The sequence below is a fragment of the Argopecten irradians genome, chromosome 14, assembly GCF_041381155.1.
Source record: "Argopecten irradians isolate NY chromosome 14, Ai_NY, whole genome shotgun sequence".
NCBI classification, from domain to species: Eukaryota; Metazoa; Mollusca; class Bivalvia; order Pectinida; family Pectinidae; genus Argopecten; species Argopecten irradians.
This window is the reverse complement of record NC_091147.1, coordinates 2507991-2652169: the sequence shown is the minus strand read 5'-3', so window position 1 is coordinate 2652169 and position 144179 is coordinate 2507991. Positions and strand designations below refer to the sequence as shown.

The following is a 144179-nucleotide window of genomic DNA, read 5'->3' as shown; positions in this document are numbered from 1 at the left end:
AAGTAAACGTCCTCGACAATTTTCACTCCAGCAGTTTGTAATCTCAAAATGTTTTCACAAGACGAGAATTCGCGTGTTATTCAACTCTCCGAAACATTACATATAAGGTTTTTTCCATGTAATTCTCTATCTTTTAATTCCGTTTGACTATGTAAATATATGGATTTTTCATATGGATCAGAAGTAAGAGAGAGAAAAATATTTTATAAAGGAGATTAAATTTTTATTTTAACACTACTGGGATAAGAAGGTGTTTTGACAAATTAAAGAAAAAAGGTAATACAAAGCATTGACCAGTAAATTATCGGACCAGTTTGAGAAATATTTTCAAACAAAAGGTAGTTATCTTTGGAGCAAGGAATGCACATATAAGACAATGCATTGCCTGGTATGATAGTATGATGACAAAGGTCACTATTGTCCTCCTGTATGACACTGTATGAGATATTTGTACTTTTCCCCGACTAGCTGCACATCTTTTTTTTCTACGATACCGAATGAAAACAAGGAAATCAATAAAACAAGATAGTCTTATGATCTGATCATTATGTAAAATATGATATAATCCTAGAACAAAAAGCTTTTTAACATTACAAAAATTCGCCACAGAAAGTGCGACCTTACGTAGGTCCGTTAAGCAGTACAAAATCAATCATGCTAAGTTATTGTGTGTTTCATATTAATGTAAACCACCAAAAGTAATCAAAATCAATGTCAAACAATACACATTATGTCTATATCACATATTTGGTATGTTTCTTCTATCTGGTAATGAGTACAGGTTACATATATACCTACAAACCATACCGCTGGTGAATCAGGGTACACTTCTCACCACCAATCATCTGCTTCACAAAGTCTACTTTAATCTAATTAAATAATCGCTACATAATGTAGGACAGCGGATATTGAACTGAGTATAATCCAAAGAAAAAAGGAAAATATTTTGTTTCGTAATATACAAAATCAATACTACATCAATAGAAGGATTAGAAGCACAGTTCGATAATTTACAATAAATGTATACTTCTTCAGAACGCGCGCACTAATGCGTTCAGATGAAAAGAAGACAGTAGGGAGATCGTGTTCCGGAATCGATGGATCAGACAACTTTGTAGGGATGGCCCAGATAAATCTGAGATCACTCATTATACCACTATTGATCTCACCACCGTACGTGGTACCCGGATTAGTCTCCATATAAGGAGACAGGTGACAAAGGTGTGTGTCTTACCTGTCGTCAGATTTCAAACAAGCTCATGTAGGTTTTCAGGTCATTAACCCCGAAACGTAAGAATGACCTATCATCATGCTTCCTCCGTAGTCGTCCGTTGTCTGCAACTTTCATTTATGCCTAGGGTACAAATATTAGCTCTGTAACATGTTGGGAGGAAGGGCTACCAAGTTTGTTCAAATGAATGACATTGACCTACATTCAAAGTCGCATTGCTCACAAAGGTTAAAATCTTTAAACGACTTCTTAGCAATAACCAATAATACAAGATAACCAATATTGGGCCTTCGGCATGCTTTGATGAAGGGTTACAAAGTTTGTTCCAATGATTTACTTTGGCCCTCATTCAAGGTCATTATGTAAAATAGAGATATTTAAATTACTTCCTTTTATTAGGCCTTGAGACCTGATGTTAACCCTGTAGAACGCTGGGACGAAGGGCTATTAGTTTGTTCAACTGAATGATTTTGACCTTCATTTAAGGTAACATATTTTGGCTAAAATGTTAATGCCTTCTTGCAAATAAAACTGAGGCCTAGGCACATGATATTATGTCTGTAGCATGCTGGCTACCACTTTGTTCGTATGAATTACCTTGATTTTCATTGAAGGTCACAGGGGTTATGTAGGCAAATTTAACGACTTACTGTGAACTTAAGGTAGGGCGTAATTGCATTCATAAAAGGCGACTAAATTTAGGATCTTTTCTAGCTGTCTTTTTTCTACCTAACGTCTCCCTTGACACCGCCTCACTTCAGACCTTCTGTTGAGCGCTCGCCCCTCTGAGAAAGGATCTGGGTTCTATCCCCTGGCCGAGACACACCAGAGTCTATAAAAGTGATGGTTTCTGATCCTACTTAACGCTCAGCTCGGACGACTGGTTTGTCCGTTGTCATTATAATATGACCGAGTGGGGTGTGTTGCTTGGTGTCTTGAGTTGCATGAGATAGCACTATAAAAAGGGCAACAGTTACACTATTACAAGGAGATACAAGCCTCCCGGGACATACAGAAACCACAACACATTACACACAGGTGACCGTCATGACACTAGCTGTTTAAAGGACGTCCTACTAACAGCGAAGGTCGTGTTAGAACGGCCTCCCCAGTATGGTATGTGCAGCGTGTATGTAGTGAGCGGTGTGTGTTTTGGAAGATTGCAGTATATTCGTATTGTGTCTTATTGTAGAGTGGAACACTTGCCCTTTTTATAGTGCTATAACATTGAAGCATGTTGCCGCAGACACCAAGCAAGACAGCTCAGCCGGTCTCATTATACTGACAACGGGCGAACCAGTCGTTGGTGCGTCTCGGCCAGGGGACAAAATGCAGAGCCTACCTCACAGGAGCGAGCGCTCAACAGAAGGTCAAAAGTGAGTTGGTATCAAGGGAGACGTTAGGAAGCACAAAGTTATTTAAAAAGAATAGATGATACCCTAAATTTAGTCGCCTCAATATGGGCAGCAAGTACAATTCTAATGCCCTACCAGCGGAGCAATGTATTAATAATCAGATGACCGTTTAAGTTGTATTTCTTGTAAATTTCACCATCACAAACTCTCATAATACAATGTGTGAATATTGATGTTTATATATGATGATTCAGATCCATAGAAGCACCAATATACTATTGACATAGCGGTAAATGTCGCAAGTATTATCACACGTTTTGAAAGAACGCCACTGTCAACGCCATGTTTCAAACTTCCGGGTAATATCGGAAAACTGAGTTGCACCACGTGACAGACATCGGCGATACCCGTATAGATCGGAACTTCCCGAGCCGTATCACATGGTCAATAAACGTGTACACGTTAAAAATCAATATCGTAATTTAATTGTTAAATAACTTTGCGAATACGAACTGAGAAATATGTAGAACACTCTAAATACTTTTGCTTTGCCAAAAATACAAAGTCACAGACCATACAACTTTAAGGTCCTTTCAGCATTTATGTTTTGATTTAAATTTGATGCAATTTGTTGTCAAATAAATAAGTATCTATCTAATAAAGAATAGCAATATATGTCGGTCAGAGGCATAAATGGAAATCTATTGATTGTTGTACATACACCACAACGGAAGATTATGATACACCTTCCGTTAGACAGCTCGGACGCGAAGTCCTTATGTTTCCTGAATAATTGTAAAAAAACTGCATATTTATATATATATGCATGATTACCAGTAAGAACTCTTGATTAAGAATACATTAATACGAGAATATGTCGAGAATATCGATATTGTATTTCCGAAAATACAGTTGTTCACAATACTGATTTTGAAAGACATCTTAATGATTGTTTTTCAATGACGATCTTTTCGTAATATATCATTTTATTTTCGACATGGATGTAACAGGGTGCAGGATTTATTGTTCGCCAAAATAGTAACTGTTATTCATTAAACGATAGGTAACCCATGGAAGGTGCAAACATGTACAATTAAAACCTGCTGGACAAGCAATAGAACGTGATATCTCGAGTCTCATGTCAGCGAAGTCTGGTCTCACATGTAACGTTAAACATGGGCTTGCCTAGAGAGAATAACCTTTCATCTAATAACTAAGCATCATAGACGCGAAGCTAGTCATGTTGTCGTACCATGGTACGATTAACGGTGAAACTCTTGCGATACCTCAGATAATCAATCTAACAAGTAATCCATTCATGCGTAAAACATCTACCCATAATCCGCGCACACCTGAGGAAGCACGGCCTATGGGGTGGTCCCAAGGGATCGTGTGACGACTTTAATGTCTGATCCACGTGCTAATAACGCTGCGCGTGCGATATTAATGTGACAGTAAATTACAATCTTATTTGAAATATCCTCGGCATTCATAACGAGTGTTCTAAAATATAAAATACCCTCGGCATCCATAACGAATGTTGTATATTTTGTAGATAATTCTATTCTAAATTTTGGCTGGATTTCCTAAATTGATGACATAGTTCCCTAATCATATAATGGCGATATTAACATAAAAAACTATATTCAAGATAACGAGTATGTATTTAAAAAATATAAAATAGCGTTAATGAATTATGTATAATTAAACAAAATATACTTTAAGGACGGTAAATTATACAGGAATAATATACTTGGCACTATATCACGGGTATAGCTAATGCTTTACTTGGTAATGTATTATGAGGTACCTGTATCCTGATAGATAAATAGAATGCTTATGAATGGAGTACCAGGGATGTATCGACCAATGACAGCCGACCATACAGCCCTAACCTGTCGGGACGTGACAGTCCATACCAGGCCGTACATACCCCAGTGCGTTTCAGTGTCAACTTGAAGCTCGGCTGGGAGAGCGGAACAGAAATACGGTCCTCCACTCCGTGGTCTTTGGTGACAATTTGGTCTCAGACCTATTTTGTAGTAGGGCGGTAGAAATTGCAGACTATCAGAAGTACACATAAAAGCTATGCCCGAGATATTCTGTAAGACTTATGAACAATCGTAGCCAATGTAATCTCGGATAAAACGCATAAAACGTGATACAGAACAGTGATTTAGTGGATACATCTGGTGTCGTAAGAAGGGAAAGGGCGATTCGAGAGAAAAGTGTTTAAAACTGTGAGGTTATTAGCACTGTTACAAGCATAAAAGTAAACTAAAGGCAAAGGGAGACAAAACCAAAAGTGTTCACCTGTATACAGAAGATCCTATTGGCAGTTATTCGCTGAAGCATTGAAATCAAATTTCGAATAAAACATTTCAGCAAAGATCCAATCGATCAATTGACCAAAGATGTCTATTCTGTTACAACGTAAGCAACCTGAACGGCGAGTACTGGTTAGGTACGTATAACCTCTATTAATTAATAGGTGCTCCACTGCCGACGGATGGTTATTTCTTTTGTGAATTACAAACAATAGTCGATTTAGTATTGCTCTTCCGTAACAAAAGTTTCATACTTTACACTTTAACTACTATTGAAAAGTCAGAGCTTGTTATTTTACTTCAGAATCAAGTATTAAATACTTAATTGCATCGGAAAACGTCAACGTAGTAAGCACGATAGGGAATGATGTACTGATTGCGCAAGCAACAAAAGCCAAACATATGTAGTTTGTGTTAATTATTATCCAAATGGTAAAGACTGTGTATGCTTTGTCGGCGATGGAACATCTGTGGGTAGTCCCCGCCCTGATTTGACATCATATTTCAGACTTATGAACCTAATGATTCTGGTGTGACTTGTAACACTGCGTGGTATGCGAGTAAATACATGGACGGTCAGATACTATTTCAAAGTGTTGAATACTATACACATGGACTATTGTAATATAATTGTATTATGATGGACGTGAGCATTAAACTACCTTGATATCCACATTTAATTCATACAAGATACTCAAGTTATTAATTTAAACATGGCTATTTATGTTTTATTAAATATGTCGCTATCCAGTGGCAATTCATACTCCCATGATTGCTAGCTGAATGCGGTCCAAGGTGTGCTTGATTATTGAATTATTTGCAATGTTATTAGCAATTGAACGTGAACATTCTACGCAACATCAATCTATTCCCTGTTTGGGAGCTATCATGTCTTGGTGATAGAAATAACCCAAACAAATTATCATTTAAATCGTGTAGAAGCAGAAATTCCCATCATTATTATGATAATTTTAATGTGACAATGATGCCTGTCAATCAAATCGACTGGGTATCATTCGCAGACTTAATCAATTAAATATCAGCTGTTCGATAGAGTCAGTAGGCAGTTGTCAGGATAATAACGGAAAAGGAGGAAATTGACAAAATTTTCATACGATTATATTTGATGTTGAAGGCAACTTAATTCATGATAAAATATTTGTTAAATAGTTTGATAAATAAGAAATTGAAAACAAATCATGATAAAAACTACACTCTCATCAAAACAGTTCTGGATGGCTGTAAAATACCATAGGGAGCATCGTATTCCTCGTCATCTTACAGTACTACTAACCACGGGGGTAATCGTGATACATTGGTTTAGTGGTACAACAGTATTTCAATTCCGTCAGAGCAAAATTTTGGCTACAACTTCCGCCAAAGGAAAAAAAGTCATACACTGACACTTTGAAGCAGAAAAAAGAGAGTATATGCGATTGAAACCATCATTTTACTTGCGTCACATGAATACAGATACATTCTTAATGTGTAGCTATGGTGATACATATCTATTGATAGTTTTATGGAATTTTATCATGATTTCCTTGAAAGTTGGTAAAAATTGCTTTCTGTGTGTTTGTAGATGTATTTCGTATTTTCAGTAGATCATAACTAGAGTAATTATCAAGATAATCATTATATTTGTGTGTTTAATGGCCTTTTGGTAAGCAAAAATAAATTAAAAAAATCTTCTCCACTCACAGATGTGGTTTAAAGGTCCTTTAAAAAAGTTGTGAATTATATGACCCTGGAGTCTCTCATTTCCCCCTGGCGACGGGGTCAAATAATTCTTAGCCTGAGATTTAGCATTTTAACATCCATATCTGTCTTCGCTGACCCCCGGGGGACCAGAGGGGCGAAGCAAAATAGGGTCAAAATGACTAAAATTTCAATATCCGTTTTCTGAGTTCTCATGTTTAATGGAAGTAAATACTCTTCGTAGATTTAAAAGTAAAATCTATAAAATCACTGGCCGACTTCAAGGGTCAGTATGTAGTAAGTATATGTCTTTGTTTCATTTGTCGACCGGTGACCGTTAAGGCCCATGTGCCTCTTGTCTGTACATAAAATTCAATGATACAATTTCCGTCAAGTAAAAGAAATGTGATACAGATTCCGTTCAGGTCTTTGGATATCCCATTTACATCAATTAAGGCATTTTCAGCGTATATATCCTTTTTAGCATTCTAATTTTATTTTGTTGTAACAAAGCTAATTATATTTGTCTAGTTCATTAGACGACCATATCAGGTTCAGTTTTCTTGTTTGGAAGAGAATAAAGACAATAATTCAAAAGAACCACGATAATTTACGGTTGCATTACAGTAGTTTTGTGGTTGTCTTGGTTGTAATTAGTCTGTTTCATTAATACGCTTATACTGATATACACGCAGTGTCTGTGTATGTAAAGTTTTCTGTGTACATACACATATATTTATTTACTAAACGCCGCGACATTGCGTTGGCATTGTAAATCGCATCAGACTTATCAGAATGCAGTATTTGCTGTGAAGACATTCAGTATTTGTATATCAAAGAGTTATATTATAACAGGCAGGCATTGAATGTTACGTACGTCATAAATTTGTGTGCGAAAATTATGTTAGTTCCCAAGCTCAACCATGTTTCTGTCGGTCTCTCAACTCATTTAGTGATCGTAAGTAACGCTAGTGAATTGAGAGTTTTTATTTGATGGAACCAGTGAAAGGAAGCGTGCAAAACGTAATTAATAGTAAACTGAATAAAATACATTTTTTGCAACTCTACCTCACAGGATGAGCCATCACTATCATTCATCAAGAAACACGGAATAACCCTGTATATTAGAATGTATTAAATTCACAATGTCCGATAACATGATGCTGAAATTAAAACTAGAACAAAAATATGGGACATATTTTATTGTTAAATTCATTATTTTTTCCCATGATAAATACGTTAACAATATTACATAATCCCGTCATCATATAGATCCTGCCTCCACGATTTTTTTCAGCGCTGTCCACTGCAATATGCAGAGATACGCCGACTGAGATGATTAAGTCCCAGCCCGGGAACACTCAGCTCTCCGCCAATCAAAAATGGTTGCAATCAGTTGGTCAAGGATTGATCATACACAATAGGTCTTCCTTGTGTAGCACTTTCCACAGCTCCTCTCGTTTTCTCCACAGCCACAATGAAGCCATTTCTGTCTCCTGGCTCACACATCCTGTCAACAACTTCCTCTCTTATCAGGTGGCACCAATGATTCACATGGTCTTTCACATAGACTGCCCTACAAAACCCCGGTATCCCACCTCCACTGGAAGGCACCATACCTTCAATTCTCCCTGTTGACAGTCTGCTACTAGATCCTGGTATTTTGCCCGCTTTCTCTCATACGCGTTTTTCCCACGGTATGGTAAACTCCACCTAGATAATCTGTTTGGTAGACAAAGACTATTTAACAATACCTGGTGAAAATTGCATTCGGCAATCCAGATTTGCTTTCAATTGCCAATCCCCAGCCGTACCAAGAAGCCCACTTCATTACACACCACCTTAAGTAATCTGCTCCCCTGTTCGGACAAATGTGACAAATTTTCCCCTTTGTTCTTCTTTGGCTTTTTCCTGTTCTTCTCTATTGTATCTGCAGGACAGATATAACCTTGTTGTGACGCCATGTATATCGTCCATCCGCCAACGCAACTGAACATGAAGACATGATGTGCCCTACATTTGCTGGTTTGTCGAGGGGCTTGCAATTGGGTTCGTCTGATATCCCATGTTAAGAAGTTACTGACTTCGGCTGGGACTGTAGTTTCTGCGTGACCATAGACCAGATATCGCTCCATGGCAACTTCTTTGGACAAGTTCCTTCCTAATTTAACCAACTGCCCTGTGTCTTCGTGCTTGTTGCACGGACCGTTCTTGTATGTTCCTCCATCTGGCGGACGTCCTTCGGTACAAACTGTCTCATGCGTAGCTGTTCCCCATCTTGTTCTAGTTGTTACACCGAGTCCTTGCCTGCCCACTGCCACACGATGTCACCATGCCTCAAACATGACTCTACTTCATTCACTGTCCTCTTTGCAAACCATTTTCGCCCAGATCTGATATCCAACTTCGTCTTTGCTGTCCCTTAACACAGTAGCTGTCTGACGTTGTTGACCTTGTACTCATGTTAGTTATATCAGGGGAAGTTGTAACTTTTTCTCTGAACTGTCAGCTATCTTCTCAGCCATTGACTGTCGTCATTGACATTTTGTACAATCGTAGAGGCTAAATGATTCGAGGTAGCACGCCGTGTTGATAAATCTAGGCCTTGTATGTCTCACGTTCTTGGTGTCGTTTAATGAGTCGTTGTAGTATTTATCTACATTAGAGTACTATTAAGTATTGGCGGCCGGACACACTAGCTACAGTAGAGTACTATTAACTATCGGCGGCCGGACACACTAGCTACAGTGGAGTACTATTAACTATCGGCGGCCGGACACACTAGCTACAGTAGAGTACTATTAACTATCGGCGGCCGGACACACTAGCTACAGTAGAGTACTATTAACTATCGGCGACCGGACACACTAGCTACAGTAGAGTACTATTAACTATCGGCGACCGGACACTAGCTACAGTAGAGTACTATTAACTATCGGCGACCGGACACACTAGCTACAGTAGAGTACTATTAACTATCGGCGACCGGACACACTAGCTACAGTAGAGTACTATTAACTATCGGCGACTGGACACACTAGCTACAGTAGGGTACTATTAACTATCGGCGACCGGACACACTAGCTACAGTAGAGTACTAACTATCGGCGGCCGGACACACTAGCTACAGTAGAGTACTATTAACTATCGGCGGCCGGACACACTAGCTACAGTGGAGTACTATTAACTATCGGCGGCCGCACTCACTAGCTACAGTAGAGTACTATTAACTATCGGCGGCCGGACACACTAGCTACAGTAGAGTACTATTAACTATCGGCGGCCGGACACACTAGCTACAGTAGAGTACTATTAACTATCGGCGACCGGACACACTAGCTACAGTAGAGTACTATTAACTATCGGCGACCGGACACACTAGCTACAGTAGAGTACTATTAACTATCGGCGGCCGGACACACTAGCTACAGTAGAGTACTATTAACTATCGGCGGCCGGACACACTAGCTACAGTAGAGTACTATTAACTATCGGCGACCGGACACACTAGCTACAGTAGAGTACTATTAACTATCGGCGGCCGGACACACTAGCTACAGTAGAGTACTATTAACTATCGGCGGCCGGACACACTAGCTACAGTAGAGTACTATTAACTATCGGCGGCCGGACACACTAGCTACAGTAGAGTACTATTAACTATCGGCGCCGGACACACTAGCTACAGTAGAGTACTATTAACTATCGGCGGCCGGACACACTAGCTACAGTAGGGTACTATTAACTATCGGCGGCCGGACACACTAGCTACAGTAGAGTACTATTAACTATCGGCGGCCGGACACACATAGCTACAGTAGAGTACTATTAACTATCGGCGGCCGGACACACTAGCTACAGTAGGGTACTATTAACTATCGGCGACCGGACACACTAGCTACAGTAGAGTACTATTAACTATCGGCGACCGGACACACTAGCTACAGTAGAGTACTATTAACTATCGGCGACCGGACACACTAGCTACAGTAGAGTACTATTAACTATCGGCGGCCGGACACACTAGCTACAGTAGAGTACTATTAACTATCGGCGGCCGGACACACTAGCTACATTAGAGTACTATTAACTATCGGCGACCGGACACACTAGCTACAGTAGAGTACTATTAACTATCGGCGGCCGGACACACTAGCTACAGTAGAGTACTATTAACTATCGGCGGCCGGACACACTAGCTACAGTAGAGTACTATTAACTATCGGCGGCCGGACACACTGGCTACAGTAGAGTACTATTAACTATCGGCGGCCGGACACACTAGCTACAGTAGAGTACTATTAACTATCGGCGGCCGGACACACTAGCTACAGTAGAGTACTATTAACTATCGGCGGCCGGACACACTAGCTACAGTAGAGTACTATTAACTATCGGCGGCCGGACACACTAGCTACAGTAGAGTACTATTAACTATCGGCGGCCGGACACACTAGCTACAGTAGAGTACTATTAACTATCGGCGGCCGGACACACTAGCTACAGTAGAGTACTATTAACTATCGGCGACCGGACACACTAGCTACAGTAGAGTACTATTAACTATCGGCGGCCGGACACACTAGCTACAGTAGGTTACTATTAACTATCGGCGGCCGGACACACTAGCTACAGTAGAGTACTATTAACTATCGGCGGCCGGACACACTAGCTACAGTAGAGTACTATTAACTATCGGCGACCGGACACACTAGCTACAGTAGAGTACTATTAACTATCGGCGACCGGACACACTAGCTACAGTAGAGTACTATTAACTATCGGCGGCCGGACACACTAGCTACAGTAGAGTACTATTAACTATCGGCGGCCGGACACACTAGCTACAGTAGAGTACTATTAACTATCGGCGGCCGGACACACTAGCTACAGTAGAGTACTATTAACTATCGGCGGCCGGACACACTAGCTACAGTAGAGTACTATTAACTATCGGCGCGCCGGACACACTAGCTACAGTAGAGTACTATTAACTATCGGCGTCCGGACACACTAGCTACAGTAGAGTACTATTAACTATCGGCGGCCGGACACACTAGCTACAGTAGAGTACTATTAACTATCGGCGGCCGGACACACTAGCTACAGTAGAGTACTATTAACTATTGGCGGCCGGACACACTAGCTACAGTAGAGTACTATTAACTATCGGCGGCCGGACACACTAGCTACAGTAGAGTACTATTAACTATTGGCGGCCGGACACACTAGCTACAGTAGAGTACTATTAACTATCGGCGACCGGACACACTAGCTACAGTAGAGTACTATTAACTATTGGCGGCCGGACACACTAGCTACAGTAGAGTACTATTAACTATCGGCGACCGGACACACTAGCTACAGTAGAGTACTATTAACTATTGGCGGCCGGACACACTAGCTACAGTAGAGTACTATTAACTATCGGCGGCCGGACACACTAGCTACAGTAGAGTACTATTAACTATCGGCGGCCGGACACACTAGCTACAGTAGAGTACTATTAACTATCGGCGGCCGGACACACTAGCTACAGTAGAGTACTATTAACTATCGGCGACCGGACACACTAGCTACAGTAGAGTACTATTAACTATTGGCGGCCGGACACACTAGCTACAGTAGAGTACTATTAACTATCGGCGATCGGACACACTAGCTACAGTAGAGTACTATTAACTATTGGCGACCGGACACACTAGCTACAGTAGAGTACTATTAACTATCGGCGACCGGACACACTAGCTACAGTAGAGTACTATTAACTATCGGCGACCGGACACACTAGCTACAGTAGAGTACTATTAACTATCGGCGGCCGGACACACTAGCTACAGTAGAGTACTATTAACTATCGGCGGCCGGACACACTAGCTACAGTAGAGTACTATTAACTATCGGCGGCCGGACACACTAGCTACAGTAGAGTACTATTAACTATTGGCGGCCGGACACACTAGCTACAGTAGAGTACTATTAACTATCGGCGGCCGGACACACTAGCTACAGTAGAGTACTATTAACTATCGGCGGCCGGACACACTAGCTACAGTAGAGTACTATTAACTATCGGCGGCCGGACACACTAGCTACAGTAGAGTACTATTAACTATCGGCGGCCGGACACACTAGCTACAGTAGAGTACTATTAACTATCGGCGACCGGACACACTAGCTACAGTAGAGTACTATTAACTATCGGCGGCCGGACACACTAGCTACAGTAGAGTACTATTAACTATCGGCGGCCGGACACACTAGCTACAGTAGAGTACTATTAACTATCGGCGGCCGGACACACTAGCTACAGTAGAGTACTATTAACTATCGGCGACCGGACACACTAGCTACAGTAGAGTACTATTAACTATCGGCGGCCGGACACACTAGCTACAGTAGGGTACTATTAAGTATATGGTGGCGACTGGACACTATGGACACACTAGCTACAGTAGAGTACTATTAACTATCGGCGACCGGACACACTAGCTACAGTAGGGTACTATTAACTATCGGCGGCCGGACACACTAGCTACAGTAGGGTACTATTAACTATCGGCGACCGGACACACTAGCTACAGTAGGGTACTATTAACTATCGGCGGCCGGACACACTAGCTACAGTAGAGTACTATTAACTATCGGCGACCGGACACACTAGCTACAGTAGAGTACTATTAACTATCGGCGGCCGGACACACTAGCTACAGTAGAGTACTATTAACTATCGGCGGCCGGACACACTAGCTACAGTAGAGTACTATTAACTATCGGCGGCCGGACACACTAGCTACAGTAGAGTACTATTAACTATCGGCGGCCGGACACACTAGCTACAGTAGAGTACTATTAACTATCGGCGGCCGGACACACTAGCTACAGTAGAGTACTATTAACTATCGGCGGCCGGACACACTAGCTACAGTAGAGTACTATTAACTATCGGCGGCCGGACACACTAGCTACAGTAGAGTACTATTAACTATCGGCGGCCGGACACACTAGCTACAGTAGAGTACTATTAACTATCGGCGACCGGACACACTAGCTACAGTAGGGTACTATTAACTATCGGCGGCCGGACACACTAGCTACAGTAGGGTACTATTAACTATCGGCGGCCGGACACACTAGCTACAGTAGAGTACTATTAACTATCGGCGGCCGGACACACTAGCTACAGTAGAGTACTATTAACTATCGGCGGCCGGACACACTAGCTACAGTAGGGTACTATTAACTATCGGCGACCGGACACACTAGCTACAGTAGAGTACTATTAACTATCGGCGGCCGGACACACTAGCTACAGTAGAGTACTATTAACTATCGGCGACCGGACACACTAGCTACAGTAGAGTACTATTAACTATCGGCGGCCGGACACACTAGCTACAGTAGAGTACTATTAACTATCGGCGGCCGGACACACTAGCTACAGTAGAGTACTATTAACTATCGGCGACCGGACACACTAGCTACAGTACTATTAACTATCGGCGCCGGACACACTAGCTACAGTAGAGTACTATTAACTATCGGCGACCGGACACACTAGCTACAGTAGAGTACTATTAACTATCGGCGACCGGACACACTAGCTACAGTAGAGTACTATTAACTATCGGCGGCCGGACACACTAGCTACAGTAGAGTACTATTAACTATCGGCGGCCGGACACACTAGCTACAGTAGAGTACTATTAACTATCGGCGGCCGGACACACTAGCTACAGTAGAGTACTATTAACTATCGGCGGCCGGACACACTAGCTACAGTAGAGTACTATTAACTATCGGCGGCCGGACACACTAGCTACAGTAGAGTACTATTAACTATCGGCGGCCGGACACACTAGCTACAGTAGAGTACTATTAACTATCGGCGGCCGGACACACTAGCTACAGTAGAGTACTATTAACTATCGGCGGCCGGACACACTAGCTACAGTAGAGTACTATTAACTATCGGCGACCGGACACACTAGCTACAGTAGAGTACTATTAACTATCGGCGGCCGGACACACTAGCTACAGTAGAGTACTATTAACTATCGGCGACCGGACACACTAGCTACAGTAGAGTACTATTAACTATTGGCGGCCGGACACACTAGCTACAGTAGAGTACTATTAACTATCGGCGGCCGGACACACTAGCTACAGTAGAGTACTATTAACTATCGGCGACCGGACACACTAGCTACAGTAGAGTACTATTAACTATCGGCGGCCGGACACACTAGCTACAGTAGAGTACTATTAACTATCGGCGACCGGACACACTAGCTACAGTAGAGTACTATTAACTATCGGCGGCCGGACACACTAGCTACAGTAGGTACTATTAAGTATCGGCGACCGGACACACTAGCTACAGTAGAGTACTATTAACTATCGGCGACCGGACACACTAGCTACAGTAGAGTACTATTAACTATCGGCGACCGGACACACTAGCTACAGTAGAGTACTATTAACTATCGGCGGCCGGACACACTAGCTACAGTAGGGTACTATTAACTATCGGCGGCCGGACACACTAGCTACAGTAGAGTACTATTAACTATCGGCGGCCGGACACACTAGCTACAGTAGAGTACTATTAACTATTGGCGGCCGGACACACTAGCTACAGTAGAGTACTATTAACTATCGGCGGCCGGACACACTAGCTACAGTAGAGTACTATTAACTATTGGCGGCCGGACACACTAGCTACAGTAGAGTACTATTAACTATCGGCGGCCGGACACACTAGCTACAGTAGAGTACTATTAACTATCGGCGGCCGGACACACTAGCTACAGTAGAGTACTATTAACTATCGGCGGCCCGGACACACTAGCTACAGTAGAGTACTATTAACTATCGGCGGCCGGACACACTAGCTACAGTAGAGTACTATTAACTATTGGCGGCCGGACACACTAGCTACAGTAGAGTACTATTAACTATCGGCGACCGGACACACTAGCTACAGTAGAGTACTATTAACTATTGGCGGCCGGACACACTAGCTACAGTAGAGTACTATTAACTATCGGCGACCGGACACACTAGCTACAGTAGAGTACTATTAACTATCGGCGGCCGGACACACTAGCTACAGTAGAGTACTATTAACTATCGGCGACCGGACACACTAGCTACAGTAGAGTACTATTAACTATCGGCGGCCGGACACACTAGCTACAGTAGAGTACTATTAACTATCGGCGGCCGGACACACTAGCTACAGTAGAGTACTATTAACTATTGGCGACCGGACACACTAGCTACAGTAGAGTACTATTAACTATCGGCGACCGGACACACTAGCTACAGTAGAGTACTATTAACTATCGGCGACCGGACACACTAGCTACAGTAGAGTACTATTAACTATCGGCGGCCGGACACACTAGCTACAGTAGAGTACTATTAACTATCGGCGGCCGGACACACTAGCTACAGTAGAGTACTATTAACTATCGGCGGCCGGACACACTAGCTACAGTAGAGTACTATTAACTATCGGCGGCCGGACACACTAGCTACAGTAGAGTACTATTAACTATCGGCGGCCGGACACACTAGCTACAGTAGAGTACTATTAACTATCGGCGGCCGGACACACTAGCTACAGTAGAGTACTATTAACTATCGGCGGCCGGACACACTAGCTACAGTAGAGTACTATTAACTATCGGCGCCGGACACACTAGCTACAGTAGAGTACTATTAACTATCGGCGGCCGGACACACTAGCTACAGTAGAGTACTATTAACTATCGGCGGCGGCGGACACACTAGCTACAGTAGAGTACTATTAACTATCGGCGCCGGACACACTAGCTACAGTAGAGTACTATTAACTATCGGCGGCCGGACACACTAGCTACAGTAGAGTACTATTAACTATCGGCGGCCGGACACACTAGCTACAGTAGAGTACTATTAACTATCGGCGACCGGACACACTAGCTACAGTAGAGTACTATTAACTATCGGCGGCCGGACACACTAGCTACAGTAGAGTACTATTAACTATCGGCGACCGGACACACTAGCTACAGTAGAGTACTATTAACTATCGGCGGCCGGACACACTAGCTACAGTAGAGTACTATTAACTATCGGCGACCGGACACACTAGCTACAGTAGAGTACTATTAACTATCGGCGGCCGGACACACTAGCTACAGTAGAGTACTATTAACTATCGGCGGCCGGACACACTAGCTACAGTAGAGTACTATTAACTATCGGCGGCCGGACACACTAGCTACAGTAGAGTACTATTAACTATCGGCGGCCGGACACACTAGCTACAGTAGAGTACTATTAACTATCGGCGGCCGGACACACTAGCTACAGTAGAGTACTATTAACTATCGGCGGCCGGACACACTAGCTACAGTAGAGTACTATTAACTATCGGCGACCGGACACACTAGCTACAGTAGAGTACTATTAACTATCGGCGGCCGGACACACTAGCTACAGTAGAGTACTATTAACTATCGGCGGCCGGACACACTAGCTACAGTAGAGTACTATTAACTATCGGCGGCCGGACACACTAGCTACAGTAGAGTACTATTAACTATCGGCGGCCGGACACACTAGCTACAGTAGAGTACTATTAACTATCGGCGGCCGGACACACTAGCTACAGTAGAGTACTATTAACTATCGGCGGCCGGACACACTAGCTACAGTAGAGTACTATTAACTATCGGCGGCCGGACACACTAGCTACAGTAGAGTACTATTAACTATCGGCGGCCGGACACACTAGCTACAGTAGAGTACTATTAACTATCGGCGGCCGGACACACTAGCTACAGTAGAGTACTATTAACTATCGGCGGCCGGACACACTAGCTACAGTAGAGTACTATTAACTATCGGCGGCCGGACACACTAGCTACATTAGAGTACTATTAACTATCGGCGGCCGGACACACTAGCTACAGTAGAGTACTATTAACTATCGGCGCCGGACACACTAGCTACAGTAGAGTACTATTAACTATCGGCGGCCGGACACACTAGCTACAGTAGAGTACTATTAACTATCGGCGGCCGGACACACTAGCTACAGTAGAGTACTATTAACTATCGGCGGCCGGACACACTAGCTACAGTAGAGTACTATTAACTATCGGCGGCCGGACACACTAGCTACAGTAGAGTACTATTAACTATCGGCGGCCGGACACACTAGCTACAGTAGAGTACTATTAACTATCGGCGGCCGGACACACTAGCTACAGTAGAGTACTATTAACTATCGGCGGCCGGACACACTAGCTACAGTAGAGTACTATTAACTATCGGCGGCCGGACACACTAGCTACAGTAGAGTACTATTAACTATCGGCGACCGGACACACTAGCTACAGTAGAGTACTATTAACTATCGGCGGCCGGACACACTAGCTACAGTAGGGTACTATTAACTATCGGCGGCCGGACACACTAGCTACAGTAGAGTACTATTAACTATCGGCGGCCGGACACACTAGCTACAGTAGAGTACTATTAACTATCGGCGGCCGGACACACTAGCTACAGTAGAGTACTATTAACTATCGGCGGCCGGACACACTAGCTACAGTAGAGTACTATTAACTATCGGCGGCCGGACACACTAGCTACAGTAGAGTACTATTAACTATCGGCGGCCGGACACACTAGCTACAGTAGAGTACTATTAACTATCGGCGGCCGGACACACTAGCTACAGTAGAGTACTATTAACTATCGGCGGCCGGACACACTAGCTACAGTAGAGTACTATTAACTATCGGCGGCCGGACACACTAGCTACAGTAGAGTACTATTAACTATCGGCGGCCGGACACACTAGCTACAGTAGAGTACTATTAACTATCGGCGCCGACACACTAGCTACAGTAGGTATAACGGCGCCGGACACACTAGCTACAGTAGAGTACTATTAACTATCGGCGGCCGGACACACTAGCTACAGTAGAGTACTATTAACTATCGGCGGCCGGACACACTAGCTACAGTAGAGTACTATTAACTATCGGCGCCGGACACACTAGCTACAGTAGAGTACTATTAACTATCGGCGGCCGGACACACTAGCTACAGTAGAGTACTATTAACTATCGGCGGCCGGACACACTAGCTACAGTAGAGTACTATTAACTATCGGCGGCCGGACACACTAGCTACAGTAGAGTACTATTAACTATCGGCGGCCGGACACACTAGCTACAGTAGAGTACTATTAACTATCGCGGCGCCGGACACACTAGCTACAGTAGAGTACTATTAACTATCGGCGGCCGGACACACTAGCTACAGTAGAGTACTATTAACTATCGGCGGCCGGACACACTAGCTACAGTAGAGTACTATTAACTATCGGCGGCCGGACACACTAGCTACAGTAGAGTACTATTAACTATCGGCGGCCGGACACACTAGCTACAGTAGAGTACTATTAACTATCGGCGGCCGGACACACTAGCTACAGTAGAGTACTATTAACTATCGGCGGCCGGACACACTAGCTACAGTAGAGTACTATTAACTATCGGCGGCCGGACACACTAGCTACAGTAGAGTACTATTAACTATCGGCGGCCGGACACACTAGCTACAGTAGAGTACTATTAACTATCGGCGGCCGGACACACTAGCTACAGTAGAGTACTATTAACTATCGGCGGCCGGACACACTAGCTACAGTAGAGTACTATTACTATCGGCGGCCGGACACACTAGCTACAGTAGAGTACTATTAACTATCGGCGGCCGGACACACTAGCTACAGTAGAGTACTATTAACTATCGGCGGCCGGACACACTAGCTACAGTAGAGTACTATTAACTATCGGCGGCCGGACACACTAGCTACAGTAGAGTACTATTAACTATCGGCGGCCGGACACACTAGCTACAGTAGAGTACTATTAACTATCGGCGGCCGGACACACTAGCTACAGTAGAGTACTATTAACTATCGGCGGCCGGACACACTAGCTACAGTAGAGTACTATTAACTATCGGCGGCCGGACACACTAGCTACAGTAGAGTACTATTAACTATCGGCGGCCGGACACACTAGCTACAGTAGAGTACTATTAACTATCGGCGGCCGGACACACTAGCTACAGTAGAGTACTATTAACTATCGGCGGCCGACACACTAGCTACAGTAGAGTACTATTAACTATCGGCGACCGGACACACTAGCTACAGTAGAGTACTATTAACTATCGGCGGCCGGACACACTAGCTACAGTAGAGTACTATTAACTATCGGCGGCCGGACACACTAGCTACAGTAGAGTACTATTAACTATCGGCGGCCGGACACACTAGCTACAGTAGAGTACTATTAACTATCGGCGGCCGGACACACTAGCTACAGTAGAGTACTATTAACTATCGGCGGCCGGACACACTAGCTACAGTAGAGTACTATTAACTATCGGCGGCCGGACACACTAGCTACAGTAGAGTACTATTAACTATCGGCGACCGGACACACTAGCTACAGTAGAGTACTATTAACTATCGGCGGCCGGACACACTAGCTACAGTAGAGTACTATTAACTATCGGCGGCCGGACACACTAGCTACAGTAGAGTACTATTAACTATCGGCGGCCGGACACACTAGCTACAGTAGAGTACTATTAACTATCGGCGACCGGACACACTAGCTACAGTAGAGTACTATTAACTATCGGCGGCCGGACACACTAGCTACAGTAGAGTACTATTAACTATCGGCGACCGGACACACTAGCTACAGTAGAGTACTATTAACTATCGGCGGCCGGACACACTAGCTACAGTAGAGTACTATTAACTATCGGCGGCCGGACACACTAGCTACAGTAGAGTACTATTAACTATCGGCGACCGGACACACTAGCTACAGTAGAGTACTATTAACTATCGGCGGCCGGACACACTAGCTACAGTAGAGTACTATTAACTATCGGCGACCGGACACACTAGCTACAGTAGAGTACTATTAACTATCGGCGACTGGACACACTAGCTACAGTAGAGTACTATTAACTATCGGCGACCGGACACACTAGCTACAGTAGAGTACTATTAACTATCGGCGACCGGACACACTAGCTACAGTAGAGTACTATTAACTATCGGCGGCCGGACACACTAGCTACAGTAGAGTACTATTAACTATCGGCGACCGGACACACTAGCTACAGTAGAGTACTATTAACTATCGGCGGCCGGACACACTAGCTACAGTAGGGTACTATTAACTATCGGCGGCCGGACACACTAGCTACAGTAGAGTACTATTAACTATCGGCGGCCGGACACACTAGCTACAGTAGAGTACTATTAACTATCGGCGGCCGGACACACTAGCTACAGTAGAGTACTATTAACTATCGGCGGCCGGACACACTAGCTACAGTAGAGTACTATTAACTATCGGCGGCCGGACACACTAGCTACAGTAGAGTACTATTAACTATCGGCGGCCGGACACACTAGCTACAGTAGAGTACTATTAACTATCGGCGGCCGGACACACTAGCTACAGTAGAGTACTATTAACTATCGGCGACCGGACACACTAGCTACAGTAGAGTACTATTAACTATCGGCGACCGGACACACTAGCTACAGTAGAGTACTATTAACTATCGGCGGCCGGACACACTAGCTACAGTAGAGTACTATTAACTATCGGCGGCCGGACACACTAGCTACAGTAGAGTACTATTAACTATCGGCGACCGGACACACTAGCTACAGTAGAGTACTATTAACTATCGGCGACCGGACACACTAGCTACAGTAGAGTACTATTAACTATCGGCGGCCGGACACACTAGCTACAGTAGAGTACTATTAACTATCGGCGACCGGACACACTAGCTACAGTAGAGTACTATTAACTATCGGCGACCGGACACACTAGCTACAGTAGAGTACTATTAACTATCGGCGGCCGGACACACTAGCTACAGTAGAGTACTATTAACTATCGGCGACCGGACACACTAGCTACAGTTGAGTACTATTAACTATCGGCGACCGGACACACTAGCTACAGTAGAGTACTATTACCTATCGGCGACCGGACACACTAGCTACAGTAGAGTACTATTAACTATCGGCGGCCGGACACACTAGCTACAGTAGGGTACTATTAACTATCGGCGGCCGGACACACTAGCTACAGTAGAGTACTATTAACTATCGGCGACCGGACACACTAGCTACAGTAGAGTACTATTACCTATCGGCGACCGGACACACTAGCTACAGTAGAGTACTATTAACTATCGGCGGCCGGACACACTAGCTACAGTAGAGTACTATTAACTATTGGCGGCCGGACACACTAGCTACAGTAGAGTACTATTAACTATCGGCGGCCGGACACACTAGCTACAGTAGAGTACTATTAACTATCGGCGGCCGGACACACTAGCTACAGTAGAGTACTATTAACTATCGGCGACCGGACACACTAGCTACAGTAGAGTACTATTAACTATCGGCGGCCGGACACACTAGCTACAGTAGAGTACTATTAACTATCGGCGGCCGGACACACTAGCTACAGTACAGTAGAGTACTATTAACTATCGGCGGCCGGACACACTAGCTACAGTAGAGTACTATTAACTATCGGCGGCCGGACACACTAGCTACAGTAGAGTACTATTAACTATCGGCGACCGGACACACTAGCTACAGTAGAGTACTATTAACTATCGGCGGCCGGACACACTAGCTACAGTAGAGTACTATTAACTATCGGCGGCCGGACACACTAGCTACAGTAGAGTACTATTAACTATCGGCGACCGGACACACTAGCTACAGTAGAGTACTATTAACTATCGGCGGCCGGACACACTAGCTACAGTAGAGTACTATTAACTATCGGCGGCCGGACACACTAGCTACAGTAGAGTACTATTAACTATCGGCGGCCGGACACACTAGCTACAGTAGAGTACTATTAACTATCGGCGGCCGGACACACTAGCTACAGTAGAGTACTATTAACTATCGGCGGCCGGACACACTAGCTACAGTAGAGTACTATTAACTATCGGCGGCCGGACACACTAGCTACAGTAGAGTACTATTAACTATCGGCGGCCGGACACACTAGCTACAGTAGAGTACTATTAACTATCGGCGACCGGACACACTAGCTACAGTAGAGTACTATTAACTATCGGCGGCCGGACACACTAGCTACAGTAGAGTACTATTAACTATCGGCGGCCGGACACACTAGCTACAGTAGAGTACTATTAACTATCGGCGGCCGGACACACTAGCTACAGTAGAGTACTATTAACTATCGGCGGCCGGACACACTAGCTACAGTAGAGTACTATTAACTATCGGCGACCGGACACACTAGCTACAGTAGAGTACTATTAACTATCGGCGGCCGGACACACTAGCTACAGTAGGGTACTATTAACTATCGGCGGCCGGACACACTAGCTACAGTAGAGTACTATTAACTATCGGCGACCGGACACACTAGCTACAGTAGAGTACTATTAACTATCGGCGGCGGACACACACTAGCTACAGTAGAGTACTATTAACTATCGGCGGCCGGACACACTAGCTACAGTAGAGTACTATTAACTATCGGCGACCGGACACACTAGCTACAGTAGAGTACTATTAACTATCGGCGACCGGACACACTAGCTACAGTAGAGTACTATTAACTATCGGCGGCCGGACACACTAGCTACAGTAGAGTACTATTAACTATCGGCGGCCGGACACACTAGCTACAGTAGAGTACTATTAACTATCGGCGCCGGACACACTAGCTACAGTAGGTACTATTAACTATCGGCGACCGGACACACTAGCTACAGTAGAGTACTATTAACTATCGGCGGCCGGACACACTAGCTACAGTAGAGTACTATTAACTATCGGCGACCGGACACACTAGCTACAGTAGGGTACTATTAACTATCGGCGGCCGGACACACTAGCTACAGTAGAGTACTATTAACTATCGGCGGCCGGACACACTAGCTACAGTAGAGTACTATTAACTATCGGCGGCCGGACACACTAGCTACAGTAGAGTACTATTAACTATCGGCGGCCGGACACACTAGCTACAGTAGAGTACTATTAACTATCGGCGGCCGGACACACTAGCTACAGTAGAGTACTATTAACTATCGGCGGCCGGACACACTAGCTACAGTAGAGTACTATTAACTATCGGCGACCGGACACACTAGCTACAGTAGAGTACTATTAACTATCGGCGACCGGACACACTAGCTACAGTAGAGTACTATTAACTATCGGCGGCCGGACACACTAGCTACAGTAGAGTACTATTAACTATCGGCGACCGGACACACTAGCTACAGTAGAGTACTATTAACTATCGGCGGCCGGACACACTAGCTACAGTAGAGTACTATTAACTATCGGCGGCCGGACACACTAGCTACAGTAGGGTACTATTAACTATCGGCGACCGGACACACTAGCTACAGTAGAGTACTATTAACTATCGGCGGCCGGACACACTAGCTACAGTAGGGTACTATTAACTATCGGCGGCCGGACACACTAGCTACAGTAGAGTACTATTAACTATCGGCGGCCGGACACACTAGCTACAGTAGAGTACTATTAACTATCGGCGGCCGGACACACTAGCTACAGTAGAGTACTATTAACTATCGGCGGCCGGACACACTAGCTACAGTAGAGTACTATTAACTATCGGCGACCGGACACACTAGCTACAGTAGAGTACTATTAACTATCGGCGGCCGGACACACTAGCTACAGTAGAGTACTATTAACTATCGGCGGCCGGAGACACACTAGCTACAGTAGAGTACTATTAACTATCGGCGGCCGGACACACTAGCTACAGTAGAGTACTATTAACTATCGGCGACCGGACACACTAGCTACAGTAGAGTACTATTAACTATCGGCGACCGGACACACTAGCTACAGTAGAGTACTATTAACTATCGGCGGCCGGACACACTAGCTACAGTAGAGTACTATTAACTATCGGCGGCCGGACACACTAGCTACAGTAGAGTACTATTAACTATCGGCGACCGGACACACTAGCTACAGTAGAGTACTATTAACTATCGGCGGCCGGACACACTAGCTACAGTAGAGTACTATTAACTATCGGCGGCCGGACACACTAGCTACAGTAGAGTACTATTAACTATCGGCGGCCGGACACACTAGCTACAGTAGAGTACTATTAACTATCGGCGGCCGGACACACTAGCTACAGTAGAGTACTATTAACTATCGGCGGCCGGACACACTAGCTACAGTAGAGTACTATTAACTATCGGCGGCCGGACACACTAGCTACAGTAGAGTACTATTAACTATCGGCGACCGGACACACTAGCTACAGTAGAGTACTATTAACTATCGGCGACCGGACACACTAGCTACAGTAGAGTACTATTAACTATCGGCGACCGGACACACTAGCTACAGTAGAGTACTATTAACTATCGGCGGCCGGACACACTAGCTACAGTAGGGTACTATTAACTATCGGCGGCCGGACACACTAGCTACAGTAGAGTACTATTAACTATCGGCGGCCGGACACACTAGCTACAGTAGAGTACTATTAACTATCGGCGGCCGGACACACTAGCTACAGTAGAGTACTATTAACTATCGGCGACCGGACACACTAGCTACAGTAGAGTACTATTAACTATCGGCGGCCGGACACACTAGCTACAGTAGAGTACTATTAACTATCGGCGACCGGACACACTAGCTACAGTAGAGTACTATTAACTATCGGCGGCCGGACACACTAGCTACAGTAGAGTACTATTAACTATCGGCGACCGGACACACTAGCTACAGTAGAGTACTATTAACTATCGGCGACCGGACACACTAGCTACAGTAGAGTACTATTAACTATCGGCGGCCGGACACACTAGCTACAGTAGAGTACTATTAACTATCGGCGACCGGACACACTAGCTACAGTAGAGTACTATTAACTATCGGCGACCGGACACACTAGCTACAGTAGAGTACTATTAACTATCGGCGACCGGACACACTAGCTACAGTAGAGTACTATTAACTATCGGCGGCCGGACACACTAGCTACAGTAGAGTACTATTAACTATCGGCGACCGGACACACTAGCTACAGTAGAGTACTATTAACTATCGGCGGCCGGACACACTAGCTACAGTAGAGTACTATTAACTATCGGCGCCGGACACACTAGCTACAGTAGAGTACTATTAACTATCGGCGACCGGACACACTAGCTACAGTAGAGTACTATTAACTATCGGCGGCCGGACACACTAGCTACAGTAGAGTACTATTAACTATCGGCGGCCGGACACACTAGCTACAGTAGGGTACTATTAACTATCGGCGACCGGACACACTAGCTACAGTAGAGTACTATTAACTATCGGCGGCCGGACACACTAGCTACAGTAGAGTACTATTAACTATCGGCGACCGGACACACTAGCTACAGTAGAGTACTATTAACTATCGGCGGGCCGGACACACTAGCTACAGTAGAGTACTATTAACTATCGGCGGCCGGACACACTAGCTACAGTAGAGTACTATTAACTATCGGCGACCGGACACACTAGCTACAGTAGAGTACTATTAACTATCGGCGGCCGGACACACTAGCTACAGTAGAGTACTATTAACTATCGGCGGCCGGACACACTAGCTACAGTAGAGTACTATTAACTATCGGCGGCCGGACACACTAGCTACAGTAGAGTACTATTAACTATCGGCGACCGGACACACTAGCTACAGTAGGGTACTATTAACTATCGGCGGCCGGACACACTAGCTACAGTAGAGTACTATTAACTATCGGCGGCCGGACACACTAGCTACAGTAGAGTACTATTAACTATCGGCGGCCGGACACACTAGCTACAGTAGAGTACTATTAACTATCGGCGGCCGGACACACTAGCTACAGTAGAGTACTATTAACTATCGGCGGCCGGACACACTAGCTACAGTAGAGTACTATTAACTATCGGCGGCCGGACACACTAGCTACAGTAGAGTACTATTAACTATCGGCGACCGGACACACTAGCTACAGTAGAGTACTATTAACTATCGGCGGCCGGACACACTAGCTACAGTAGAGTACTATTAACTATCGGCGGCCGGACACACTAGCTACAGTAGAGTACTATTAACTATCGGCGGCCGGACACACTAGCTACAGTAGAGTACTATTAACTATCGGCGGCCGGACACACTAGCTACAGTAGAGTACTATTAACTATCGGCGGCCGGACACACTAGCTACAGTAGAGTACTATTAACTATCGGCGGCCGGACACACTAGCTACAGTAGAGTACTATTAACTATCGGCGGCCGGACACACTAGCTACAGTAGAGTACTATTAACTATCGGCGACCGGACACACTAGCTACATTAGAGTACTATATAACTATCGGCGGCCGGACACACTAGCTACAGTAGAGTACTATTAACTATCGGCGGCCGGACACACTAGCTACAGTAGAGTACTATTAACTATCGGCGACCGGACACACTAGCTACAGTAGGTACGGCGACACACTAGCTACAGTAGAGTACTATTAACTATCGGCGACCGGACACACTAGCTACAGTAGAGTACTATTAACTATCGGCGACCGGACACACTAGCTACAGTAGAGTACTATTAACTATCGGCGACCGGACACACTAGCTACAGTAGAGTACTATTAACTATCGGCGACCGGACACACTAGCTACAGTAGAGTACTATTAACTATCGGCGGCCGGACACACTAGCTACAGTAGAGTACTATTAACTATCGGCGACCGGACACACTAGCTACAGTAGAGTACTATTAACTATCGGCGGCCGGACACACTAGCTACAGTAGAGTACTATTAACTATCGGCGGCCGGACACACTAGCTACAGTAGAGTACTATTAACTATCGGCGGCCGGACACACTAGCTACAGTAGAGTACTATTAACTATCGGCGACCGGACACACTAGCTACAGTAGAGTACTATTAACTATCGGCGGCCGGACACACTAGCTACAGTAGGGTACTATTAACTATCGGCGGCCGGACACACTAGCTACAGTAGAGTACTATTAACTATCGGCGGCCGGACACACTAGCTACAGTAGAGTACTATTAACTATCGGCGGCCGGACACACTAGCTACAGTAGAGTACTATTAACTATCGGCGGCCGGACACACTAGCTACAGTAGAGTACTATTAACTATCGGCGGCCGGACACACTAGCTACAGTAGGGTACTATTAACTATCGGCGGCCGGACACACTAGCTACAGTAGAGTACTATTAACTATCGGCGACCGGACACACTAGCTACAGTAGAGTACTATTAACTATCGGCGGCCGGACACACTAGCTACAGTAGAGTACTATTAACTATCGGCGACCGGACACACTAGCTACAGTAGAGTACTATTAACTATCGGCGGCCGGACACACTAGCTACAGTAGAGTACTATTAACTATCGGCGGCCGGACACACTAGCTACAGTAGGGTACTATTAACTATTGGCGGCCGGACACACTAGCTACAGTAGAGTACTATTAACTATCGGCGGCCGGACACACTAGCTACAGTAGAGTACTATTAACTATCGGCGGCCGGACACACACTAGCTACAGTAGAGTACTATTAACTATCGGCGACCGGACACACTAGCATACAGTAGAGTACTATTAACTATCGGCGACCGGACACACTAGCTACAGTAGAGTACTATTAACTATCGGCGGCCGGACACACTAAGCTACAGTAGAGTTAACTATTAACTATCGGCGGCCCGACACACTAGCTACAGTAGAGTACTCATTAACTATCGCGGCCGGACACACTAGCTACAGTAGAGTACTATTAACTATTGGAGCGGCCGGACACACAAGCTACAGTAAAGTACTATTAACTATCGGCGGTCCGGCGGACTACACTAGCTACAGTAGAGGTACTATTAAACTATCGGCGGCCCGGACACACTAAAAAGCTACAGTAGAGTACTATAACCTATTCGGACCGGACACAGAACCTAGCTACAGTTGGGTACTATTAACTATCGGCGACCGGACACACTAGCTACAGTAGAGTACTATTAACTATCGGCGGCCGGACACACTAGCTACAGTAGGGTACTATTAACTATCGGCGACCGGACACACTAGCTACAGTAGAGTAATAACTATAGGTAACTAATTTACTAGGCGGACCGGCGACCGGACACATACTACACTAGGGGTAATAGAGAGGTAAATCTTTAAATCTACAGTAGAGTCTCTACTAATGTAACTATCCTTTGGGGAAGGGGAAACGAGATGTATTAAATTTGGGCTCTGACCGACACACGGGGCCCAATAGCTACAGTAGGGTACTATCATAACTATCGGAATGCTAACCAAATTTTGGACAAACATCCTTTGGGGAGGGGGAAACAGGACTTGTAAAAATTTTGGCTCTGGTCCCCCTGGGGGCAGTTGGGGCGGGGCCCAATAGGGGTATATAGAGGTAAATCTTTATAAATTCGCTACTAGTCATAGAGTTTCTGAATGGAATGTAACCAAATTTGGCCGAACACACATTGGCATAACATCCTTTGGGGGGAGGGGAAACCAGACTTGTATAAATTTTGGCTCTGACCCCCCTGGGGGCAGGAGGGGCGGGGCCCAATAGGGGTAAATAGAGGTAAATCCTTTAAATCGCTACTAGTCAATTGAGTTCTGAATGGAATGTACCAAAAATTTGGCCACAATAACATCCTTTGGGGAAAGGGAAACAGTACTTGTATAAATTTTGGCTCTGGTCCCCCGGGGGCAGGAGGGGCGGGGCACATATAGGGTGTAACAATAGAGGTAAATCCTTTAAAATCGCTACTAGTCATAGAGGTCTGAATGGATACGGATGTAACCAAATATGGCCACAGACATCCATTTCCAAACCTACAATGGGAACAGAAAGAACAAAGAAAGTTTGTATAAATTTTGGCTCTGACCGAGGCAGCATCTTTAATCTAGAACCCCCCACCCCCCAGGGGCGGGGCCCAATAGGGGGCCTTATTTAGAGGTAATTATCCAATTTACAACGGATAAAAGATTGCCTACTAATCTGTTGTTCTGTTGAAGACATACATAATGGATTACCATGATTCGACATTGGAATTGTCAAGTCAACCACGAAGTTGATAACAGTAACAATACGCTTTGTAATGTCGACCGTTGTTATATAACAAGAATATTCTGAAGGTCAAAAGAAGGCACTGATCTTCATCAAATTCTTCCAATACAGTGAAATATTAACGGGGGTCACGGTTCATTACTTCGACGTTGTAGGTATATATGGCCACTGTGATTGATTTCTAATGGCTTAATCTGTCCATTCTTTAGAAAATGAACCAATTAACTGACAATCATGAGGGAAAAATCGTTTAAAGACGTTAGATAAGTTTTGCATATTTTATTTGTTTGTGTAAAACATTACATTTGCTATAAAAATTTTACAAACATGGTTGGTTAGATCTTTGACCATGACCAAAATAATTTTACGTCAAGTGTTAGCGATACAGAGGTTTTCGCGGGATATTTTAAAGGCAGTCATTGACTCTTGAACATTTCTGGATAAGATATCACTGCGACAACTCAATTTTTTTTATTGTAAAAATAAGTAAAATGATAGTTTAGCTTATATTATACCTGGTTGAGTTAATTAAATTAAATTTTAAATTTCAATATCGTTTAGCTTTACGAAGTCTTTTTTAGACGCAAATGGGCGCTTGGCATACTGAATGATTCAGTTTTTTAAACTTCTTGTTTGATCAACATCTTCCCCTCCTTGTTTGATCAATCCCCTGTCGTTTACAACTGTTATCAACTTTTCTCATCGTTGTATCATCAATGGGTGTTATCAACTTCGTTAATTCTTTGTCTTTCCCTTAGCTGTATCAACTTTCCAGTAGATTTCATAAAATTACCTTAGTCTTTTTTTTCATATCAATCTCTCTGACCTTTGACTATTTTATTGTTAGGTAAAATTTGATCAACACATTCATGTTTGACAAAAATCACGCTCAAACAATGGTCATGTCAAGCTTCTCTACCTTTTATGCCACGTGACTTTCATGGGATAATATTTAATGACAGATAAGTCGAGAATTGATTAAAATGCTGGCTTTCTCTTTTACTTTACAACACTCGCACTTTCATTTTTCTTGATACATTTCTTGATAGAAATGACATTCAAACGTATGATAGTTTAGCTTATAATCCGCCTGATTTCCAGTTATTTCGCTTCTGAAATATTTTTGGGAACTGGTATACTGAATGATTATTTTTATATTCATGGAACCCTTCTTGTACTGTTACTGGTCTCATTGGTTGTAAGATGGGAGTGCGGTGTCGCTGGTGGCGGCTGTTCTACCACGGTTTGAGGCTGTTCTATCATTGTGGGAGACAATAGGTAGTCATCAGCATTCTAATATAGCGAGGACAGGTATTTTATACGATGAATGAATACATACATTTCTGAGACCAACAGAACTTCCTGTAATGGATTATCATTAGCGACCACTCTAAAACTACGCGCCTTTGATGAAGACCTTCACGTCCATTTACATATTTCCTGTGTTAGTTCTCTATAGATAAAGCTGAATCATGGCCGTGTTGCCTGGTTATAGTATGGATTAATGTTTCGATTTAAAAGAAGAAAATATCGTGTCACAGTTCGTGTGAATTCTAACGCGGACATGTTACATAAATCTGACGTCATTTTATACAACACGTGTGAATTCTAACGCGGACATGTTACATAAATCTGACGTCATGTTAAACAACACGTGTGAATTCTAACGCGGACATGTTACATAAATCTGACGTCATGTTATACAACACGTGTGAATTCTAACGCGGACATGTTACATAAATCTGACGTCATGTTATACAACACGTGTGAATTCTAACGCGGACATGTTACATAAATCTGACGTCATGTTATACGACACGTGTGAATTCTAACGCGGACATGTTACATAAATCTGACGTCATGTTATACGACAAGTGTGAATTCTAACGTGGACATGTTACATAAATCTGACGTCATGTTAGGCAACAAGTGTGAATTCTTACGCGGACATGTTACACAAATCTGACGTCATGTACATATAAGACAGCAAAAGGGGTCTTTCGACGTGTTTTGTACTGTAGAATCTGCTTTAATATGAATCAATTCATTTTTTCTGAATACCTACCTCTCCATAATTGTAATTTGCAAATAAGATATTGCATGGGCGAACTCAGTGGACAGCGGGTAGATTGTATGATACTATATATAATCAGATATGCTACTTGTTGATTAATGTGTATACCACTCTGTGGACCTACCATCACACTAACTATATAGGATAGAAGCATTTAAATCTATTAGCTCCGCTTCCAATGTCTAAACTTATACCTCATCCAGATTTGATGCTCCCGACCTAAGATAATACCATCATAATTTGTAAAGATAACTGATCTACTAATGTCTTAACTTATTTGACATCATTTATTGGCCAAGCTTTATATCATTATGTTACACAAATTATTGCCATATGCCATAACACACGTTCGACTTGCTGTGTCTTCGTTTGATTTATCTTTGACGCTATATGCTATTTGATAAAAATGACATATTACTTTATTGAAATACACGTTCTTATTAGTCCGATTCTTTGTCTTACTCTGGAAGGTGTTTGTAACATGAAAACATGACATCATTGGCTCGTTTGTCCTAATTTCTGGACTGGAAACGGTGGAATGTTAATTCTTGTCGAGTGAAGGCCTCCTCACAAGCTGATTAAAACCAGTTCTTCAATACGCTTATGCATCACAGAACGGGGCCTTATTACTCGTACATTATCGCTAAGGAATGATGCAGGTGTTAATTATCTATAAGATATTGATCTCAATAATGAAAAATTTGTGTACTTTTTCTGAAACCAGTACTATCGCTCGGAAAGTCGTTTGGCCGTTCTATACATGTATAATACTTGTTGACGACAAGCCTATATTAGAAGACCATATTTCTCCATTTATAGCGTTTTATAATGAACTTGTAATAAGACGATAAGTAGAATGAAGGACTTATCAGATCGATATGCATTGTATTTGATTAGAAAACCAATATACCATAACCAGAGTCAGGGGGAAAACATAATGTGTAAAATCAAACGTCGGCCTACATCCTCAGTTACAGGAGACGCTCTGTTGTTAGGAACGTTATCATTGGCTCACGGTCGACATCTTCAGCTTACAGGAGGGACAGTGAGACTGGTGGAACGCTCCCCCACCCCCCTCGGTATGTGTTAGTGGTCTTAGCCTTTGAACATTTAATAAAGGGATATTTTGCCATGGGCTCGGTCTACATCTCTCCACTACAGGAGACACTATTGTGGTAGCTCTGAATCATAATTAAGGAAGGAACCCGCATTATATTGGACTAAGTCTACATTCCTCAGCGACTGGAGAAGACGATGTGTTAGACCTTAAAACATTCTTACACCCTTGTAACAATTTTGTAGTTAGAAGCAAACGCTTAGCATCGGGTCCCTATCTCTACATCCTTAAGTGTACAGGAGGACACTATGTTCTGTTGGCTGAGATTGATACATTAAAGGAAACCTTATCATGGCTTGGTTTCTATATCTTTCAGCTACAGGATACCACTATTGTTGGTTAGCGATGATCATTATAGGAACCTTTATGGCTGGGTCTACAGTTCAATTTTTTCAGTTTACTGAGAGCACTAAGTGTTAGCCTGAACATTAAAGGAAGCCTTATCAAGGCTCGGGCTACCCTAATATCTTCAGTACAGGAGACACTATGTGTAGCTCGCACTGAACATTAAAGGAACCTTATCACATGGCTCGGTCTTACATCTTCAGCTACAGGAGACACGATGTGTTAGCCTAGCGCTGAACATTAAAGGAACCTTATCATGAGCTCGGTCTAACTTCTTCAGCTACAGGAGACACTATTGTGTTAGCGCCTGAACCATTTAAAGTGAACCTTATAAAGGAACACATGGCTCGGTCTACATTCTTCAGCTACAGGAGACACTATCGTTGTTTGTCCTTCTGCTGAAACATTAAAGGAACCTTCCCCTTATCATGGCGCGGTCTACATCCTCAGCAGCTACCAGGCTGGGACACTCATGAGTTAGTGTGCTGTACATTTTAAAGAAACCATATCATGGGTTCAGTCTACAGCGTCAGCTACAGGTGGTAGCAGTTTGTTTTAGCCTTGAACTATTTTAGGAAAGGAATATCGTGGCATGGCTAACATATGTCATCTCAACAGGGAGACACTATGTGTATTTAGTCTCGCATCTTCAGCTACGAGGAGACACTTTGTGTTAGCCGGAACATTATCTTAAGGAACTCTTATCATGGGCTCGAGTCCTAAGCATCTCTTTACAGCTACTGGAGACAATATGTGTTAGTAGCCTTTATAGATTATGCGATAAAAGGAACCTTATCATGGCTCGGTCTACAGATTCAGCTATGAGGAATCGCACACTGACAGTCACCTTATTGTGTTAGCCTGAACATTAAAAGGAACCTTTATATTCCATAAGTGTCTCGGACTACATCTTCAGCTAACAGAGAGACACTATGTGTTTTAGTGCCTGAAACATTTAAAGAGGAACCTTATCACTGTGCGGGGTCTTAGTAGCACTGTACAGTTCAGAGAGACACAATTGTCTACAGGAGACAGGAGATGTTAACGATGTGGTCAGGAAGTCTATCAGCGGCTACAGGAGTACCCTATGTGGAAGCCTGAACGATTAAAGGAACCTTATTAATGGTCTCGGTCTACATCAGTCTCAGCTACAGGAGACCCACTATGTGTTAGTCTGAACATTTAAAGAGAACCTTATCATGGTCTCGGTCTTACGATCTTCAATCTACAGGAGACAGTATGGTATTAAGCACTGAACATTGTAAAGTGGAACCTTCTATCAATGGCTACGGTTTCTACATTACTTCAGTATACAGGGCAGACATCTATGTGTTAGCCTGAACATTGAAGAAGAAGCCCTTGAACTTAGATCATGAGCTCGGTCCTAAACATCTTCACGCTACACAGCATCACGTATACTGTGTATTAGCTCATGAACACTTAAAGGAACGCTTATCATGTGCTCGAGTCAACACTCTTACATGTGTAGTCGAATACAGGAGGACACTCATGGGTGTATAGCCTGAACACATTCAAATGACACCACATACAACATGTCCTCTGAGTCTACATCCTCAGCTACTCAGGAGACACTATGGTGTTATAGCTAATAACATTAATTAGGAACCTTAGGACAGTGTCGCGCATCATGGCGGGTCATTCGTTCTAACATTCCTTCAAGCTACAGATGAGGATCAGTATGGTGTTAGCCTGAACATTTGAAGGAACCTTATCATGCTCGGTCTACATTTTCAGCTATTACAGGAGACACGATGGTGTTAGCCTTAACATTAAAGGAACCTTATCAATGGCTCGGTCTACATCTTCAGCTACAGGAGACAAGGACGATGTGTGAGCCTAGAACATTATAAGGAACCTACGTATCATGGGGGGGGGGGGCGGGGGGGGGCTTATCATGGCTTCAGTCTACAATTCATCTACAAGGATGACACTATGTGTTAGCCTGAACATTAAAAGGAAACCTCTATCATGGGCTGCAGTCTACACCTTCAGCTACAGGAGAGCATCGCACACTTGTGTTACATTTTCTTGTGTGGTTGCTTTGATTTTACATATGTTAAACAGGTTTGAATAAGGGCGCACGTCTCAATTCGTGTCCACGCGAAGGGGCTTGAAGGAGCATCTTCGTCTAAGGTAACATATAGACAAGAAAATATCCAAAAATATAAAACACGTCTAAGTTCATCAAATTTCAATCATCCGACACACTGACCGCTTCATTCTAATAACGCCGGCCAATGTTTACCACCACTTTTAAAAATCGCCTCAGCGAGAATGCTGATCTGCTTTGTGTAAGTCAGCTCACGATATAATATCAAGAAATTCAAAACGCTTTTCATGATCCGACGCGAACGTTAATCTTCATCATATGGCATAAAGGTCTCATTAGCATATTGCTCTATTATTTGCAAGTCGAACAAGTGACAGAACCATCTTTTCCAAATATAAATCCAGCTAACAAAGAACGGCATATCAGATTAGCTAGAAATATAAACAAATTCACTTGCTCATTCTCTTAATTTGCGAATTCCTTCAAAAATTGGGGTTTGGTGACGAAAATAAGAGTGTTAAATTTAATGAATAAAATACAAATAGGAAAATTCCGCCGCTTCGTATTAATTTCGAATAAATTGGAACGTTTGTATAACAGTGCATAATATAATTGGTATACAGAAAAATCATGCTTGTGTGCAATTGGGATAGTATGGAAGTTGTCGCCCCTTCCTAAGACTCATGCTCCATCTCAGAGTCATAATAAAAAAATAATCTGAAAAAAAATGAATACCGTATGTTCCTAGCAACCACGTCGTTACACGAGCAAACAAGTCGTTTACAATTTCTAATTCTGTCACCTACTTGTACTTGCCTAAGAACCCGTAGTCATTAACATATAGTAAGAAGAGATACAGTTAATAATTTGCCTTTGAGCCTGGGATCTCTCTGGCCGCGTTAGCATGCTAGAATTCCTCTGTCAATCGCTTCTATAATATACACTGTAGTACTTTGGTATGAGCATTGATATATGGACAAACAACACATTCATTTGACCATATTTATAATTCGTTTAATAATATTATGTACAAGTTCAACGAACACCAAAATATAACCGCGCGGGCGTGTCTCAGTGGGCGAAGTAGTGTGTGAATTACTAGCACTTATCTCCGTAAATCGAGATCATGTTATGCACCTATAGCGCACTAAATTGAAATACTGATATCACGTGTGTGTCATTGTCGTATAAAGTACGTCCAAAAATCATATGAGAGCAGAATTTCATAATTGGCCTAGTTAACTATTTAGATTTAACGATGAATCAAAAGACTTGCCTATTAAAATAACAGACTGTATCAAATTTGAAAGGTATGACCGTAAACTCGTTGTCATATGACAAACCATCTCTTCAAAGTTTATTTCCCCAAAAGTAAACCCTTGAATCACGGCATGTATGAAGAAAGATCTAGTTTAGTTTGTAACTTAATTGTGACGATCGATATTCAACAAATGACTTAGTAAACTTACTCTTGATATTATATGGTAAAATAAAATTTTCGAAATGAGGTTGGACAATAACCTACAATGTTATATTAAAATAGCTAAAATTGAAACTGAAAAAATGAATATCATCCTATTAGTAAAAAACAAGCCGCATGCAGGAGGGTACAGTCAAAACTCCCATGGATGCAATTCATAGGGCTAGAGTCTAGGTTTAGAAATGGCAATAATGTAGAAAACAGGACTCGCATTTTATAATTAGGTAATACTTTAGTCATTGTATCGAGTAATACACTAAACATTATCTTGACTGTAACTTTTTACACGTAAATTGCAAATGAAAGAAAACAGGAAGTGCCAGTTTGGGGTTTTTGTTGTTACGCTATAATAACCGATTCTGTGATTAATATATATTGTGACATAATTATATCATTCCCCTGTGTGAGACGATGCAATGACCAACATTTCAGATCATTCAATTATTAACCATTGGATTTTTGTTGGTTTGATTTTGAGTTAAACTGATTTATAATGATGAAAATCAAAAAAACAAATAAAATTAATAGTTTTGCATTAGGAAAACAATTATTTTGCTGAAATCAAGAAAAATTATGAAAATTAACTAATAAAAATTACCAGTTTTTGAGCATATAAAATCCTATATTTGCACTTAATCCTGCGTAAAAATCACTACATATATATGTTTATTTGGGTCCTGAATATGTTTTTTAGTTTTCTATAGTGGACATTTTGATACCTCAATAAAGTGTCTGCTAATTCGGTTGAACAAATGTCAATGTTATGACTATATTTTACATTTTTTAGTGAAATTTATGAGATGGCGGCCATCTTGATTGACGTCATATAAACCGGAAAAGTTCTACATCACCCTAACTTATTAAGCAAATGTTAACATTTTGATTTGTGAACAACTGGTGGTCATAAGGGTCTTAATGAAAAATATTGGTTGCGGTCGGATGAGTATGTAGTGGTGGGTGGGGGGGGGTGCATGTGGATAGTTTGACCCTCCTTGGTCGCATTGGCCTGATCATGTGTATGCACAGTCGCTGATGTCGAATGTATAAGGTTTGATATAAACCATTTTAATCTTCTTGGTATCGCTCTCCCTCTTGACATTCACGATCAACAATTTAAGAACCTAAGAGAAACGTGGATGTGATCGCAGATGCCGGATGCATGAATTCCCATATATATGGTCGGACCAGCTATATAGGCTTATGTTACAAGTTAAGGAACAATTGTGTTGTATCGATTAAGGATAAGAGGTTTATGAAGAAATCATACCATGATAATCTGTTAGCTTTATGAAACCACAGTTGGGATGGAATGCACAATAAATATCGCACTTTGCTTATCAAAAAGTTACGCGCAAAGAGTCATTTTTTCGGAGTTTAGTTTATGGTGATTTCACTCTATTATGACCTTCATTTTCCGATGGTAATCATTGTTAATGGCTGTCCTTTTAGAGTTAGAAACCGTATACAACGAGGTTTATTTACTCCATTAATATGGCATTAAGGAAAGGTTTGCATGTATTCCCGGTCTTCGTTCCATTTTCAATAGATTTTCTCAACAGTGCGTGCACATGTAGATCCTCATTGTCTAATCGATTATAATTGAGGTGTGCTGGTAGGCACCCTGCTCTTAGTACAATAATTTTAGCGGTCGGTCGGCGAAACGATTGTTATTAAGTTCTTGCAGCTACATTGCTTCCGGCATTGTCGGTGCACGAAAATTGAAAGTTAAAATTCGGCACTAAAATGCACCCCCTGTGGGACAGGAACCGGCTTGTGAACGTCACTCAACCATTCCGTAGTGAGAATTCACGTGTCTAATTAAACTTGACGTCCGCTGCTTCCATTCCAATGAGAAAAGTCTTTTGTAATCCAATGTAAAATCGTTTATCCTCTTAAACCATATTTTTCCGATTTTAAAAAGTAACCTTTTGAGAGGACCCCTGATCTAAAGCGTTTACACTGAAATCGTGATGTATCTGGTGGTCGAAGACGGTATTTTGTAGTCCCGCTCATCCATTTCCATTGAGAAATGTAGGTCCCGGTGACCTCAGATGAGTTGTGTCCACACATGAATTCCCCTCTTTCATTTTATCACGAATCGCATGCTGGTGATGTTTAAAATAAACCTGTTGTGATTCCATATTAGTGGTGATTTTTTTTTTCATCTTTCAGAAATCTGTTGAAGAATTTTGTTGCATGGTATCAGTGACGTAGAACTTATATGACGATATATTTTCTGGTCTTTGATGTGTAATGACAGCCATTTTTGTGTAATCCGTGTGTGACATGGGAGTAGTGATCAACCTTCCACTCTGATGGTATGGTTCCCTTCTTCTATGAGATTTTCTTGAATATTATTTCTATGGTCTCAATCATGTTCATCAGGTGATTCTAAAATCAGTTTTATGGATGAAATATGTCTGGGCCTGATGATTTTGTTTGGATTCAGTTCCATGATTTGCTAATTTGGATATTTCTTCTTTAGTTATGATGACTTTTCCAATGCAGAGTTGAAATTTCTAGTATTGAAAGTAGGTAGTTGCCTCCGTCCAGGTTCAACTTTTGCAACGACACTAGAGAAGTATTCATTAAACATATTGGCCTTGTCTCTTTCTGTGCACTCCCATCTTTTCCCCCCATCGAATCCCTCCAATTCACCTACGGATGGTCTTGTTTTGGTTTTAGACCGTATATATTTTCCAGAACTGTTTTGGATGGTCTTTTATATCGATTCGCTATATTACGTTCAATAGATGAATATTTCGACACTCTAATGGAGGATTGTTTGCCTTGTTCCTCGCTAATTTGGTAATTTATTCCAGTTTTCTGATGTTGTAAACAGTGTTGATGTCTTAACCACATTTTATGCTTATCCTTGAATGTTGTTTCTAGCTAGTTTTGTCTAAAGGGGCTGATTGCTTTGGATGGTCCGTAATTGCCTTTGCTCACTTTTATGGTTTTTATCTACTATTATTGATACAGATTCATCGAAGGCGTTTCCACGTGAATCCTCAGCTGCTCCCTTTCCTCCCTCTAGGAGAGTAATTTTAATCGTCGTGTCTGGATACAAGTTAAGATTAAAAGTCAACAGCAAGTAATCACTATGACCAAGTCCGGGTAAATGTACAACTTATCAACCATTCCCTTTTCGTTGGTAAAAATCAAGTCAAGGCAATTGGCCGTTTGACCCTCTCTATATCTAATAGGAAGCTGGCCATGGCTGATTGAGGAAGAGATCTTTCGTAAGAAGCTGGCCATGCTGATTGAGGAAGAGATCTTTCGTAAGAAGCTGGCCATGCTGATTGAGGAAGAGATCTTTCGTAAGAAGCTGGCCATGCTGATTGAGGAAGATATCTTTCGTATCTTTCGTAAGAAGCTGGACATGCTGATTGAGGAAGAGATCTTTCGTCGTTTCTAAAAAACCCATACGATAGATGACGTTCAGTAACTGAGGTCGAACAGTTATTCCAACTGATCTCTTTGAAATTGAAGTCTCCAGTTATTAAAGTATGACTAAATGATCGTTTCATTGCATTTCTGTGAAAAGGTGTTGTAATTAGTATGTTATTGTCTTTATCAACGTGAGTCGGGGCTTCTGTAGTATTATTTTCCAATTGAGTAAATTTTATCCTTGGTTTTTTCAAATTTATGCAGCATTTGCAACGCATACATTTTCGTCGTAAATCAATTGAAATCACATTATTTCCATAGCGTGCCGAGTATTTTTGCTTTGTCAAGATAAGAACTTTCCCCTTTTGTTCCCTTTTTCGTTTCGGGGTGAGTTTTATAACCTAGCGATATAGATAATCAACAAAGTCGAAACCTGGTCCTGTGGTTTTAAAGCTAGGGCCGGCCTACCTCAATTAAACGTACTTTTAAATTTTTTAAATGTGGTAATGTAAAAACGAAATTGAATAATTTTATAGTGTCACAAAAGTTATTGACTTTATCGTTAATCCCTACACTAACCATCACAATCTTAAAGATTCAATTTACATAAATTGAATGTTCATTTTCGTAACGCTTGAATCTCGCAATTGGTAGATGTTATAACAGTCTCTTAGGTCATTGATATAAAATTTTCGTATATTACTATTGTTTTTAAGAAACTTTTAATTTTATTTCGCAAATACAGTATATCGTTAAACAATTTTAACATAAACATAAAATATAACGACTGATTCATCGATGAATAATCAAACTGTTAGCTAATTTGACTCACTCTATTATTCCAGAAAAGCTGGTGAGGTAGAAAAAGGTAAAGATGCATGTCTGAGCTGTGCATGGGAGCTGCCACTGGGCGGCCAGAAAAAAGAAGTACGCATATCGTTCTGTAAGTATTTACCTCTAGTCTGCTAACTTCAAAACGCTGTAAAAACTGATATATATATGTATATAGACCAGGACGCTATTGTCGACCCCTAGAACTGTTTGGCATCACCTATGTATCAAACACTGTTACAACCAATACTTAATTACTGAGACTTATTGTAACTTACATGTACTGTCATCAGACCTATTGTAAAATACATGTACTGTGATCAGACTTATCATAACTTACATGTACTGGTTATCAGACTTATCATAACTTACATGTACTGTCATCAGACCTATTGTAACATACAGGTACTGTCACCAGACCTATTGCACAACTTACATGTAACTGTCACCATACCTATTGTAACGTTACATGTACTGACATCAGACCTATTGTAACTTACATGTTCTGTTCACCAGACCTATTGTAACTTACAAAGTACTGTCACCAGACCTATTGTAACTTACATGTACTGACACACCAGACACTATTGTAACTTACATGTACTGTCACCAGACCTATTGTAACTTACATGTACTGACACCAGACCTATTGTAACTTACATGTACTGTCATCAGACCTATTGTAACTTACAAGTACTGTCACAGACCTATTGTAACTTACATGTACTGTCACCAGACCTACTGTAACTTACATGTATTGTCATCAGACCTATTGTAACTTACATTACATTCACCATACCTACTGTCACATGTAGTCATCAGACCTATTGTAACTTACATGTACTGTCATCAGACCTATTGTAACGTACATGTACTGACATCAGACCTATTGTAACTTACATGTACTGTCACCAGACCTATTGTAACTTACATGTACTGTGATCAGACCTATTGTAACTTACATGTACTGTCATCAGACCTATTTGTAACTTACATTTACTGTCATCAGACCTATTGTAACTTACATGTACTGTGATCAGACCTATTGTAACTTACATGTACTGTCACCAGACCTATTGTAACTTACATGTACTGTCATCAGACCTATTGTAACTTACATGTACTGTGATCAGACCTATTGTAACTTACATGTACTGTCATCAGACCTATTGTAACTTACATGTACTGTCATCAGACCTATTGTAACTTACATGTACTGTCACCAGACCTATTGTAACTTACATGTACTGTCATCAGACCTATTGTAACGTACATGTACTGACATCAGACCTATTGTAACTTACATGTACTGTCACCAGACCTATTGTAACTTACATGCACTGTCATCAGACCTATTGTAACGTACATGTACTGACATCAGACCTATTGTAACTTACATGTACTGTCACCAGACCTATTGTAACTTACAAGTACTGTCACCAGACCTATTGTAACTTACATGTACTGTCACCAGACCTATTGTAACTTACATTTACTGTCACCAGACCTATTGTAACTTACATGTACTGTCACCAGACCTATTGTAACTTACATGTACTGTCACCAGACCTATTGTAACTTACATGTACTGTTATCAGACCTACTGTAACTTACATGTACTGCCATCCAGACCTACTGTAACTTACATGTACTGTGATTAGACCTATTGTAACTTACATGTACAATTTATACTAACTGTTGATGTTTTAATCTCTGTTATGCACGTGATAATCTACATGTATGGATAGATGGTCAGCCTGTCGAAAACAACAGTAAGTCTTTATCTTTATATTATCATATGTATTTAATGGTATATTAGGGGTGTTAATTCTAGCATTTTCATGTCAATAGCTGACTTCCTTGTATGTTAAATTACATGTTGTAATGTTAGATTTTAAGACTGTGCAATGCAGCTACAGATTAAATTACAAAGGAATGATAGCAGTCCTCAGTTGTTTGTATAATTCTACCGTTTGACATCCATAGCTGTTTGCGTGCTAAAAATTGTATTTACTGTTACTTAACGGAGGATAACACAATTTATCCCATAACTATCCATGTTTCACAATGGAAAAAATCCATGGGATAAATTCCATAGCCAGTTGGTTATCGTTTATGTTTACGCACTCCAGTGTGTTAACACCTACGGGCGCCTCTGATTGGTCAACTCTTGATTCCGATTGGCTCTCAACTTCGGGCTACTTTTCATAGCGCATTTTTCTTTTGCTTATTCAAAGTATTAAACAATAGAATGTTGGCCACTCTATTAAGGCACTATATTTTATGGCGGAAAGATATCACTAGACATTTTATGGTGGTAAGTTTCCCTGAATGAAGACGAGGAAATGGTCACACCACGGTATAAATATAGAGTTAAAGTTATGGTATAATTAAAATTTCCAAACGCGTGACTTTTGTTTATCATGTTTATCTAAACTCTTGTTAGTTAATTTTCAATTTTTGAAATGACACTCGATAAAGCTTATCTCGAGTTTGATAAATATGATAAACAACTACTACTGTCACTTGTTGGGGAACCTCTATTTAACTATTCAAAATGTGTAAAGAATGGGCGGCCAATTTCGATATTCAGAGGTCACTATAACTGTCGTTATATCCTTAGATATAGAGGCAAAACGGAGAGTTCTAAAAGCGACACCAGAGGAGATGATAGTGTGGTCCTTTGATGTACATTTCTATGGGCGATATCAGAGGAGATGATAGTGTGGTCCTTTGATGTACATTTCTATGATTGAAATCAGAGATAATAGTGTGGTCCTTTGATGTACATTTCTATGGGCGAAATCAGAGGAGATGATAGTGTGGTCCTTTGATGTACATCTCTATGGGCGAAATCAGAGGAGATAATAGTGTGGTCCTTTGATGTACATCTCTATGGGCGACACCAGAGATGATAGTGTGGTCCTTTGATGTACATCTCTATGGTCGACACCAGATGAGATGATAGTGTGGTCCTTAGATGTACTCCTCTACTTCAGTTTTGTAATGAGATATTACAGGAATGACGATAACAACAGTGATAGTAACCCCTGGAGTATCGAGGATGGTAGGTGACGTTAACATTTTATTATTATTTCATGAATCGACGTCATGAAACCATGTTAATGTATCTCTGGTATTGAAATTATCATCCCCGCAATATTATGGGTAATCTAAACTTTTCTGCTGTTGATAATAGTATTTTTTATTTGAAGGCCACGATCACGGATCAGAAGTATGATGTTAGACTTGATTTTGAGATTTGCCCTGGATACAGCGGTTACATATTCAGTGATGTAAACAGGAGCCGGACAGAAATCACTAACTATTTGTTTATCAATAACACGAAATACGCTGAGACCATTCTAACGTACTCCAAAAACAAAGAACACTTCAAGAACATAAGGAAAGAGTAGCCAGTCGCTTAGATACCTCATTGCTAACGCTGTCGGCTGTTGTATGTATCGAGCACAAGACAACAGACGGGATGAGGACTCCCTAACGACATGGAGCTGTTTATATAAACAATAGCTGTTTGTGTGAGACAACCTTGACAGAAATAAATTACAATGTTTACAACGGAATGTAAATTCTGTTTTACTTTCTCACTTACAAATTGATGCTACGCCGGAATAAAAAATGTGTTTCGTCAATAATAATTTGTTTCGATTCGTATTCGATATTTTGAAGATATACCTTTAGGTGTGGCAAATTGTCTTAAGGATAATCCTGCTTCCTGTTCCAAAAGCATAAATTAAAAGTGAAAGCCACAAACTTCTCCTTCATTTTATCGAGTGATTAAAAGAATAACAACATATAATTGTTGTAAGTGAAAGAACCAAGTTTAAAGGAATTTGTAGGACCTACAAAATGTATGTAAATTATTCGAATTTTAACTACAAAATGTAAAATTCGTTGGTTCTGTATTGCATTCAATAAATTTAATGTGTTCTTCGCTTAGCATGTCGACTGTCTGCTGGCACACCGACAACTACACAAAACGAAAGACGTTATGTCATTTCCGGGTGATGAGGCTCCATTAGACATATAGAAGGACAGAGGGATGAGGAGATAGACATTAACATATTTAGATTCACTGTATTGATGTGTACGGGTCACCTTCGGTCCCAGGCGCGAATAGCACAGTCGTAAATAAAGGCATAAAACGGGAGAGCGATTTGACCTGGGATCGAGGATCTTGAAAGGTGCGAGTGTCACCATGACCTTATATTTAGAATAAATGTAAATTGTCTGTCTTGTGGTGTTTCGTTTTTGCTCAATACATAACATGATATGTTTGTGGTTTTACGTTATTTCATTGATTGAAGCTTTCAAGTCATTTCACATGTAGAATTCGATATGCTTGACAAATAAATGTTGTTGTTGTATGTTAAATACTCGGTTCTATTCTCATGATTCTATAACAACCATTGAAGTGATTAATAATTCAACACCACAGCTACAGGATATGTCGTCCTGGGACCAGAGCACAGATTGTACGGACGTAGATTACATGGTATCACCTGACTAGATCGGTGTCAGTTTTACCTGAATGGTATTCTCAAGGGATTAACACATATTTACCTTTAAGCATATGTTTGCATCAATTCATAAACAATTAAAATATACCATATGGACGGTTATTTTTGCGGGTCAAAACTTTCGCCATTTGAACTAAAAAACTATTAAAATCAAATTTCAGTGGTTTTAGATTTTTGCGATCTGCCTTAAAGGTAGGTTTCGCCCAATGAAATATAAAGACTACGAAATTGAAATTTATCCTATACATAGATATAATCTTCAGATCATTTTCAATGCATACAGCGAACAATATGGGTGGTCAGTTGCCTAGCTTGGCCAGGAAAATACTCCTCTAAAAATAGAACGAAGTCAAGCTTTACATAGAACATGACGTATTTTTTCGAAAACGAGGCCGCAGCAACAAACGGAAGCGTGCAACAAAATGTCAAGATGTCAGATGTGACAGTCTTGCCACGGCATGTTTAGTTAAAATACAACAACAACAAATCGAAGTGCGAGGGACTGTTTATACATATCATATAATCTAAAACACTTCATGTTACTTACATACGCTCGCTAACTTTGTACACCAAATATACATGTAGTTAGTCTGCGGCTATCTGTGCGCTGGCATATGCATATGTGTTGAAATTTAACTCACCACGTGCAATGCCGTTACACGAGTCCCAACAGATCCCGGCAAGTTCCGCTTGAGATGTGGCTTCTGTTTCTTCTATTGCTACATGCCATCTCTGAATTTAAATCCCTATAGATCTATCCTAGGGTGCTACCGAATCCATTATAATTTCCTCCACTTTGTTGCCGATTCAGATATATTTTTTTCATCTCACACACTTTTGTTCAGCCATTTTGTTTACTTTTAGTGCGTGACAATGCGCATGCGCCAAACTTCGACAACGCAATCCATCGCAGCTTCATTTGCATATTATTTTGTCTGACGGACACCGTAATATTCCGAAGGATTTCCTTCAATTTTGTATTCAAGACACATTTGTTCAATCTCAAACACATCAAGAAATTAAATTGAGATATTTTAATATGTTTTTTCATCTTTTCTTCCGCTTATCGCATTTCACAAAATATTATTTATTTGGTTGGGCGAAACCTACCTTTAAAGGATATATTTGATTCGACCATTATTCAATATTTTGCGGATCAAATTTTCAGTATTATATCACTGTCTCGCGAAATTATCACTCCGTGGTAATAAGCGGTTGTACAGTACTCAGAAGGGTCATGGTTAGGAAATTATAGACAATAATAGAATTACTCTAAGGTGACATTTGAAACATTGCTAAAACTTCCGTAAATTATTGGATTTTTGAAGGAGAATTAGGCAGTTCTATAGGCTTTACCATTTAGGACAAGAGAACAATTGACGTTTAGTAAACCTACATGTAGAAGAAACTGATTTAAGAACGGTTTTCCTTGTATGCAACATGTTGTACATATGAACGTATTGCTTGCTGGTAGGATTTGGGAGACTGTAGCATACATCGTATCTCGCTAATGATGAAGCTTTATTACGCTATCTCTTTCTTTCTTTGTTACACGGTAAAAGAAAATCAACAGCATATACCTCTCCCATTCACAATATCCTTACAGCGGACAAGCCAGTTCTCTTAAACCCTTTATGCTGAAGTCACCCGCTGAAGAATTCAAAATCAGAATCAGACGAATTTATAATTTTCTTCATAAAGAAAAGTTACTTACTTTGCATTATTACCACAAATGAAAAGTTTGAGTTTCTTACTTTTATTCAATATAAAAATGATAAAAAACTTATCTATTGCGTCCCGATAAAAGTGCATGGGATTTTGCTCCATATGGAATAAAATACTGATTGCGTATGCATCAAAAGCAAAACAAAGCAATTTATATATTTTTTGTCAATGAAACATTCATTTACACAACTAAACACCAATTATTGTCCAAATGATGAATATCTTTTATGCTCTGTCTGTGGTGGAACATCTTTAATTCAAAGCTGTGTCTCGGCCGGTGGACAGAACCTAGAACCTTCCTTACAGGAATTAATATAATATTACATGGGTCTGTCAAGTGGATAGGGATATCTCAACTCGAGTGAAAGATTTTGGCTAATCAACCAGAGGCTTGCCGAGGTTTGATGGTCAAAATCTTTCACGAGTGTTGAGATATCCCTGTCGACCTGACTGGCCCATGTAAGATTCTTTTTCTCCCACACTTGAAGGAGAAATGGTGGAAATTCAGTCGACATGAACTTCGCTGTGCGTGAAAATCGTCGCCGCATGTATTGATGACGTCACTGTCTAGCGCGTGTGAGCTGTCTTTTCCCTACCCCGGTAAAAGACAGAGTTATATTTTCCCTAGCAACTGCGGAATAACCCTGTCAGGTATGAGAAAAAACTAACTACAATGCCAAACTTGAGGTGATGTTAAAAGGTGACGTTAACAGAAGAAAATGAGTAAGAAGAAAACAAGCAAATAAGGAAATTATATATCCCGCTTTCGTTAATAAAAGGCCCATTAAGTCCGCCATAAAGGGTCCAATGAAAAAGCCAATCGAACTTGGCAAAGGCCCTCATACATTTAACCATGTTACCAAGTTTCAAGAAAATCCAGTAATATTTGCAAAAGTCATTGAACGAAAACAGACGAAAATAGAGTTTTCCGTTAATCAAAGGGCCATAACTCGGCCAAATAGGGTCCAATCAAAGTCCCGACCGATTTTGGCCAATGCTTCGAGACATTTAATCATGGTACCAAGTTTCGGGAAAATCCTGTAATATTTGTGAGAGTTATTGAACGGAAACAGCTGAAAATACCGTTTTCCGTTACTCAAACTCCGCAAAATAGGGTCCGATGAAAGTGCCAAGCGAACTTATCCGAGCCCTTGGCACATTTAACCATATGACCAAATTACGATTTGTGGTAGTTATTGCGCGGAAACCAAGCGTTACAGACAGACAGACGGACGGACGAATGGACGGACGAACCCAAATTGATATCCCCCGTTACGGTGAATACGAGGGATAAAAAGAGATTGGATATCAAATCTTCAATCTCCACTAATGATCTTGATCCTCTTCCCCTCCTCCCGAGTTTCCTTTTAAGATTGACAATATTGTATTTACTGAACAGGATATCAAAGATCAGCTTTCTAATCTTAATGAAAAGAAACCTGCGGGACCTGATGGTATTGTCACAAAGTTCATAAAACTATTGACACCCTCTATTTCTATTCCTTTTACCCTTCTCTGCAATAAAACTATGGAAACCGGTTGTATTCCCTTGCCATGGAAAGCTGCTAACATCAATGCCATATACAAAGGGAAAGGTGATGTAAATGATATTTCCAACTATCGACCCATCTCTATCACCTCTTGCTTCAGTAAAATAATAGAAAAAGTAATTTTTAAGTATATCTATAATTACCTACGTGATTGTGAAGTAATCACCAAACATCAGTCCGGCTTCATTCCCGGTGATTCAACTGTGAACCAACTTCTTTCGATATACAATAATATCACTGACTCATTAGACAAAGGAAAAGAAGTTCGGTCTGTTTTCTGTGATATAAGTAAAGCCTTTGATAGAGTGTGGCATGATGGACTATTATTTAAATTAGAATCTTATGGTTTTAAAGGGAAATTATTAGGGTGGTTTAGAAATTATCTTACTGATAGGAAGCAACGTGTTTTAACTTAAGGCATTTTCTCTACATTTAAAACTGTTAACGCTGGAGTCCCCCAGGGATCTGTCTTAGGCCTTTTTTATTTCTATTATATATTAACGACAAAACTAATATTGTTACTAGTGATTGCAAATTGTTTGCAGATGACACTTCAATTAGTGAAGTAATTGATAATAACCAAATCTATGCTGCCCATACACTTTCACAAAATCTTTCGAATATAAGTACCTGGGCTCTGAAATGGGACATAAAGTTTAACCCCACTAAAACTGAATCATTAATATTTTCAAGGAACCGAAACGTCATTCATCCCGATATATACTTTGACAATAACACGGTTCATACAGCTAGCACACATAGACATTTAGGAGTTTTACTTTCTGACTATTGTAAATGGACTCATCACATAAATTATGTATACCAGAAAGCATTTAAAAGGATAAATATTTTAAAAACATTAAAAAAGAGTGTCACGTAAAACTCTTTTAAACATTTATAAAAGTTATATTTTACCTATTTTAGAATATGCTGATGTTTTATGGGATAACTGTACTGAACAATGTAAACTTCTGTTAGAGTCTGTCCACTTAGAAGACGCTAGGATTATAACGGGATTGCGCAGAGGTACCTCCCATGATATACTTTATAAAGAACTAGCATGGGAATCTCTCTCTGATCGGCGTCAAAAACACAAATATTTTAAGATACTCCGTGGATTTGCTCCACAGCATTTGATGAAACTGTACAACCATTTTTATATCAGCCTGAAAATGAGAGACCACTAAGGATGACAAGATTTTTAATATTCCTATGTGCAGAACTGCAAGTTCTATTAGTTTTTTTTCCAAGTACCTTTAGAGAATTTAATTCTTTCGCTTTAATTTGACTTATCGAATGTTAATACTGTTGCACAATTTAAAACACTCCTTTTTAACATTAATAAAATGGAACCTGATATAACAAATACCTTTATAAACAAAGGTTCTCGAATTATAGATATTACTCTGTGCCAGCTCAGAAATTCCTCTAGCAATCTAAATTCTGACCTATTTCGCGATCATTTGAGAGATTCTCCAATTTGTACTTGTGGCCTTGGTAATGAAACAGCCGAACATTATCTTTTCATATGTCCTTTATTTAATGAACAAAGATCATCACTCAGAACCAACATACATAATTCTAATATCCCCCACTCGTATTTTAACACAAAAAATCTACTGCATGGTTGTGACAATTGTGATGAAGAAAAAAATACATATTTATTACAATGCATATCAGAATATATATCTGAAACTAATAGATTTTTTTTTAGATTTTTCTACTATGATAGGTTGGGGAGATACACTAATAATAATATTCATTTATAATGTAATGTAACTAATATAGGCTTTGCCTGTTGCCAAATCCATTTGCATATTTTTTGCAATAAAATTTGTTGAAATTAAATGAAATGAAATCAAATTTAGTCGCCTTTTACGAAGTGCAAAATACGGTGCGTGACAGGTACAGTTAGAACGTTTAACACCGTCACTGCAGGACACACCTGGACAAACACCAGGAGAGAAACAGCTGACATACAGACAGTTCCTGCAGTTAATAGTTCAAAATAGTCCGCAGTTCTATCGCCTTTACATAAACGATACAATGGCAGAACAGTTCGGACTACCTACTTACAAGACCATTTCAATATAGACTATACAAACTTCAATAATTCCAGTCGACTTTTAAATTGACGACAAAATTGAATTTCTTGGCATTTTAGGTCATGTGAATAGCGACAAATTGATTATAGTAGTACTTTTATAACATGTTAGTCAATTATTTACATGTGGGTATCATTGATATCTATGTTTAATACTTGTGCTGCATGCTAACGTCAATGCTTACGAACTCCTGATAAGGAGTTAGATGTGCCTGCATCACAGACACATTGTCCATCATGTTTCGTCTAGGTACACTGCGCATTGCTGAGAGGGTACACTGCGCATTGCTGAGAGGGACAAGAACTCCCGCCTAAGAAGTATCATTGGGGGTAACCAATGAAAGATCTATACTATCACGTGACACAATAATTGAAAGTGATACTTGGTAAGCTAAGAAGATAATAGCATTACAAAAACTGTAGACATTATCCATACGAGAGTACCAATTAAACCTTACTTAATTATTGTATTTGTATGAATTATTCATTATACACGCGAACACACATTTGAGACAAATTGGCTGCGTTCGTATAATTCTAGCTATAGGTTTTATGGTTGGGTTGACGGGATTTACTTTTAATGTGAAAATTACATTGTATCATCAATCAAGAACTGTTTGTATAAACTTTTGTTCAACTATTTAATCGATGGACAACGCCTGTAACTAAATTATAATTCTAATTCATATCCATTAGCGAACGGCTAGGATACATTAGTATATACTCTGGGAAATTGATTTTCGGAAGCAATTTTGAAAACAAATACTAGTATTTGAAGCATGGTAATAATAGATTACATCTAGGAAAATAATCGATATCTTCCTGAAAATACTTCAAAATTGCATTTGTCAGAAAGTGGTGTTAAAGTAGAATTCGTCTAATACATCCAAACGGTGACTTATCTCAACTTTCATTATTATTAACGAATTAAGAATTCTAACCCAACAGATAACAATATCGAAATCTGACCCGGTTAGATGAATTGTCATGTTCAATTATTAATATAATTAATCGGTTGTATGAATGATTTATGTCAGCTAGGTAAGAGGACACCGATGTAGCGCTAGTGTATATAACTTATCCCTATACCGATGTAGCGCTAGTGTATATAACTTATCCCTATACCGATGTAGCGCTAGTGTATATAACTTATCCCTATACCGATGTAGCGCTAGTGTATATAACTTATCCTTAGGGTGATTTACCTGTTTTAACAACAAAACAGTGAGTCGACATCCATCCCGTACAGAGGACCTGTTTCATCGTCATTTGAATACATTCTATTTGGTCCAATTTTAGACTGAAACTCATTCTACACACGGTCAAACGCGTCTATTTATCTATTACGGTGTTAAACCTCTATGCTTATGTTTACTACAGTAGCATTTACAAGCGCCTTTTTATGTTAGCATTTGACTTTCATCTTGGCAATACCTGGCAGTGTCTCGCTTTAAGTATTATGACAAAAATAGGTATTATTTTTCAATATCTATCTCTCGCGTGATGACAACACTTCAATGAGATCATATGGTCAATTTTAGACGGGCCCGATTCTGTCAATTTATTAAATCTGATAACGCCAACATTTGAATTGCGTTGTTAATTTCATTTTGTCAGCATTTAAACGTATTTTTCTCTACGTTAGTAGATTCACTATCTTGTTTCCTTTTATTGATATTTCGGAAGCGACTTTAAAGTGGGTCTCTGTTTGTGACCTTTTTATAAGGGGTCGTATTCATCTTCCTTTCAAGGTGTCAATCAAACTGAGGATCAATAGAGGATCTGACAACATCCCATCAGGGGTCATGTTCGGATGACCTTTTTACCACGTGTTTCTTCAGATAAAATTCATTTTCTAAACATTGTTATGTCAAGTGATAATACGATTCGGTCCAGTATACATATAAATTTAGCTTTGTTGTACTCTTTGGGCGAGATGACTGCATACAGGAAAATAATCCCTGCATCTTTTTCAAACTATTGCGTCCCCGGTCAAGATTCTGGCAGCAGCAATTTGATTGGCCATTTCCAAAGGTCACCAGAACGTGACCCCTAATGGGATGTTTTGTCATATCCTCTTATCAACGTAGCGATAATAACGATCTGTATTTTAATCAGATTGGGTGTCAATAGTTCATGCACGGAAATAAAGGGCCAAACTATATATCCATCGCCATTTCATGAAAATGAGAGTGGGTTAAAGAAAACATGACAAGAAATACAAGACCTCTAATTATTTTAATTTGAAATCTTTAATACGTAGACAGATAGTCTACGCTGACGGATACCAGACAATAGACTCGGCACACAACATTTACTTATAGGACATTGTATGTCTCTCTACACACTCTCTCTATCCATTGCATGTCCCTCTACACACACTCTCTCTATCCTCCTCTGGCACATGCATCACGTTCACACGCGCGCACACACGTACATTCATCACTTATACAATACAACCGCGACCTCTACACTCATTTACACACTATATACAACACCTTGCTTAAGCTATACATCCTGTTCAGATCTAGTATCCCTAACTCCGTACATTCGCTCGTGCTCATCATACCAACATGCGACTCATTCATACACAAAGATATAAGCGGTTTATACAAAAAACATATAGTGATAAATATAAATGAAATATATGTATGTATAAAATATATGAAAATGAAGAGACTTCCACACTGTTCTCCTGCACGTATCTACAACCATAACATGTAGAACTGAAATGACTGTGGTCTTAACTGCGTAGTATATCATAAGATGTGGAACAATTCCGTAAGCACTCGGAATACTTACGGAATTGACCGACACATTAGAATCGGATGTCGGCCAATGTCGTTAGCACTCGGAATACTTACGAAATTGACCGAGACATTAGAATCGGATGTCGGCCAATGTCGTTAGCACTCGGAATACTTACGGAATTGTCCGACACATTAAAATCGAATGTCGGCCAATGCCGTTAGCATTCGGAATACTTAAGGAAATGTCCGAAACACTAGAAAAGAATTGGAATACAATTAAAACTTGTTGAAAAATATTCATTTTTGACAGGATATCAATTTTGTATTTTATATTGATCAATAAAGCATAATTACATAGCCGAAATTCATTACCATGGAAACAGTCAGTATCACGATCCTTTCAATTATGGGTTTCCTCAAAACAAAGGTAGATCGAAGGACATTTCTCATATTCTCTATTTTGTCACTGGATTGTACATGAAGCAGAGAAAAACCAGAGCACCTAATGTAACCTTGACATTCACAGAGCCTGTCAGAAACCTTTTTAGTTAGACTACTGACAGACGTAGTAAAAGCCTGTGGCACAATAAACTATTATCAACAAGTCAAGTCTATAACACATGGTTTATCATACATTAAAGGAAATATATTTACTTTCATCATAAAGTTTGTACAATACTAAAAACATAATATGGTTCATAAAAGTCATACTATTTACAGCAGTTTTCTTGCAAATAAATCATTAAATAATATGATCTGTCCACCCATACTTCAATTATAGGATTCTATGACTATACACAACACAAAGAATAACTACATTATGATACTGATATGTAAAAGAACTACAGGCTAGCCTCGGCAGATTCCGGTACCATGGATACGTCACGGAATGTACCGAGTTGTGACGGACATGGTATGTACACAAATGATCACATCTCAGCAGTTCTCATCAATATATAAACACTCACCCCTTTTATTATGACACACGTGATGGACATGGACGATGATTTTGACCTTATAGATCGGTGTAATGATTTGACGTAAAGGTTCCTGCCATCAAGGCTGGTTCTGATCTACTTATCGACTCATCTCATATCATTGATAAAGAAACATCAGACTGTCGAATTAATACCAGACATATCAACAATACCTTATAGGACACTGATGAGAGAATTACAGATGAAGCATACCATAAACAGTTTGTGTCCATTTCTGTACAAATAGGATCCTACATATCGAGGCTCATTAACATTGGAAACAGACCAACAAATACACGTACGTTCACAATACTATTACGGAAAATGCTTGTTTATAAAAAATGTATTTATGATTAATAAATTAACAAAAAGTCTATAATTACCAACATACTCAATACAGCGGTAGGAAGGTGACAAATCATTAAAGAGAAGATAATTCAACCAGCGAGGAAATAACTCCATAAAAGGGATATAACTCCCTTAGGGGAGATAACCCAATATATTTTTTTTTAAATATCTACACCTAACAATTAATAAATGCACAATACAAAAGTAACAATGATGTTTACGATGGACAATTTGTATCAATAATAATAGATAATGATGCTATTGAATATCAAGGAGGGAATATAAATTCAAACAGTGATTCAAAACAAGGGTGTTTGTGAAATAGCGACTAATTGATACATAAAGTAAACATAGTAACCTGTTCATAGGTTATAGATTGTAATCTATCACTAACAAATACAACCAAAATAAAAGTCAGTGGCGTAACTGTATAGACATCAGCATTACACAGAAACCCTTGATTAACGTAGAATTAACATAATTATTACAATACTAGTCCTGAGGAGGCTCTTTTTACTGGCATCAATAAATAGCAATCTAGTGGAAGAGAAGCTGGTGGGTAACACTTAGAGGTCATTACAATACTAGTAATTATAATGAATGTCTCAAGCTGAAAGGATACAAGATAGTGTGATTAGAATGGAATGGTAAACCAATATAGGGTTGGTAGTTATATGTAAATAGCTTTAGGATTGGTAGCTCTGTACTGGCACACAAGTCCGTAACAAATGGTTATATTATATTTCTGTGTGTATAATACATGTACATTGATATTCTATTCATGTAATCTAAATTCCAAATGCTTTAAAAATGAATGAAAAAACTTACATGGAACAGTACATTAGCAATCTTCTGTTTCAGTGTTGTCTGTAAACATGAATACATATTTGTTTATACATGAAACTAAATACATAACAGTTCAATAGTTTAAATGGCTACACTTTGTTCAGAAAATAGCGTATAGGCCTAACAAAATGGCTGATTAAACAAACATCCAACTTGTGTACATTGAATTATTGCAAATAACTATGAGTAATGGGGCAATTGAAAGTAAAACATTCGTGTCGGTGAAAATACAGAACAGCGATGAAGTGGGCGATTAAAAATCATTGAACTTTCTATATGAATTATAATTATAAAATGATGAAATTTTGATGTGTTAAGATATGGCACAGAGGATATTACATTGTCAATAAGATGCTGGTTTACAAGTAAGAGGTAGCAAAATCGTCCAATAATCAAAGGAAATAAAGCTATTACAGAAAGCAATATTCTATATCACAAAATGGGGGAAATATAACTGTTAGTTGTGACATTAACAAATGGAAGAGTTTTGTATCATATCAATATAAAATAATAAACAAAAAGCTCTAAGAAGACAATGGATTCATGTCTTGTAACAAAATTTGGATAAAAATAGGATTAAATTTATCTGTATTTAACGCCCATCCACTCACCACCCCTAGCCCCAAGCTTAGCTGGCACTAACTTATCATTCTTGAATTGGGTTTACAATTCTATGATCGGTTCAACAACCTTGATAGGAAGGATAAACATTTACATAACAAAGCGTGTCTACTATGCGTAAAAGTGTCAGCTATCTTAACACAAATGATTGCGATAACAAAATTATCAATCTCAACAATATAATTCTAAAATTTATGAAATGTTATTCTTTCTCCTTAAAGAATTCATCATTAGTAACATACTTTACTATATCAGCAATGTCCGACATGCTATCCTCATCCTCTGGTTCCGCAGTGTAACTTGTGTAGTCTGGACGACCACACTGTGGAGGCATTGGTTTCCCACCGCTGCCACCACCATTGTCCAGCTCTGCTAAATTCCCCATTTGTTTCTTTGGTTCCTTCTCCAGTATCTTGTCAATCATGAAGCCCCCACCACCACTGCCTCCATTTGGTGTGTGTCCCATGGGTGGGGGGCCGGTTCCATTAGCACCATAAGGGTAGCCTCGCGGTGGCATCCCCGGGTGAGGATGTCTGTCACCAGGTCCATACTGGGGCCCATAGTACTGCCCTGGGTAGGGACCGTATTGTCTAGGAGCTCCCATATGCCCCTCTGGCGATCCTCCAGGAGGGTATGGATACATCCCCTGGTGAGGGCCCATTTGTCCAGGATGCATTCCTCGTGGAAAGGAAGTTGGGTTCTGTTGTTGGTTTGCTGCAGCTTTGCTCCCGGTTTTCTTCTTTCCTTTGGCCTTTTTACCTTTTGCTGGTTTAGTTGGCTCAGGCAGGTCAGTTCCAGGCGAGGAGCTGAAAGGGGGCTGATTTGGCGCCATCGGTCGCATTGGTGACATTTGAGGTGAACCATAAGGTCCAGGATAGCCCGGAGGAAAGTTTCCAATGGGAGGACCAGGGTACATGCCAGGTGAGAAAGGAGCTCCTGACCTAGGCTGGGGTGCCCCTTGAGGAGGCATGGAACCTCGATGGCTTTTAGGACTCATAATTGGGGAACTCTGACTCGAGGGCATTTGACCAGGTGGACCTTGGTTAGGGGTCATTGGGTCTTGTGTTGACATTGGAGGACCTTGATGTGGCTGCATTGGACTATGGCCAGACATTGGGGGACCTTGGTTTGGGAGCATTGGGCCATGGCCAGACATTGGTGGACCTTGGTTTGACGGCATTGTGCCATGACCTGCCATTTGAGGACTTTGGTGTGGCGGCAATGGACCATGACCAGACATTGGGGAACCTTGGTTTGGCGGCATTGGGCCATGACCAGACATTGGAGGACCTTGGTTTGGCGGCATGGGGTTATGACAAGAGACTGGGGGACCTTGGTTTGGCGGTAATGGGCCATGATCAGAGACTGGAGGACCTTGGTTTCGTGGCGTTGGGCCATGGCCAGTCATGTGGGGACCTTGATTTGGTGGCATTCCATGGCCAGACATTGGTGGACCTTGACTTCGCGGTATTGGACCATGACCAGCCATTTGGGGACCCTGGTTTGGCGGCATTGGGCAATGACCAGACATTTGGGGACCTTGGGTGGGTGGCATTGGGTCATGGTCAGACAATGTCGGGTCCTTGCTAGATGGTATTTGGCCTTGGGAAGATACTGGGGGAACTTCATCTGATGGTATTTGTCCTTGGCTAGATGGCACATGTCTATGACCAGACCTTTGGAGACCTTGACTAGTTGGTATGGGACCTTCATCGGGATTTTTCGGGTCATCGGAACCTTGGGAAGACATTTGGGGAACCTGCCTTGGTGGCATTTGGTCAAATCCCTGGTTTTGTAGCATCTGGCCTTGGTCAGGCATGTCAGGGTCTTGCTTTTGTTTAATGGAGTCTTGAGTAGACAATGATGAATCCTGACTTGAGGGCGCTTGGACTTCAGCAGGTGTTTTGGGTTCTTGATTTGAGTGCAATTTGTTATGAGTAGGTACTTGCTGATCTGAATCTTGGGTTGAATTTCGATCTTTTTCTTCTTTGATTGGTAGTGCAGGCTCTTTGGTGTTTGTTGGATCTGGAACACTGGCTAATTTTAGGGGTTCCTGAGTTTGTGTTACGGGAGCAGGAACAGGAGCAGATGATGGGTCCTGATTTTGAGGAATGGAGCCATGCGATGACCTTGGTGGAGAATTATTTTGTAGAATTTGAGTTTTTGTAGGTGGTGTTGAACCATGACTTGCGGACGATGCATCTCTTGCTTCAGTTGTAGAAGCCTTACTTGATGACATTTGGTCTTGGCTTGATACAGGAGGGCCATTGTTTGGGGACACTGGTCTTTGATCGGACAATGACGGCTTTTGATCTTTGCTTGGATGCCGAATGTTATCATCCGATGATGAGATTGCTGAAGTACCTTGGTTGGTCGGCATTGCTGCCTGTGGTGCTGGTCCAGCAGTGGGGACTTGTGTAGTTGACAAATGACCTTGGGGTGGTACTTGGGCGCGATTGGTAGCAACGTTTACATCATAATGATCAGGGTTAGACATTTTGGGTACTTTTGTATCGGATGGCGCAATCGGTTCAGAGCTTTGTGAATGTGGAAGAGGTGCATTCATTCGAGATGGAGGTGCATTCATCCTAGACGGAGGTACATTAATCATCGACGGAGGCGCATTCATCATCGACGGAGGCACATTCATCATAGACGAATGCATAATATTATGTGGCATGGGCATAGGACCTACACTTTGGCCAGCAGGTGGAGTTTTAGGTGTGGCACTTTTGGCTTCTGTGGCAGCAGCCTTTGTCTTCTTAGTTTTCCCTTTTGCCTTAGTCTTTTTACCCGGCACGAGCGGAGGAGGTTGGGCAGGGGCAGTGCTCGTACTTGATCCCATAGGCGATGTCTGTAAACCAGCCTTAGAGCCGTGCTGAGAGGATGTCAAACTTGGTCTCAGTGGAGGTGGCCCAGAATAGCCAGGCATCCCTGTAGAGCCTTGATTGGCCATTAGATGGTGGCTCGAGGGGACAGGAAGTCCTTGTGGGTTAGACATGGAAGCCATGGAATTACCTGGTGGATATGTCCCATGGGGTCCCTGTGGAACTGCCATACCCTGGTGACCTACCGGGTGAGAGTAAGGGCCCATGTTGTCACCTGGACCCGGCATGCGTGGATTGGGCCCGTGGGAAGGTGGAATATTTCCACCATGTTGCATTTGACCTGGTCTTGGCATTCCTTGTGGCATTTGACCTGGATAAGGCATCCCCTGTTGTGGCATTTGATTTGGGTAGGGCATTCTCTGAGGTGGCATCTGTCCTGGATGTGACATTCCATGAGGTGGCATCGGACTAGGTCTTGGCATTCCTTGTGAGGGCATGTGGCCCTGATGAGGCATTCCTTGCCGTGGCATTAGATTTTGAGGTCCTTGAGGTCTCATTTGATTCTGAAGTGGTGAACCCTGAGTTGGCCCTTGATGTGGCATGGTATTTGATGGCATTTGACCTGAAGATTGCATATCTGGATTAAGCATTTGACCTTGAGATTGCATGCCGGGGTTTGGCATTTGACCTTTGTGTGGCATTCCTTGGGGTGGCATTTGGCCTTTGTGTGGCATTCCTTGGGATGGCATTTGACCTTGGTGAGCCATACCTTGGGATGACATTTGGCCTGGGTGTGGCATTCTCTGTGTTGACATTTGACCTTGCGGTGACATGCCTTGAGATGGCATTTGACCTTGGGGTGGCATGCCTTGTGACATTTGACTCTGAGCTGGCATTCCCTGTGTTGGCATCTGACCATGTTGTGACATGCCTAGATGTGGCATTTGACCTTGTTGTGACATGCTGTGTGGCGGCATTTGACCTTGGTGTGACAGGCTGTGAGGTGGCATTTGACCTTGGTGTGACATGCTGTGTGGCGGCATTTGACCTTGTGATTTCATATTCTGTGGTGGCATTTGACCTTGTGAATTCATATTCTGTGGTGGAATTTGACCTTGTTGTGGCATACCCTGTGCTGGCATTTGATGAGGTGTTCCCTGGCCAGGCATAGGACCCATGGGTCGATGCATTGGGTGTCCTGGAGGAAAAGTGTTACCCGGATACATTTGAGGGTAACCCTGATGTTGAGGGTAATAACCCTGTGGTGGCGGCGACATGTACTGGCCATGAGGTGGGGAGCTGTATGGGGGAGGTGACTGTCCAGGGAAGTTTCCTGGACCCATAGGTCGAGAGCCACTACTGTACTGTGGTTTCGGGTGTCTAACAGCATGAGAAGGTACCCCTGTAGAGCCATCTGACATGTGATCCCGACTCGAATCATCGTAAGGTGGAGGCGGTGGGAACTGTGGTCCACTCATCTGAGATTCTGAGCCACCAGTGCTACCTGAACTCATTCTCCTGTCCATACCACCTGTGGGCATGATTCCGTCAGAGTTATCTGTCCCTATAAGAGGACCCTGGTTTTTCACATCTACAGCTTGTGTTTCAGTCTGAGTTTCTTTTGTTTCTTCCTCCTCTGGCTTCTTTTCTTTGATGCTGTCATCTTCATAGTCTTCTGTCCCCGAGGAATCCTCCTGTATCACCGTCTTCTTCTTTTTGGCTTTTCCAGGAGTTTCCTTCTTTTCTTCCTCTTTTACATTTTTCTCAGCAGCACCGGAGTCATCAGAATCAAAATTAAGTAGACTACTGAAATTGACCTTTTGTGCTGCCTTACGCCTAGATCTCCTGACCACTGAACCATCAGAAGACGATTCTGATTCAGTACTAGATTTATAATGCTGTCTTTTACGCGATTTCTTAATGGTATTTGGTTTTCTATCACTTCCAGAATCAGACTCTTCTTTCTCTGTACTTTCCTCATCCTCTTCTTCACTATCCTCCGATTTAGAATTTGAGTTTTGATCAGAGTTTTCATCAGAGTCATTATCATCACTACTATCATCTGATCGTATCACGCGTCGTCGTTTTGTGTCTGGCTTTGATGTCTTCTTGTGTTTCTGTTTTTTCAGTTTTTCATCAAATGCTGTCCGTGATTTTTTCCGACTTGTAGGTCCACTCTCATCAGAACAGAGGTCAGCACTATCCATCGATTCTTCTTCCTCCTCCTCCTCTTCCTCCTCCTCTTCCTCTGATCGAGCCTCGCGGTAACTGACCCTCCGTCTGGCCCTAGCCCTAGTTGAGCGCCGACATAGAGCACTATCATCACTATCGTAGTCCTCATCTACCACTGAAACATACAAAACAGCATTATCATGGTTGGTCTTAGGATAATTCATACTGTCTTTTCATTTAAAGAAGATTTTAATGAAACATAAAATATTGAATCTAATAGTAAAAGACAATGAATTGTAAACCAATTTTTTTTTTACGTGCGAAGAAGATTTGTGTATTTCACTAACAATACAAATTTGCCAAAACTAGTATACACACAGGTAATGTAGACCCATATAAATCTAAATTGAAATTTGAAATAAAAGCGTTGCAAAAGTCATTAGGCATGAGCGTGTGAAATAAAGTCGCTCTAAACATAGTTATTTTACAGTAATATATAATTAAATAATATTTTGTAATTGAATGTTCATGAATAAAATATCAAGATCATTTATTAAATGAGTCTTATTAACTTAGACTGATGACCAATGTATAAAGCTCTTACCAAAATCGTCAAATCGGTTGCCTCTCCGTTTCCGTCGACCACTCCGCCGCGTTGACGCCCTACGAGACCGTGCGGTGCGCCATCCCTCGCCATCAGCACTGTAGTCGCTCTCCTCCTCAGTATCATCGTCCTCCACTTCCTCCTGGACCTCTGATGCAGACCCACTGGAACCAAATATTAGGTGTGTATATACATGTATAGCTGTTTAGCATAGGAGTTCATATATCTCTATACAATATTTTATCAAAATCTCATCTTATTTCAATGACACGTAGAACAACATCAGTTCTGTACGAAATGTTACTCATTCAATGTCTGTTTCCAGAGTTTTGATTGGACTAGTGACTGGACATTTTGATTGGACTAGTGACTGGACGTTTTGATTGGACTAGTGACTGGACATTTTGATTGGACTAGTGACTGGACGTTTTGATTGGACTAGTGACTGGACGTTTTGATTGGACTAGTGACTGGACGATTTGATTGGACTTGTGACTGGACGTATGTTGATTCTGAACTTAGATGGATATGACCTTTGTATTACATCTTGTATAAAAGATTGCTTGGGTTCAGACATATATCTACCTATCTCCCCTTCATAACTCTGAAAGTAGATATTTTTCAATTCCCAATATCCCTCTGAGGACCATCCTCCTACTAAAAGCATTCATCTCTAATAATCACAATGTCTTTTATTAAGAAACCCCTAAACTCACTCACTCTGTTAGTTGATACTCCTAGCTGTCTTCCTCAGGGTTACTACCCCCTACCTCCTCCCCCTCCCCCACCCACTAACATTCACTCTGACAGTTGATACTCCTCGCTATCGTCCACAGGGTTAATTCCCCCTACCTCCTCCCCCTCCCCCTCCCCCACCCACTAACACTCACTCTGACAGCTGATACTCCTTGCTATCGTCCTCAGGGTTACTACCCCCTGCCTCCTCCCCCTCCCCCTCCCCCACCCACTAACACTCACTCTGACAGTTGATACTCCTCGCCATCATCCTCAGGGTTAATTCCCCCTATCCCCAACCTTCTCCCCCTCCCCCACCCACTAACACTCACTCTGACATTTGATACTCCTTGCTATCGTCCTCAGGGTTACCACCCCCTACCTCCTCCCCCTCCCCCTTCCCCACCCACTAACACTCACTCTAACAGTTGATACTCCTTGCTGTCGTCCCCTGGGTTACTACCCCCTACCTCCTCCCCCCTCCCCCTCCCCCACCCACTAACACTCACTCTGACAGTTGATACTCCTCGCTATCGTCCACAGGGTTAATTCCCCCTACCTCCTCCCCCTCCCCCTCCCCCACCCACTAACACTCACTCTGACAGTTGATACTCCTCGCTATCGTCCTCAGGGTTACTACCCCTACCCCCTACCTCCTCCCCCACCCACTAACACTCACTCTGACAGTTGATACTCCTCGCTATCGTCCACAGGGTTAATTCCCCCTACCTCCTCCTCCTCCCCCTCCCCCACCCACTAACACTCACTCTGACAGCTGATACTCCTTGCTATCGTCCTCAGGGTTACTACCCCCTGCCTCCTCCCCCTCCCCCTCCCCCACCCAATAACACTCACTCTGACAGTTGATACTCCTCGCCGTCGTCCTCAGGGTTAATTCCCCCTACCCCCTACCTCCTCCCCCTCCCCCTCCCCCACCCACTAACACTCACTCTGTTAGTTGATGCTCCTCGCTATCGTCCTCAGGGTTACCACCCCCTACCTCCTCCCCCTCCCCCTCCCCCTTCCCCACCCACTAACACTCACTCTAACAGTTGATACTCCTCGCTGTCGTCCCCTGGGTTACTATCCCCTACCTCCTCCCCCTCCCCCTCCCCAACCCACTAACACTCACTCTGTTAGTTGATAATCCTCGCTGTCATCTGCAGGGTTACTACCCCTAATCCCTACCCTCCCAACCATCACCTCCCCCCCCCACTAACACTCACTCTGACAGTTGATACTCCTTGCTATTGTCCTCAGGGTTACTACCCCATACCTCCTCCCCCTCCCCCACCCACTAACACTCACTCTAACAGTTGATACTCCTTGCTGTAGTCCCCAGGGTTACAACCCCCTACATCCTCCCCTACCACCTCCCCCTCCCCCTCCCCCACCCACTAACACTCACTCTGACAGTTGATATTCCTCGCTATCGTCCTCAGGGTTACTACCCCCTACTACCTCCCCCTACTCCCACCCCTCCTCCACCCACTAACACTCACTCTGACAGTTGATACTCCTCGCTGTAGTCCCCAGGGTTACAACCCCTCTCCCTCCTCCTCCTCCCCCTCCCCAACCCAATAACACTCACTCTGTTAGTTGATACTCCTCGCTATTGTCCCCAGGGTTACTACCGCCACCACTCCCCTCCCCACCATCCCCTCCCCCTCTCCCACCCATGCCACTAACACTCACTCTGACAGTTGATACTCCTTGCTTTCGTCCCCAGGGTTACTACCCCCTACCTCCTCCCCCTCCCCCACCCACTAACACTCACTCTGTCAGTTGATACTCCTCGCTGTAGTCCCCAGGGTTACTACCCCCTACCTCCTCCCCCTCCCCCACCCACTAACACTCACTCTGACAGTTGATACTCCTTGCTGTAGTCCCCAGGGTTACAACCCCCTACATCCTCCCCTACCACCTCCCCCTCCCCCTCCCCCACCCACTAACACTCACTCTGACAGTTGATATTCCTCGCTATCGTCCTCAGGGTTACTACCCCCTACTACCTCCCCCTACTCCCACCCCTCCTCCACCCACTAACACTCACTCTGACAGTTGATACTCCTCGCTGTCGTCCTCAGGGTTACTACCCCCTACCTCCTCCCCCTCCCCCACCCACTAACACTCACTCTTACAGTTGATACTCCTCGCTGTAGTCCCCAGGGTTACAACCCCCTACCTCCTCCTCCTCCCCCTCCCCAACCCAATAACACTCACTCTGTTAGTTGATACTCCTCGCTATTGTCCCCAGGGTTACTACCGCCACCACTCCCCTCCCCACCATCCCCTCCCCCTCTCCCACCCATGCCACTAACACTCACTCTGACAGTTGATACTCCTTGCTTTCGTCCCCAGGGTTACTACCCCCTACCTCCTCCCCCTCCCCCACCCACTAACACTCACTCTGTCAGTTGATACTCCTCGCTGTAGTCCCCAGGGTTACTACCCCCTACCTCCTCCCCCTCCCCCACCCACTAACACTCACTCTGACAGTTGATACTCCTCGCTGTAGTCCCCAGGGTTACAACCCCCTACCTCCTCCCCCTCCCCAACCCACTAACACTCACTCTGTTAGTTGATACTCCTTGCTATCGTCCCCAGGGTTACTACCGCCACCCCTCCCCTCCCCCCCCCCCACTAACACTCACTCTGTTAGTTGATACTCCTTGCTATCGTCCCCAGGGTTACTACCGCCACCCCTCCCCTCCCCCACCCACTAACACTCACTCTGTTAGTTGATACTTCTTGCTATCGTCCCCAGGGTTACTACCGCCACCCTTCCCCTCCCCCACCCACTAACACTCAATCTGTTAGTTGATACTCCACGCTGTAGTCCCCAGGGTTACTACCCCCTACCTTCTCCCCCTCCCCCACCCACTAACACTCACTCTGTTAGTTGATACTCCTTGCTATCGTCCCCAGGGTTACTACCGCCACCCCTCCCCTCCCCCACCCACTAACACTCACTCTGTTAGTTGATACTTCTTGCTATCGTCCCCAGGGTTACTACCGCCACCCTTCCCCCCCCCCACCCACTAACACTCAATCTGTTAGTTGATACTCCACGCTGTAGTCCCTAGGGTTACTACCCCCTACCTCCTCCCCCTCCCCCACCCACTAACACTCGCTCTATTAGTTGATACTCCTCGCTGTTGTCCCCAGGGTTACTACCCCTACCTCCTCCCCCTCCCCCACCCACTAACACTCGTTCTGTTAGTTGATACTCCTCGCTATCGTCCTCAGGGTTACAACCCCTCTCCCTCCTCCTCCCCCTCCCCCACCCACTAACACTCACTAACACTCACTGCTGACAGTTGATACTCCTCCTCCTCCTCCCCCTACTATCGTCCCCACCCACTCTGGCAGTTGATACTACTGCCCACTATCCAGAGCTGTAAGACTGCGACCTTTCTTTTTCTTCCTACCGGCCACTCCGGGAGGTTTACCATCCTCCTCCTCCCCCTACCACCTCCCCTATCCCCTCCCCCACCCACTAACACTCACTCTGACAGTTGATACTCCTCGCTATCGTCCTCTGGGTTACTGCCACTATCCAGAGCTGTAAGACTGCGACCTTTCTTTTTCTTCCTACCGGCCACTCCGGGAGGTTTACCATCCTCCTCCTCCCCCTACCACCTCCCCTATCCCCTCCCCCACCCACTAACACTCACTCTGACAGTTGATACTCCTCGCTATCGTCCTCTGGGTTACTGCCACTATCCAGAGCTGTAAGACTGTGACCTTTCTTTTTCTTCCTACCAGCCACTCCGGGAGGTTTACCATCCTCCTCCTCCCCCCCCACCTCCCCCTTACCCCCCCCCCCCCCCACCCACTAACACTCGCTCTGTTAGTTGATACTCCTCGCTGTTGTCCCCAGGGTTACTACCCCCTACCTCCTCCCCCTCCCCCACCCACTAACACTCGTTCTGTTAGTTGATACTCCTCGCTATCGTCCTCAGGGTTACAACCCCTCTCCCTCCTCCTCCCACTCCCCCACCCACTAACACTCACTCTGACAGTTGATACTCCTCGCTATCGTCCTCTGGGTTACTGCCACTATATAGAGCTGTAAGACTGTGACCTTTCTTTTTCTTCCTACCGGCCACTTCGGGAGGTTTACCATCCTCCTCCTCCCCCTACCACCTCCCCTATCCCCTCCCCCACCCACTAACACTCACTCTGACAGTTGATACTCCTCGCTATCGTCCTCTGGGTTACTGCCACTATATAAGAGCTGTAAGACTGCGACCTTTCTTTTTCTTCCTACCGGCCACTCCGGGAGGTTTACCATCCTCCTCCTCCCCCTACCACCTCCCCTATCCCCTCCCCCACCCACTAACACTCACTCTGACAGTTGATACTCCTCGCTATCGTCCTCTGGGTTACTGCCACTATCCAAAGCTGTAAGACTGCGACCTTTCTTTTTCTTCCTACCGGCCACTCCGGGAGGTTTACCATCCTCCTCCTCCCCCTACCAGTGTAACAAACCAGACCAACCCTGACTGTTAATAGGACGTCAATCTAACAAACCAGACCAACCCTGACTGTTAATAGGACGTCAATCTAACAAACCAGACCGACCCTGACTGTTAATAGGACGTCAATCTAACAAACCAGACCAACCCTGACTGTTAATAGGACGTCAATCTAACAAACCAGACCAACCCTGACTGTTAATAGGACGTCAATCTAACAAACCAGACCAACCCTGACTGTTAATAGGACGTCAATCTAACAAACCAGACCAACCCTGACTGTTAATAGGACGTCAATCTAACAAACCAGACCGACCCTGACTGTTAATAGGACGTCAATCTAACAAACCAGACCAACCCTGACTGTTAATAGGACGTCAATCTAACAAACCAGACCAACCCTGACTGTTAATAGGACGTCAATCTAACAAACCAGACCAACCCTGACTGTTAATAGGACGTCAATCTAACAAACCAGACCAACCCTGACTGTTAATAGGACGTCAATCTAACAAACCAGACCAACCCTGACTGTTAATAGGACGTCAATCTAACAAACCAGACCAACCCTGACTGTTAATAGGACGTCAATCTAACAAACCAGACCAACCCTGACTGTTAATAGGACGTCAATCTAACAAACCAGACCAACCCTGACTGTTAATAGGACGTCAATCTAACAAACCAGACCAACCCTGACTGTTAATAGGACGTCAATCTAACAAACCAGACCAACCCTGACTGTTAATAGGACGTCAATCTAACAAACCAGACCAACCCTGACTGTTAATAGGACGTCAATCTAACAAACCAGACCAACCCTGACTGTTAATAGGACGTCAATCTAACAAACCAGACCAACCCTGACTGTTAATAGGACGTCAATCTAACAAACCAGACCAACCCTGACTGTTAATAGGACGTCAATCTAACAAACCAGACCAACCCTGACTGTTAATAGGACGTCAATCTAACAAACCAGACCGACCCTGACTGTTAATAGGACGTCAATCTAACAAACCAGACCAACCCTGACTGTTAATAGGACGTCAATCTAACAAACCAGACCGACCCTGACTGTTAATAGGACGTCAATCTAACAAACCAGACCAACCCTGACAGTTAATAGGACGTCAATCTAACAAACCAGACCAACCCTGACTGTTAATAGGACGTCAATCTAACAAACCAGACCAACCCTGACTGTTAATAGGACGTCAATCTAACAAACCAGACCAACCCTGACTGTTAATAGGACGTCAATCTAACAAACCAGACCAACCCTGACTGTTAATAGGACGTCAATCTAACAAACCAGACCGACCCTGACTGTTAATAGGACGTCAATCTAACAAACCAGACCAACCCTGACTGTTAATAGGACGTCAATCTAACAAACCAGACCGACCCTGACTGTTAATAGGACGTCAATCTAACAAACCAGACCGACCCTGACTGTTAATAGGACGTCAATCTAACAAACCAGACCAACCCTGACTGTTAATAGGACGTCAATCTAACAAACCAGACCAACCCTGACTGTTAATAGGACGTCAATCTAACAAACCAGACCAACCCTGACTGTTAATAGGACGTCAATCTAACAAACCAGACCAACCCTGACTGTTAATAGGACGTCAATCTAACAAACCAGACCGACCCTGACTGTTAATAGGACGTCAATCTAACAAACCAGACCAACCCTGACTGTTAATAGGACGTCAATCTAACAAACCAGACCAACCCTGACTGTTAATAGGACGTCAATCAATTAACTAACAAACCAGACCAACCCTGACTGTTAATAGGACGTCAATCTAACAAACCAGACCAACCCTGACTGTTAATAGGACGTCAATCTAACAAACCAGACTAACCCTGACTGTTAATAGGACGTCAATCTAACAAACCAGACCAACCCTGACTGTTAATAGGACGTCAATCTAACAAACCAGACCAACCCTGACTGTTAATAGGACGTCAATCTAACAAACCAGACCAACCCTGACTGTTAATAGGACGTCAATCTAACAAACCAGACCGACCCTGACTGTTAATAGGACGTCAATCTAACAAACCAGACCAACCCTGACTGTTAATAGGACGTCAATCTAACAAACCAGACCAACCCTGACTGTTAATAGGACGTCAATCTAACAAACCAGACCAACCCTGACTGTTAATAGGACGTCAATCTAACAAACCAGACCAACCCTGACTGTTAATAGGACGTCAATCTAACAAACCAGACCAACCCTGACTGTTAATAGGACGTCAATCTAACAAACCAGACCAACCCTGACTGTTAATAGGACGTCAATCTAACAAACCAGACCAACCCTGACTGTTAATAGGACGTCAATCTAACAAACCAGACCAACCCTGACTGTTAATAGGACGTCAATCTAACAAACCAGACCAACCCTGACTGTTAATAGGACGTCAATCTAACAAACCAGACCAACCCTGACTGTTAATAGGACGTCAATCTAACAAACCAGACCAACCCTGACTGTTAATAGGACGTCAATCTAACAAACCAGACCGACCCTGACTGTTAATAGGACGTCAATCTAACAAACCAGACCAACCCTGACTGTTAATAGGACGTCAATCTAACAAACCAGACCAACCCTGACTGTTAATAGGACGTCAATCTAACAAACCAGACCAACCAACCCTGACTGTTAATAGGACGTCAATCTAACAAACCAGACCAACCCTGACTGTTAATAGGACGTCAATCTAACAAACCAGACCAACCCTGACTGTTAATAGGACGTCAATCTAACAAACCAGACCAACCCTGACTGTTAATAGGACGTCAATCTAACAAACCAGACCGACCCTGACTGTTAATAGGACGTCAATCTAACAAACCAGACCGACCCTGACTGTTAATAGGACGTCAATCTAACAAACCAGACCGACCCTGACTGTTAATAGGACGTCAATCTAACAAACCAGACCAACCCTGACTGTTAATAGGACGTCAATCTAACAAACCAGACCGACCCTGACTGTTAATAGGACGTCAATCTAACAAACCAGACCAACCCTGACTGTTAATAGGACGTCAATCTAACAAACCAGACCAACCCTGACTGTTAATAGGACGTCAATCTAACAAACCAGACCGACCCTGACTGTTAATAGGACGTCAATCTAACAAACCAGACCAACCCTGACTGTTAATAGGACGTCAATCTAACAAACCAGACCAACCCTGACTGTTAATAGGACGTCAATCTAACAAACCAGACCAACCCTGACTGTTAATAGGACGTCAATCTAACAAACCAGACCAACCCTGACTGTTAATAGGACGTCAATCTAACAAACCAGACCAACCCTGACTGTTAATAGGACGTCAATCTAACAAACCAGACCAACCCTGACTGTTAATAGGACGTCAATCTAACAAACCAGACCAACCCTGACTGTTAATAGGACGTCAATCTAACAAACCAGACCAACCCTGACTGTTAATAGGACGTCAAACTAACAAAACCAGACCAACCCTGACTGTTAATAGGACGTCAATCTAACAAACCAGACCAACCCTGACTGTTAATAGGACGTCAATCTAACAAACCAGACCAACCCTGACTGTTAATAGGACGTCAAACTAACAAAACCAGACCAACCCTGACTGTCAATAGGACGTCAATCTAACAAACCAGACCAACCCTGACTGTTAATAGGACGTCAATCTAACAAACCAGACCAACCCTGACTGTTAATAGGACGTCAATCTAACAAACCAGACCAACCCTGACTGTTAATAGGACGTCAATCTAACAAACCAGACCGACCCTGACTGTTAATAGGACGTCAATCTAACAAACCAGACCGACCCTGACTGTTAATAGGACGTCAATCTAACAAACCAGACCAACCCTGACTGTTAATAGGACGTCAATCTAACAAACCAGACCAACCCTGACTGTTAATAGGACGTCAATCTAACAAACCAGACCAACCCTGACTGTTAATAGGACGTCAAACTAACAAACCAGACCGACCCTGACTGTTAATAGGACGTCAAACTAACAAACCAGACCAACCCTGACTGTTAATAGGACGTCAATCTAACAAACCAGACCAACCCTGACTGTTAATAGGACGTCAATCTAACAAACCAGACCAACCCTGACTGTTAATAGGACGTCAATCTAACAAACCAGACCAACCCTGACTGTTAATAGGACGTCAATCTAACAAACCAGACCAACCCTGACTGTTAATAGGACGTCAATCTAACAAACCAGACCGACCCTGACTGTTAATAGGACGTCAATCTAACAAACCAGACCAACCCTGACTGTTAATAGGACGTCAATCTAACAAACCAGACCACCCTGACTGTTAATAGGACGTCAATCTAACAAACCAGACCAACCCTGACTGTTAATAGGACGTCAATCTAACAAACCAGACCAACCCTGACTGTTAATAGGACGTCAATCTAGACCAACGTTAATAGACGTCAATCTAACAAACCAGACCAACCCTGACTGTTAATAGGACGTCAATCTAACAAACCAGACCAACCCTGACTGTTAATAGGACGTCAATCTAACAAACCAGACCAACCCTGACTGTTAATAGGACGTCAATCTAACAAACCAGACCAACCCTGACTGTTAATAGGACGTCAATCTAACAAACCAGACCAACCCTGACTGTTAATAGGACGTCAATCTAACAAACCAGACCAACCCTGACTGTTAATAGGACGTCAATCTAACAAACCAGACCAACCCTGACTGTTAATAGGACGTCAATCTAACAAACCAGACCAACCCTGACTGTTAATAGGACGTCAATCTAACAAACCAGACCAACCCTGACTGTTAATAGGACGTCAATCTAACAAACCAGACCAACCCTGACTGTTAATAGGACGTCAATCTAACAAACCAGACCAACCCTGACTGTTAATAGGACGTCAATCTAACAAACCAGACCAACCCTGACTGTTAATAGGACGTCAATCTAACAAACCAGACCAACCCTGACTGTAATAGGACGTCAATCTAACAAACCAGACGACCCTGACTGTTAATAGGACGTCAATCTAACAAACCAGACCAACCCTGACTGTTAATAGGGCGTCAATCTAACAAACCAGACCAACCCTGACTGTTAATAGGACGTCAATCTAACAAACCAGACCGATCGTGATGGTTAAATAGGACGTCAATCTAACAAACCAGACCAACCCTGACTGTCAATAGGACGTCAATCTAACAAACCAGACCAACCCTGACCGTTAATAGGACGTCAATCTAACAAAACCAGACCAACCCTGACTGTTAATAGGACGTCAATCTAACAAACCAGACCTACCCTGACTGTTAATAGGACGTCAATCTAACAAACCAGACCGACCCTGACTGTTAATAGGACGTCAATCTAACAAAACCAGACCAACCCTGACTGTTAATAGGACGTCAATCTAACAAACCAGACCAACCCTGACTGTTAATAGGACGTCAATCTAACAAACCAGACCAACCCTGACTGTTAATAGGACGTCAATCTAACAAACCAGACCAACCCTGACTGTTAATAGGACGTCAATCTAACAAACCAGACCAACCCTGACTGTTAATAGGACGTCAATCTAACAAACCAGACCGACCCTGACTGTTAATAGGACGTCAATCTAACAAACCAGACCAACCCTGACTGTTAATAGGACGTCAATCTAACAAACCAGACCAACCCTGACTGTTAATAGGACGTCAATCTAACAAACCAGACCTACCCTGACTGTTAATAGGACGTCAATCTAACAAACCAGACCAATACCCTGACTGTTAATAGGACGTCAATCTAACAAACCAGACCAACCCTGACTGTTAATAGGACGTCAATCTAACAAACCAGACCAACCCTGACTGTTAATAGGACGTCAATCTAACAAACCAGACCAACCCTGACTGTTAATAGGACGTCAATCTAACAAACCAGACCAACCCTGACTGTTAATAGGACGTCAATCTAACAAACCAGACCAACCCTGACTGTTAATAGGACGTCAATCTAACAAAACCAGACCGACCCTGACTGTTAATAGGACGTCAATCTAACAAACCAGACCAACCCTGACTGTTAATAGGACGTCAATCTAACAAACCAGACCAACCCTGACTGTTAATAGGACGTCAATCTAACAAACCAGACCAACCCTGACTGTTAATAGGACGTCAATCTAACAAACCAGACCAACCCTGACTGTTAATAGGACGTCAATCTAACAAACCAGACCGACCCTGACTGTTAATAGGACGTCAATCTAACAAACCAGACCAACCCTGACTGTTAATAGGACGTCAATCTAACAAACCAGACCAACCCTGACTGTTAATAGGACGTCAATCTAACAAACCAGACCAACCCTGACTGTTAATAGGACGTCAATCTAACAAACCAGACCAACCCTGACTGTTAATAGGACGTCAATCTAACAAACCAGACCAACCCTGACTGTTAATAGGACGTCAATCTAACAAACCAGACCAACCCTGACTGTTAATAGGACGTCAATCTAACAAAACCAGACCAACCCTGACTGTTAATAGGACGTCAATCTAACAAACCAGACCAACCCTGACTGTTAATAGGACGTCAATCTAACAAACCAGACCAACCCTGACTGTTAATAGGACGTCAATCTAACAAACCAGACCGACCCTGACTGTTAATAGGACGTCAATCTAACAAACCAGACCAACCCTGACTGTTAATAGGACGTCAATCTAACAAACCAGACCGACCCTGACTGTTAATAGGACGTCAATCTAACAAACCAGACCAACCCTGACTGTTAATAGGACGTCAATCTAACAAACCAGACCAACCCTGACTGTTAATAGGACGTCAATCTAACAAACCAGACCTACCCTGACTGTTAATAGGACGTCAATCTAACAAACCAGACCAACCCTGACTGTTAATAGGACGTCAATCTAACAAACCAGACCAACCCTGACTGTTAATAGGACGTCAATCTAACAAACCAGACCAACCCTGACTGTTAATAGGACGTCAATCTAACAAACCAGACCAACCCTGACTGTTAATAGGACGTCAATCTAACAAACCAGACCAACCCTGACTGTTAATAGGACGTCAATCTAACAAACCAGACCACCCTGACTGTTAATAGGACGTCAATCTAACAAACCAGACCAACCCTGACTGTTAATAGGACGTCAATCTAACAAACCAGACCAACCCTGACTGTTAATAGGACGTCAATCTAACAAACCAGACCAACCCTGACTGTTAATAGGACGTCAATCTAACAAACCAGACCAACCCTGACTGTTAATAGGACGTCAATCTAACAAACCAGACCAACCCTGACTGTTAATAGGACGTCAATCTAACAAACCAGACCAACCCTGACTGTTAATAGGACGTCAATCTAACAAACCAGACCAACCCTGACTGTTAATAGGACGTCAATCTAACAAACCAGACCAACCCTGACTGTCAATAGGACGTCAATCTAACAAACCAGACCAACCCTGACTGTTAATAGGACGTCAATCTAACAAACCAGACCAACCCTGACTGTTAATAGGACGTCAATCTAACAAACCAGACCGACCCTGACTGTCAATAGGACGTCAATCTAACAAACCAGACCAACCCTGACTGTCAATAGGACGTCAATCTAACAAACCAGACCGACCCTGACTGTTAATAGGACGTCAATCTAACAAACCAGACCAACCCTGACTGTCAATAGGACGTCAATCTAACAAACCAGACCAACCCTGACTGTCAATAGGACGTCAATCTAACAAACCAGACCAACCCTGACTGTCAATAGGACGATCAATAGGACGTCAATCTAACAAACCAGACCAACCCTGACTGTTAATAGGACGTCAATCTAACAAACCAGACCGACCCTGACTGTTAATAGGACGTCAATCTAACAAACCAGACCAACCCTGACTGTTAATAGGACGTCAATCTAACAAACCAGACCAACCCTGACTGTCAATAGGACGTCAATCTAACAAACCAGACCAACCCTGACTGTTAATAGGACGTCAATCTAACAAACCAGACCAACCCTGACTGTTAATAGGACGTCAATCTAACAAACCAGACCAACCCTGACTGTTAATAGGACGTCAATCTAACAAACCAGACCAACCCTGACTGTTAATAGGACGTCAATCTAACAAACAAACCAGACCAACCCTGACTGTTAATAGGACGTCAATCTAACAAACCAGACCAACCCTGACTGTCAATAGGACGTCAATCTAACAAACCAGACCAACCCTGACTGTTAATAGGACGTCAATCTAACAAACCAGACCAACCCTGACTGTTAATAGGACGTCAATCTAACAAACCAGACCGACCCTGACTGTTAATAGGACGTCAATCTAACAAACCAGACCGACCCTGACTGTTAATAGGACGTCAATCTAACAAACCAGACCAACCCTGACTGTTAATAGGACGTCAATCTAACAAACCAGACCAACCCTGACTGTTAATAGGACGTCAATCTAACAAACCAGACCGACCCTGACTGTTAATAGGACGTCAATCTAACAAACCAGACCAACCCTGACTGTTAATAGGACGTCAATCTAACAAACCAGACCAACCCTGACTGTCAATAGGACGTCAATCTAACAAACCAGACCGACCCTGACTGTTAATAGGACGTCAATCTAACAAACCAGACCAACCCTGACTGTTAATAGGACGTCAATCTAACAAACCAGACCAACCCTGACTGTTAATAGGACGTCAATCTAACAAACCAGACCGACCCTGACTGTTAATAGGACGTCAATCTAACAAACCAGACCGACCCTGACTGTTAATAGGACGTCAATCTAACAAACCAGACCAACCCTGACTGTTAATAATAGGACGTCAATCTAACAAACCAGACCGACCCTGACTGTTAATAGGACGTCAATCTAACAAACCAGACCAACCCTGACTGTTAATAGGACGTCAATCTAACAAAACCAGACCAACCCTGACTGTTAATAGGACGTCAATCTAACAAACCAGACCGACCCTGACTGTTAATAGGACGTCAATCTAACAAACCAGACCAACCCTGACTGTTAATAGGACGTCAATCTAACAAACCAGACCAACCCTGACTGTTAATAGGACGTCAATCTAACAAACCAGACCGACCCTGACTGTTAATAGGACGTCAATCTAACAAACCAGACCAACCCTGACTGTTAATAGGACGTCAATCTAACAAACCAGACCAACCCTGACTGTTAATAGGACGTCAATCTAACAAACCAGACCAACCCTGACTGTTAATAGGACGTCAATCTAACAAACCAGACCAACCCTGACTGTTAATAGGACGTCAATCTAACAAACCAGACCGACCCTGACTGTTAATAGGACGTCAATCTAACAAACCAGACCAACCCTGACTGTTAATAGGACGTCAATCTAACAAACCAGACCGACCCTGACTGTTAATAGGACGTCAATCTAACAAACCAGACCAACCCTGACTGTCAATAGGACGTCAATCTAACAAACCAGACCAACCCTGACTGTTAATAGGACGTCAATCTAACAAACCAGACCAACCCTGACAGTTAATAGGACGTCAATCTAACAAACCAGACCAACCCTGACTGTTAATAGGACGTCAATCTAACAAACCAGACCGATCGTGATGGTTAAATAGGACGTCAATCTAACAAACCAGACCAACCCTGACTGTCAATAGGACGTCAATCTAACAAACCAGACCAACCCTGACTGTTAATAGGACGTCAAATCTAACAAACCAGACCAACCCTGACAGTTAATAGGACGTCAATCTAACAAACCAGACCGACCCTGACTGTCAATAGGACGTCAATCTAACAAACCAGACCAACCCTGACTGTTAATAGGACGTCAATCTAACAAACCAGACCAACCCTGACTGTTAATAGGACGTCAATCTAACAAACCAGACCGACCCTGACTGTTAATAGGACGTCAATCTAACAAACCAGACCTACCCTGACTGTTAATAGGACGTCAATCTAACAAACCAGACCAACCCTGACTGTTAATAGGATGCCATAAGATGTTATGTGTATGATGTTTATATTTCTATTATCTATTTGTCTGTTGCTAAATACCGCGAGGCTCTTATAAACATGATCATTTATATATACATTTACATTAGGTATTAGTTTTTCTGCTTGAAAGCATATTATTTAGTTTCTGTGTTATGTAGTTAGTGTAAATAATTAACTGTAAACATTGGGCTAAATAATGAACATAATCATCCAATTGAACATAATATTCTTTTTGTTTCACAGAATGTATACACAGTAAATACGACTGTATCTAAATACCATTTATAAATAGTTCTCACAGTATTTGTACTTAAAGTTCCCTTAAAGGGAAGTTTCTAGTATAGCGGAACCCGGAAGTTTAGAAACATAATAATCAGTGCGCATGTCAGAGGTTGCTACGGGTCATGTAAACTTGTCGCCATTTTGAATCACCGCTTCGAAGAGCCGACGGGTGTTCGGGGGTGAAACCCCCCGGCAGTAAGTAACAAAAGGAAGCCACAGTTACACACACGTTGTTTACTTTAGAAAACAGGCGGAAGGAGAGAGGGTGACGTAAAACGTTACAAACGGATACGGCACCGGTAAACTATATCCGGAATACAATTAAAGCGCTATATATTTACTGGCGCTACCCTTTTTTCTTTTTGAAAAATAAAGTTCCAGTTATTAGAAAACTTTAAAGTCACTTGACTGATCAGATTTAACTGTCTCTCAAATATCCGCTAGGTATACATTATAAAGCTATTAGAAGTGCTCAATTACTGTAAACATAACGTTCTCGCTGAACTTGACTAGAAACTTATAACGATAATAACACATGAAATGTTAAAAGAGAAACTCATTAACTAATACCGAATATAGTCCCTGAGGTACCGAGGGGTCACAGATGGTCTAGAGGAACGCCTTGGAGGTTCTACCGAAGGAGTCAGATCATCATCATCATTACCAAAATCTAAGGAATCATTGGTTGGAGAGTCCGATTCAAACGTGTCTGATGCAAGCTAATTACTGTATGAGGTTGGAACATCATCAAGAGCAGGAGGAAGCATTGGAGTCGTATCACGAGCTGGAGGAACAGATATAACATTAGGTATGTCTGGAGGTTGCGGTGACGAGTTGGCCGGCGATGCGTCGGTATCAGAATTATCATCGATATCAACGAGTGCGAGCGAATCCATGGGAGACCTAATGCGTTCATCAGCAGTGGTAGACACACGATATAAGTCGGAACGTTTTACGCAATAAGATGCAGCGCGAAACTGATTTCCCACCATTTTTTAATGTTACACCACATTGTATCCACGTGCATTACGAGGTATTAGTATTAGTCACGGCCAGACGACTTGTTTCTATCACTGTATAAATATACAAGGTCGCCGACATGTATATCCGGACTGACGGGATGTCGCCCTGAAGGTGCTTTGGACTTTTCACTATACGAGTGGTTGAGTTGTCGCCGTTGATGCTGTTGCGCTATCAGACATTAATCGTTAATGCGTATTTGGTTATTACGGAATTGGTCCCGTTGTGTTAGCATTTCTCTGGATGATAAACCGCTCTTTCGTATACGCGAATTCAAATGGTTGATTGCTAAGGATAGCGACAGGGGAGATACTGATCGCGAATACGAGTCCTCTTCTTCCAATTCCTGAACAGCACGTTCTGCGCCAGGATTTTTGTTGCATTTCTTGGCGTTTCCTAGCTCTACCGAAATCCGATGACGGGACAAAAACTCATCGTTGAAAACAGCACGAAACCCTGGAGCACAGTCAGTACGCACGACGGCATACGGGCCGTCCATTGGACGAAGGTTAATGCACGAGCGAATGAGTCCATCCCGGAGGGTATCGCGACGTTCGTCTTCAAGTAGCATGGCCTCTGTATACGACGTTACGCATTCGCGCACTACAAGAATGAGTTGTCTTTGGCGTTTTATAACGTCAGCTGCAAACTGGCTACCTACAGTTAGCGGAGGAACGCTGGAAGTTTGAGTCTGCACGAAGGTTGGAGCATGTTTCAGAGATGCACAACGATGGCAATTGTCACTGACACGTTGGATTGCAGCATCCATGTCAAGAGCATAGAATTTTTTTATAGTTATAGAAAAAATTATTGTACTCCTTACCACGCAGACCGACTTGTAAAAGGCAACATGGCGTCACCTTCGAGAATGTCACTTGTGCTGACCGATAGAACAACAGAGTCCATTTCTTGGCTGACAAACGTACAAATGTGACAGGTGGGTTCAGCACACGGTGGAGCGTTACGACTCGCGAAGTCAGATGGGAGAATCGCACAGCCAGCAACATGACGAACAGACACCTGAAAGCGTAGACAGGAATGATGTCACTCGTGGGCTAGCAGAGAACTCAGCTCTGCAAAGCTTCTCGAATGCCTGCACGCAGGGCTTACTGTCAGTGATTACGCATAGTTGTAACGATGACTGAATCAGATACGGGCTGAAATGCTTGAAATGCCAGACGAGCCTTGTTGTCGCGAGTAACATACAGCGTGGCGCCGATTCCAGGACTACGAACAGCACCACTATCCACAGTTGATCAGTAGCGCGGGGCAACGTGATGGAGCGTGCGTTGTTGAGGGATTTTTGAGCTTTCTCGAAAGACGTCAATTGTTCATCAGACCAATGCAGAGTTTCCTTTGATTCGCGACCGGCAACCATGTCGTCAAGAGGAGACAAGATCGACGAACAGTTCTGAATGACGCGTGCTAGTAATTTGAATGCTCCAATGAATGACCGGAGACCGTTGACAGTCGATGGTATAGAACATGTTGAAAGTGTAGCGATGCGGTGTAGGCTAGCCTGAAGGGTTCCCAAGCGCAACACCCAGCCTAGCATCACTGTCTGTTGTGGAGCTATGACGGTTTTTGTAGCGGATAAACGCAATCCGGAACCGGGCATGCCCATAGCAGTTCGCGCGTAAACTCTTGCACCCTTGAACGGGGTAACGACACCACAGTATTTCATTGACTCTTTTGCAAGTGGAATTTGATAAAATGCCTTTGTCAAGTCTGTCGCGATGATGTAAGACCATTGAGCAATATGTCGTAGAGTGGAATCAACATCCGGCATCAGAGATGACTGGGGCTTGCTATAGCGTTCAACATCGGCAAACGCGGTTACAAGGCAAAAACCACCGCTTGGTTTTTTAACTAGGAATGACGGGTTCACGTTCTCGACGGACACACCAACATCCTCCGGTCGACGAAAGACACCTATTTCCTCTAATTCGTCGAATTTAGATTGAAGTTCGTCCAACTGATTTTTGGAGTACTGCGGTACGCGCTTTTTCACTGTGTGGGCTGGACCGGGCCCATATTGACTTTACCTTGTAGAGGACCGACTGCACCATTATATCCATGGAAGCTGGGGTTAAACACCTCTTCGAATTCCGTCAACACGTCACAAAATTTTCCTTTCATATCTGCGGTCATGATATCATCGGGGTCGAGTTTAACATGCTCCGAGTGTCTAGTTTTAGCATGCGACTTTACGAGTTTCGGAATTTTAGCAGGCTGGCTGTCCGGTTTTGCGGGTATGAATGTAGATCGCACCTTGCAAACATGTTCGTTCCTTCCAACAGATTATGGTTCACTGGTGAGGTTCGGGACTCGAATTTTATCTGCGACACTTGACACAAGAGACGGAAACGGCCACGACTCTGACGCGACATGAGGTTCGATTGAGACTTCTCCTTCATAATTTACCAGATCGTCAGGGAGTTCAAGTTCAACAAATTCACCAGGCCAAATTACGGACATTGCTGGCGATCGGAGAACATGCGCACGTCTTACGGCTAATCAATCAGCTGGTGTCCCGGTCGAGCCATACGAACACACTAACGAGTCGCCAATGAGGATTTGTTGTTTGGCCGGTCGGACGGAAACGTCATTTTTTTTCCATAAACGGTATACCCGTTAAGACGTCAGAGTCAAGGTTTTCCACTACGATTCCTTCGTAGTAAAGATCATGTCCTTCGTGTGAGAATGATAAGCATGTCTCGCCGACCACTTTTAACTGCGATGAACCATCCGCTTGACTGACAGAGTGGGAACTACAGGCAATTTTCGCCCCTAGCCGCTGAGCGAAAGTCACATTATGTTCCCTGTAGCACCGCTATCAATGGTAAGCCGGGCAGTATGATGTCCATAGAAAACGTCGAGGTACGGGGATTGCCGAATTGCCACGCGATTGACCTTACTACTATCACTGATCTGCGGGGTGGAATTACACGGTGTGTTGCCAGGATTTTCGGTTTCAATCCGCAACTTGACGAGCCTTGGCAATAAACCGCCTACCATCGAACGGAAGGTATGAACACTTGCTTCTGGTCTTCCAGCTTCCTAACACAGTGGGCACACTCGTTTGGCCTTCGATAGGGGGTGTTGATCGCGTTTCGGTTTTAGCACGTATGCCCTCATGGCACGGGCTTCCTCGGTTGACTGTAGCTCCTCACGGAGGGAATCCAACGATTGGGATATCTCAGGTTTTACGGATGCTAATGTACGTGTACGTAATTCCGTGCCGTAACGCTGCTTTACCAATTTTGGCAGATCAGGGTGTATGAGGCGCAACCATGTGAGAACGATAAAGTTTTCTAACGACGGAGTCATTTCCTCGTCCTCTTGTAACTGCTCGCCGTGATGTAAAATGCCAAGATCTCTACCAAGGAGATTGTCCTCAGAGAATGCCATAAGGCGTTGATACAGATCTTCCGGTCGCTCGTTTGGTTGCAACTTAATATCACAAAAGTTTATGAGATGGGCCCCGGTTGATTGAAAGCAGCCAAAATGTAATCTTATTTGCCTCCAAATAAAGTCCATACACGTGGAGTTTTTAATGAGTGTGTTTCGCGATATCACTAGGCAATAATTTGCTATTTGGCCGAGCATAAGCTCCAGATGAGCAACCTTTTGCTCGCGCGTTCGACGTTGATTTTCTGGTATTGGTTGGGCATATTTGGTGAACCCCATATGAGGTGCTGCCCTAGACTTTTTTCCCATCTCACACCATCACTCACGAATGGAGCAAAGTTTGCATCCAATGACAAAGTATATATAAGATGTTCTGCCGCCAGTTCTCAAACGAGTTGACCGTCTCAGTTTTACTGAGGCACCACTGTTTCGGTGCACGGTCAGTGTTCATTGTTGTTGCAGTGCTCTATTCACGGTGAAAAAATAACAACAAACGACTCCGTTGTGTAATTACCCGTAGAAATGTCACTACGATGTGGCCTAATTGTCAATAATTATACCATTGATACCTATAACTCTTCCGTTAGGCGTGTCACCATCGTAAACTACACGTGTACTTGTGTTTACAAATAAAATCAAAGTCCGTAAAATCACTCACTGCGCATGTTCAGCGCGTGCTCGGCTAACAACCAAAACGAAATCCCGATTTGTTTTTCTCGTACAGTCTACAATGTTTGCCGCATGATCCCAAGTTAAAAATTTTGTTGAAAACTTCAGTTTTTAACAAAAAAAGGACACGGTAAGCTCAAATTTTAACATTTTTTGCATAAAAACCCATTTTTTTTTTATTTTTGACCTCCCGCTCACGCGGTCTCTATGTATACAGGTCGCGGTCAATAAAATCGTGATATTTCGCGAAAAAATGGGGTCCGCTATACTAGATGTGTTCCATACTTAAATATATGCTGGCTTGAAGAGTAAACTTTTGGATAATGTTTACGCACTAACAATCCCCGCTTTTTATATATTGATGATATGATGATAACTAATATATTTATGTACTAATGTGTTGAATTATGTCTGGTTTTAATCATGATAATCGTTTATTACCAGTGTTGCAATTTGTCATTTACCTTGCATTTTTCACATGGCAACTGTACTACTTTATAGCAAAGGAAGGGAATGAACTCTAGCCACACTATATCAGGTTGAACAACTCTGGCAGGCTTGTTACACAGAGCTATTACAGAGCTTCTGTGAGACAGTGTATAGTGTATAAAACAAAGGAAAACATTATACACATATTCAGGTTAGAAAGGGTGTTTTTAAATAAATGTTGCCAACAAAAGCAAATCCAACTTATTATACTGCCGATTTCGCCATGTTTATTTGTCAAGCCTAAAGCGTTCTGTCTTAGTTGATTTTAGTATATGTAGGGAGAGGATAAACTCCAGTCATACTATCAGGATGGACAACTCTGGCAGGCTTGTGACACACAGCTTTTGGTTCTGTCATCTCGCTAGCAGTAGTGAAAATTGATATAGGGAAACATTATACAGCGTATTCTCATATAACGGTAATCGATGTCACCAAAATCACTTAGGCATATACATTTATATGTTGAACAAACTGATCTACAGTTTCAAAATGAGTATGGATATATTTTACTTCTATTCTTAATGCGGTAACAAAACAAAAACTTTCACATCTTAGTTCTATAAAATAACATAAAAATTCCAATTAGTACTTTGAACTTTCTAAATTATGATTATTATTAGTGTTAGTAGTATCGCATTGATTGCAAATCATACAAAACAGTTAAACCCAACTAAACAATTTCCTCTTATATTGTTTGCAGGCCCATTTCTTTGTTATAATATATACTATATTTGCCGAAGATAAATGTACAATATAAACACTAAAGTTGTTACTTCACAGCTATGCCGTTTTAATAGTTTTAAGCAAGTGGTTTCAGCTGAAGTGTTACCGTTCAAAACTCGTTCAAATTGCTTAGATGATTTGATAATAGTATTACGTTTTCTTATTTTCTTTCGACAGTTTCCTTTTATCCGAACATACAGTTGTTGGGTTTATTGACTAGATTAATGTCCTAACAGCCATACTAGGAGTCAGTTGATGACGAACTCCAGTGTATGTAGTCATTGAGCATACGTAGTGCGTGGTGCGGGTTTTGGGAGACTGCTGACTGCGGTATATACTTGTGCCTAGTTGTAATCGTGGAACTATTACCCTTTTATAGAGATGTATCACTGCAGCTTCCCGCCAGAGACACGTCACACGCTAGTAAAGTGGTAGTTTCTGCTCCTGCTTAGCGCTCATCAGCATACAGGGAGTGGGACGACTGGTTCGCCCGTTGTCAGTATAATGTGAATGGGTGGGGTGTGTTGCTTGGTGTCTTCGGCGGCATGTTTCAGTCATATAGCACTATAAAAAGGGCAACAGTTCCACTATATTAGAAGACACAACACGAAAATACCGCAGTCTCCCAAAACACGCACCTCGCACAACATAAAACGCAACACACCGCATACATGGGAGGCCGTCCTTACATGACCATAGCTGTTAATAGGACGTTAATTAATCAAACAAACAAACAAACAAACACGTCACACGCACACTCCATCCGGTCAGATTATACCGACAACCGGTGAATCAGTCGTTATTTAATCTTTATGCTGAGCACTAAACAGGTAAACAATATAACATTACACATGCCAACTATACGTACATCTAAGTAGCATATTTAAATATTTCTTAGAGCGAACACTAGAAGTACGGACTCATCGGGGTGTTAAATTTTGATATGATTCACATTTTTAGCCCAAAGGGCCGGTGTAACGTTGAAAATGGACCTCCGTTGAAAATTGACCTCTGGTCAGATTTCAACGTTGAAAACGGACCCCGAATGTCGTTGAAAATTGAACATGCCGTTGAAAATTGACAGTGTCTAGGATCAATTCTCAACGGCAGGTCTTTTGAAAAATGACCGTTGAAAAATAACCTTGGCAAACTACAATGTATCAACGGATGGTCTGTTGAAATATTACCCAAGTATATTCACATATATAAATGTTGCAGAAACATAATTCTCGAATTCTGTTATCGCCATTCCTAATATAAGCGACCCTTTTGTGCTGGTATTTAAATTACGTAATCACCTCGATTTGAATTGAAATTTGGTATTGTTATCATCGTAACAAATACCTCAATTAAATATTTTAGGTGCTTGTATGTTTATTATGGAGAAAACGGCACTAAAAAACTTTCATTTTTTCTATAGTCATTCTGTTCGTCCGTGTAGATAATGTTAATTTAATTTTTCTCAGACTGAGGAATTGCTATATAACACTGAGGTAACGTAGTAAATATAAAGGAATTGTTGTTATCAACTGCATGCAAAGTTTGTACTATTTGGTGTTCACTTCCGAGTACCAGTGGATAGTGTTACAAAACTATATTATGGGATATTAATAATTTGTTTCTTAATGATTTTACGTTTGTCAGATATTCAATAATTGTTAATATATATTTATTCCCTGCAATACAATAATGCATGTATAATATATCTGCGTATGGATCAGTTATGTTGTGTTCTGCGTATGGTTGTGTTGTGTTGTGTTGTTTTGTGGCTGTGTATTTTTGTGTTGTATGTTGTTTGTTGTGTGGTCTTGTGTGTTGTTTTGTTGTTGTGCGATGTTATGTTGTGATGTTGTGTGGTGTTGAATTGTTGTGTGTTGTGTTGTGTTGTTATGTGTGGTTGTGTCATGTTATTGTGTTGTGTGTCATTTGTGCGTTGTGTGTTGTTGTGTTGTGTTGTTGTGTGATGTTTTGTTGTGTGATGTTTTGTTGTGTGATATTGTGTTGTGTTATGTTGTGTTGTGTGATGTTGTCGTGTGCTGTGTTGTGTGTTATTGTGTTGTTTTTGGGTGGTGTTGTATTTTGTTGCGTGATTGTGTGTTTTGGTTGTGTTGTGTGTTGTGTTATGTGTTGTTGTGTATTTTTTTATAGTTATGTTGTGTTGTGAGGTGTGTTATTTGGTGGTGTTTTGTTGTTGTTGCGTGTTTGTGTGATGTGTATTTGTGTTATGTTGTGTGATGTGCTGTTGTGTGATGTGCTGTATGTTGTATTGTGTAGTGTTGTGTTGTGTAGTGTTGTTGAGTATTGTTGTGTTGTTGTTGGATATTGCTGTATTGTTGTTGCGTGATTGTGTGTTGTAGTGGGGTTGTGTTGTATGTTGAAGTGCTGTATGATGTTTTGTCGTGTTGTTGTGTAATGTTGTCTTGTGTTTGTGGTTGTTTGTTGCGTGATGTTGTGTTTAGTGTGATGCCTTGTTGTATTGTGTGATATTGTGTTGTGTGATGTTGTGTTATGTGATGTTATGTTGTGTGATGTTTTGTTATTTTGTTGTGTGATGTGTTGTTGTGTGGTGTTGTGTTGTGTTGTGTAGTGTTGTTGTGTTGTTGGTGTGTTGCTGTGCTGTGTGATGCTGTGTGGTTTCGTGGTGTTGTGGTGTCGTGTTGTGTTGTTGTGTAAAAACGAGTTCTTATGGGGTCACTTTTCAACGGGGTCTATTTTCAACGGGTCGGTGTAAAAAGTGCGCTGAAAGTTCAGTTTTCAACGGTTTTCGGGGTCATTTTTCAACGTTGAAAAATGACCCGATGTCAGTTTTCAACGGGGGTCCATTTTCAACGTTACACCGGTGAGCTTATGTTATGGCGCGGCGTCCGTCGTCCGTCCGTCTGTCCGTCAACATTTCCTTTAAATCGCTACTAGTCATAGAGTTCTGCATGGATTGTATCCAAATTTGGTCATAAACATCTTTGGGGGACGGGGAACAGAAGTTGTATAAATTGGCTCTGACCCACCAGGGGCAGGAGGGGCGGGGTCAAATAGGGGAGATAGAGGTAAATCCTATAAATCGCTACTTGTCTTAGAGTTCTACATGGATTGGAACCAAATTTGGCCACAAACATCCTTGAGGAAAGGGGAATAGAACTTGTATAAATTTTGGTTCTGAACCCCCAGGGGGCAGGAGGGGCAGGGCCAAATAGGGGAATAGAGGTAAATCCTATAAATCGCTACTTGTCCTAGAGTTTTGCATGGATTGTGACCAAATTTGGCCGCAAATATCCATGGGATAAGGGAAACAGAACTTGTATAAATTTTGACTCTGAGCCCTCGGGGGCAGGAGGGGTGGGGCCCAATAGGGGAATTTGAAGTAAATCCTATACATGGCTACTTGTCCTAGAGTTCTGCATGGATTGAAACCAAATTTGGCCACAAACAGCCTTGGGGGAAGGGGAACAGAACTTGTATAAATCTTGGCTTTGAGCCACCGGGGCAGGAGGGGCGGGGCCCAATAGGGGAATAGAGGTAAATCCTATAAATCGCTACTTGTCCTAAAGTTCTGCATGGATTGAAACCAAATTTGGCCACAAACAGCCTTGGGGGAAGGGGAACAGAACTTGTATAAATTTTGACTCTGGCCCCCCGGGGACAGGAGGGGTGGGGCCTAATAGGGGAATTTGAAGTAAATCCTATACATTGCTACAGAGTTCTGCATGGATTGTGACCAAATTTGGCCGCAAACATCCTTGGGAGAAGGGGAACAGAACTTGTATAAATTTTGTCTCTGACCCCCTGGGGGCAGGAGGGGTGGGGCCAAATAGGGAATTTAGAAGTAAATATTCAAATTCCTTCAAAAAAGAAACAATGAACTTGTACCCAGAACATTACTTAGCATTACAAACCAGGTGGGCGATACAGGCGCTCTGGGCCTCTTGTTAAGTGTAGTGATCGTATAGGGATTACTTTGTTGGACCAGGAGAAGACTAATGTTCCTAGGGTCCACGTCCAACGCCTCGCACACTAACCAACGTAAGGATATATAAAACATATGTCAATCACTCATTTTCGTATTCTATATGAAAATAAGTAACAATTTTTTAATAAATCACCAAATTTTCTGTATACAATTACCAATTTGGTGTACATTGGCGTTTGTTTACACGATTTGGAATAATGATAATGGACAGGTATATTGGTCTTTGATACTTCAGTTTAAAATAGTTACTCATGTGACAAACCACGCTTGTCATCGAAACGTCAAGCATACAACTCTATTGCCTGCATTACAAACATTATTGCAAATCCGGACTTTAATAACAAGAAAATGTTTCTATTAAAGTGAAATGTATGAAGTTGGAAATATGTTTAATATGTTGACAGTTTTGGCCTTCTTCGGCTATTCAATTTGTCCCTCCTTTAGAACCAAATTAACGTATAAGATGTGCTGTATGACATATGTCGTCCATTTAACGATACTGCCGTAGTATTAAGGTGGACCGATAGGTTTGGCTGGTCCTTGAGACACGAGTGAAAAGAGATAATAGCACTCCTAAATAGAAAACCTCTCATGCTCTCCTCTCAATTCGTTATAATCTATTGTGGCCAAGACTAAATATCCTCTACTTAGACTGACCACAGCTGACCGAATGGTTGTTGGTTCGTATCAACCCATAATTAGCTTATCCTCTTTAACGATTGTAAATATAAAGAGCGATATAGCGACCAAACACTTAACATTTCTTTAAGATGTTCTCAAATACAAATAGGACTATTTTCCCACCTGGGTTCACTTGTATGTGATTTGCGTGTGATTCCTCGATACTCCAGGGGTTCCGATCACTAACGATGTCTACACCCCTTTCATTATCATAGTAAAACTGGAGTCAACGGAACAAAACAGGTAATTTAGTCCTTTGATGCACTTCAAACGAGCCGTATAGCAGTACACTGGTTGACTGTGTGGCTTTGAAGTTGGGCATCGCTCTCTCTAGTCTTCAAAGAATTTTTTGCATACCTGTGATTGGTTCAGATTTGTTCCCCTGAGCTGCTTTTAATTTTACTATGGAATAGTCCAGGGGTGTAGAGATCGTATGTGATAGGAACCCTCTGAGTATCGCGGATGTCGGACATATTGCTATATGCTTTATGATTTAAGGATTTGGTTTTATCCAGATATGGACTAAATAACAACATATGTAGAGTCAAACCTAATTATTTAATCTTGCTTGTATTGGACATTTTCAATAATTTAAAACGTCACTCATAAAGCCCATAACATCGCTTCCGATTGACAAACAAAGGCGTCATAATTTTACAGACAAAGAGCAGCTCGATAACTAAAGTAGGTTGAATTGTAATGAATGAAAATAGTCCTTAGAACAAATGTTTAAAAACTGTTTTTTATAAAACGGAACTACATATACATATTTCTACACGTAACATCAGCACTGTTTTAGTGGACTTTCTCATGACAACAATTTTCTAAGAGTAAAAAAAATATACAGTATAAATAGTGCAGGGTGATGTTGCGGTCGACGACAGATTAAACGGAAGGTTATAATATATATTTAGATGTGTAAGCCTCTGATATGAAATACAATGAAATGAAACCGTACACACAAACACTTCGGTTGTAAGCGCCAACAAATATCTGCAGAAAGAACTGATTACACACAACTGCCGCTGGAATCTCATCTAGCAAGATTATGTCTAAATCCCCAATCTCGTCATTTCCCTCCATATAACCAGAGTTACCTGCTCCGTTATGGTAACGGATGTTTAATACGATAACAAAGACATCCTACAACCGACATAACACAAGTCCAATGCGCTTATCATTCTAGAACAAGTAGGAAGGGTTTGAGTAGAATTAGATTATTCAATACGAGTTTAGTAATTAGGCTCAAAATAATATTAATCTACAGTTTTGCATATCCACTACATTATCGAATAACATAAAATACCCACGATCATTGAAAAGATACTTCAATAACAGGGTTTAACTTAAAGCCTTCATTTGGCCAGAGTTTAATTATAAGGACATGACCTACAGATGGGTGGGATACACGACCTACGTGCATGTGCGCTCGGTAGTCATGGCGATATGGACGTATGGTCCTATAGCTAGTCCAATATGGTGGAGAAATCTGAGACATTGACAATTTTACATGTCATCTTGTGATAGGTATCGCTAATAGACTACACCCGAAAGAATATATTCAATGACATGCCATTGTCATTCACTAGTCGATTGAAACTTTCCACCACCCCCTAAACCTGTCACGTCAGTAAATGACCCTGGCACTTAGTAGAATTCTAAACCAAACAAACAAAACCAATTCCATTGTGTTTTGTCTATTGTTCTCTGTTGACTAGGAGTCATCATCTCAAACTGTCACTGTATTCTGATAGAACCATAAAACTCAGTGGTTTGTAGATTTGCTCATTTAATTATGATGTTTCAGTTACCATATTTTGGTGTCCGTCTGATATCAATAAGTGGGTGTGTTGTGCGGTATCTTGGGCAGTGCGGTATCTTTGACAGTGCGGTATCTTTGACGGTATAATGCGATCAGATATTGTCATTACCCAAACTAGATATCCACTATCACAAGAAGACACAGCATGAATATACCACACTCCCCCAAAAGGACACCGACTATCTACAATACATTACACACAGTGGAGGTAGTGTTAATATGTCAGTGGTCCATCCTTGTTGATCTGTTATTATGTAATATTACCTCAATATGTTTCCATCGTTCTTTTAACGAGTATTTTATATGACCTACAACCTTATTTATAATTTCATAACATGTATTATATATCCATTGCATAAAATGTGATCCTGAATATTATGTAAGTAAATAACACGCCACATAACGTGATCATATTGTGTTTATATCAATCACGTGAAACATCGTTTGTATCTAAATGATATAAGGAGTGTTATCTTCATTAATGTTTCCGTTCAGAAATATAATTTAACTGAAGCTAGTATTTACTAGTTAGGGTGAACAAAATATTTATCCTTTAGAACATGGCATAAATTGATTGATTTGACAATGTTTTAACAAATTTTACCAATGCTTTTGCAATATTACAAAACTGCATATTGGTTTGAACTAAAGCAATCACGAAGAAATGGACATCTAGATGTTCTGACAGACGTACATGCTCCTGACTGTTGACAGGACGTTAATTTATACAAACAAACAAACAAAATTTCGGGGATGATAGTTATAGAGGAAAACGAAAAGCAGTGCATCACGCTTAGCCTTTGAGTGACCTCCACAGTAATAGTTTCTCAAAATCTTTAGCCACTTGTCTAAATAATTGTACACTATACATAAGTTGGACTTCATATTTACTGTGATCTCAATTAGGTTTACCTACCCACTATTCATTTTTGGTTTTGCATTTGTGGAGTATTTAGATTTCTAAAATTTCTCGTGGAAGACAGAAAACTTTGTATATCTAAGGTTTATATCACCGAAGGATCGATGGAGAGTAGAGTGCCACTGTTTCTACGTGTAACCTTTCATTTTGTTTTCGAGGATAATCTTTAGAAAATTGATTTTTTGTTAGAATATTAGATAAGAGAGACTACAGAGGATATGTGAAGAAGAGAAATCAGATTAGAAGGTCTGTAAGTACGGAACAGTCAATCTGAATCAATTACCTCCCGCAGATTTCTGGTAAATACCTGGTATTGAAATAAATGTAATTTGCTTACCTTCGTAACCTTTTCATTATTCAGTTAATAAAAAGGAAACGGTAGCAATTACTTACCAGAGAATATTTCTGTCCTGTTTAGAAATATCGGATGACCAGTTAGGTAATGATTTCTTTTGATTCCTGCCCTTTTCTGTATCCGTAGTTAACTTCTAATACCACAGATAGACTTAGTCTTTCGAGACCTAAAGTTGTCTATACAAATGTCATATACTAACATTAACATAAGATCGAAAATATATGATATTAACATTTTCTCAAACTGTTTTAGAACTGGACATACAAATAAAATGTCATATACTAACATTAACATAAGATCGAAAATATACGATATTACTATTTTCTCAAACTGTTTTAGAACTGGACATACAAATAAGGTGTAAGAACTTCATTAGCTGATCCCACAGGGACTCAGTTGAAAACTTCTCTTTTTCGCCTCTTTCTAACATCACTGTCTTACAGGGGCCTCGTGTGTTTTTGTGAGATAGTTTTAATGTAAAAAATGGTTTACCACAAACACACGATGACATATACATGTAAACTGAACCATATCTATGTTTCAATTTGTTTAGTTACACGTGATTATTTTAACATAAGTTTCATTCATGTGAGGTTTCCATCACCTAACAAAGGCTATTCGATTACCTTTTATAATCTGATTTTGAAATATAAGTATTATAGACTGGCTTTGTATGCATAGCTTTCATCATCACAACATGAATAATATAAAAATGAAGAAAAGTAAATCGAATTAGTTATTTTATCGTTTATATAAAATGTAAATGATGAATTTCCGTGAGAGAGCTGATGGAACAGAATTACAGTGGTCATTTGATTTGGGCTAAAATATAGATCTAAAACAATGAGTTATCACCTACATAGCCCATTAGCGCCACTAAATGTGATACAACTACTCCACACAATAGCCGTCATTATTCTCCACTCAGACAATTGATCAGGAGGCCAGGCCCTACCTGTGTTTGTCCTGGCCCAGACACTAACGGCCGCACAGTACTACAATAGATTCTCCACAAGATGGCCAGACCACATCATATAGCGCTGATAGTGATTTAATGACCAGTAAGTATATAATCATTACCATAGTATTGGTTACAGTGGAGAGAACCCGAACTTCAAAGTCAAATTCTGATGACCGATGTCAATTCACTTGCTACTATTTCCGGTTTTGTATAAGTGATGAATATTTTTCTAAATCTGAACGTCTTTCTGTATCATCTACCAGATATCTAGTTTAATCTGTTTCACTGAAAGTCTTGATGACGCATACACCGTTGGTTATGATCTCTTTTCATATAAACGATCATTGTCGTTAATCAATTAATAAATCTTAATACTAATACAGGTTGTTTTGTCATTCTCAACACAGCCAAGTTATAACTATCATGTTCACCATTGTAATAGGATATACACAATTTTAAAATTTAGACATTATGATGAACACATCTAATTTTTTGTCGTCAGTGCGCATGTTCTCCTTTCATTAAGGGATTTCCCCTTGGATACTTTAGAATGATAAGAAAACCAAGATCAAATGAGTGTAGACTATACTTTAATGTATATAAATGTGATGTGGTCCCTGTTGACGGTTATAAGAGGTTTGATTCCATTAACTAAGGTGAGAGTCTGTGAATATCATTAATTTACCCCTCATTTTAAAACACCACTGCTGATGTATTGGTGTTCCCATAACCTGTAACCTGGGAGGTGACGCAGATAGCTTAGATAATTACGGAATAGCTCGTCTTGGAATCCAAACAGTGAACAAATGATTTCTCTTTCTAATGCTAAAATGAAATATCAAAAGTCATTACCGCCTTTATCTCTGAATACATCTGCGGCAGTGTGAAGAAATATGGAGCTGGAAGTGATCTCTGAAGTGTGTTTCAAGTAATTGGTGACCTCTGTAGAAAGTGACAGATCCCTCGCCAGTCGTGTAATGAGATAGGCATCACTCATTGTCCATATCTAGTGACTTGATCGAGCTCGTCAATGTCATCAATATCGATTCATGGCCTGATGGAATCCCATTGGCTGCATCAGACACGTAATTCATTGCGTCATCATATAAACAATGACATGACGTTAGGAATTGAGAACGCTGTTACAATATGGTTGCACCTTCGGCCTCCTTAGGAGTTTGGAAAGACAACCTGACGTAAAGGAAATATTGGTTGTGATAACACCAACCTTGAATATCGGTCTGTTTTATATGAGATTACGGTTTTACTCTTTGCACTTTAATCGACAACGGAAAATCTGAAATATGTGTTCCATTCAATATCTTATGATATTAACACTCAATTAATATCATTTTTATGATACATAAATATCTACTAGGTAATTCCTTCAAGCAAAATGATGATTTTAGAGAAAAACATATCAGTATACTATTTATGCTTGCGTAAATACATGTATGTACTTAAAACAATTTGTGGAGGAATGAAACAATCACGTCAATTTTTACACTACATAGTAATCACTGAGCGTGTTTAAATTTAATGCTGATGTTATCACTTTTCCACTTAACATGTTTAAACGTCAATTTCCATTTATGAGTTCTAACAAATTTGTTTTGACACTCAACACTTATAAAGTAGTACGTCCCTCTGATTTTATATACGTTATTGGGCCATTTTGAGTTTTTTATGTTGCATCATATTTCACTTATGAATGTTTATCGTTATTTTCAGAACACCATGCATCTCACAAAGCAGGAAATGAAGTCTCTTAATAGCGAACACTTAAATTGTTGTTTTGTTGATCGTGTTATGATAACCGTTTTCTATTGAAATCTCATTCAAATAACACCTATCATGTGTATACAACTTTTTAATTTAAAAGTTCGGTTTTAACATTTTGAATGGTTAACTTGATTTATTTCCTGTGTGATATCAGAACTTCTTATCAGTATTATTGGGTTTTTAGAAGAAAAAAAGACTTTTAACACATTTACATAAAGAAAAAAGCAATTATCACAAGCCATTTTTTCTTCTTCTCACACTGACTTAAAATGTCAAATGATGTCTTTTTGATCGAATTTATTTCTAGTTTCTAGTATCAATGTGGACGGTTTCACAAATATTTACTTAATAGTGCATAGACACATACTACAACGCCTGTTTGTACGAGAACGTGTGATGAATGTGATATCAATGTATTCCAGCTGTCATGGTACTTAATGGTTAAAGACGAAATTTGTAATATCTATCTAAACCAAGTGGCTGCGATTTTAAGATTTTGCCATGATCTTTATTGATTCGCTCACATATGAACATGTGTTGTATGTTGACATATTTGGTACATAATGATATACGCATGATACAATGGATATGAAAAATAAAGGCATAATTCAAATATACCACGTTATAATTCAATTTTGCTTGTTAGGAGCATTTTCATTGGCTTAAAAATTTACTTTATCAGCCCATAAAGGAAAAAATGGCGTCGCCGTTTGCAACGTTGCTTCTGATTGGCTGAAATGACGGCGTAATGATTTCATAGACAAAAGAGTCCCAAAATGAATTTTGAATATTGAAGATATTATCCTCAGTAAATTGAATTATAAGGATTAATTGGAATATATTTTTTATGTTATGGAGATATAACACAAAAATCTGAGTGTACTCTCATCATAAACCGCTTCGCGGTTTATTTAGAGTACACTCAGATTTTTGTGTTATATCTCCATAACATAAAAAATATATTCAAGTTAATCCTTAAATATTTTTCCTATAATGTCCAATTTCCATAAATTTTCTTACCAAAAGTGGGGAAGAATTCGTAACATGAATAATGCAAATACTCCATAGATGTTCTAGTTTGGACAAAAGTCGAATCTTTTATGGTTTCGAATCCTGTGTGGGACAATTACCATGTACTAACTGCTGGTCGGTGGTATTTCTACAGCTTCCATCCACAAGTACATCTGGAACATCCGGGCAATCGCAAGTGAATTTATATAAGTTATATGTCGATGTATAATAGATAAGTATCGTGTATATTAATGATATGTATCCAATACACAACAAGTACTAATTTTCGCGATTACTTTAAATTATCTTACAAGTATTATTAACTCACGTATGTATTTACAGTAGCCTTCCACCACGTGAAAGCGGGGGCGCAGTACACAATCCGTTTTCCATTTCTGCTGTGTATCGATAACACAACTTCGCTGTTATTCTAAGATTAATTAATGTCTTCCATTTCGACATTTTTTGTATTTTGTGTTTTTCAGGTTAACGTCAATATTTTAGGCGTTGTCGTTATAATCGGGGTTTTGTTGGACGTTTATCGATACGTTTGTTCTGTAGTATCGTGGGCAGCGGAATCCTTTAGACTGTATATCCTGTTAGCATTAAGTACTTGATGTGATTCGTATAAACCACCCTGACTACCGTGATCTTGATGTCACAGAAAGTGTACGATGGAATAAAAAATAAATTATATTACTGCACCCATGTCTTAGTGAATTGTAACTTAGATAATTATTTGGTTCACAAACATGTAAGGTCAAACCCGGGTCAAGGTACATTGCCAACAACAGAATCATAAGGAATACTATCTGAATGGTGCTCCTATCACAGTGGTAACATAATGGTGTCCACGGGATCAGACGGTATCGAGCATGACCCTCAGTAAATAGGTACGTATTAGGAAATCGACCATTTCTAACATCACTACCAACAGTATTAATACCCCGGGGTACCGTTAGGGAGAGGAATGTCTGGTAACATTGGTGTAGCTCGGGACATTACGTCAATTAGGGAAACATTTCTAACTTTATTGTATAAATGTGCAATTTAAAGACATGTGGCTTAGTCATCCATACGAAATACAACATACATAGCTAACTAGACGCATTACAGTCATGGTATCGATATGTACTAAAATCGCCAGATTATTTTAGAAGTGCTATAATTTTGTTGTTCTTCATTGTGATAGCGAGTTTTTTAATTAATTTATCAAAATACCTTACTGAAACATACTGCCAAAATCACACGGCAACAAAAAAGGGAAACAAATCCCGAGCACATTATATGGAAAACGTCTTCGCGCTAAAGAGGAGAAGAAAGGAGCAGTATGTTTGTGTCTAGGCCCGGGAACACACTCCAAAGATTTCCTGACAGACGTGAGCGCACATGTCGGGGTCATAATTGAGTCGGGTTCTAGTCGTGCAATGACAGAAAGGATAAGATAATGTTCTAAGAGTAATCATCTCTTACGACAAATTGGAGGAGATAGGGCGCATTTGATGTTTTGACGTCCTTCATGTAGGAAATTTTGAACGAACATGTAAGTAGAGAAGAAGCCTCAGAAATAGTGTTTTTTAGTTATGAGCAATAAACCTAGGTATTTTGTAAAATGTTGATGGTAAATATATATATATTAAACCTATCTCACAAAAATCAAACCTTTGAAGTTGCCACCAAGTCAGGGCGTCCCCTTTCTTATGTAATACTTAACCTAAAATTTCACTGAATTAGTGATATTCGGATACAGTAATACCGTCGTCATGGATATAACAGGCGTTGCTCTGAGACTACCATGATATATCTACTACAAAATACACACACGAGCGGTACGTACATCCCCTGTATTTTATAGACTTTGTTACTTCGTCCTTCTATGAATTGCCAGGATTGTTTAAAGATTTTCCAGATATAGGAGGTAGAGAAAAACAGGAGAAAGTGAACTGATACATCAGTATGTGGGTAGAGTAATTTCTTTCATACCTACGGGTGTAATACTGGCTGGTCTTGGGCAATACACTCATGCCGCCTGAGACTGTATTGCATGGCTACCCATGCAATAAAGCCTCGTGACGTCACGGCGTCAACAAAAATTCTATTTCCTCGGTAAAAATTTCACAAACTTGACTGGTTTTACTATAAAAGATGCAAACAACGGAATTTGTGTTGAAAATATAACGTAATTTTTTTAATATATGGAAAATTGACTTTCAGTCGTGGTTTCTTCGAATTTATTTCAAAATTGCGGGATGTTATAGTTGTAAAATTGCAATAAAACGTCAAAGTATGAAAGAAAAATACTCTTTCATAAGTGGATATGAAGGATAGGGATATTCTATCCTCGGGATCACAAAATGTTGCAAATCCCTCGGCAAGCCTCGGGTTTTACTACATTTTGTGACCCTCGGGTAGAATATCCCTATCCTTCATATCCACATATGAAACAGTCTTAATGTATTTGTAAGTAATAATAATATTTTGGTGACAAATTACTGATATTTTGAATGGCAAATATTTGAAATTCGATGTATAAAGTGTTTAAGAAAACTTTTGTATGATATTATAAGCATTTCACAGAGAGAAAGGGAAACCTTTCTTGTTTTTAAAAGTCCATACAGACAATCTTAACGACATGAAGCCGTGACAATATTTCTGATATGGCCTAGTAACGTGTATAGGCAATGAGCTGAAAGATCTGAAATAGTTTTAATCTGAAATGGAGCGACCAAGTTTCGTTTAATATCTAGGCTATTTTAGAATACCATTATTGGTGTTTCTATAGAATTGTCTACGGACATGATTCATGAAATCTCTTCTTAGCAGTTAAAATAGAATGTTTATCTATAAACATATCAGAGACCATGCACAGATAAATATTGTACATTGAATGGCCAAATAAAAATAACGTGAACGAACGCGTTACTCGAGTCATGTGTTAAATAGTTGCTGTTAGCTATATGTATAACCGGTATAGGACAAATGAACGCTGTCATACTTCTGGGACCAATGCCGAGAATGTTCAAAGCATGGTAAACAGCGATATAAGAACATTATTGTGAATTACTCCAGATCGTATTTTCTTAAACATACAACCGGGACAGATTGGGGACACATCAAAGATAAATTTGTGAGGAAGATTGATTTTCTGAAGTCATCCATTGTGATAAACACATTGTCATAACCTCGGGGATAAACTAGTGGTCTTTTGGCCTTTTTTTGTAAAACAGTATCAAACACACTGATTAGATGATTACAACAGGTAACTGGGTCCGTGTTATGTACATTTCACATTGATATACATTGACTATTACTATAAACTTACTGGCGCAAGCAAATTGTAGCGCAAACTTATCTAGAGCAAGTCAGAGTAACTATGAATTCACGTAGATCTTTCAAATTGGCTAAACTCTATAAAAGACTTCTTGTAAATAACAAAGAGGCCTAGAGACTGGATATTGGACTGGTAGCATGGTGGGGATAAAGGAACATTCATTCATTGTCTAATTTATCAACTATATCAGGACCTGAATTTCTTCTAACAAACGAGTTATATTGTATTGCCTTAATTGTATGCCACTACTGTATTCTTTGATGTGGTGTATTGTGCCAATAGTCAGATGACCGTTAAGGCCCATGGGCCTCTTGCTATCAAGTTACATTCGATCACACAAATTTACAATTTTTACGATGAAACTGCATCAGAGGTGAATGTTTAGCAGATAAATGTAAGCAGAAACAAAAAAATGTTTTGCTGTACATTAATATTTCAGTTTGAATCTTTTGCAATATACATAAAAGTATACACGCAGTATAAAGGAGATATTCAGGAAAATCATTGACTACTGTCCTTATAACAGTATTCATACAAATGACGTCATTTCCGAACACTTGAAATTACTGAAGTTTGTTTCATGTGGAATATAAACTGCATCTATATAAACATACCAATCAAATTGTATGGATATCCATGTCTAAATGGATACGTAAGATTGTCAAACATCAGTCATCATATAATACAATATCAGCACCAAATCGTGTACTGGGGTGAAACGTTTGTATTATTGATTAGAAATAACTTATCAGTATATAACTTATACTCGTCATTTCCGAAGTACGCCAGTGATCTTACAATTTAAAAATCGAAAAAACCCAGGTAATCGCGCAGGTGACCCCTGACATTTTCACGGCTGTGCCGCGGATCGAACCGCACGTTGTACATTTCAGTTTTGCAGGTCCACAAAGTTTAGTACTTATTTCTGTCACCAAATAACCATGCCATTATGTTTACCAGTGTTTAAAGCGTGTAGTTTGAGTGCTGGCTTGACCGAATAAGACTTTACAAAGGCATACACATACAACTTCTCAGAAAAAATGGCGATTGATACATGCACACTTTTTATCAACTTAGTTAAGTTCAAGTACACCAAAAAAATTATATATAAGCATAAAAAGATCACAAGTTTAAACGGGGTCCTATACCTGAACTACTACACCAGTCGACCAGCCGTGTACTTACACCGTGTCTCTCCCTACCTGCTCGCCAACTATAATTGTACGCGTTAGTTCCTAACAGACGATCACACAGTTGTTTTTCTGTCATAAAACATTGATAATTCAAACCCGAATTAACACATACAGTTGCAGTTATGATGTTAAAAAATTGTACTTGTCGTCCCGATGGTGTTATCGTAAAGGAGACTAGATTTAGGATATTGTCTTTTCTAAGTCTATTTAATATGAACATGTCTTTCAAACCCCTCACTTGACGCTGCCTTACGTTTTGTTAGGAGTTCAGTTCTTTGGTCGAGACAACTAGGGGACTAATTTTGTAATTACTGCTATGTCGTAGCGTTTAGGTATGTGGCTATTTGTTTCTCGATGGCAGTATAATGTGACTGCTCGTTTTCATAGTGATATCTCCTGTATACAATAGGATGTGTGTGCCGGTTGCTTTTGTTTTGTGAAACAACGATATGTTTGGATTGTGGGTTTTTTTGTAAATTTTCTGCGTGATCTCACTTTAAGTAACAAAGACAACGAGCAGCTCACCCCCCGACCGTCATATTATACTAACAACGGACCACACAATCGATTCTCCACCTACTTCTTTCATACTGAGCAGGAGCAAAACAACCACTTTATAGACATATATATATATTATCTTATAGTTATGTAAATACCATTTTTAAAGATGCCAAATGATATAAAAAAATTCATTTTACTTTTGGTAGATGCGGTATCAGTACTTCATTCCATATAGGGCATAGTGCCGTGGACTATATTTCGGGACACCATTAATCATTTTAAGCTCAAACTTTTCAGTTGTTGTAATGAAGTAAAGTAATTAAAATTTGTAACTGAAGAAAAATACTAATTCGTCTGCTCCTGTTTTGATAGCATTTGTCAGCATAATTAATAGCACAGAAACAAAAACAAAACTAAATAAACCAAATTAAGTTATGGTGCTCTCAATGCCTTCTCATTAAGATTTTAATTGTATGCTAGTGAAAGGTATAAAATGTCAGGCCAAGTAATGAGTTCCATATCACCATCCTAAATAGCCTCTCTATACTCCATCCCATACCCCTAGCGTGATATAAACCCAATGCTGATCTTAATAGAATCAATGCAGAACTACCAAACGTGCTTCATTATAAATCTCTCGTAATTTGACGCCATCGGAAAACGATCAAGAATATTTAGAACTCTTCAATATTAGAGGCTAGTAAAGCCTTCACTCATACGCCCCCTATAACCTATCAACAAGCGCACGTTTGATATTGATTAACCTTTGACCTCAGTAGGAAGCCGTATGACCTTTGGCCTTGTTAGGACCGCGCTGAACCAACCCTCCATTTGAATGACAATGAGAAGAGGTATTAAATTATGACGGCTGTCCGATATAAGACGACACTCCGCACGGGTCTTCTGCCAGGGAACAGTGCCTTATATAGCGAGAGCTAGACGTCTTTGCTGAGTATAGGATCATCATGTGTTCCCCAAGCTGTTGGATCGTCCTACTGGCTACCTTTGTTACACAAACACTGGCCACCTCTATCACACGCTACCAGGTAAGACTTTTACTTATCTACAGGTAACTCTAATAATATACCATTTATTTTCTCTCGTTATTCTAAACATAGTCCATTCGTTTTTTTCAAAATTTTTATAATTCTTTCGAAGTTTTTACTATATACATTTCTTTTGTTCTTAAAATTCTTACAAAGTAACATTCATTAGTTTAATAAGTTTTAATATGTATTATTCAATTTTCTCACGTTATTACACTAAAATTCTTGAATGTAATTATTGTTTCCATCACATTGAATGACATTGAGACTTTAAACTTGAAATGATACTTTATGTTTAGATAGAAAACATTTTATAGTCAATATTCACAATGAATCTTGATTTTATCGCACTTAAAATAGAAATAAATAACTTTTTTTAATTCATAAAAATAAACATATTGGAAATAATATCTTTTTCTTCCGATTTTAATTGCACAAATCCGCATTTAGGAAGTATGTGATATCCACGATACACAAATATCTAAATACAAATAGTTTTGTTCATTTGTTTAAAGTTGTATCGTTGTCTTTCCAGATCAACAATTTGAGTTTGTAATAATTAATTTTTATTTGTTTTCATACTAAATCCAACTCTCTGATTGGCAAATTCTTTTTCTCCATATACTATGAAGAAAAAATCCGAGAATGGCGCGAAAATCTGACGTAATCATGGCGTCACAATAGAGACGTCGACGTTGCGTATTGATTAAGAAAAAATAATCCATTGGAAAATCAAAAGAATCGTACGTTTAAACGTACTTTATGTTATCAAGTAGTCTGAAAAATTGATTATAAGCATTGATGTAACTATTTTTTAATTTCATAGGGTTATGTAATAAATTTTGTTTGCAAACTTTTGTGAGAATCCGCTACGCTGATTCACACAGTTTGCAAACAAAATGTATTTCATACTCCTATGAAATTAAAAAATAGTAACATCAATGCCTAAATAAAGAATGCAAAAGATAAATGAAACGTTTCTTTCATACTAACATGAACTATTGCTTAGAAATTTTAGTTAAAAAAAACAACAAGTTTTGACACATTGTTTTACTTTTGCTCAATGGTTCACATTAACGGATTCGGAAAGGTAGCACACAAAAAAGACAAATTACTAAAAAGAAAATAAAACGAATATGTACGTGTTCGTTTTTGGACTAATTCGGCGGATCCAAACCAAGTTATAATTAATAAAATCGGATGCCGACAGCGTTACGTTAAGTATTGTTATCCGTGACATTTTATTCTGAATTTCTTTTTATCAAATCTAGTTATTGCTAGAATGGATTCACCCACGATAAATAACTTATGGAGACTAGCAATGTGAACACAACGTAACCCATTACACAGCTGATTATATTGTACATAACAGATTCATGTGTGAAATATGCGCCTTTAATTATTATCATCATTTCCATTTTTTTTACTTTTTTACTTCCTTACTTGTAAAGGTATTTTTGCGTTAAAATTCTGAGGCTTTAAGTTTTATGTCATTGATTATCGCTTCCTGTTTTATTAAAGTCACTAAAGGCTACCTAGCATCTCGTACTTATGCTTACATTATTTTTTTTTGTTTCCTTTGCATATTTTTTTTTTTTTTTGTAAATGTTGCAAATATTGAAAATATATTTACACTCTCAGTCCCAGTTTAAAAGCATATATCACCACTAAGTGCGTAACAGTCTAGAGAACATCGTTAAAACATTAGCCTATCAAAGTGACGAATAACTCCAATCAACCAATTAGTTTTAGCTGATACATTTGTCCTTACAGTGATTGTGTTTGAGGTGAGGCGCAAATGAGAAATAACATATCGTTCTGTCAACATCAATTAATGGTACAAAATGATATAGAAAAATAGCAAAGCTGACTGACATCTTAACTAAATTTTCATTTTCTATACGCTCCAATAAATATTCAATTTATAATTACATAGTTACCATAGCGAACAGGTTACATAATTCAATTATTGTTGAAACATGTCTCATTACTTCCAGACAAACACACAATAAAATAAATGCAACTCTTTTAAAGTTAGGAAAAGACCTTTAATCAACCGATTAAAAATATTAACTAACATTTTCTGTGACAGTTTTAGGGAAAAACCCATGGTAAATATTTGATATATATGTTGATATTACCTCTCTATCTTGCGGAAAAAACTTTGTCTGATATCGATTTTACGTATCAAACTAGATAAACCAACATTTGTCAGTTAATGGCAGTCTTGCACCATGTCAAACGTCTCTTTGATCGTGCGATGTCGAGTTTATCATTACAGTGTCGACCTTGGCAGTTTTAGCGATGGTTGTATGCAACACCAATTCAGATACGTTCGGAAGATACCTAATGTTATAATGTTATATTAATAACTCTCGAGTTTTTTCATTGTAATCTAGAGGCTTGGTCTCTTGGTGTCAATCAAATGTTCTGTTCTCTCTAAAGGCACTGTCACTGAATGCTACAACATTAATTCAATATGAGCTAGATCTAATCGATTACCAGGATATCATCTTTTGAAAAACATGTAACTATAAAATGTTGTTAGGGGAGATGAAACGGGGAATTATATGACGCATTTGAAAATAATTCAACTAAACAATCATGTTTAAACTCATCTCAAACTCCGGCAGAGGAACAACAGATACTTTTTGCAAAAATATAGCTTAACCAGGATCATACAGAAGTGTTAAACTTAGGTAGACAATCACAGATAACGATAAGACGATTCAAGTGATTTTGATTGGCTTATCAAAAATGTAGTATGTTGTTTCATGACCCCGAAGCCATGTGCCACTCCTTATTACTTCAATATCAAATTAGATTACTTCTAACATTTGTAGTAACGATACATCTGATACGTTAACGGAACATTTGTAGTAACGATACATCTGATACGTTAACTAAACATTTGTAGTAACGATACATCTGATACGTTAACGGAACATTTGTAGTAACGATATATCTGATACGTTAACGGAATATTAGTAGTAACGATACATCTGATACATGAACGAAACATTTGTAGTAACGATACATCTGATACGTTAAAGAACCATTTGTAGTAACGATACATCTGATACGTTAACGGAACATTTGTAGTAACGATACATCTGATACGTTAACTAAATATTTGTAGTAACGATACATCTGATACGTTAACGGAACATTTGTAGTAACGATACATCTGATACGTTAACTAAATATTTGTAGTAACGATACATCTGATACGTTAACTAAATATTTGTAGTAACGATACATCTGATACGTTAACTAAATATTTGTAGTAACGATACATCTGATACGTTAACGGAACATTTGTAGTAACGATACATCTGATACGTTAACTAAATATTTGTAGTAACGATACATCTGATACGTTAACTAAATATTTGTAGTAACGATACATCTGATACATAAACGAAACATTTGAAGTAACGATACATCTGATACGTTAACTAAATATTTGTAGTAACGATACATCTGATACATTAACGAAACATTTGAAGTAACGATACATCTGATACGTTAACGGAACATTTGTAGTAACGATACATCTGATACGTTAACTAAACATTTGTAGTAACGATACATCTGATACGTTAACGGAACATTTGTAGTAACGATACATCTGATACGTTAACGGAACATTTGTAGTAACGATACATCTGATACGTTAACTAAATATTTGTAGTAACGATACATCTGATAAGTTAACGGAACATTTGTTGTAACGATACATCTGATACGTTAACGAAACATTCGTAGTAACGATACATCTGATACGTTAACGGAACATTTGTAGTAACGATACATCTGATACGTTAACGGAACATTTGTAGTAACGATACATCTGATACGTTAACTAAATATTTGTAGTAACGATACATCTGATAAGTTAACGGAACATTTGTTGTAACGATACATCTGATACGTTAACGAAACATTTGTAGTAACGATACATCTGATACGTTAACGGAACATTTGTAGTAACGATACATCTGATACGTTAACGGAACATTTGTAGTAAAGATACATCTGATACGTTAACTAAACATTTGTAGTAACGATACATCTGATACGTTAACGGAACATTTGTAGTAACGATACATCTGATACGTTAACGGAACATTTGTAGTAACGATACATCTGATACGTTAACTAAATATTTGTAGTAACGATACATCTGATACGTTAACGGAACATTTGTAGTAACGATACATCTGATACGTTAACTAAATATTTGTAGTAACGATTCCTCTGATAAGTTAACGGAACATTTGTAGTAACGATACATCTGATACGTTAACTAAATATTTGTAGTAACGATACATCTGATACGTTAACGGAACATTTGTAGTAACGATACATCTGATACGTTAACTAAATATTTGTAGTAACGATACATCTGATACGTTAACTAAATATTTGTAGTAACGATACATCTGATACGTTAACTAAATATTTGTAGTAACGATACATCTGATACGTTAACGGAACATTTGTAGTAACGATACATCTGATACGTTAACTAAATATTTGTAGTAACGATACATCTGATACGTTAACTAAATATTTGTAGTAACGATACATCTGATACATAAACGAAACATTTGAAGTAACGATACATCTGATACGTTAACTAAATATTTGTAGTAACGATACATCTGATACATTAACGAAACATTTGAAGTAACGATACATCTGATACGTTAACGGAACATTTGTAGTAACGATACATCTGATACGTTAACTAAACATTTGTAGTAACGATACATCTGATACGTTAACGGAACATTTGTAGTAACGATACATCTGATACGTTAACGGAACATTTGTAGTAACGATACATCTGATACGTTAACTAAATATTTGTAGTAACGATACATCTGATAAGTTAACGGAACATTTGTTGTAACGATACATCTGATACGTTAACGAAACATTCGTAGTAACGATACATCTGATACGTTAACGGAACATTTGTAGTAACGATACATCTGATACGTTAACGGAACATTTGTAGTAACGATACATTTGATACGTTAACTAAATATTTGTAGTAACGATACATCTGATAAGTTAACGGAACATTTGTTGTAACGATACATCTGATACGTTAACGAAACATTTGTAGTAACGATACATCTGATACGTTAACGAAACATTTGTAGTAACGATACATCTGATACGTTAACGGAACATTTGTAGTAAAGATACATCTGATACGTTAACTAAACATTTGTAGTAACGATACATCTGATACGTTAACGGAACATTTGTAGTAACGATACATCTGATACGTTAACGGAACATTTGTAGTAATAACGATACATCTGATACGTTAACTAAATATTTGTAGTAACGATACATCTGATACGTTAACGGAACATTTGTAGTAACGATACATCTGATACGTTAACTAAATATTTGTAGTAACGATTCCTCTGATAAGTTAACGGAACATTTGTAGTAACGATACATCTGATACGTTAACTAAATATTTGTAGTAACGATTCCTCTGATAAGTTAACGGAACATTTGTAGTAACGATACATCTGATAAGTTAACGGAACATTTGTAGTAACGATACATCTGATACGTTAACTAAATATTTGTAGTAACGATTCCTCTTATAAGTTAACGGAACATATGTAGTAACGATACATCTGATAAGTTAACGGAACATTTGTAGTAACGATACATCTGATACGTTAACGGAACATTTGTAGTAACGATACATCTGATAAGTTAACGGAACATTTGTAGTAACGATACATCTGATACGTTAACGGAACATTTGTAGTAACGATACATCTGATACGTTAACGGAACATTTGTAGTAACGATACATCTGATACGTTAACTAAATATTTGTAGTAACGATACATCTGATACGTTAACGGAACATTTGTAGTAACGATACATCTGATACGTTAACTAAATATTTGTAGTAACGATTCCTCTGATAAGTTAACGGAACATTTGTAGTAACGATACATCTGATACGTTAACTAAATATTTGTAGTAACGATTCCTCTGATAAGTTAACGAAACATTTGTAGTAACGATACATCTGATACGTTAAAAAAACATTTGTAGTAACGATACATCTGATACGTTAACGAAACATTTGTAGTAACGATACATCTGATACGTTAACTAAACATTTGTAGTAACGATACATCTGATACGTTAACGGAACATTTGTAGTAACGATACATCTGATACGTTAACGGAACATTTGTAGTAACGATACATCTGATACGTTAACTAAATATTTGTAATAACGATACATCTGATACGTTAACGGAACATTTGTAGTAACGATACATCTGATACGTTAACTAAATATTTGTAGTAACGATTCCTCTGATAAGTTAACGGAACATTTGTAGTAACGATACATCTGATAAGTTGACGGAACATTTGTAGTAACGATACATCTGATACGTTAACGGAACATTTGTAGTAACGATACATCTGATAAGTTAACGGAACATTTGTAGTAACGATACATCTGATACGTTAACTAAACATTTGTAGTAACGATACATCTGATACGATGACGAAACATTTGTAGTAACGATACATCTGATACGTTAACTAAACATTTGTAGTAACGATACATCTGATACGTTAACGGAATATTTGTAGTAACGATACATCTGATACGTTAACGGAACATTTGTAGTAACGATACATCTGATACGATAATTAAACATTTGTAGTAACGATACATCTGATACGATTATTAAACATTTGTAGTAACGATACATCTGATACGTTAACGGAACATTTGTAGTAACGATACATCTGATACGTTAACGGAACATTTGTAGTAACGATATATCTGATACGTTAACGGAACATTTGTAGTAACGATACATCTGATACGTTAACGAAACATTTGTAGTAACGATATATCTGATACGTTAACGGAACATTTGTAGTAACGATACATCTGATACGTTAACGGAACATTTGTAGTAACGATACATCTGATACGATTATTAAACATTTGTAGTAACGATACATCTGATACGTTAACGGAACATTTGTAGTAACGATACATCTGATACGTTAACGGAACATTTGTAGTAACGATATATCTGATACGTTAACGGAACATTTGTAGTAACGATATATCTGATACGTTAACGGAACATTTGTAGTAACGATATATCTGATACGTTAACGGAACATTTGTAGTAACGATACATCTGATACGTTAACGGAACATTTGTAGTAACGATACATCTGATACGTTAACGGAATATTTGTAGTAACGATACATCTGATACGTTAACAGAATATTTGTAGTTATGATATATCTGATACGTTAACGGAACATTTGTAGTAACGATACATCTAAAAGGTTAACAAAACTAATCCATAAAAGGTGAACGAAACATCAGATTCGACATCAAATTTGTTGTCAATCATTTTTTTACAGCAAAATAGCATCACCATTGATCGTCAGTCTCTTGGGAGGTGTTCATTATTTTCATGTTAGCAGATATTACAGGAAATTCTAAATCGTTCTGAAGTATTGAAAAACAAAACTCATAAAAAGAAACCATATCTTCTTTATGCAATTCTGTTTACTTATCAGTAGGGGACATATAACTTATGTTACCTGTACCAATATAGGATCCATCCTGTCTAGACCCGTCTTATTACACTTTGTGGGGTATTTCTCGTCTGACAGACATTTATTGGGTTATGTTCTCCAGAATATCAAGAATTTTCTAGGTTAGGAAATATATTTTTTTATTTCAATATTTATTTAAAGTGAACAGTCGGGCAAGGATGGCTAAAGTCGGTAAAAATGGTGTGAATGTATCCAGTATAATTTCTTATGAAATGGAAAAATAAAATCTCTCGCCAAAATCTGTCTGCGTACGAAGAAATTAATTTAAAGTATAGGAATCCTAATACGTCCTCCCGGCTGACTATGTCCGTAGTTACATTTACACGCAGCCTCGCTTTCAATGCTTTCAACTTTCCTTTACTTTAATGGTCAGAACTGGGAAACGTAAGCAGAACTTGACCGTCGTATTAATATGTGAGAACTTTTGGAAGGCGAATGAACGAATTTAGACTGGTTTTCTTTGCCCGACTATTCACTTTAATATTAATAAAAAAATCAAGAATTTTCTAGGTAAGGAAATATGTTTTTTATTTCAATATTTATTTAAAGTGAACAGTCGGGCAAGGATGGCTAAAGTCGGTAAAAATGGTGTGAATGTATCCAGTATAATTTCTTATGAAATGGAAAAATAAAATCTCTCGCCAAAATCTGTCTGCGTACGAAGAAATTAATTTAAAGTATAGGAATCCTAATACGTCCTCCCGGCTGACTATTTACACGCAGCCTCGCTTTCAATGCTTTCAACTTTCCTTTACTTTAATGGTCAGAACTGGGAAACGTAAGCAGAACTTGGTCGTCGTATTAATATGTGAGAACTTTTGGAAGGCCAATGAACGCATTTAGACTGGTTTTCTTTGCCCGACTATTCACTTTAATTCCCGCTATGAATTAGTGCATAACTGTTAACAGATATAATGGATATTTAAAAAAAAAATGCATTTTAGAGATTATGTTTTTCATACAGATTTACTCATGCCCGTATAAAAAATAAAGCTATTGATATAGTATACTTGCAACATGTTAGCATCAGTGTTGTATAACAGAACTATTTTATCATTTAAATCATAACATTTTCCTATTATACTATATTAATCATCAACTATTATATAGAATGCCATTGAAGTAAGAAGATGTAAATGATTTATATTTAAAATGTTAACATTGTAGTAATTAACTTGTACAGTTGAAAAATAGGAAAAAATATCAAAAAGTGAACAACTTAATAAAACAGTTTCTTACTTATTTGATATTCCATAGTTGCTCCAGAATACACGAGACTGGTAGTTATAATATATAACAAAACTAACTGTTATGGTAAAGATATCATTTTTTTCTTTAAATCGTCAGACCATTAGTGGTAGTAATGGTTACATTCGAATGGTAAAATAAAAGCCAACACCTCCATTTCTAGTTCACAAACAAATCCACTTAGTTGTCTTTGCCTCGACTTTCTGTATTTATTTATTGTACCGTACGGACTGTAAATCCTTTTATAAATAACGATGTTAAAGTGACGAGCTACACAATCAAATTAATTTTCATTTTCTACCAATGAAAATTTCATTTCTTACAGACGAAGTGATTTGAAGTAATTTGAATCTGGGATAAGAAATTGGAGCAAATGTATTTGATTACACCGCACCCTAAATGTCAGGTGTTCTGTATTGTTGGTGACGCTATCTGTCTGGTTTACAATATATATAGGATCTTACATGAGTGTTTATTTCATATCTTTTTTGGAACGAGTCTAAGAAGTTTTAATTTTTGCGAGCCTTGGCGAGCAAAAATGAAAACTTTGAGATGAGTTTTATAAAATCTCATATGAAATGAACACAAATTTAAGATACGTTTTATCACATATCTACAAATACCTACATAACAAAGAATGTCACGTCAAAATGTATTCCAAACTTAAAAATCAAGTAGAGATCGCTATTTTGTCCTGCCGTCCTCGTTATCCTGACTTAAACATATTACACAAGCGAAATCACTAGATATCAGGCGGATTATGTGATAAATATTTATATTACATCGAAATGTTTCTAGAACACTTAATCTTACATCATACGGGATTATCACAATAACGATAAATTTTGAGAAATAATGAATAAAGATTGATCATAATATACTTCAAAAATGTTAATGAAATGTATTAATTAAAATTATTGTTTACTGCTTTATTGTAGCTAATATTTACGTTCCACCGGGGTTTGTTAATATATTCTCACTATTAATTGACATTAATATATCGAGGGATTTGTTTCACGCTTTAAACAAATTAGAAATATTGTGAAATATAAACCTTCGTGCAATGAAAAAACCACTTACATTTACCATTTCAGTAATTAGTCGGTGATAGATGCAAACCTTTTACGGGCTCTAGTCACAGAATGATTAATGTTACAAAAACCGTGGCCTTTATCTTTCAATGTAGAAGGTTCACTGTAGAAGGTATTTCCAAACAGCTATATTATCCTTTAGAAAATCACTAAGAGAAGCATTTTTCTCTCAAAAAGATAAAGAAAAGAAATGATAGTATATATCTGCATTGGTATAAAATACAGAAATAACATCCATAAATTGGAAACCAAACATTGACTCCCTTGTTAAACTGAGTTCGAGACGTAAACTATGTACCAACCGTAAACATTTGTAACCCCCTGAGGGCTGTACATCATGGGAAGTGTGTACGTATACACACCCGATATACTACATCACATTGACTTAACTAATCTACACATCTTAAAATATACTTCTTCTTAGAACAATTACCATAGATTAATGATACATGACATTCAATGTATTTGTACAAAGTATAATACAGTGGGCATTTGTCCTGATAGCCCATAATCAGAACATCTTGAGAGCCACTCCTTTGTATTATCTCATTAATCTCATTGGAAATAATGTTAAAACTAAAACATTTAAAATAAAGAATCTAATCGCTAGGAAGGAAATGTCAGTAAAAGCTGAAGAAGGACATTATTTTATTTCCCCGATTAAATCGTCGTTCATTTAATAATCCAAATGCCAAGGTTCACGTTATTGTATTTGATTTTAATTTAATTGTATAATTTATCGACCTGACGGTCGCCTCTGAAGAATCCCAGACGATTTGGTATTAGATAAAGAAATGTATTTTTTCTATTAGATCAATTAGGATATTCCAACCTCTTTTGGTAAACGTGACATAGTCTAAATTGTCTTTTTGTATACGCCGCAGTAGTGGGTTTGTGTTAACCTGGGACGAGAGGGAACACAGACTCTCGCACATGTATGAATATGATGTAGGCATCAAGTAGTTAGATCGAGTTATTTCGGCTTATGATATTCCGGTTTTTTTGGGGTTTTTTTCCCCCGTAGAATTAACAGAGTATATAAAACACTGCCAGACATAGTACCATAAGCCATCCACGTGTGGATTTCAAATTAGAAACCCAATCGATTCAGTTGCCACGTTGTAAACATAGGTACCATAAGCCATCCACGTCTGGATTTCAAATTAGAAACCCAAACGATGCAGTTGCCACGTTGTAAACATAGGTCGTTGCTTTTTCTCCGGTTTATATGACCACTTTCCCTCCTTTTTCTCAATCAGCCATTCCTTCAAGTACCCTAACTGTTACTGTACATTTTTACGGCGACCCAAGTTTTGATGCGTTTTTGCAGTGATTTCACTGAGAGATGTCAAACTACGCTAAATTTACTGGCACACGCAGTTGGTCTACAGTAATACGTTAGACTAGAACCACCACACAGGGAATTTGATCTATTGTGTATTACTCTTAATTGTAAACAAGTTCTGTATTGGTGTCTAATACTACTATGTGACGTGAAGCTGATCTAAACGTACCAGTAATTGGATTCCAGCAGCCGTCTAAATAAAGCTGCAACTACTCATATGACAAGTACCAATGCATGTTAGAAATTTAGAATTCGATTTCGGCAAATTGTGTATATGGAAGGAGATTCTTTGAATGTCTGTGTACTTGTTCTGGGAAATCCCTTGTTGAATTGAGTTTTAAGGGGATCTTCTGGAGAAACACTTCATTTATTGGCTAATTTCAAACGTGATTGCAAATTTAGCTACGTCTGACAGACGATTGATCACGCAAGCTCGACTTGAAAGTGTCAATGCTGGAAACTTGACAATGACAAAACAAAAAGCAATCTTTAAACGAAATAGATCAAGATAAACACCAATGTTAAATCATATCACGTCATACAGGACCAGACTAAAGAGTATGGACATGTCTGCATTTAAATCACATAAGTTAAGTAACGTCATGTCGCTTAGGCCAGTACTTCATGGAAATTCAGAAATGTAGTTTATCACCATTCTGACAAGTGGCTATAAGTGGATTTAAAGTGAGACAAACATGTTTTGGTTTTTACCATATTTGACATTCCTGTCGACAATGGTGTGACAAAATAACCCCATATACGATATTAGATATCACTTCCAAACTCACACAAACGAAATGCATTTTCTTAGTTCATTTTTGGAAAGCTGGCCATGGTAACATTATGAAATTCTAACACAATATTTGATATTAAGAATGAGAAGCTGAAATAATTACAGAAATTGCTGTCTATCACAATTATAACACGTTCTATAGTATTAAACCGCCATGAGTAACTGATAAAGTGCGTAAACAAGCGTCGACGCGTGCTATTAATAAAATGCCTAATAACTGATAATGCTGGTGGAGAACTATGGTTCATAGTAATGTAATGGCACAAATCGCCAAGTAATTATGTCTGTAATTTCTGACATAGTAGTTACCACAGTGTGATCAAGTGATATTATTGTTCTAATGTGTAACATGAGAGGGGGAAATGTCGAGACGAGACCGAGGATCGAACCCGGAGCACTCGATCACTAGCCGGATGTTATACCGATTGAGCTACAAATACTTGATCGACACAGAACCATTCCGCTATATACCTAACTTCTTTTGTGATACCTTTCCCCACAAACAAAGCTAATCAATTGTCAATGCCCTTCCTTCTCTAACTTAATCTGTTTGGATCCGATATTCTAGGTCTACCTTTCATCATCACAATTGTCGAAGCTGACTGAAATCGTCAACACAATTACAATTGAACCAAACGACATCAAATACGTTATGGTGACTTCTGTATCAGTTGTTTCTGCTTTAGATTGATCACAAATGTTTTCATCGTGTTTGTTAACTGTTATCCGATCTCCTAAAGTTTGTTGTCATTGTGGAGATACGTGATATCTGATGGATGTATTAATAATCACGTGGTTCCAGGTTTGTGTGACCTACGGCAGGTTACAGTGAACAATACTCTCTAAACCTATGGCAGATTTACAATGGACAGTTTAACTTATACTCTCTAAACCTATGGCAGGTTTTACAATGGATAGTTTAGCTAATACTCTCTAAACCTATGGCAGGTTTACAATGAACAGTTTAACTTATACTCTCTAAACCTATGGCAGGTTTACAATGGACAGTTTAACTTATACTCTCTAAACCTATGGCAGGTTTACAATGGACAGTTTAACTTATACTCTCTAAACCTATGGCAGGTTTACAATGGGCAGTTTATCTTACACTCTCTAAACCTATGGCAGGTTTATAATGGACAGTTTAACTTATACTCTCTAAACCTATGGCAGATTTACAATGGACAGTTTAACTTACACTCTCTAAACCTATGGCAGGTTTACAATGGACAGTTTAACTTATACTCTCTAAACCTATGGCAGGTTTACAAAGGACAGTTTAACTTATACTCTCTAAACCTATGGCAGGTTTACAATGGACAGTTTAACTTATACTCTCTAAACCTCTGGCAGGTTTACAATGGACAGTTTAGCTTATACTTTCTAAACCTATAGCAGGTTTACAGTGGTCAATTTAGCTTATATACTCTCTAAACCTATGGCAGGTTTACAATGGACAGTTCAGCCTATATACTCTCTAAACCTAGGACAGGTTTACAATGGACAGTTTAGCTTACATTCTCCAAATTTCTAAACAGGTTTACAGTGGGCAGTTAATACATTTTAACATACAACAATGGACAATAGTCTCTCAACCTTTTGTCTGACTCATGTCGTGGACCAAGCGATGAACGTTTAAGTTTCGCGAGTGTATGGTAACTGGAAGACAAAAGCAGCAGGGGTTCTGCCAACTCTAAAATACGGTCGTTTTAGAAACAACATGGTCGACAATTCTTAATGACATTGACGGGGTAGACAGACCAACAGGCTATATTTCATCCCCACTGCTAGCAGCAACAAAAAACTTTTTTCTAGAAACGGAGAACTACCAGAATTACTTTTATAGACGAGTTGCGAATAGTAAGACCTCGCTCACAAAGCAATGTACCGAGTCCTCCAATCCTTGATTTGTTATAAATAATATCTAAACATAAGTGAATTTGTTATTCCTAGTTTTCATTGGGATGTGTACAACTACCTTTTAAGAGTGAATGACTAAGACAAACGTAAAAAAGGTAACCAGTAGGAGTCTCCTTGTATCTGTGTGGGACATTGTATCCCCGAACTTCCTTTTATAAAGCTATACTGCAATATCAGTATTTAATATTTCCGTTTCCTAATAATTTGTTGACTCAAATACTACTATACTTTTTCGATGATTACGCTTACAATTTATTCACCAAAACTCAACGAAGGTTAGATTGGCACATCTAGACATAAAAATCATTGTTTTATCTGAGGTTAGGTTAAATTTGTTTTATATATGGGAAATCAGTTACATCACAGTAATAAGCCGATGTATATATCTGAACTCAGTTTGTACATCATAGTCACAAGGTGGTGTAAAACAGAACTCAGTTTATTGTACAAACACAGACGGTACGTATACCTAATTTACTATCAATGTCAGGTAGGGTAACTAATACAATTACGATTATTATACCTCACTTTCATTTAGAATGTTCTGATTGGATTAAACTTGATCACATGACACTGAATAAGTTAGATGTTTCCCCCGGAATTGGAAGGCTAGGGAAATAACCCCAGGGAAATAACCCCCGAGGGAAATAACCCCAGGGAAATAACCCCCGAGGGAAATAACCCCAGGGAAATAACCCTTTGGAAGCTCCGCACGTGACCGGAAGTTGACGTCATCTGCAACGTCAACCAACAATGGCAACGGTGTTGTTTATTTTTTTGTAGCCCAACGAATTTAACAACGTTGTTGTTGGGAAATATCTTCATGGGTTCTTTTAACAGAGATTTCTTTTAATTTTGTTCGGTATAATAAAATAATTATGTCCCTATGTGTCGGGATACATCTAGAATTGTCTCCCTAGAAAGAGTTATTTTCTCTCGGGCTTCTTCGCCCTCGAGAAAATAACTCTTTCCAGGGAGACAATTCTAGATGTATCCCTCCACAGAGGGCCATAATTGTATATTATATAGTACTATAAAATTGTAAATCTCTGTTTTTATAAAAAAAAATGAAAAAGAAAAAAAATGATTTTCAGTAAGACCCATTCACCACGAGTATGTATGTTGCAAAAAAAAAAAAAAAAAAAAAAACACACACACCCACACAAAAGCAACAACACCAAAATCCGACATAAATATTGTGTACACCAAAAATGCAGTTTCCATTGTAGTAATAAGAGAGCAAAGACAAAACTTGGCCATGTAATGTTGTATCGAAGTGTGGTCGTCATTATCAAATTAAGTTATCCCTTGTTATTAAACAGATACTAAATAAACGTGATGTTTATCGGTGATTCGGCACATAAAGTCATGAAGTGGCATTTAATCGCGTATGAACGGTATTGAAACGTTAATAATTAATTTTCGATAAACACAATATCACTTTGGTGTCTTATTAGTTGATTGTCATAAAGTTGGTTTTGTATATCCATTTACATCATACACTAACAGTTCCTTATTGACGTACAAATGTAACCTCAAATCAAATCAAATCAAATTGGATGTCCGTAATGTGCTCTGACGATGCTATGTAAAGGAGATCTCGAGGTGATTCTGTTAACCTCCTAATAACAATAGTCGTGAAGCGTAGTTTCATTTTGAAAGCGGTCGTCTTCTGTTTATTCCGAACATAAATCGCATCACTTTGTTTGATTTGCTGCATTCTTTAGAAATATTACCTTTGGAATGTTGATCAATGCACTTGTGCTTGTAATGATGGAAACAGCAAAAGTTTATTTATGAAATCCGCCAAATGTACAATAAAACAAGCATTTAAGTGAATCTCATAAAAGAGATAATCTGATTAAGTTCAAAATAATTGCAAAAGAAATATACATTGCTATAGTTCATGTAAAGTAAGCTACATGTAAAGGTTAGCTTTACAACATAAGAACAATGTGACATTTTGAAACGAGACGACATCTCAATAATTCCATGATGAAGACATATACAATATAACACTATTTTCCTCGCGGAACGATAATCAATCCACGTAGGAGTGATGCGCTCAGTAGTCAGATACTGTTTAACAGTTAACACAAACTAATGTAACATTTAACGTTCACAGTAATTCACTACTTAGGCCTACCATTTTATGGATGTAGCACCAAACTTTCCAACACTGTCGAAAAGGCGACATTTTATCCCTGTGGCAGTACTATTAGAGAAAACTACTTGTTTCAGATAGGATACGGGTATTGAAATGGTCGGTCGTTAAGGAGACTACTCTTTGTAATCCGTCAGGGATAGATTCTACCACCAGTGTGTATAGTTTAAGACCACTCTGTGTGACACCACGCGCTAAGTAAAGTCAGAGTCACGTTACTTTGATCAGGCGTCTCGTCTGGTTTATCATTGTATTTACTGTATACCGCAAAAAGGTCACATGAACTGCACGGCCAAATCCTAATTGTAATAGCATATGTTACAATTAGTAATATGTTCTAAAGTGTTTAGTAAGGTACATTGTCTGAAACATATATAAGGGCGTGTTCAACAAACACACACACATAAAATAGGCGTAGTCTGAGACATGTTCAACAAATTCACATAAATAAAATAGGCGTAGTCTGAGACATGTTCAACAAATACACACAAATAAAATAGGCGTAGTCTGAGACATGTTCAACAAATATTCACAAATAAAATAGGCGTAGTCTGAGACATGTTCAACAAATTCACATAAATAAAATAGGCGTAGTCTGAGACATGTTCAACAAATACACACAAATAAAATAGGCGTAGTCTGAGACATGTTCAACAAATACACACAAATAAAATGTGGTCAATTGAGCTCCATTTCTATGTTTTGACACAAGTACCATGAAGACCATAAAGTGCGATTCTCCATTTGAAAATTATCCTTTTCACTACTTTATGTAATAACTCGGGTTGTCAAACAAGTCAGAATTCATGAACAGGTCACTCGGAAATTCATCCAACCGAGTAACCGGTTAATCGGTAAACAACTAAAAGCAGTTGAAGAAGCTATGATAAAAACAAATTGTAATACGTTAACGTATCAGGTTTCAACTGCAGAATTCGTGTATCAGTCATATCAATATAGACATATGTTTATAATGCACATATTGATACATCACAACGTACCCGTCTCGGAAACGTCAGGTAAGAAACATTCGGTAAGTGTGTAACTTTTACCGTACTATCCAACCCACAAAAAATGTTTAGGAACTACACTCTGCTATTATATGCTTGTAGGTTCACTAACATTTTGATAACTTCCTCATTGGATACCATCATCTACTGAGACTATTGGGGAAGACACTAACAATTAAATATCAATAATCCTGTAAGTCCCTGGGTTCAAACATCAATAAACTAACACTGGGTTCCTATCGTTATAGTCTAATAACATATATTTAAGGGACCCTGAGACATCATAAACCTCTAAAATGAACCTCTCCAACCTGTGTATACATTGATTTATCGTGTTTATTCATTTTCAATCCAGATTTGATAAAAGCATACATTTTGGATTCCATTTAGAAATTCAGCAATAACAAATATCTTATTTATGGTTAACAGTTGACGTCTTCAAATTTTACATTTGCTTTCAAATAATTGTTCTTAGTATTGAATAACATTCCAACCCATTCAACTGGGAATTGAAAATGCAGTTTCATTAATTTTGATGTTTCTACAACTCACAATGTCTACAACTCTTGTACCGATGAATTATTGTTTAAGAAATGCTACAATACATCTGCACTCCCGAGGACGACCACGTACTGCCGATCTCTCCTGTATGTCCTGTATTGTGTGTGGTGAGTGCTGGTATATTTTTTGGGGGACTGCGGTAAGTCTGTGCCCATTTTATAGTCACGACTTATATCTGAGGCATGTCGGCAAAACAGCTGAACAGCAATAGCATTATACTGACAAAGGAAACATGCCGCGCTACTATTGTGGTAGGGCCAGAGAGCAGCTCTAAATACTCCCCCTAACATTGGTGATCGGGACGCTTAGATCAAGAATATTAGGACAAAGAAAGTAATTGAAGAATACATAAGATAATAACATACGTTTACGAAAATTTAATACCGCCTTTACCAAATTAAAGAAATCCAATAATATCGGTCTGCTATGATTGAAAGGTTCATAAAGTCGCTTTAAAAGACTTGTTATTTTAGAGGCCGTCCTTATATGACCATAGCTGTTAATAGGACGTTAATCAAACAAACAAACAAGTTTAGATCTTGATTCCATACCACATAACGGTTTATATCTTCCTGATTTCCCCACTGACAACATAGTATCATGAAACAATATTAAAACCAACAGAATGATGATTACATAGTAATGAAACCATAACGAAAAAATAAAATACTATAAAGCAAATACATAGAGAATGAAATCAAACTTCTCCGAAACAAACTTATATTGTTTATTTACCTATTAACGATGGCAAGTCAAAAAGGTTATTCAGTTCAAATCTCAGAGTAAGCATGGTGACAGCAAGCTTATACCGGGGTCATGATCAATACAAGTAACTGTTTGCTGGTCCAGAACATGATGAAATAATCTTTGAGTATCCTAGTTTTGTATGTTAAAATATGTTTGATTGACCCATCAATTTATCTTTTCAATCATTTGATAACTTGATAAAAATACTACATGTAACTTTATATAAAACAATCCGTTTCACCATATACGGTACGTGAAAACACTAAGTATTGATATATTATTGTTCTTCAACGGATGAAGCCAAATTGTTAGAGTATTCTGAAACACAATATCACCTGGTTCAACTTGGTCGCATGTTCAAAACCCAAGTAAAGAAACTGCTTACTGACCATATGGCGCTGGCTTTACTCCGCTATTCCAGCTAAGGACATTCGAAACTGTTTGACGCTCATTTTGGTAACAAGCCTGTTTGTGTATTACTGACCAGTAAAGTGATTGCCTTGTATAACAGTATATCATGATACAGACTAACTGCATTATCAGAAAATATTTACAGTTTGCACAGACATGGACTCAATAACCATGTTTTTTAGTATAATCATTATCAGTGTATAATGTTAGCACAACACGCGCGGCGATTCTATTGTTACGTGAAAAGTTGATGGCGTAGCAACGTGGGATCATGACCCCACCTTTGGTGGGAACATATGAATGACTCGATTCCAATCAGCTGTTCAATCGAATTCGTTGACGATGACGGGAGAGAAAAAAAATTTGTGTATTTTAATAAGAAATATGCAACTGCCGCGGGAATTAATAATATTCATTTACTTGAAAAACTGTAAATATAAGGAATAGATGTTTATTTTGTTGAGGTTATGAGGGTATAATGATAATGGAGCACGTGTAAAGTATGTAACCCCGGCGAAATCCCGGTGAAATAAACATCTATTCCTTAAGTAAGTCCATGTTACATTTAAGTATAGAAGTGATTAATGAGAAAGTCAATGCATTATCATATTATCATCTGAACATATGCATGGCTGTAAATTATATTCAACAAGTATTGAATCGATATGGTACATTCGTGAACATGTCATACAATCATGTACAGTCATGACAATAGTGATTTGATGAATGTATTATATATTTTATCCCATAATTATGCATGTTTCACAATGGAAAAACCATGTGATAAATTCCATAGCAGTTGGTTATCGTTTATGTGTACATACTCCAGTTTTTGATAAACATGCTAAACAACAGTCACTTGTTGGGGAACCTCTATATATTAAGGCGTTATTGACAGGGAACTTAGGAACAGCGAGACATTTGATGTGGAATGATTTAAAACAATCTAGCATTTTAACTGCATTGGGTATAATAAAAGTTCTTTCTTTTTGCCTCAAACTCCATATAATGTTGTGTCTGATCGAAATTCAAACGATTTGTTTATGAAGAAGTAGGAGTAAATTAAATTAAGACATTCCTGCCCAAACATGCCATTTCGAATCCAACGAAATACTATATCATAAGTTTATCACCACGCCTACAGCTAGACACATCGTCTAATCCAATTGGATTATGAGATGTGTCGTGCATACTGTTTGGCTGGTGCTGAGGACAGAATAGACCTATCACGTACATGCACGGTCAGTGTGGGGTCAGTGTGGGGTCAGCGGGATCGTGTCTCTATTGCCTTCGTTGAGAGCTGTATGATATCTGTCAATGTGAATAATAAGTAACGTGGTCCATGGCTTCTGACAGCGAACACAGTGACATGAAAAAAGAAACAGGTATTCTATCCCAAAATCGTTCTATCCCAAAATCGTTCATTGATTTCTATTACAACAGTTCAACAATAACTACTATTCGCTTGCGGTGATGAACACAGTAAACGTGTTGATATAACTAAGACTCATATTAATTTTTTAATCAAAATTGCCACTACTGTTCCCATACAGATCTATGTATTCCTCGAGCTAACCTTCAGTTCAAAGGTCTTTAACGTGGACGTAAACAATTTAATGTTTTAATTTTGTATAGCAAATAAAAAGTAAATCTGAAAACAATGGGTTCCGTTCCGTCATGCACGCGCTCTCACACGCGATAAGACGTTTTTGTCTTTAATTCCTCATGGAGGGGAGTAGTGGTCGTTGTTTATACCGTGATGTTTATCACGTGGGATATTTACACACAAATAATGGATGTTTGTTTTAATTAAAACATCAAATGTCAGATATCTGCTTCTGGTTCCTCCCACACTATTCCCTCTTCCCAATTATTATATGGCTTTTCAGATCTTGTGTTGACACCATTCATAATCACGTGATCAGACTCCTATTCCTAATTTGATATTTGTTTATTCTCACCAGAGCTAGGCGTTTATCGCATATCGACAGGCGCGTAACAAATACGGGTGATGCGTGTTCCTTGAACTTTAACCTCTGTGTAATGTCACTTAGCGAGGCAATCAGCGATGTAATGGATAATGAATACGAAGAGGACAATCAGAAAATGTTAAGGACGGCAGTGACATGGTACCTGATTGTAATATATAGGTCAACTCCACCACAGATACAGTAATGGTAGATCATCATTCCAAGGACTATATTACAATGGCAATCATCATTCCAAGGACTATATTACAAGGGCAATTTATAGGCATGAATGTCGTATGCTTACAATACAAGCCTGAACTGCTTTCTGCTTATGTGTCATTCGATGCTATAAAACTGAAAAAATGATAATCAGGTCGCGAAAAATGATCTTCAGGAAAATTAATTCATTAACATTTGTTTTTGTGAGAATAATGAGAAGACAATGAATTTTGATATTGGGACTCGATCGCAAAGACATTTACATTAGCGAAACTACTATCTTCGTTGTCAAGAATTACCACGACTTCTAACGATCACAGTCGTTGTCAAGAATTACCACGACTTCTCACGATCACATTCGTTGTCTCAGTACCAATGTCCGTGATACTCCATGACTATGATTACCCAGGATTCCTTAAAGTGTCCTTGACGCACTCGTGGGCGTAAATAGACTTACATACATCGCAGTGAAGCCATACGGGTATAATACGTGGGCGTAAATAGACTTACATACATCGCAGTGAAGCCATACGGGTATAATAGAAGTGTTCTTAAGGAGGTTTGGCAAATATCACCATCGTGTATGGGGGACGAACAAAGTATAGAACACAAAGCATGCTCTCTCTCTCTCTTTCTCTCTCTCGCTCTCTCTCTCTCTCTTCGATAAGAAGATAATGAATTCACCGCATACGGTTGCTTCCTTTATTTGTTTAAGGAATGATTTTTTATTGTTTGTTGTTTACTGGTGAGTAAACTGCATTTTTTGTACAGATATTTTAAATTATGCGCGTTAGCCCGTCATGTTGAAATATCTGTATAAAAATACAGTTTACACACCAGTAAACAATAAACAATAAAAATCATTCCTTATATTTACATTTCGACCGACCATTTCATTTAAATTAAGTGTTAAAATAAAATAAAACTCTATTTTTTTAATGTTATACAATTGTTGGAAAAGCCGGTCTATTGATGGAGTCCCGAAACAGCTGGCCACAATTTGGCGGGAAATGTAGTCAAAAGCATAGAGTACATAAAATATAGTTCTACATTAACTTGATCTTTTTTCATCGTAATTACACAATATTTGTTTGTTTTTTTTTATTTGCTGATGTATAACTTAAGATTTACATTACATTAATACATACAATATATTGAAGACTTTTCATACAGATACAATATGCCTAAACGGATGCGCATTCACTCTACTTGCTGAAGTCGGTTTTCCTTTATGTGTATTCTTGCGCAGCAACCACTGCGTTTACGCAAGTGTAAACGATTTTGCAGTTGGTAAGGTTATATAGCAAAGAGAACATGGAAATGTAAATATTAATGCATAACCTTTATTTGTTACTACATAATCTTCATTCGTTAATACATAACCTTTGTTTGTTTATACATAACCTTAATTTGTTAATACAAAACCTTTGTTTGTTTATACATAACCTTTATTTGTTAATACATAACCTTTGTTCGCTAAACTAGACAGCAATCGTACAATTATACCAACAGTTTAAATTTCAGAATATATCACATTCAAAATATTTAGAATATGTCATGTAGAGAAGAGTAACGCAGTATTGGTCTTGTACGAAAGATCAGCAACATGCTTACTGGCGATAACAATAAAGGGGGGCATTGGTAATCGATACCGTGTGACCGTTGTCCATTTTAAAAAGGTAACGTTATTACAAAACTCTACCTTACAACGCCTCCATTTTCAAAACTAAAGCTAAAAGCTTTTATACGTATCGTAGACCACAATAACTGGAATGGTAAAAAACCACAAAAAAAGTTCGGTAGTGCGCTTCTAACACAGTTGTCTTCAGCCGAAACGGCGTTCATACGATATTCCGAACGGAAGTAAATAGCTGTGGGGCCACTTTCCTTCCAACATTGGATTTCCCGCTTATGAAAGTGATTATTATAAGTTAATCTTAACTATTCAGTTCTGAAGACAAAGCAGTTTTGTTCGAACTAAAACTGTTTGTTTTAAAATATTTTCATAAATTTATATGTTTTATAGATTTGAACAGTGATCATCTGCACTTGTTGAATTGATTGATTGATTTTATCATATCTTCATTCCTCTATTGTAGCACTACCCATTGCCGATGTGTTCCGAAGACACAGTGTGTTCCGAAATAAGTGAGATGCCATCAATAAAAGAAGAGAATACGTATTTCAGCTGGATGATGTGTCAGTGCCCGGGAGACAGTGTCTGCCCAAAGAGTCCAGGGGCACAGACCATAGAGGTCACGGGGTCAAAATGGTAAGATATAACCAAGGTGATGTGTGTTTGGATTCTACTTTATTGCGTTTACTGGTGTTTTAATATACATCTTAAAATCAAAATTATGTTCAATTCTAGACTAATTAATTTCAAAAGAAAACTTTTTTTTATGATTTACTACTTAAAGATTGATTGTTATCTTTTTATTACCATATCATAATGTAATTACCTTAAGAGTATAAACCCTATTTGATGTTGTAATGTCATTTCCTATCCCCACATGTAATAAGAAGATTAAACAACTAGTATAAAGAATAACAATACTTTACTTTTATTAAGAATGTATTCTTCTGAGGTTTCAGTCTCGTTGAAGTCTCGGTTCGACATAGATAAAAGAAGGTACGAGATTTTTAAATAAAATCTATCAATATCTGTAGCAAGTTGCCAGTTGCAAATTTTGTCAAAATAATAAAAAAATTTATTCGGGGATTTTAAGAAATGGCACATTTGGCATCCATTTTGAAATTGTGTCGCTTTGAGTAGAGCCACAGTTTTACCATTTTTTTACTGAAATTGTTTTTACTTAAATACACTGCGCCAGTATTTTTAACTGTATCGAGCTATTTGTTTGCTGTAAATCTTTACTGAGGTCATGGTAATTAAAATGTTATTCAAATGGGGCAAAAAAGTAAGCAAAACTGGTATATTTTAAAGAAGACTATTGGAAAATAAGTGTATATGGTCAAAACGGCAAAATTCCCATTTAATCCAATATTTTGTCAACTAGGTATCTTTGAGTGACAATAGCTCAAAAACGAGCACATGAACAAATGTATTCTCTTCCATTTTCTTTTATGGCATGAACACCTTTTTACAAAAAATTATTTGAGAAAAAAATTTAATTCAAGAAAATTTTGACTTCTCAGAGGAGTACATTTTAATACATGTACATCGTTGTTATACTCTTTCCCCCCTTTCATTCACAACGTTATTTCCGAACTCAAAAGTCGATCTGATTTACTGCAAAAACTTATTTAACAGTGGTCAATACCCTCACAGTATCCAATATGAATGATTTAATTAAGTCATTTTTACAAAGTGACATCGACAAATAAGCCACGAAATACCGAGATATGTACAGCAGGCCTGCAGATAAATCTACCAGAGTGCAACGTTCTCTAGTCTATAAGTTTGTTTATATCTACCTTGCCTTGGGCGATTTTATGTTTAAAATATGGTTTCAGTATTAAAGGTTTTAACCCCATTAAATATTTTTGCGTGTTAAAAATTTGAAATGCGTCATTGTTAGGCTACCAGGCCAAAGTAAAGCTTCAATGGCGGAGATGAACAGAACTAAGTTTGTCACAGTGTTGTAAGGCTAACCATATATTTTACTGTTGACGTGTAAGACAAAGTATTATGTGAACCTGTACTCCTCCTTACAGATTCTGATCATATCATAATATCTAGAGTATCAGGTAATACTTCCGTTTGCTGACTATACTCGTTCTTACAAAAGCTAACAGGAGATGCTTTTTCATCTTGGCACACAAATAATATCAAGCAAAATATGGCCAACGGGAAGGCATATATTTTGGTTTGAGATTTTGAAACAATGACATTTCGTTGAACAGAGAAAGCAGGTGATGGCTGAAAAATTAGTTATAGTATTGCAGCTGCTTACATTGTGTGTAAACGTCATTAATCAGTGATTTTTTTTATTTCCAAACATCCACATCAAGCGTATATCGATCTGAAAATGATATAAACTATACAACAAATGTATTTCATTTCTTCTATTTAAATGTCTATATGTCGTTTTGGTGAGTTATGTTATTGTATCGGAAAAGGTGTCTCTTTCATTGCGTAATTAAGATAAAATATACAGACTTTAAATATCAGCAACGTTATTTTAAACATTGAAATCAACGTCGTCGCAGCTACAATTTTGTAATTTCAAAAATTGTTCTTTTCGTTTTTGCCCGAATGAATTAATAATAATTAATAATTAAAGGTCATCAATTAGAAAGACACATGAATTATATCTGTTTTAAAACCTGATATTTGGACATGTATGACGTGTGTCGCGCGATCTGATCTCATTAATAACGGCCATTATTTCGTCATCAACACGGTATTTAAATATTTAAAAACCTGATCTTGTCATTGAAACCAGTTAATTTTTCTAACTGACTCTAATGTCTCTAGATGGTCCATCAATCATTTCCCTATAACCATCATCATCGATATTCTCCAAGACAGGAATAGTGATATGTCGACTACATAGGAAAGTTTCACAGATTAATCATTTGGATAATTGCGGCGTGACTTGCTGTCGTCGGCCATAGTGTGTACTAGTATCTAGGGATTCCAGCGTCTATAAGAAATGTGGTCAAGCAGACTAGCAGGAAGATGCTAACAGGAGCGACCACATAGGACCGCCAACAAGCTGTGGAGTGGCACAGATTCAGGGAATTGTCCATTAATATTCTCATGGGACCGGAAATCAGACATTTCTGTCTACACCGCTTTATCACATGACCTGGTCTTTCTTTGGTTCATTGTTTACCGGGGCATTAATTACCTAAAGAACCGTTGGGAATTTATATAAAGAGGGAATTACCGTGAGAATGGCAGATCCTCACACCCAGGCGAATTCTGATTCACGGTATTTCTAATATTTTTTCGCTTATTTCAATTTGAATGGTGGATAATTTTTCGTCGACGTACATTTTCTGCCATTTTCTCTTACGAATCGTCTCTGGAACGTGTAGGCGTAACCAAATCCCAACACAGCATCACCAGTACATGGTCAGGTCGTGGTAGGGTTCAGTCCCTAACACAACATCACTAGTGCATGTTCAAGTCGTGGCAGGGTTCAGTCTCCAACACAACATCACCAGTACATGGTCAAGTCGTGGCAGGGTTCAGTCCCCAACACAGTATCACCAGTGCATGGTCAAGTCGTGGCAGGGTTCAGTCCCCAACACAGCATCACCAGTGCATGGTCAAGTCGTGGCAGGGTTCAGTCCCTAACACACAACATCACCAGTACATAGGTCAGCACCATGTGGTCAGGTTCAGTCCCCAACAAAGTATCACAAGTGCATGGTCAAGTTTTGCAGGGTTCAGTCCCTAACACAACATCACCAGTACATCGTCAAGTCATGGCAGGGTTCAGTCCCCAACACAGCATCACCAGTGCATGGTCAAGTCATGGCAGGGTTCAGTCCCCAACACAGCATCACCAGTGAATGGTCAAGTTTTGGCAGGGTTCAGTCCCTAACACAACATCACCAGTACATGGTCAAGTCGTGGCAGGGTTCAGTCCCTAACACAACATCACCAGTACATGGTCAAGTCGTGGCAGGGTTCAGTCCCCAACACAGCATCACCAGTACCTGGTCAAGTCATGGTAGGGTTCAGTCCCCAACACAGCATCATCAGTACATGGTCAAGTCGTGGCAGGGTTCAGTCCCCAACACAGCATCACCAATTCATGGTCAAGTCGTGGCAGGGTTCAGCCTGCGTACACGGAGTACGATGTTTTCCTCAGGAATAGAGATAACGGTCTAGAAAATATAAACAACTTTAACGACTATTACGAGGTTGCTTGTTCTTACATTAAACTATGTCTATGTCTATTCCTTTTTTCCATATAATTCACTCCATCATGTCAAGATTATAATGATGTCCGGCTATATACGAATAGATTTTCATTTCATCACTAAAGCATCCTTTTAATTTTCGCATCTCTAATTTTGAACACAAAACCATTTCATTGTTGGCTATGATAGTGTTTTGATCATCAATGTATTTCTTCTGATCCTTCTAAATGACGTCAGTAGTGCTTATTAATTCTGATGTTGACTGAAGCGTGTTGTGTATGGAGCCGAGATCACTCTTGTTGTTAGTAAATCCTATTGTTATGTTGTATACAGCTAAAGGGCCATTGTTCCTTTACACGTGTTCTGATGTTGTATAATATATTACAATCAAACCTGTGTATGGAGACCATTAACGGGACAGGAGAACATTATACACAAGCTGACTTTTGTAACAATTGGACATTAATGACCTTCTAAAAGGATTCGTATCTTGCAGGCGGTTTTATACAGAGGTGTCACTAAGGCAGATTTAACTATATGTTAAAAATGACATAAGCAACAATAAGTTCTTAATAATGCCGCGTGATCAATGACTTTGGTAACAGACCGACGATGTTAGTCTAATTGTCCAGATGTCGTTTGGTTGACTGTAGCAGATATTGTGTTTTAGTAGTAGAAATCGTGTTATTGAATATGTAAAAGTACTTATTGTAGCTGTAGTTGTATTGTAATGCATTTCGCACAGCCTTTGTAGTAGCCGCAGCGCTTAAGCCTGTAAAAGAGTATTGCCGGTATTTAACCATCAACTTGCGCTAAATCATATCCGCGCTAATAATTCATAATTTACAGTGTTTCGTTTCTGCGGTAAAATGTGACTTGCTGGTTACAGTACAACCGTCATCGTAACTATCGATTTTTTATTATTTGGTTTTTTTATGGATCGGTATGCTGCACACATCGCCTGAAATATGCTATACTACAATGTTTTCTTCTTGATTCTAAACAAATCCAATTAATACTACACTTAATGTTCCCCATGGTATACACAGAGGGATAAAGTCGTTACCAAGCTACATTATGTATGTTTAATAGTTTAACAGCCAATAAAACTCAGATTATAGTGTTAGATAATTCTCCGAAGTTGCCTATTAGATTATTTAGTTTTGCTAGTACGATGGCGTTTTTTTAAATGATCCTCAGAATTTTGTGTTCATAACAACACAACAAGCAAATCTGAGGAAAGCTTCAACATTACTTGACTATTGACATTACTTTTCTATTGTCTAGAAATAATTAATTGTTTAATTATTAGATAAGGGTATATATTGTGTTTTGTAATATTTCGAACGAAATTATTACTATTACTTAATTATTTTTATCACTTATTAAGATTGAATCATCCATGATGGTTTTGTTAAAAAAAATCTAGAAATAGAAAAATATTGAGGTAGAAGAAGACAATGAAACTCGAATGGAATTCAATAACCACTAACTACAATAGCTATTAGGGTCAGTGACGTCATCAAGTGCCTTGGGGCGCAGACGTGAAGCTGTTGAGAGTGGTTCATACCCACTCACCCAGAAATAGAGATGGCTTCTCGCTCACTGAGACGTTAAATACTCATACATCATCTAGTATTTCATCGACGCCTTATAAAAGAGATTTGATGCTATTGTATTGTAACATTCGTTATATATAACGTCTAGACTGTAGATCTTGTTTTAACGTGTCTAAAAATAAGGAACATTCCCCCAAACATTGTACATTACTATAGTTGAGGGGGTGCTATATCAGACGTGGAATTAGGCAGTCATTAGTTAGTAGTTAGGGTAGAGGAGTTGACACGCCTGGAGACAAACAATCCTCTGTCAGTATTGTCCAAATGGCACGCGATGACCGCATGTGATTCATTAACACTGTTATATCTTAAATTAGGAAACTTGTTTGTAAAATCGTCAATGAATTCATATGGTCAGATAGATTGTGACTGGCTTTGTCTTAGTTATCATAATCCACGGCCATCGCCGCCCCAAAGATTTTACAGTTGTGTCTAATGCGTGTCTTTCTGCTTGGTGTTTTTTTTTCTTTTTTTTACAAGTGTTTTATCTAAATATTAAAAAGGACTTGTGTGAATATGGACCATATATTAGGGAGGCTGCGGTATGTTCGTGTGTTGCCTGGGAACTCCGTTGTAGTGTTATCTCACTGGAGCATACGAAGACTCCGAACAAACACACCCCAACCGGTACCATTACACTGATATGAACAAGCACACCCCACCCGGTACCATTACACTGACATGAACAAGCACACCCCACCCGGTACCATTACACTGATATGAACAAGCACACCCCACCCGGTACCATTACATTGACATGAACAAGCACACCCCACCCGGTAATATTACACTGGCATGAACAAGCACACCCCATCGGGTACCATTACACTGACATGAACAAGCACATTCCACCCGGTACCATTACACTGACATGAACAAGCACATCCCACCCGGTACCATTACACTGACATGAACAAGCACACCCTACCCGTTACCATTACACTGACAGGAACAAGCACACCCTACCCGTTACCATTACACTGACAGGAACAAGCACACCCTACCCGTTACCATTACACTGACAGGAACAAGCACACCCCACCCGGTACCATTACACTGATATGAACAAGCACACCCCACCCGCTACCATTACACTGACATGAACAAGCACACCCCATCGGGTACCATTACACTGACATGAACAAGCACATACCACCCGGTACCATTACACTGACAGGAACAAGCACACCCCACCCGGTACCATTACACTGATATGAACAAGCACACCCCACCCGGTACCATTACACTGACATGAACAAGCACACCCGATCCGGTACCATTACACTGATATGAACAAGCACACCCCACCCGGTACCATTACACTGACATGAACAAGCACACCCTACCCGGTACCATTACACTGACATGAACAAGCACACCCCACCCGGTACCATTACACTGACTATACACTGACATGAACAAGCACACCCTACCCGTTACCATTACACTGACAGGAACAAGCACACCCCACCCGGTAATATTACACTGACATACAAATTCTAGTAGACTTATGAAAGTCTCTACCGGTAGGACAATACTAACTACATTGTAATAAGCCTATACCTTCTCATTCTGTTTTCTTACCTTGATGTTGGTTTGGAATGTGCAGGCCTACGTCCACAATTCGGTCGTGTTTTTTACATTGATGTTATAGTTAACAAATTCTACTATTGTATCTGTAGGTATGGAATGTGCAGGCCTACGTCCACCATTCGGTCGTGTACCTTACCTTGATGTTATAGTTAACAAATACTTCTTGTGTATCTGTAGGTATGGAATGTGCAGGCCTACGTCCACCATTCGGTCGTGTACCTTACATTGATGTTATAGTTAACAAATACTACCTGTGTATCTGTAGGTATGGAATGTGCAGGCCTACGTCCACCATTGGGTCGTGTACCTATACATTGATGTTATAGTTAACAAATACTACTTGTGTATCTGTAGGTATGGAATGTGCAGGCCTACGTCCACCATTGGGTCGTGTACCTATACATTGATGTTATAGTTAACAAATACTACTTGTGTATCTGTAGGTATGGAATGTGCAGGCCTACGTCCACCATTCGGTCGTGTACCTTACTTTGATGTTATAGTTAACAAAAACTACTTGTGTACCTGTAGGTATGGAATGTGCAGGCCTACGTCCACCATTCGGTCGTGTACCTATACCTTTGATGTTATAGTTAACAAATACTACCTGTGTATCTGTAGGTATGGAATGTGCAGGCCTACGTCCACCATTCGGTCGTGTTCCCGGGGAGAGGTTGCTGAGGAATACTATATGGGAGTTCGGGAAATCCCCTTCGCAACATTCACGAGGGTAGGTATTGTAAATGGTCTGAATGATTCAGACCATAGCGTATTTTACAGCAGGAGTCCATAGAGGACAATCGATGTCAAATATTGAATTATGTTTAGTAATTTTACACAAAATAAAATACTGGTATATCTTTCTTCAACTTATTATTTTCGGCATCACTGCTTACTCTTTCAATGTTAAAAAAAAGGTTAAAATTTTAATTACTTTTTCAGTGTCCCGAGGTATATTTCTCTCATATCTATGTGTGTAATACTTGTTTATTCCATGCAATACACGCATGTCCCGTGTGGCTGTATTGCATGGCTATGTATTCAATACAACTTTATGACGTTACTACGTTAACAAAATTACTATTTTATGGGTGAATTTTAACTTTTTTTCAAACTATGCAGGTTTTTCAATAAAGAATTCAAACAACGGAGTTTTCATTGAGAGTATCACGCAATTTTCATGTGTAGAGAATTGATTTGCAGTTTTCTTTATTTCTCAAAATCGCAGTCTATCATAAATGTACAATTACAATTAAATGTCGATGCATGAGAAAAAGCACTTGTTCCTATGTGAATATGAAGGATAAGGATATTTTACCCTTGACAACACAAGTCTTTTATCACTACAATGTATGACTCTCTGGTAGAATATAAAATATACTCAGTACGTATTGAAGTTTTACTCTTTGTAAAATAAAATTTCCATAATATTAACAGTTGCAACCTATGAGACGCCAGTCAGTAAATGTAAACGTAAATTACCATGCATTTATCATGTATGTATTAGGAAAGTGCAAATTGGAAATGAAACTGTATCAGAGTCAAACCGACATGGCTAGTTCTAATCAAGCTATATTGATAGTGGATATTTCTTTTCCGCTGACGTCAAACACAGCTGATTTAATTTATTTCTATAGTATTCATGTAACAGTTTATGCTCTTTAACCAGATTAAAGTTCCAATTCGTAAGGCTTTGACTACTTACATTGCTTTTCGCTGTTCGTACCAGATCAATAGTTGGGAGGTATGTTGGAGTCTATACGGTCACGTGAACCATTTCCGTTGCTACATACGTGTACTGTAAACATTTGGTGACATCAGAGACCTTCAAGTAGGAAAGACCAAAAATATAAGGATCACACTACAGATTAATATCATTACAGTTGATTGAGTATAGTCCTGAGTGACATTAAAACTAACATTGTGATAAGATTTGTACTGGTAGAACTTTTATTCCGTATCATTGATCATCTAAATAAAATGACAAAATAAACATTAACGTGGTATATACATCCTGTAACAATGGTCGAACATCTTTACATTAATAATGTACTCTGATATATTAATTGTATACATAGAACTGTGTGACACAAGGATATATCAACTGAAAGTCTGAAATTCTGCTCTTGTATGATAGATATGATAGACGCATCCTGATATAGAACTGATCACATTGCTGAAAATCCTCTGTCAAGGAATGATATAATGATATATACAAATATATAAGTTTGGGTGGGGAAAAGTACTCCGGCACATCAATTCCGTATAATGGTCTTTACTACAGATGATGTATGTACAGTCCCGAGGGTATACGGATGATGTATGTACAGTCCCGAGGTTATACGAGTGTATTGGTATGACAATTACGTACAGTCTTTCCAGACAACTACATGTATAAAAAAGTGACAATTTACTTGATACTCACCGTAACTAGCGGTTCTAGTGATATCTGTGTCACATTGTATATTAACTCTAACTAAAAATGAATTGCAAACATACTTTGAGACTTAATTGCATCTAAATATAATTTCCAAATATTCCTACAACAACTAATATGAATAAATAAAGTCTCTTTATTTATCTTAATCGTATCCTTTAAAAGGGCCTTTCAAATTGATTTTCATTTCTAATTAGCAATCTTGGCAATTTAGCTGGAAAAAAAATGTATAGTAATGGTTGGCGACGAATTTTCACCAAGAATCAATTTTTGCTATGAATCAATTTTCGTAAAGAGCCATTTACAAATACATTTATGCTATGGTGATCATTTGTTCTTGGCGAGAATAAGACGCCAACGAGTAGCGATGGTACTATAGCAAAGGTAGTTTGGCGAGAATACGGCGCCAACGAGTAGCGATGGTACTATAGCAAAGGTAGTTTGGCGAGAATACGACGCCAACGAGTAGCGATGGTACTATAGCAAAGGTAGTTTGGCGAGAATAAGACGCCAACGAGTAGCGATGGTACTATAGCAAAGGTATTTTGGCGAGAATAAGACGCCAACGAGTAACGATGGTACTATAGCAAAGGTAGTTTGGCGAGAATACGGCGCCAACGAGTAGCGATGGTACTATAGCAAAGGTAGTTTGGCGGGAATACGGCGCCAACGAGTAGCGATGGTACTATAGCAAAGGTAGTTTGGCGAGAATAAGACGCCAACGAGTAGCGATGGTACTATAGCAAAGGTAGTTTGGCGAGAATAAGACGCCAACGAGTAGCGATGGTACTATAGCAAAGGTAGTTTGGCGAGAATAAGACGCCAACGAGTAACGATGGTACTATAGCAAAGGTAGTTTGGCGAGAATAAGACGCCAACGAGTAGCGATGGTACTATAGCAAAGGTAGTTTGGCGAGAATACGGCGCCAACGAGTAGCGATGGTACTATAGCAAAGGTAGTTTGGCGAGAATACGGCGCCAACGAGTAGCGATGGTACTATAGCAAAGGTAGTTTGGCGAGAATACGGCGCCAACGAGTAGCGATGGTACTATAGCAAAGGTAGTTTGGCGAGAATACGGCGCCAACGAGTAGCGATGGTACTATAGCAAAGGTAGTTTGGCGAGAATACGGCGCCAACGAGTAGCAATGGTACTATAGCAAAGGTAGTTTGGCGAGAATACGGCGCCAACGAGTAGCGATGGTACTATAGCAAAGGTAGTTTGGCGAGAATACGGCGCCAACGAGTAGCGATATACAAGGTACTATAGCAAAGGTAGTTTGGCGAGAATACGAGAATACGGCGCCAACGAGTAGCGATGGTACTATAGCAAAGGTAGTTTGGCGAGAATACGGCGCCAACGAGTAGCGATGGTACTATAGCAAAGGTAGTTTGGCGAGAATACGGCGCCAACGAGTAGCGATGGTACTATAGCAAAGGTAGTTTGGCGAGAATACGGCGCCAACGAGTAGCGATTGTACTATAGCAAAGGTAGTTTGGCGAGAATACGACGCCAACGAGTAGCAATGGTACTATAGCAAAGGTAGTTTGGCGAGAATAAGCGCCAACGAGTAGCGATGGTACTATAGCAAAGGTATTTGGCGAATAGCGCCAACGAGTAGCGATGTACTATAGCAAAGGTAGTTTGGCGAGAATACGCGCCAACGAGTAGCGATGTACTATAGCAAAGGTAGTTTGGCGAGAATACGGCGCCAACGAGTAGCGATGGTACTATAGCAAAGGTAGTTTGGCGAGAATACGACGCCAACGAGTAGCGATGGTACTATAGCAAAGGTAGTTTGGCGAGAATACGGCGCCAACGAGTAGCGATGGTACTATATAGCAAAGGTAGTTTGGCGAGAATACGGCGCCAACGAGTAGCGATTGTACTATAGCAAAGGTAGTTTGGCGAGAATAGGCGAGTAGCGATACTATAGCAAAGGTAGTTTGGCGAGAATACGACGCCAAGATGGTACTATAGCAAAGTAGTTTCCTTTCAGAAAAATAATATAATGATAACAGTATATTATCTAAGTTGTATATGTTTTCACAGGTCCACTGTATGTGTCCCCTGCTAGAGTATGATGAGGCGCAGTCCGGTATGGAAACATCATCCAACTCTAAATCTATCTACCAACTTATCTGTTCCGGCAGAGGTACGCTATTTCCGGATCCGGTTCTTTCACTATGTTATTGATTACTTGGTAGAGTTAGAAGTTAAGTCATGATTAAACTTTCTGCCATATAGGCAATATTAGCTGTAACACAATGCCTTTATTAATTAGGAAATGACAACCTCACTAACTGCAATGGATTAAACTTCAGAAAGGTGACTTGAATTACTTAGAATACCGAGTCTCAGAATACAGCATTTTAATCAACAAATCATGACTTCATTTCCTCTTTTTTAGCGTAATCAATTTAAAAATGATGAATTGTGCTGTCAAAGTATCAAATCAAATTTTCCAATTCTCTGTAGTGACAGGAAAGCTCATGGCTTCTATGTTAAATTCTGATTACAGATTGATAGATATTTGAAAATAACTTCTACAAGTGTATTTACTATTTGCAGGAATACAAGCGGCGATGAAGAGAGGCCGAGGCGGTGGTCGGTATGGCGGCAGGGGTAATGGACGACGGTTCTACTTCTATAGAAAATAAACTTCACCAAAAATATATTTTGTTTACATTCAAATGAAGTTTACGTCTATCAAGTTAGTATAGACTGTCATTGAAGAGGTCTTAACATCAAATTATCTTTAATTTATCGTAAGTCATTTTTGGTGTTTAATTGACGGTCACTCGTGCGTGGAGTTGGATGATTTTTTTGGGTTTGTAAATAACAGTAATAAAATGATGGAGTGAAGTGCACTGACTTTTTTTTTATTTTTCCTAACCTGCTTTGCCAATACAAGGGGATGATCTGGGTGACCTGCCAAAATCTTTCACTCGGATTGAGATATCCTGTCCATTTGACAGATCTGTGTTTGATTGTTTTTCTCCTATATTGAAAAAAAATGAGATTAGGAATTATTTTATAGTGTCGACAATTAATGGCGTTCTCGATAATAGTGTCCGCATGTATGTATGACGTCATTGTCAAGCGCGCGTGAACTGTCTTTTCCATGCCTCGGTAAAAGACAGTTATCTTTTCCCTAGCAACTGTCGGGTATGGGAGAAATGAACATATATAATGAAGCCAGGCTTCCAGGGAGAGAAAGCGGTCTATGTTTAATAGACTTAGTCATTCATATTACTGTAAACCAACTTTCTGACGCGGCCAAATAAATGTCCAGTGTATGGTCATGAGATATCGCGAAAATCAATTACCACTAAGCTTAACTTCACACAAAATAGATCCTAGGAAGTCTAGATCGCGATATCGAATTTCCGTGAAAACTTCCACATTGAGAAAAATCCGCCAATAAGAGGATTTACAATAATCTCTTTAACATCGGACCAGGTCACAGGATCAGATGAGAAACAGGGGTGAATACAAATTGGCAAAAACATTAATTCATATCACAATAAATTATTAAAAATGTTGCCATCCATTTCAAATTAGAATACTCACTGCCCTCCTGGTTCGTTCTATGACTAGTGTGATCAGTAACAGGATTATAACATGATAATTGATGAGATGAACATGCTCTTTATGGTGTTTTACTGAATGACATTGTCTAGGATCTATTTGTCCTGTAATAAGGTTGAAGCATATGATCAAACATGGACAAATTTGTTTTCACAAAGATAGCATTACTTTGAGTAAATCAAACAAATACACATATCGTTTATTGAATATTTTGGCAGCATTTTAAATTGATGATATTTCTCTAATTGAAAGAAAATGAGGTTGCCTAATCATAAAGTGTTACATAATCTCTTAGCGTATTAACTAGAAGATTGTACTTCAATGGAATATCACAAGTAAAGATGACAAGACAATTATTTAAATTAATGACCTATCGATATGTGCGTCGTATAATGATCCAATTGAAGACGTTGTTAAATCATCGATCCACTTATTTCAATGATTTTAAGCTTCACATTACAAACACTGAAAATAATCGAGAATTGTTTTGAACAATAATTAGAGTATCATCGAACCACAACATTGATAGAGAATCAATGGTTTACTACACAGGGAATATACACATTCCTGTCGAGTGCCCCGACCAGGAATCGAATCCGGGTCTCCTAAGGATTGACAAAATTGTATAGTAACGTTTGTTTGTTTGAGTGTGTGTTTATTTTTTGTTTGTTTGTTTGTTTGTTTGATTACATTAACGTCCTTTAGGCAGTCAGGACCAATAGTAACGTAAGATATGTGCAGATAGGAGTAAGTAAGTCTACTCTTCAATCAACATCAACATAACTAGGTAACAATGTTATATTGGTACATGTAGTTAACAAAACGGAACATTGTTTGTTTGTTTGTTTGATTAATTAACGTCCTATTAACAGCTATGGTCATGTAAGGACGGCCTCCCATGCATGCGGTGTGTTGCGTGTATGTTGTGCGAGGTGCGTGTTTTGGGAGACTGCGGTATATTCATGTTGTGTCTTCTTGTATAGTGGAACTGTTGCCCTTTTATAGTCCTATATCACTGAAGCATGCCGCCGAAGACACCAAGCAACACACCCCACCCGGTCACATCATACTGACAACGGGCGAACCAGTCGTCCCACTCCCTTTTTGCTGAGCGCTAAGCAGGAGCAGAAACTACCACTTTTATAGACTTTGGTGCGTCTCGGCCAGGGGACAGAACCCAGAGCCTTCCTCACAGGGGCGAACGCTCAACTCAAGGCCAAAAGTGAGGCGGTGCCAAGGGAGGCATTAGGAAGGATAAAGTCAGTTAGGAAGAATAGAAAAGATAAGATCCTAAATTTAGTCGCCTTTTACGATCATGCAATAGGGGCAGCAGGTACAATTCTAACGCCCTACCTGCAGGGTCAATTTTGGCTTAGTATTCTATTGGTATTTGATATTAGAATTACTATGTGTAGAATACCATCATGCCGCTATCGGCTACCCTCTTTACACTGTATGTATTTGCTGCTTTACACATACATTTAAAACGGTACATACTAAGGCCAGTCACAATGGAGGAACATGATAGCGATATATTTCATTTGTCAAATCACTGACATATAGCTAAATCATTAACTATCATGACCGAATAAAATCAACTAAATCATAGGGTAATACTGTATACCGTTACATCAACCAAACCATTATTGAAATTCAAAATTGATGAAATGTGTGGAGATAAAAATGAATTAGAATGTGTTTAATCACTCGCGATCAGGGTCCAATGTAATAGAACCAGCAATCCCACTGGAGCAAACGTTATCCGCGTCATCGACGATATATGCGATACAAATTCGGGCTATGTCGAAATTGAAATGAATATCGTGTTGGCAGATATGTGAAACTATGAATATGATAGAACGTTATATCAATATCGTGTGTCCTTATGGATTCCATACTTGACATGTAATACGGTTATCTGACATTCTACCACCATTTACCCAGCTTGCTCTCTAGTGTACGTTTTAGACCAAACTGGATCATAAAACAGTTCAGTTCATTTAACATTTTGAAGCTGGAGGCTAATCATTGCAAATACATTAAGAATATACATTTAAGGACAGCCTCCCTTGTATGTGGTGTCTTCCGTGTTTGAAATGCAATGTACGGCGTTTTGGCAGACTACGATACATTCGTGTTATGCCTTCCTGTACAGTGAACATCTAGCCCTTTTTATAATGCTATATCACTGAAGCATGCCACCGAAGTATTATTATACTTACAAGGGGCTAACCATATATCCCACCATAACAATACAATTTATTGAAACTTTTTGTTTCACCACTTAGTACAATATCTGTTATTCCTCCGCCAATAAGACCCGTGCAGACCTACGTTTGTGGTTTATACGAGAAAGAACAAACCAATATACAAAATATCTATTAGCAAATTGTTACCAGGTAACGCTTCGTTTTGAGAGTGTTTTATTTTTAACTTGTTCCTTAAAGTTGTATGGTCTATAACTTTCGCTCTTTTGGTCATAGTGAAAACTGTTTAAGTGTTATACACATTTTTCTCCGTCTGCCTGAGGTTTAAACTTTCTAATTTTACCACTTTTTATAAAGTTGCAGCACTGGAAGTATCTTTAATTATAATAGTAAAAAATCTGTTTAACGTATACACTTGAAAAATAGGCTCGAAAGATGCCGAATCATTCCGAACTCTTCCGAACATCGTCGCGACAATCTCGAAGTAAAACGAGAGTTGTGAAACCAAGAGAAAATATCAACAATTTTTCATAAACAAAATATGTGGTCGACCTCATCAGACTCTATCATTACAATATTTGATACACACAACATTTTATGGTAATGTGTAAATTGGATGTTTCAAATACTCAATATGTGGACATATACTAGCATGATTTGCTCATATAGGCCAGAAGGAAAACGTAAACAAACACATGTGTGCTTACGCTAGTTACCTGGCTCACCACGTGCAGGTCGTGTCGAACGTCAGTCACGTGATACGATTAGGAATCCGACAAAACCCGAAGTCATTGAACATGGCGGTGATTGAAGCCGCTTTATTCAAAACCAGGAATATATGATTCCTAGATTTCGGCTCTCTTATAGGCCGACATATGCTTTTGGGGAGCTAAATCATCAAGGTACATGTCAATGTTTAAATATCAAATGTTTAAGTTACATATCGTTACAGTGAAATTAGCAGCAATACAACTTTAATATAAATTGGAGAAAATATTATTTTCTCTAAATTTTTACAAAGATTTCGCGACTTCAGTGGCACTATTTTTCTAACCCTAGACAAAAATAAAGGTGTCTGAAAGTATATCTTAGGATATATTGGTGAATGGTGAACATTTGGCACGTTTTGGAGTGATCATAACTGATGTTTGATATTACTTTCTTTTTGGCAGGGTCATTCAATTATTTATTCCAACTCTAGGGTCACAGCAAGGCGAACGAATCTTTGTTCGTTTTCAACAAATGCATGACTTGACAAAAAATATATTATGACCTCAGTAAACATTACAATGTGGTACATACTTACATATCTTAAAGGAAAATACTCTTTTATAGGGGCATTGCAAAATAAATATCACACCTGCTAGACAATGGCTTGACGTCATAAATACACGTGGCGGGCATTATTGATGACATCATTAATGACACATTTGTATACTGTATATGAGGGAAACAATCAAACATGGGTTTATCACTTTGATAGAGATATCGCAACCCGAGTGTAAGATTTTGGTTGCCAAATCTTTTAATTCGAGTTGATATATCTTTGTCCAATTGACGGAAAGACAAAAACACATAGGTTTTGTTTTCATATATTCAATCAATGTCACTGTGTCAGGAAATTATGGCCTAATGAAAGCATAAGTGTGTCAAATATGTTATACATTGTTATATATCCAGGATAAGAGCTAAAAAGTAAGAGAGTTAATACAACATACGTCCTCAGGAGTGAGACGGGGAATGTGATGTCTTGATAGGGTGTTCCAGCGGTCCTCCTTTCCTTGAAGAAACTTGGATTTGCCAACTTATGAAGCATCGTCTCACCAATGAATAGGTAAACAATAGATAAATCCACATTAAACAAAAGTGGCAAACTTCTTATCTTTCCACAATCATCTCAAGGACAGAAACCTGATGTCTATTAAAAGACTGATTTATCCCAAAATTATAAAATAACATCACCGTTGTAAATTCTATGAGAAACTAGTTACCTGACATGGATAGGAATGAGTTGATGCCTGGTGTAAGCGCCATATTTCCCTTGGGTAACAGAGTGTAATCAATTTTCATTTATGAATATTTTATTTATATGTGCATGTCTCCTAATCCATGAAGTCAGAGGTACGTCTAACCTGTATTTGTGAGAGGTGAGTGAACATCTGTAACCCCGTAACGAATTCAGTGTAGTCAATACATCAGTACAGTATAACATATCACGAGAACAGTTCATATAATAGACTTTATTATGCCGCTTGTTTTAATGGACTTATTGTTGACATTTAAACGAAAGACCATAACACACAAACCATGCTTTTCCGAGACCATTAAATAACCTACATCGTTCAAATCATCTACACGTGTATATCTTGGACACAATCTTTAACATGTCGTTATGAGAAGGTGAGCATAAGTTGTTACAAAATATGGTCCAAAATTTTCCGATAATGTGGGCCTATCCTGCCTTTTCAACCAGAACCTTTCTAATAATGACGTGTACTTAATTAACTTAATTAAACGCTAAAAGTGAGAAGGTGACAAAGGAAACGTAAGGAAGTCCCACTGGTCGAGATCATAGCACAATTTATAAAAGTGGTAGGCATACCACAATAGGCCGCGGTGACCGAGCTAATAAGATGTCACGACATATTACCACAAGCTCTCCACATCTGGGTTGTGAGTTCGAATCTAATGTGAGGCACCTGTGAAGCCCTCTGCAGTAAGGGAGTGGAACGATTGGTTTGTCAGTATAATCGTAATCTGACCGAGTGGAGTGTGTTGTTCGGTGTCTATGGAGGCATGCTGCAGAGAGATAGCACTATCAAAAATCAAGAGATCTACTATTGCAAGGAGACACAACAACATTACACCGCAATCTCTCACAACATACCGATTTAACACATACAACAAATACAGGAGAGACCGACATTTAAGGATTAGCTTGATTGTTTTAGGTTTTTATCGTATTCAAGTTAACATATTATAGATAATCTCTTCAATATGTGTAAACGATTAAGTCTTTTGTCTATGAATTCATTGTATCGTTGTTTCAGCCAATCAGTATCGTCGTCACAAACTGTAACAAAATTGGTATGTGCTGATAAATTAAACTTGTAAGGCAATACCAATGCTCGTTACGCAGAAGAAGATTGCTTATTAACTTATTTTACTGATATTGTCTTAACACTACGTAATGTATTTGTATTTTATGAAATAATTTTTATGAAGTTTATAATTATAACTGTAACCTCATGTCTTAAACTTATGGTGCGAATCGTCATTCATACTTTTCTCGCCAATCTGTTACGATTATTTGATGTAAAGTAATTTTTATCGTGTTATGTAAATATTTGTGTTTTTGACAGAATCGGTTTTATGCTTAACAGTGTCTCGTAAGCCTTATAAGGCTGCATGTTGATGATAGATTTATGCTTTTGTGTATTATATGCTTGATAAGAGCGCAGCTCTCTGCGCGGCCGAAGGCCATGTAGAGCGAAGCTCTACTAACCATAACATGTGTGTAAGCATAGAGATCCAATACATTCCAGTACCCCTTAGACTTTGAAATTGTGTCCCGCGGGAAAGTCTCGCGCCTCCATGCAGGCAGCTATGTTTTAATTCTCGCTATCAGCACTACGAGATTTGAATTTTTTTCTAAATACAAAATGTATCACCAGGATACACTTTGAAATTACTGTAAGTAGTTTTAGATAACTACACAAAGATACGAACGATACAATAAGTGTACTAGTCAAGTAATATACTGTCTGTGTGTTGTCAAGCGCACCGTCAGCCGTGACGTCAGGAAGCTTGGTGCCAAAGATGACGGCACATATTCCCGCGCTTTTTTGATACGTGGCATATTGCCAAGTTTTCCGCCTTACAGAGAAACAAGATCGAAAGTAAATTGAACTATTCCAGTTGAATGTGTCTTTCTGGCCTGTATATGACGACTGTCAATATATTGCTAGACACAAAACATCAATCTATAGTATTGAAGAATAGCATTTAATAAAAATCAATGAT

General features: G+C 39.7%; 2 protein-coding genes across 2 annotated transcripts; one reads left to right on the top strand and one right to left on the bottom strand.

Annotated features, from left to right (window-relative positions):
- Nucleotides 1-53329: 53329 nt before the first annotated feature.
- Nucleotides 53330-79646, bottom strand: LOC138308099 (collagen alpha-1(III) chain-like). Its single transcript, XM_069249046.1, has 5 exons — nt 79191-79646; nt 66502-66626; nt 62257-62420; nt 56895-61827; nt 53330-56052 (listed from the first exon to the last, which is right to left on the bottom strand). The coding sequence occupies exons 1-5, from the start codon at nt 79644-79646 to the stop codon at nt 56043-56045; spliced, it is 5688 nt and encodes a 1895-aa protein (XP_069105147.1). The 3' UTR covers nt 53330-56042.
- Nucleotides 79647-101544: 21898 nt separating this feature from the next.
- Nucleotides 101545-137213, top strand: LOC138307929 (uncharacterized). The gene is made up of 5 exons (XM_069248854.1): nt 101545-101735; nt 124968-125140; nt 132543-132651; nt 136411-136513; nt 136930-137213. The coding sequence occupies exons 1-5, from the start codon at nt 101655-101657 to the stop codon at nt 137016-137018; spliced, it is 555 nt and encodes a 184-aa protein (XP_069104955.1). The 5' UTR covers nt 101545-101654; the 3' UTR covers nt 137019-137213.
- Nucleotides 137214-144179: the final 6966 nt, after the last annotated feature.

Coding starts and splice junctions, on each gene's coding strand:
- LOC138308099 (XM_069249046.1), bottom strand. CDS start 79,646: ATGGATGCTGCAATCCAACGTGTCAGTGACAATTGCCATCGTTGTGCA. Junction 62,421..66,501: donor GAGGAGTATCAACTGTCAGA/GTGAGTGTTAGT, acceptor ATTTGGTTCCAG/TGGGTCTGCATCAGAGGTCC. Junction 61,828..62,256: donor CAACCGATTTGACGATTTTG/GTAAGAGCTTTA, acceptor TGTATGTTTCAG/TGGTAGATGAGGACTACGAT.
- LOC138307929 (XM_069248854.1), top strand. CDS start 101,655: ATGTGTTCCCCAAGCTGTTGGATCGTCCTACTGGCTACCTTTGTTACA. Junction 125,141..132,542: donor GAGGTCACGGGGTCAAAATG/GTAAGATATAAC, acceptor GTGTATCTGTAG/GTATGGAATGTGCAGGCCTA. Junction 136,514..136,929: donor ACTTATCTGTTCCGGCAGAG/GTACGCTATTTC, acceptor TACTATTTGCAG/GAATACAAGCGGCGATGAAG.